The sequence below is a fragment of the Lathyrus oleraceus genome, chromosome 4 (genome assembly GCF_024323335.1).
Source record: "Lathyrus oleraceus cultivar Zhongwan6 chromosome 4, CAAS_Psat_ZW6_1.0, whole genome shotgun sequence".
Taxonomy (NCBI): Eukaryota; Viridiplantae; Streptophyta; class Magnoliopsida; order Fabales; family Fabaceae; genus Lathyrus; species Lathyrus oleraceus.
The window spans coordinates 80,845,368-80,989,546 of NC_066582.1; the positions used below are offsets into that span (position 1 = coordinate 80,845,368).

Here is a 144,179-nt window from a genome sequence, read left to right on the forward strand (position 1 = left end):
TACTTACAGTAGAAGAGTCTGTGCATGTTACCTTTGATGAATCCAATCCGAGAAACGTCGGAAAGGATAGTGTTTTTCATGGTGCAGGTACATCTACCAAAGACATACTCAATGATGGCGAGCCGGGGATTGATCAACCCGACACAATCAAAATTGAGGAGGACAAAGATGTACTCCATGATGAAACAGAAGTAGATCATCCGCCTTCAAACGATGATCTTCCTCAAGCTTGGAAGTCTTCCAAAGACCATCCAATCGACAACATTATCGGAGATATCTCAAAGGGCGTAACAACTCGATCTAAGATAAGTAATTTCTGTTATCACTTCGCTTTCGTTTCGCAGATGGAACCTAAAAACCCTAAAGAAGCCCTACTCGATGAACACTGGTTTTTATCAATGCAGGAGGAACTTAATCAGTTCACCAGAAATGAGGTTTGGGACCTTGTCCCTCCTCCGCGAGATCATCGAGTAATCGGCACCCGATGGGTGTTTAGGAACAAGCTGGACGAAAACGGGGTAATAACCCGTAATAAGGCGCGTTTAGTCGCGCAAGGGTATAACCAAGAGGAAGGCATCGACTATGAGGAAACTTATGCGCCGGTTGCCCGACTCGAGGCTATACGCCTTCTCCTTGCCTTCGCTTGTGCAAAGGATTTTAAGCTATTCCAAATGGATGTTAAGAGCGCTTTCCTTAACGGTCACATTAATGAAGAAGTTTATGTCGCACAACCTCCGGGTTTCGAATCCCATGAGCATCCTGATCATGTTTATAAACTAAAAAGGGCCTTGTATGGTCTCAAACAAGCTCCTAGAGCTTGGTATGAGAGACTAAGCAAGTTCCTACTAGATCAAGGTTACTCAAGAGGAAAGGTTGACACAACCCTCTTCATTAAACGTCAAGGAAAGCACTTGATACTAGTGCAAATTTATGTAGATGATATCATTTTTGGATCTACTAACATGAAGCTTGTGAGAGAGTTTTCTGACCTTATGCAGGGTGAGTTCGAGATGCGTATGATGGGGGAGCTCACATACTTCCTCGGTCTACAAATCAAACAGCTCAAAGAAGGAACGTTCGTGAGCCAGACAAAGTATTGTTTGGACCTTATCAAGAGATTTGACATGGCAAAAGCTAAGGCCATAGACACCCCCATGCCTACGTGTACCAACTTGAACAAAGACGAAGACGGTAAGGAAGTAGATGTAAAACGGTATAGAGGTATGATTGGTTCACTCCTTTATCTTACTGCTTCTCGTCCCGATATTATGTTTAGTGTTTGCATGTGTGCAAGATACCAATCATGTCCCAAGGAATCCCATTTAAAAGCCGTTAAACGGATACTTCGATATTTATCCGGTACTCCGAAGTACGGACTATGGTATTCCAAAGGTAACGATTGTTCTTTGGTAGGTTTTTCCGATTCCGACTTTGCCGGTTGCAAATCGGATAGGAAAAGCACAAGTGGCACTTGTCATCTATTTTCAAACTCTTTGGTTAGTTGGCATAGCAAGAAACAAGTTTCTGTCGCTTTGTCAACCGCCGAAGCTGAATACGTTGCAGCCGGTAGTTGCTGTGCCCAAATCTTATGGATTAAGCAACAACTATTGGATTTTAACCTAAAACTGGAACGTATTCCCATATTTTGTGACAACACGAGTGCTATTAACCTAACCAAAAATCCTGTGCTACATTCTCGCACTAAGCATATCGAAATTCGACACCACTTTCTTCGGGATCATGTAGAGAAAGGTGACATCGTGTTTGAACACGTAAACACTGAAAATCAACTAGCGGACATTTTCACAAAGCCGCTAGCAAATGAACCTTTCTTTCATATTCGCCGAGAACTTGGCATCCTCGATATTTCGGAACGGACAGTCTAAACTGCTGTTTACATTCTCCCATCTTAAGCCTTAATACTGTACTTCTAACAAATTTCTGTTGTTGCAAGCACATGTCTAATGTTCACTGAGTCACTGTGGTATTAAGGTGATATCGTTCCTTTCTCTATATCTCTGCTAAAGCTCATGACTTCAAAATTTCTTCTCAAAATGATGTGGTTTATATATATATATTCCCTTAATATATCCATTTGGTTGTGTATTGATGTATATACTGTTGCTTATGCATCAAACTAGTCATTGCATGTGGTAAACAGTGGAAAATGAAAATTTGTACAGTATGAGTCGACCGCACCAGGGTTATGGTCGACGCATGATAATTAATTTCTGCATATTTTCAAAAATCAAACAGTATGCGTCGACGCATACAGGGGTATGGTCGACGCATCGCTCGAAAATTCCGTTTTTCTGCAGAAAAATTTGAATCATCACTCATGCATTCCATCATTAAATGTGCAATTACATTCCATTACCTTTCAAACTACCCACTACTTTGTAACTTGCATCTACCTAGTGGCTATTGCTCCTTGATCTTCCATCTTCCCAAAACCCTAAACCTTTCCACTATAAATTGGGAAAAACCCCTCTCTTGAAAAATCACTCTCAAAACCCTCATTAAACCTTCTCTATACATCCAAACACTCTGTCTCAAACCCACTCAAATGGCTTCTTCATCACGCAGACCTTCCGGCAAGAGACCACGTGAATCATCCGGTGTATCCCTTCCCATATCTGCCGTATCTCTCGTTCCACCTGCTCGTGTTGAAATCTTCAACAAAGACATAGGTAAACGAGGAGTTGTGCCACAACATGCGTTCTACAAGCTTACCGCTGAACGCATGCAACTCGCTCGAATCGTGGGCCTATTGCAGCATCAAGGCTTCATAAATTTCTTGGAGTGCAACTCTCAATACAGTGAAGACCTTGTCCGAGTCTTCTACTCCGGTCTTCATGAGAATTTTCGCGGACACAAACTCTCCTCCAAAGTTGGCTCTGCTAAGGTATCAGTTAAATCAAACTTTTGGAATAGATATTTTGATTTGTCTGTGGATGATGTTGGAAACCCCCTGCCTGAGGTGACTGATTCTCACCACATTGATGGCTATGAGTTTAAGAGTGCATTAAATGACATGTTGGAAGAGCCATATCCTGATGAGTTTGTGCAGAGTGACTTGTTCCCACGAACCGTCACTGCAGGCAAACTGGGCGCCGGGGAAAGGATTCTCCACTGGATTGTCTCACGCATCCTGCGGCCCAAGAAGGGCGGTCTCTCTAGAGTCGAACAGCCCGAAGTTCATTTGCTTTACATTCTGAAAAATAAGATAAAAATTAACTGGCCATACTACATTGCCAGTAGAATGTATGGCCTTCGGGATTCCGGACGAGGAACCGCTCTTACCTACGGATCCTTCATCCAAGAAGTCCTCACATCTGCCAATGTTAGTCATCCATCCTTCCCGCTCAAATCAATCTCACCTGACAAAGAGTTTAGCACAAAAACCATGTCTATGATGGGCTATGTATGGTGCAAGGAGCAGAAGAAATACAAGTTTGTTAGAAGAGGATATGTTTCTCCAAGGGTTGATAGTGATGAAAGTGAAGAACAAGATGATGAAGTGGAAAGAGAACAAGAAGACGAAGAAGAAGAAGAAGAAATAAGGCACAATGATGCTTACATTGGTGGAGACGCAAGTCCTTCACCAGTTGGCATGCATGATCACTCTGGCTCTGCTTGGGTACAGCAGCCGGATACATATGAAGAAGATGCTCCAAAATGGGGTGGCTGGGGTGAATGGCAACATTCAGGTTGGACAACACAACGTGAATTTTACCAGCCATATCACCAGGTTGAGGAAGAACTTCCTCCATCCCCTCCACATCAAGCTGATTCTTCAGAGCTGTTGGAGATGATGCAAAGCATGCAACTTGCCCAACAAACATTCATGCAATCCCAAGATGACCGACTTGCTCAAATCAACAGTCAACTTCAAACCCAAAATGAGCGGCTCGAAAATCTCTCCACAAGCCTAAATGAACGGTATGCAGATTTGGATCGGCAAGTCACCGGGAGTCTTAGGCATCTGGAAGGTGTCACCGATTACCTAGAAACTCTGGCTGACCCCAGCAGAAATCCAGGCGTATGCTACCATCCTGGACACCGTCACTTAAGACAATAGCCATTCATATGCACTTTACATCTTGCTTGTTGTTTTTGCATGTATTTTGTTGTTGTTTTGCCTGTCTATGCACCACAACTTCATTATGTATTTTCTCATTCTTAATTAATGACTACTGCTAAGAAATGATATTTGTGTGATATTATTTCGTTGGTATCTACTACTGCCTGTGAATTTATCGTTGCAACCTTGAATAATTACTCTGTCTCTCTTTTTAATGTTGTCAAAGGGGGAGAAAAATGCTGACATTGCTGACAAACTAACAGTCTGACAAACTGCAAATGGCCTTAGATTACAAAAGAAAGGGGGAGTGTGCAAAATGTGTTAATACTGCATGATGTTCGTCACGCTGAGTTATACGGGTTGTCATCATCAAAAAGGGGGAGTATGTAAAGACAAAGTCTCATACAACATACAATGTCAAGTTTCGATGATGACAAAAGACCACCATGCAAGTCTACGAACAAATGCATCACGTTACCTACCATATCCTTTTTCACGTTATCCTAAAGCTACTATAATCATTAAAGACATATAAACAAAGCGTGATCATGACCAAATATGTGAAAATCACTAACCACAACTTTTTTGCAGATTTAAAGGCTTTGAGTCGACCATAGGGGTCAGCTCAAAGCTCACGGGTCGGCGCAAAGGCTCTGGCCAAACTGGAGGGAGTCAGCGCAAGAACCCTTTGCGTCGACGCATAGGGTCGACGCTTAACTCACGGGTCGGCGCAAAAATCCCTTGCGTCGACGCATGCAGTCAGCGCGTGCCCCACGGGTCAGCGTGCGCTGACCCTATGGTCGACCGTTCGCGCGCAAACTCAGTTTTCTGAGTTATTTCAAAGTTTAAATTTCTGTTCTGTCTGTTTGGTTTTGTCTGTTACTATAAATAGAAGTAAAAACACTTCTATTAACTAACATTTGAATTTTTGAGTACAAGTGTTCAAGGAAACAAGAAAGAGTGAAATAGTTGTCAAAGATTCATCATCTTCATCTTCAACAGTCCAAAATTCATCAACTGCACACAATAACTTTTGATGCGATTTGTGATAGTTTGAAGGTGATAAGGTTCGAGGTAGCGATTGAAGAATCGAGTTCGAGTTGAAGTCTTGGCAGGTTCTTTCTTGAATAAAACCATTAGGGTTTTATCCTCCAATACCGGTTTGCGTTTGGGGGTTTTTGGACGGGTTGCTTCATTATCATTCAGCTGAGCGAAGGTAACTGATAAGAGAAAGTCTTCATCAGTTTAGTAGCGGAGTCGGTGATTGAGCAGTGAAGAATCCGGGTTTGATTCGTTCGTGTTCGTGATCAGCCGGGCCAAGGGGTTGAAGAACGGAAGGTTCATCAACGAGCGGCAGGAAACGGAGGTCAAACATCAACAATCAAAGGTCTTGATTCATCTTGAATCAAGGGGCAAGGAGAAGAAGTATCATTCAACATATTGCGAAATTCTGTTGTTTACATACTCTGCACTCCTTGTAAAAACGATTAAACATCATAGGTTATATCTATTGATCATCTCAATTCTATTTTTAGAATTGAGGGCAGACGTACCCCGAAGCGAGGACGGCGGGGGAACTGCCTCATCAAATCTCTGTCTTCTTTAATTTTCTGCACAAGTTAATTTTCAGCTTAAAATTTAAGTGATTTTAGTTTAAGCAATTTTCTGACAAACATTGATTTAAGTTGAGAAAGTGTTGCAAACTGTTGTTGGAATATTAAGTACAATAACATATTGTACTAGGATAAATCGAAACACTTACTCAACTCAAAAATCACTTGGAGTGTTTGTGCACACCAAGTGTTTGTAAAATTGCCTAAGCTAAAATTGCCTTAAGTTTGCATTGAGTTTCAAGTTGGTATTTTGATTCATTGGAACTAGGCTTGCAAATAAGTGAACTATATAATTGATTGTGCTTTGTGTGTAGTGAATTGTATCTCTTTTAATCAAATATCCATTAGCTTAACGCATATCCGGTTTTCCAATAACGATTCGCTTTTAGACTAATTTTCCTCGGCCGCTTCCGCACCTAAAAACATTTTTAAAACCAATTTTTCTTTTAAATTGGTAGCGCCGACTAAAGTTTTTAATTGGGATCTATTCAACCCCCCCTTCTAGATCCGTGCCATAGTCTAACACTTGCGTGACCTTAAATTCAGGAGAATACAAGTGCAAAGGCCCAAGTACTGCAATATAAAAGGAAGTCGTGCCTTCATTCAGAACTGGGGATTTTGAGGCGTGAAGATTTAGTGTGTCCATCATACTTCACTGCTGTATTTTTGTGAGTCTTGTATTAGACATATCTTGTAAGCCAAGCCATTATCACGTAGATGATTGCTTTGGCATAGGGTGTTCATTGAGTTGTAAGTGTTGTGTCGCTCAAAGCTTTTAAGCGTGAGTGTTGTGTATCTTGATTAAAGCTGTTAAGCACAATCAAGAGTTGTTTGAAGTGTGACTTCAAAATTGTCTTTAATATTGATTAAAGGTAGTAATCACTGAGGTGATTGAGGGGGAGTGAGTAGGAACTCTGATCTTAGAGTACGATTGAAATTGCATTGGGTAGGGATTAAGTGAAGAGTTGTAAACGGGTGAGTTTAGCTTTGAATTAATACTACTGATAGTGGATTTCCTCCCTGGCTTGGTAGCCCCCAGATGTAGGTCATGTTGGACTGAACTGGGTAAACAATTACTTATGTTATTTACTGCACTTACTTTTAAGTTCTGCATAATTCTTGTCTGTGCAGAATTGGATGTCATAACAACCCATGTGACATCTAAAGTCTGATTACTAGAATTTCACTAAGGCTGAGTCTTCTCAGATACAGGCTGGACGAGTGGGCCCAACCGATTCACACCGGAAGCAGTTGGCTGAGCAGGGTCAGTTCTGGGCACCTCATAACACTCGACGTCGACCAGTACGGTCAGTAGAGCAGCCTAGAGATGAGGTGGTGCCATATGCTGTTGTTGCTGATGGAGTGGTTGAGGAGGTTGCAGATTCGGTTGTTATTGTTGTGTAGGTTGTTGAGGAGTCTGGTTTGGAAGAGGTTGCTCGGGTGGTCCATCCAAATGTTGATGTTGTTGATTCGGTCCCATCTGTTACTGCTGACACAAAGGTTACAACTCATTCGAACGAGCCCTCTGTGCACATTGATGGAGGATTCTCTAGATGACCCATTGATCGGTCAATGCTTACCGAGTATGCTAATCATGTGGCATTACGACTATGGCAGTAAGAGGTATATGTCTTTTATGTTTAATTCTAATGTGTTTATTATTGTGTCAAGAAAGCTAAATGCTAATTTGTTTATATTTGTTTGTCACAAATGTGTCCCACATTGAAGGTGACATTGCACAGGTTGAAGATGAAGGACTTCCCAAAGATTCTGATTCTTGAGCAGGTCAGTCGAATTATACAGGACTTCCAGCTCGAAGAGATGGAAGGCCAGACAGACATATCCCGATGGTATTACTAAGTACATAAGGAGGCTCAATGCGTTGACTGTAGACGATATCATCTGAACACCATACACTGGTCATAGAGTCCCCCGTGAGTTCGAGGAGACGTCATTATATTCAGGTTATATGAGGTGGAAGACCATGGTTGCTAGACACTTTCCTAAGAGGTGTCTGCGACAATATGGTTATGTTCAGAGTATCCCACGACCAGTTCCAGATATACCATATGCAAACATTGATTGGTGGTTTAAGAGTTACTTCATCAGTTTCTTTCGTGTCATTAGAGATCACGAAGTTAGGGTTCAACATCCATCGCAGTGTGAGGATGATTACTTAGAGTGGTGGCTCACTGTATGACACTCTCACATCATCCCACCTACTATTGATGCATAGCCTTTTGGTGTTGGGCTACCTCTTGATGACGTGCCGCCACCGCCTCCTGCAGCTGATACTGATGCCCAACAGCGTCTTCAGACGATTGCAGTTATTATGGATAACCTCATGGGTTTGGTAAACCCATATGGCGAGGTTTATACTAGATTGTCTCGGGCTGCAGGCATAGTCTGTGAGGGACCTATTTAGACATCTTTTGTATATCATGGATTTCGTATATTATGTATTATTTATATTATTTGTATACTATTCAGACTTTTTCATCATAACTTTTTATTGCATAATATTTTTGATGACATAACTTAAAGATCAACATTAACTGAATTACAGATGCAACATCAACAATAGCTTAAACATAACTTAAGAAAACAATAATAAATAAGAAAACCATAAACACTGCCAGATGATTCTGGATGTTTCAACATCTCCATTATGTCGTCAACATATCTTGAAAGCCTAGCATCTAACTCGATCAACCCTTTTTTTATCCTACGGTGAAATGATCTCCATATTTTCTTCACATCTTCGTCGGTCTTCAACTCAATAAGGTTGTATTTCACCCTCCCGTCAGTATCAATCCAAACTTCACGAAACTCGATCTTTTTCACCTTCCTAGTTTCAGTATCGGACAATAATTCATTCAACTTAGACATCAAGCTAGCGAGAAATGTGGTGCAATCCTAAAGTCGGAACTCTACGGAAGGTGAAGCTCTGTTAAAGTATACTTCTGCATTAATCAAAAATTAAGGAAGAGACATTTTTTGAGATGTTTTTATCAAATATATGACCCCCTATTTATACAACTTGGCATTTACTCTAGACCACACAAAATTATCGGTGCAATCACATCCATCAAAAACTGTCGTCAAAATCCTGAACGTCGAAAAAATTTAAAAAATAACCCAACCGAAAATTTCATTTAGGTTGAAATTTTGAACAGTCATATGTAAATTTCAAAATTTTGGAAATTAATGAAACAAACCGAAAATTTTGAAATATCCTGTATACCGAAAATTTAAAATATACTATCAAAAATTTTGAACTGTACCAAAAATTTCGTTTGACATTTTCATTCAATTTTTAATCAGGGAAAGTTTGGACAATATAAAAGTATGGAGGGGTGTCAGATATAATTTGGGAGGTGGCAGGAAAAATTCACTATAAATAATCAATAGAAATGATTTGAATAATCTAACAAGAAAAAAAAAAAAGGAACGTGTAACTATATCTTATTTCGATGTTGCCCACTTCTGCAACTGCTAACACTTAGTATTAAATAACATATGATCAATTTCATGCATATGCTATACAGTTTCTATAGAAGCCAATAACATATTACAAAAGTGTGATTGAATGGAAAAGGTTGTGGCATGGGGATGAGAGATTAAATTAAAATCACCTTCAGAGATTTCACTTGTGGTGGCAGAGGCTGCAAGAAAGTTATACTATATATAGTAATTTGAATTTGAATATTTGATTTAATTATAACTATAAGCTTTGAATGTTGGTCAGTCAAAATAATGTTAATTAATAAAGTTATTTACCTGCTAAACGATGAATTGTGTATGCACAACAACTAGCTAGTTGCGAAACTTTATTTAATATCAAACACGATTTCCATGACAGTAAACATAATATGTTTTTATCTCTTTGGATTGAAAGGCTTATAAGAATTCAAATAATGATGTTGGATACATGGCAGTAAACACAACATGTTTTTAAGGCTGCTAGTTACTCTTTATATTGCTTTGTACAAGCTAAGCTTAGAAATAAATGGAATGCTCGATTACTTCAGCTCTAAAAAACCAACATCAGATTGTACACTAGCTTACACCACCAAACACATCTTTCCCCACAAACCTTGAACCAATCTCTCTCCCTTTTACCATAACCAAGAGTCTTTGCTAAGTGGTGTATTACTACTACTGAACTGGAACACAACTGTCATTGTTTTTGAACATGTAAATTATCTATTTTTAGAGACCATATTCCATGTATTAAAACCCTATGTTTGCATTATTCAAACAACTGTGTGACATTGTGTGAAAGCATTACTCATTGCACAAACCATGAAGGAAGCAATAAAAAAGTATGGTGGTAGTTCTTTAAAGACAATGGTAAAATATTTGCTTCTATGTTTTTGTCCTACATCGATTGTTTTATTAATAATGCAAATGTTTATATAGCTCATATACATACAACATGTTGTTAATTGGTGTTTGATTGATACTCAAAATAAATCGGCTTAGGCCTAACTTTTTAATATTTTATAATTAATTAATTAAAAAAGCTTAATTAAAATTAGTAAATATTAATTTAGTTAAAACCATTATTAAATATTAAATTAATTAAAAATATATTAATTAATAATATATCTTAGCCATCCTTGCCAATTAATTAAAAATAATTTTTTATCTTAATTATCAATGTCATATATACAAAAGTGGAGGAAAATCACAAAAATTCAAAGGTCATCAAAATTAAGGAATTAGAATAATTAATTTTGTAATAGGGGATCAATTGTTTAAAGCGCTCAAATTTGAGAAATCAAAAGTGAATTTAAGTCAAACCTTTACCAAAATTTGTTTTATTAAAATTTGTGTGAGTTAACGCAATTATATTTTTAAATTTTCTTATTCATATTCAAGTATCTTTGTAGGACTATGCAAATAATGATGTTCTAATCTTGATTTATGAGATAATTTATAATATATTCTTCTTGAATATTGAATGAACTATGTAACTGGAGAGAATGAATATTACAAAATCTTCCTGTGTTTGTTAGTATTTATTCATTACTTTACAATGAATGTTGAGGAACTAATTATACATATCATAGAGTTAGTTACACATTAACTAACTTGTTTAACAAGCCTAACAAATTATGACTAATTCTACCAAAATAAATACACTATCTTGGTTACTCTAACTCTCCTCCCATAAACTCATTATTGTGTGGGAAAAACAACTTTGAGTATGGTTCTTAATTCTTGAAAAAAAATCGTTGGTAAAAGTTTTATGAGAGCATATGTAATTTGAGTTCAACTAGGAACATGTGGGATGTTGTGTTTCCTTACAACCACTCTTTCACGTATAAAGTGAATGTCAAGTCAAGTCCAATGTGTTTCGTTCTAGCATGGAGTATAGGATTATGTGATAGCATGACTACACTTAGATTATTACATAATAGAGTTGGAGATATATATCTTATGTATAGTTCATATTATATTGACTCAAGTCATAGCAGTTAAAAACTAGTATGTGTTAGAGCCTGATATTCGGCCTTAGTGCTTGATTTAGTGACAAGTGGTTACTTATTTAAGCTCTAAGAAACTATATTCAGAATAAAGTAAATAGATGAACTCGATGTTGATCTTCAATCATATGAATCACTTGGCCTTTATGAATAAATATAAGCTTTTAGAGAGAATTTCTGAAGTGGATTTGCAAGAGAAATCATTATGCCATGTGTTATAGGGTCATTTAAGTATATTAGAATCCTTTTGACTACACTCCAATGAGTTTTAAATGCATTGACCATAAAATGACAGACCTTATTAACATAATATGCAATACCAAGTCATGTCAGTGTGACATATTTCCAAGTTCTAATTGTTGACCTGTACAATGAAAGATCTAACATTGTGTTAGTTTCATGTTTGCTTAATTTACAATGACTGAATATAAGAGTGTTGACACCATTGGCATCAACCATGTTTACTTTGGATAGTAGATCTTGGATATACTTTGTTTGTGTCAGAAGCATAAAGCCACTTAGTTGCTAGTACACCTCAATACCAACAAATTACTTAGGTGTTCCCAACTTTTTCAATGCAAACTTATTAGGGAGTTTGATGATCAAGTCATGAATAAGTTTGGAAGATATATCATTTAGTGGGATATCATCAACATAAACAAGAGCATATAGTGTGATATATTGATGCCTGTAGACAAAAAGTGAATTACCACACTTGCATGATTAAAAGCCAAACTGAAGTAGAGCTTGATGTAGTTTCTCATAGCATGCCATTGGGGCTTACTTTATGCCATAGATTGCCTTCATTTACTTGAAGACAAGAAATGAGTTAGAATTGACAAAATCAGGTGGTTGTTGTATATAGAATTCTTCTTGAAATTCACCATTAAGGAAAGAATTATTGATATCTTTCTGTCGAAGTTCTCACTTATATGTGAGTACTAGAGACAAGATGAATCTTATAGTGGTAGGTTTCATAACAGGTTAGAAGGTTTCACAAAAATCAAAACCTTTTTTTTTGGATAAAACTCTTAGCCACAAGCCTTGCCTTATACTTGTTTATGTTCCCATTTGGATTTTCTTTTATCCTAAAAACTAAATTGCATCCAAGAGACATTATGTGACAAAGTAGGTTTGTAAGAGTCCAAGTATCATTTTATATAAGTGAATTATATTATATATCATTTCTTGAAACCATTTAGGTTGGGATAAAACATGTTTTGTGGTGCTAGGATCTGAGCGAACAAGGAAGGCCTTGAGTTTAGATTTACTAGTCTTGGCTCTTATAAGCATAAGATGGTCATTAACTAGTAGAGATGTGTTAGGGGATTGACTTTGAAAGGAGGGAGATATAGACTATGTAGACTTGTGTGTGTGCGTCTCTCTCTCTCTCTCTCTTTATATATATATATATATATATATATATATATATATATATATATATATATATATATATATATATATATATATATATATATATATATATATATATATAGAGAGAGAGAGAGAGAGAGAGAGAGAGAGAGAGAGAGAATGTTCTATCAACAGTTTGAGATGACTTGGGAGCCAAACAACAAGTGGACAAGAGTATATTATGAGTGTTAGGATATGTACTCGTGGTAGGTTGAGGCTCATTGGGAGTATTTGACGGTTCAAATATTTGTTCAGAGGGTAAAGCTCGATATTGTGCGATTGGTTCAATTTGTGTGATTGACCTTTGTGGATCAGTGCTAGTATTTGAGCTAATAGAAGGGCTAAATTGAGCCCGGTATTGTGGTTCAACTGGTTCAAGTTAGCGGGCAGCGAGTTTGACCGCCTATTTTTATTCTTTTTTAATAGATTAATAGGTTTATTTTAACATTTTAATTTGATTTTTCACTTATTTTTAGAAAAAAAATTTAAAGCATCCTTTTAACAAATTTTACTTAAAAAATATTTCATATACTCACAAATAAATGTATAAAATAGAACCAACAAGTATTCCAAAACTATAGTTCAAGTATTAACCTTTAACCAACCAAAATAAATATTTTGAGTGCTTGATAACTAGGTTATCGGGTTGCCAGACCAACCTGCCCCCTTTTATGGAGGGCTTAAAGCGGGGCGGGCACAAAATCCCAACCCAACCCACCATTTTATGGCGGGTGCGCGGGCCGGCCTGGCGGGCCACAACCCGTTCTGCCACCCCTAATCATGGTGACGCTCCTAGTTCAATGAGGAAGGAAATGAATCAGGGTTAAAATGTGTGAGTGACCTAGTTAACGAAACAAGAGATGTCGATGTTAAGCAAAAAAAAACAACCAAAATATATAACTCCAATATAGTTCAAAAAGATATGCATGAGGTATATTTAGTGTTACAATAAGTAGTAGTGCCCGCAAAACAGGCAAAACTACAACCTAACTGGGAAGGACTGTATTTTATATATATATATATATATATATATATATATATATATATATATATATATATATATATATATATATATATATATATATATATATATATATATATATATATATATATATATATATATATATATATATATATATATATATATATATATATATATATCAGAAGTTGCATAATTAAGCCTACAAGCTCGAATAATTGGATGGATGAATCATTCCTAGAACATAAAACTTAGTCAATTTGAGATATTACTATAGTTTATTGGTATGAGGGTGAGTCACCTATTTATAAAAACACTTATAAAATATTATGATATTTGAAACAAATTATTACAGTTTGATTGTCAAAAATTACATTGTTGGACTTCCATAGGACGATCCTTGTCTCCCTACAGGGTAATTAAATTACTGGACTTCCACAAGAAGATCCTTTCTATCCTATGAGTTAATTACATTACTAGACTTCTACATGAAGATCTTTGTCGTCCTATAGGATAATTACATTGTTGGACTTCCACATGATGATCCTTGTCGCCCTATGGGGGTAATTATATTGTTAGACTTCTACAGGAATATCATTGCCTTCCTACGGGGGTAATCATATTATTGGACTTTCACAGAAAGATCCTTGTCACCCTATGGATTAATTAAACTATTGGATTCCACAGAAAAATCCTAGCCATCTACGAGCAATTGAGTTATAAGAATCTTTCTGAACTTCAAAGAAGGATCTATTAAGTCTTCTTAGAAAGAGTTAACTAAATCTCCCCTAAGGGAATCAATTAAGTCACGTCAAGAATAGTCAACTGAGTCTTTCCTGAGGGATTCAACTAAGTCTCTTCATAAAGATTCAATTAAGTCTCCTCAAGAAGACTCAACTAAGTCTTTTGTGAGAGATTCAACTAACCTTCATCCAAAAGGATCATCTAAAACTTTGAGAACTAAAGGTAGGAATAAAACTTCGACTAGGCTCCTGAGGAAGGTATAAAGATGAGTTGGGGGTTAAAACACTTCGGCCTCTACGAGTCCTCGTGCTTGAGGGAATATGTAATGGTATAATTCAAAGAGACCTTATGGGCGAGGCGAAGGCATACACTTAACCCACCATCATTCCCAAGTCGCCTTTTTATTGGTTCAAGCGTCCATTTTTTGGATAGGGATCTCCTTCTCCATATACGTCGTCAAAGACTTTGGTGTCTCTGTCCATAACGCGCAATCATGCGTAAAACATGTATTGGGTTAACGAACGAGATTCAACTATGCTCCTTGGATTTTAGGGAATCAACTATCAATTTCTAGGATGGTTGCGGTATCCTAGGAAAAATAGGATTCAGGGCCATGAGATTGTATATACCTCAATATCATGATAAGCTAACCTAACTACGACATAGAAAATACACGCATACAATAGTTTCTCACCTTATGTGAGCTAACTCTCAATAGCACAACAATCTTAAACCCTCTGATAACCCTTAATCATTATGGTTTGATGCAGATTTGTACTATTAGCGAGTACGAAGTGCTTTAATAATGAAACATTTATCTTTACTTAAAATAAACTTATTAATATTTTTAAATTCGCAAATCTCAACTAACAAAAAGTTGTCATTTTTAAATTATACGTTAATATTAAGGTTTGAATTAGGATTCTCACGGTTGTGTGTGTCAATATATTGTAGTTATTACAAATTCTTCTACAAATAATGAATCTTTTACTATCTTGCCACTCTTTTGCATTTAAAGTACTAAGTACCACCTTTTTCACTATATATACCATATTACCATTATTTCAAACAATTTTTTTTTTGGTATAAAGCAACTGACCATTCCTTTGGAGGATGCTTTGAAAAATCAGAGGAGTTGCCCAATGATTTGATGTCAGTGTAATAATGTTTAGAGGAGTTAGTGTTGAAACATATTTTATTTATTTATTTTAATTATAATTAAATTAATATTAATTATTTTAATTAATTATAATTGATTATATTTATTTGTTTTGATAACAAAATATAAAATATTTTCTATAATTAAATAGTTAAAGCTATATTTAACTAATAAATAAAATAATACTATATAAAAAAATATTTATTAAAACAATATTTATTTATTTAATAAAAATAAAATGACACTAAAAAATATTTAATCTTGATTTTGATCCGTGTTGACCTTCTAAGATGTACTTGGTTCTCATCAACATTTGATGTCAGACTAGAAGTTCCCACGAAATTTCTATGACCCATGAAATCAATGACCATGTCATTAGTTAACTCCACCGTCACACTGCCATAATTTATTTGGATTCCCTTGTAATACCAGTTTGATTGGGTAATAGTTGGCATTGAGTTAAGGATGAAGGGAATGTAGTCTTGTTGGTCGTGGGATGAATATGAGGTGAATGTTAGTGATTGGAAAAAAGTGATTTGTGATCTTTCACTCGCACCCACATACGTTGGGTATCATTGTTGTCTCTCGTAATAAAATATTTATATAATAAATTACAATAAATAAATTTAAATAAATAAATTTAAATTTATTATTATCATATTATAATTTTTAAAAATAACTATATTTCAATTATATTACCTATTTATTATAATATATTGATTATCAATATTAAAATAAAATAGGAGTGTCGCCCGATAAAAGTGATAGTTTAGTATAATACTCCTTCCGTTTTATATTATAAGAAAATTTTACATTTTTAAATTTATTAAATAATTAATATATTTAATCTATATAAGTTAGATATATCAATTATTTAATAAATTTAAAAAGATAAAATTTATTTATAATATAAGACAGATAAATTATATAATTGGAAAAAATGATATTTTAAATATTAAAGTGTAAAAAGTGGTATATTGGTAAAAATTCACAAATAATAATAAAATAAAAATTAATGATTTTCAACTACTTTTAGTTTGCTCGTGTGCAACTTCCCTGCAATCAATAGTCATGATTATATAGGCCCGGAGAGAGTAGATGTGGAACACGACTGCGCGTGAAGCATGAGAAAAGAAGGAAGAAGATAGAACTGTGTCGCTAAAAAGGTTAGCATTGAAACCGACAGCTTATCTCAATTCCCAACATCTTGTCTCATTCCCGCAAGGCTCCCCATTCACTCTATATATCTACAATATCCCGTTTTTCTTTCTTCTCTCATCTTCCACATACACACCCTTCAATTAATAGTAAATCACTATGGAGCTTCATTTGAGTCTCGCTCTCTTCACTTCTCGTGCCTACGATGATTCTACCAAGTCTCATTTCCCTAATAAGAAACGTAGTTTTTCCGAACATGCAGAAGAAACGTCTACTAACACCAACGGATCAGATGTTATGTTTCCTACTCTTTCTCTCCTACCGTTAACTCCTGGCCACTCAGATCATCAACACTCCAGTCACAGTTCCACTTCCACCATCACCAAGTAATATTACTAATTCATTATTAGCATTCTTCAATATATATTTCAACGTTAGCGCACACTCATTGGTTAATTAACAATATGATATATGATTGATTTATAGGACTAGTAACGGTGAGGATGATGAAGAAGCTCTCGTGGGTTGGCCTCCGGTTTATTATAGAAGGAAGAAACATCGTTATAATGAGGATCATGTGATGTCAAGGAACTACGTGAAGGTGAAGATGGAGGGTGAAGGAATAGCTCGAAAAGTTAATCTTAGCTCGCACCATTCATTTCACACTCTCAACCAAACTTTGATGAACATGTTTGGAAAATGTACGTATATATCTATCTATCTATATTATTGTTCATTGGTTGAGATACGTATGGAATTTATTCATGTAGTTGGAAATTATTAACAGGTGATGATGATCAAGAGTATGAACTGGTTTATCAAGACAATGAAGGTGACTGGCTTCTTGCTCAAGATGTTTCATGGAGGTAATTGTTAATCACTCGGTACAACTTTACAAATTGCTCAAGATGTTTTTAACTATATAGTAACTTGTGTGTTTGGTTGCAGAAGTTTCATTGAGTGTGCCCAACGCCTCAAATTGCTCAAGAGCAGAGGATAACTCAACCCAAACCTTCTGTCTTGTTTCTAACTATATATTAATTAATGGCCACTTTTTGTGTTAACAGTATGTATCTAAAGGAGTAGTTGGATATTTATATCCCAACTTCTGAGTTGTTATGTAAATATATAGTACTAATAGTATAGTTGGATCATTATTTTTTGTTTGTCGATCCTCGAAATCAAGAATTCAATTCATGATTAGTGATGTACGGAGAATTGGCATTTTTAGTGGTGAGAACTTAGAGCATCTTTAGTCGTGGGAACTTAGAACATTTTTAGTGGAAGATTTTTTTTTTTTTGCCACATTGCATTTAAAGAGTCTCTAAAAAATTTCAATTACTTTTGCTCTAATAATAAATAAACAACATATATTTGATTCCATTAATTTTTATTTTAAAATTTTTGGGTCACAAATATAATATTATATGTGTTAATATAATTATTTAATTAACCAAAATTTCAGTAATTTAATTAATATTAAGTATGTGATTAAATACATAAATGTCATGAAACATAAGATTATTACGTAGATACCGTGAGTTATTATCAAATTTGATGAAGAGATAAATTAGAATATTGAAAACTACAAAATAATCTTAGGGTTATTTATCGGGGTTATGGTCCCCATTTGTATATAATGTGATAAATGTTCATCGGAAAAATTATTTTTTTCATCCCTATCAAAGGAGATTCAAGAAGTCATAAGAAAATTTTACAAATTGAAAAATCGGATATTTGTAAATCTTTAGTGATTCACAATGGCAAACTCAGATACGCTTCCACTTTTATTCTCTGGTTGAATTCTAATATGACTCATAGGAATTATTTTAGAGTTTTGTTTTTGATTTCTATATCAATAGAAATAATAAAGTTATGAAAGATCTAACAATATTATTTTATTTGTATTACATTTCAATAACCACTTTTTATTTGAATTTATTGTGCGGGTAATGTTTATTCTAAGTGTGACTTGTTCGATAAAAGGGTTATTTGGGTGCATCTTATTCGGGCTTGTGAGCGCCTTCAAGTGTTGTTTGGTGTGTTTTTGGTAATTTTAACAATATGCTTAGATCTCAGGAGAAGTGAAAGAAAATATTTTTTGAGAGAAAGTGAGAAAGATAAATTTTAAAGAAATATGAAAACTTTGGAAACTTGCGTGATTTGAAGTGAGGGCTTACCTCATTTATATAAGAATTGGAAAACCTTAAAATGAAACTAATTCATTGGCCGAAATAATTATATAATCAATTATCATAACATTCTAATAGATTAGAAAACATATTTTTAACTGATTAGCATATTGGAAAAGGAAATATTGGATATATAGTCGTTGTAGGTCATTAAGGTGTTGTCTCAATCGCTTGGTTAATCGATTAACCATTTTATAATTGATTATAATAACATTCTAATCCATTATATAATAGAAAAAGTTTTTTCAATCGATTGGCTTAAGTACCAATCGATTGGTTAGTTCAAAAAGGCTTTGGAAACAGATTGGTCAGCTTCTTAATCACTTGGCTTAGCCTAAAAAATAATTTGCATGATAAAAAATTTTGAAAAATATTTTTAAGGTGCGTATGTGTGTATGAATTGCTTTAGTATTTTAAAAGTTATTCCTTATTTTTACAAAACTCTGGTCACTTAGACAGATAGACAAATAAACACGACCTACTGAACTTTCACACTTTATATGTATCTTTAACATTTTCTTTGCTAGATTGCTCCTTATCATATAAGCACTTTAATCTTGAGTCTCTTTTAGACATGAGACGTTTTTATGGTTAGGTCACCATCATCAAGGTTGCAAGTTATTGTCGCCGATTTTAATCATCGTTGTCATCATCAAAACATCAAAGAGAAACTTTTGTAGGATTGTCACGTTTATACCTGCAAGCACATAGATCCACAAACTTAACCGAATGGGATTTTTTTTTTCTCTAGTGAAATTATTCCGTCAAATCACGGAAAAAAATTTAAAGATAAGTATTTTTCTCTCAGATCTGAATGACGTGGACTTTTAGTTTCAACTTGGTATTTGGGGGGAAAGTATCTAGAATGATTAAGCTATGTATGTAGTTTGTGATCAGAATGTATTTTTTTAGGTGTTTTGTTCTACTTTTCAAGGGGAGATTACAAACCTAAAAAGGAAAATTGTTCAATAAATGTGTTTATAATCATCAAAAAGAGGTAGACTGTCGAACCAAAAATGGTTTAAAGAACAACTACCTTTATTCGAAGGATTTTGATAATAACAATATAATTAATAATAATTAAAACTCTAATACGTTTTGTTTTTCTATGTATAATATTTGAAATCATCTATAATAAATAAATACATGATTGTCTGCAAAAGAAATGATCATCTACACCTAGAAGAAAATATGTTATCATCTATATTCAAACAAAGAATGACCTTCTTCTCCCTAAAATAAAGGAATGATCATCTATACCCGAAGGCATGAAATGATCAACAACACCAGAGTCAATAAGATTGACTAAAATGATCATTTATATAAGTTAGAAGAACTAGTCATTTGCCACCAAGGGAATAATAATTTGTACTCAAGTCAACAAGGTTGACCATGTATTCCAAGCTAATGTGGTCATTTATACCTCAAGGCAAGAATAATCATTTGTACTCATATATATCAAATATGAGAAATGTTTTATGCCTTAATGAATAATTAATCACTTACACTTTATTCACAAAGATCTAATGTGATATGTTATCCTCAGAGAATGTTCACACAATCAGATCATGGTAACTATGTTAGTATTAGGAAAAAAGGATAAAGATCACTAATACATGGATAAAAATTTAGTACATACAGTAAAAATTTAAAGACTCATTTTTCAACTTCCAAATGATTAGCAAGGATGAAACACACAACAATATAGAATATTCATTTTATATTAAGGACAACCACAAATATAGAAATACACATAAAATATACCTACTACTAAATTGTGCTATTGTTGTGTCACTCTAAATTCGCAAGCTTTCCAAAACATTGTCATATTAGCAAATATTCAATACTTAGACACAAGTTCTCTTGAATCATTTTCCGTTCTTAGGAAAGTTAGTCACTTGTTAGCGATTTGTATTTCGATTACCACTATGTGAGAGTTATTGTAAACAAAACACTTTATAATTTTTTCAAATTCATATAGTATGAGGTAAACGATTCCTTAAATATTTACGAAAAGAAAGTTCTTACAAGAGATAAGGCAAGAAAGTCCTCTCGTGTGAGGCAAGAAAACCTAAGACTAAGTTGTATGTAATCAAATGTGATTATAAAAGAAATCTCTCAATTATGAGGAGACTTGATTAACCTTTTGTTAACAAGCTGAACTGGTATAAATTTTATGTGTGTGATCAGCTATCCATATTCTATTTATTATTTCGTTGCAACACTTTTTGGGCTTGAGAATATATAAAAAAATTAAATTCAACACACTTCAACCCCTCCCATTTTCTTGTGTGTTTCTTACCTTCAGTAAGGAGATCAAATTCCATATTTTTTGACATATCCTCCACAAATCAATCAGAATTATCATCTAACACATAACCCAATTGTGAGATCCCTCTCCATTAGAGGAAATTGATCTCAAAAAAGACAACCTACAATCACTGAGGGACAAAACCTCCTTAAAACCATATTTGGCAACAAGGTTCTCACGTCACAAACTAGGAGAATCATAAACACAACCTATAAGACTATTTCTCAAATATGGCCAAAATAACAAGTCTAATATTTCAAACACCAAACACACTCTTCCGCTTCTATAAACTACTACGAATTTTTCTTCACTTCATTATAAACTACAATATATAAAGTTTAAAAATATAATGTATTTATTCAAACAAAAATAATATGTCTAAAGTTTATTGATGATTTCAAACACATATTTTATTATTTATAATAATATTTAAAAAGAAGGGAATAAGATCCCAATAAATTTGTCAAAATGAGAAATTTTAAAATTGCTTTTGTGTTTTGATTTTTTTTCATTATATTATTGAAGGTGTGAAAAACATAAGAAATGGGGGGTTTGAATTGGGTTTTACAAGAAAAAACTTTTTTCAAAACAAAAACACCACTAACAAGTTAAATAACAAGGAGATAAAAATACAATAATTTTTATCCTGGATCGCTTGAAACTCAAAGTTAATCCAGTCCACCTATCAAGGTGATTTGCCTTATACACAAGGACTTAATCCACTATAATCAACAACTTACAATTAACACAAAGAATACCCTTCTTTGTCTTCTCAAGGATCCAACAAAATCTTAGTCTCCTCAAGGACTCACAAAAAACAACTTTCTTTGTCTTCTCAAGGATAACCTCCTTAAGGAATCAAATAAATAGTTTGAATAAAAGTTTGTATTACAAGATGCTTCTTCGAAAGTAGATTTACACAAATGGATAATAACTACTTAAAGAATATTGTATACAAAAGATGATATTTTTCACAAAGAAAAATAGCTTGTCAAAATACTTGTGTAGATCAACAATTTCTTCAAGTCTCCAATGTATGCTTATATAGTGTAAGCATGTGACCGTTGAAAGGAAAAATGGGGAAAGCTCCTTGAGCGGATGTCCACTGTTGGATGAGAAAGGAATTATACCACGTACTGTCCTTTCACCCACATATTCAGTGACAGGTATGATGAATAGTACAATCCTTACCCACGAAATCAGGTAGTGGAAAGGTTGTTCGATTTGTACTATGTACTATTTGATCACGTTCCCATTTAATCTTATCTTCAAATTCATTGGATTCTGATAAAAGATGATTGAAGCATGAAGTGAAGAAGTAAAGAGATGGATTCAGAAACTTCAGAACCTTGGGTCAGAACCTTGACAACGTCAGTAGTCTGGCTTGAGTTCTTCAGTGTCTTCAGAATCTTCATTCAAAACCTTGATAACTTCAATCGTCTGTCTTGAGATCTTCATAATCTTCAGCTACTTAACACAACTTCATAAGCTTGCCATTCTTCAGAAGCTTGTTGGTCATAATTACGTCCAGAAGCAGAAACTGAAAGAACATTGCAACAACAATATAGAGTATCCTCATAAGCTTCTGATGGATGAGATAACACATAAGCAGAAATAACATTACAACAACAATATTGACGTCTTTCAGAACTTCTAATTGCAACGCAGAAGCGAATTTGGAACGCAAAGTTCAGAAACTGATGATGTTGCACATCATTTGATCAGAATCAGAACTGTTTGTTAAAGTTACACAATAACAATCCATTAGGGTACATAAATTGTTCTCACACAAATACAATATTGTTATCATTAAAACTCAAGGTATAAATGCATAACCAAATCTTGTTCTAATAATATCCCCCTTTTTGATGATGACAAATTATGTATTTTGATGAATAGTTTTGTACATGGTAATCACAGAAGAATATATCTTACATAAGCACAAGGCTCCCTCTGAGATGTATAGTCCTATAAAGATAAATTCAGAATGAAAGAACACTTTCCTGATTTACCTTTTAAAGTACCAGAATGAATAATGAATCAGAAGTTGGTTTAACATCAGAAGTTGATTGATGTTGTCCAGAACACTGGTAGATAACATCATTTTGATAGACCTTTCAAAAACTTCTTTGAGGACCTTTATTCAGAAACTTCTTTGAGAAAGAGGCTTAACAAACCATTCTGAATCTTGAGAGTATTTTTTGAGGACCTGCAAAAACACTTAACAAACTTTTCTCTAAGTATTTTTAACGAAAACATTTAAACAATGTTTGGGTGTTTACTTAGGAATTTAGATATCAAAATAAACTCTTAATTCTTTCCCTTTAGAAACTTATGTTTTCTCCCCCTTTGTCATCAATCAAAAAGAAAAAAGACAAAGTAAATAATGAGAAACAAAAAAACTTCATTGATTGAAAACATGCCAAAAAGGCAGTGCAGAGTACAATTTATAAATAAAAGAAAAGAAATGCGAAAAAGGTAAGGTAAAAAAACATCAAATCTTGGTTATCCAGATGCTCATTGACCTTTGCATTATCAGCCTTAATCTGCTCAATGGTTCTCATAAGAGAAATTGGAATTAGCTAAGATGAAGAAGCTTCTGATGCGACTATCTGATTTGGAGCCTTTTCCATAGCAGAGTCTTCAGGTTCAAGAATAGAAGGTTTTGGAGCAGCAGATTCGATGTTCTGAGTAGGTTTTGTTATTGGAGATTCTTCTTCTTCTTCTTCCATGGGTTCTGGAGAGGCCTCTTTGACTTCTAGTGCAGAAATACATAGTTGAGAATTCCTTAACTTCCACAATTCCATTAAGAGCACGAACCCACAATGAAATTTGCTTTCTGCTAAGGTATACCCAAGATCCTTCATCTTAGAGACTTGAAAATTCACCCAACTTCTATATGCTTCCCATGTTGAATCACTAGCAACATAGTTTGCAGAAGAATGAGTAACATTCATTTGTGTCTCCAAACGCTTCTTAGATTCTGAATCAAACTCCATTAGAATCTTACCAAGGTCAGGAGATGATGGTGTTTGGACTTTGGGATATTTAATGGTGAGATTGATCCTGGACTCGTCAAAGGCAGGACCAAAGACAGAGGGATGTGAGGATGGAATGATGGGGGATGATTCTGGTGAGATGATTTCTGGCTCAAATTCGAACATTCCTTCTGGAGTTCCTTCGGAAACATGTCCGTCAGAGACACTCCTATAAGGAGATGTTCTAGGTGGTGTTACATTTGGATTAGTTGTTTGGGGAGAAGAAACATTTGATGGTGGTGAAATGGGTGTATCAATGGTTGTTCTAAAACGGGAATAGAAACTATAGGAGTTCTGTGACAGATGTTTCTACAGTTTGAGTGGATTGTGGTGGTGGTATTTTGATAACAGGTGTTGAAATATGTGGAGTTATTGCTGGTGTGGGTAAAGGAAGTGGTTCAAAAACATTAGATTGATATGGTGGTGTAGGTGGCAAGATTCTAGATGAAATAGAAACAGAATCAGAAGTGTCAGCAGAAAACTTACTGGAAGCTCTTAAGGGTTGAATAACCTCAGACGTATCCTTCAGAATCATAGCCTTATGGCGCTCACTTAGAGGCACCTCATCTTCATCTTGAAAGATAGTTACCTCTTTTTTCTTCTAACCTCTAGATGATCTTTCACCTCTGAATTCCTTCTTCCTTTTACCATGCACATCTGGGTAGGTTTTTGGGAGATTAAAGGGATCCACCAATGGGTCGATGTCATCCTTGAGACATCTTTCCAGATAAGTCATCAGAACTTGTGGAGGATCCACTTTGGTGAAGATGGGATAATCATCTATTGGATTTCTTGTACCACAAATATCATCCTTGGTCAGAATGATTTTTGGTCATCGAATTTTTGAGATGAGACCCATACTTTTTAGATTCTTACCTCATAACACTTTCCCATCATCTTTTACCAGCTCTTCTATTAGCCCACTGACCAGAAGATAATTTACCACTCCACTTTCCACCATAATGTCTGAGATTAACCTACCATTTGGTATGAACTTGCTTCTGGCTTTCTTGGAGGATCCACCAGTTATGGATTCTCTGATAGAATCCTTGATGAATTTGAACATAAGTGATGGCAATCCCAACTTAACTCCCTTCTCCAGAAGGAGCAATATAATCTTTTGAAAAGTGTTGATATAGTCAGAACTGTTGGTACTTGGCCTGTGATTGATACACCCCAAAATAATCTTGAATCATACCCTTAAATTGTTGGTTAAATCCTTGGCACTAGGACCCTTTTCATCAACAAATTTGGTACCTTCTTTGAAGATGACTAAAGAGATATCAATATACCTCTTAGCTGTGATGGTAGCACTGTAAACTCTTTTACCTTTGCCATCATGACCAATAAGGTCCATAATGGACTTCTCAGTGATGACAATGTTCCTGTTCATGACATATGAGGTAATTGTTTCCTTGTCCACAGTGGCATGAACCTAGAATTGTTTAACTAATACAGGATAAACTGGACACGTGGTCTTTCGAAAAATGTGTTCCATCCTTGAACATTCAGAGTTTTTGTGAAATCAAAACCATTCTCCTTTATGTTTTTAAAATCCATGATTGTTTCATAGAGCATCTTAAGTTCATTTATTGGAGTATGGAGAGTAAGTTTAGGAATCCTTTCCAGTACATTGCTCTCAGTATGTTGTTCAACGGTCTTTTAAGATTGTTGAGCCATGGAAGATTGTTGTTCAACCATTTGAGTGAGAGAGGATGAAGATGAAGAATAGTTGAGAGAGAGATAGAGATAGTTTGAGGTTTGAAATACTTGAAAGTGTAGGATAAATGTGTGTGTAGTGTGAAAGTGTGAGTGATGTGAGTTTAAATAGACAATTTTAGCAATGATGACAAAAGGTGTGTGCAGTCATGGAGGGAAGTGTAAATATTTAGACCTAATTCCAAGAATTGTTAAACCCAATGTGTCATACTTTAATCATGCATGCTCTGAAAGTGGGACAACTGTCTCCACTAAGAACCACACGAAATCAAACGACAAGACAACCATTAAATGCAACAACTGTTCAGAATCAGGAAGACAAATTGATAAGATTGCTTTTGATCAGAACCTTTCTGAATCATGAAAACTTCCTTACTTCATAAAGCTTCAAATTTCAGAGTCAGAAAGCAAAACAATCTCAGAATCTTACCTAGAGTTCTAGAGACTTTACATTTTGAATAACATCTTTTCATTCTGGACATGGTTTCATAAATAGATTTTCCAGAATGGTTGTGAATTTATCTTCAACCAGGGGTTTAATCAAGATATCAGCCCATTGATGGTCGGTATCAACAAATTTAAGGTGAAAAATTCCCTTCTGAACATAGTCACGTAAAAAGTGATGTTTTATTTTAATATGCTTAGCCCTAGAATGCAAGATAGGATTCTTAGATAAACAAATATCAGAACTATTATCATAGAGAATAGGAATGTTACTCTCAGATATTTGATAATTTTCCAACTGACTCTTCATCTAGAGTATCTGAGTGATGCATCCAGAAGATGCGATATATTCGGCTTCAGCTGTTGATAGTGCAAATGTTGACTGTCTCTTGCTGGAACATGAGATTAAGTTGTCTCTCAGAAATTGGCAACTTCCAGAAGTACTTTTTCTTTCAATTCTATCTCCAACATAGTCAGCGTCATAATAGCCTACTAATTTATAGTCACTTGATTTTCTATAAAAATAAACCAAGATTAGTAGTACCTTTCAGATACCTAAAGATTCTTGAAATTCTGGTATAGTCAGAGTTCAGATGTTCTACACGAAGTCATGACATCTGATCCAACATTGTTACTAATTCAGCAAGACAGTTATAAAAATTAAAACCCAGTACTCATATGCACACAACCACAGATGTCATGACATCTGCTACTATACCACCATGGACAGAAGAACATCCAGTTTTGTCCATCTAGTACAAAGACACAGTAGAGATCAAACATAACACTTATGTTTATTGATCCTGCCCAGTTATCAGCATGATGTCTCAATATAGATTTGAACATCACCTGTTCTAACATTACAGATGGTTGAACTGTAACAGACCAACCAGTCTATACATCAGTATTAGTAGTCAATGATGAATGTCATAACATTCTGTTTTGCATTCAGACTGCAGGCTATGTGCCAGGTCTGTTATTCCCTTCATAAACAGACTAAAACCAGACTGAGTTATAACAGACAGAATATAGTGTGCAGAAGGTAAAAACACCAGTAATTATTAACCCAGTTCGGTACAACATTACCTACTCTGGGGGCATACCAAGCCAGGAAGAAGATCCACTATTAGCAGTATTAATTCAGAGTTAAACTCCCCCGTTTACAACTCTTCACTTAATCCCTACCCAATGCAATATATACCTAGGAACTCCTAGATAGAAACCTCCAGTTTCCATTCCTATCACTACAATTACAATGTAATGTTTAAACAACTTGAACATGCTTCACAACTTCGTTCAAGAACATAACAACTCTTGCCTACAGGCTTTGAGTTACAAATAATCTCATGCTTTCAAGCACTGAGAAACACCAGGTAACCTTCCCACAGGTTGGGAGGTTTACCTCACACACACCCCTAATTTTTACATTGCTTAAGGCTTCCAAAACCTAGGTTACAATCTACTATTTACAACCTAACCACCCAACTGGATTTGGGCCTTCAAAAATCGCAGCAAGCTTTTCCTTTGCTATCACAGAGCTGGCAGAATTCTTCTGCTACAATCAAGGTCTTCAATCTTTTATTTCCTAAAAGATCTCCATATTTGGAAACTGTATATTCACCAAATATATTCACCAAATCTTCTGATTGAATCTTCAAGATCTCCACATAGGAGTTAGGATATTCACCAGATATCCTAATTAATCATTTAACACAAACCAGAATTAACTGATTCAGTTTTATACACATGTGAGATGTCACAGTCCCGATGTCGTGATATCTTACATGACATGTTGGTCCAGATGTTGAACTTCTTCAACCCAACATATTAAAACAACAGAGGTGATTACATTATTTGTTTTACAAAATTAATGCCAATCTTAAGGTACTAACAATCTCCCCCTTTGGCAAAGCTAAAACAAATAACCCAATATGGGTCTGCACTTCCTCTTTGTCATTGACAACCCCATTGCCACCACCACTGTTGGTGTACATGAGGAAGAAGATGTACAAGGCTCAGCTCCATCACAACCCTTTCCCTCAACAGTAGGGCTTCCTGAAGAATAAGTAATGCTTAGTACATAGAAAATGTAACTCAGATCACAAGACACAACTGTCTTCTTAACTCAGATCACAAGACACAACTGATATACCCAGTTAGTGACTTTTGTGTTTGAACCCATCTTCTCCTTGCCACCAGATATTGCTTGCTTCTGGTGCATCCTCAGGACAAAGTTTCTCTCCCCCTTTTTAGCTAAACATTTATAAGTGACACCTTCACAAAACCAGATCCAGGAGCAGTATGCCCAGAACTTAACAAACCCCATGGTTTAGAGAGAATGAAATGTCGCTCTTGTGAGAAGAGGAGTGCTGATACATCCTTTAAATAGGCCAGACCATGCTTAGGAATTAACGGTAGAAGTAAATACATGGTCAAGATCCATAAATATGTGCTTTAGGAATTAACGGTAGGAGTAAATACTTGGTCAAGATCCATAAATATTTGCTGAGAATCAGTCAGAGAATCACCACCAATATCCCAGACTATCTTTGAATACCTTTTACAGCTCTTGACTGTTTCCAGAAACAACAGTTCCAAGACTATTCCATAAATGCTGTCAGACACGTTGCAAGCTATGTCTTAACGTTTGACACTGCTTTTGTCTCCATTCTTCATGTATTCTCCCTATCACCATTTCCTAAAACCACTTTCTCACCTCCAATGGTAGCTTGACACCTAGTGTCGCATCCGCGAAAAACAACCGGCGAGCTGAAATAAAAAACAACACAGAGCCGCCACTGCGCGTTATTTATCCCAAGATAGGGAAAGGAAACGCTCAGAGAAACCTGGAAAGGAAATGGTCTCGCGACCAAAGAGAAAGGGTAAGGGAGTCGGTTACGCAAGGGGAAGGTATTAGCACCCCTCACGTCCGTCTTACTCGACGGGATCCACGCTCTAAGAAAAGAAAAGGTTGCTAAAACACCACACACACACGCACCGAAGACAACACAGGTGGGGTTAAAGGGGAGAGAGCTCGATAGGACGTCGCATCCTATGCCTACGTATCTCGTCTGGAACGAGAATCAGAGCTGCCGTAGTTCGGCTCACGCACGCCAAACAAGCAAACAAACACACCGGCAAACATGGAGCCTGAATGCCAATCACTGGACTTACATCAGCATCCGAACCAAAACGCACAAAACGGCAAACGTGGAGCCCAACCGCCAATCACTGGACTTACGTCGGCATCCGAACCAAAACGCACGATCAGATAACAAGTAAACACACACAAAAAGAAAAAAAAGTGCCCGGAGAGACCTCGCACGGGCTCCTGCCTACATACCTCGTCTGGAACGAGGATCAGGGCGATGTAGTTCCCCCGAAAGGGAAAGAAAATCTAGCCAGAAACCGAGGGAAGACACACTACCAGGGAGCTGGACTCGAGCCTAGTGTTGTCATGCATCATTACCCTATGTTCAAGTTTCTACCTACTTGCACAACTGCAAGCTAATCCTATCCAGAAAGAAAGCAAGCATACAAGCATACAGGCATCAATCAAAATAAAACAAGCATTTCAAACAAATATTCACATAGCACACACTATAACCAATCAAGTGAGGCTCAAACAATGGGTTTGACTGCCGAAGCAAGTCATCTGTACATGGGTAGTATTCGCTCTTAACCTTGCCATTGCGAGGCTAAGGTGAAGCAGATGAAAGGTGAGTGAAGATTAGACTTCACAGCTCTTATCCCTAACCAGGGAGAGCTTCAGACAAAGGAGCGTGGGTCCAGAATGGAGGGACCCTTCTACGCTCAAAGACTCTGACTCGATTGTGCAACAGCACAGGATCTTGGGTTTGTGTCCCAATGCATCAACACACAGCCGTGCGAGCAGAGGGACGACTCACAGAATAGTGGGGGATAGATTGCATATCCCTTTGATCCACCAATTGCCTCATAGAGGTCTTTACCTGCTTGGCACAAATGTAAACAACCACAAATATCGCCTCTTAAGGAGGACTTCAGACAGTTGCCTGGCCAAGTAACAGGCCAGGTCTTCCAGACTACATGAAGAATAGAAGTCCTACCTCAAGTGGTTTAAAAACCAAGCAGCAGCAAGCAAGTTCTTAAAGAACTGTAAGCGACTAAATGTACCTGAAATCAATCAAGTATCATCAGTACTCAGACAGACAAACAGTAAACAGCAAATTGTTAATCAGTTAATCTGTACAATGCAACACAAGTTAATGCACATAAGTGCAAGCTATAAGCCCAAGCTCAAGCTTCACAACCTACAAAACAAAGTCATGTTAGTTCACAACACCAAACAATCTCAATTTAATTGACTTGAAGCATTCTCCTTGAGCATTATGCATTTCATCCTGAAAAGTCAAACCAAACGTGAGAAACTAGACCCCTAGGCCAAGCCTAGGGTCCACAAAGGAGAAAAAATCCTAAACAGCAAGCAATTCTCAACCAAAACCAAATTAACACAAATAGAAAGCAAATGCAATTGATCCCATACTCATATCATTCACCATATTCATTTCATGACCAAAACAAGTCAAACTAGGTCAAATGCAACATCCAATGTCCAAACAGAATGAATTCCATCAAAAGCATACCAAAATAATTCCAAAAATCCTCAAATAATTCACACCTAAACAGGACATATTCAAGGTATAGCATGTCAATTTTCAGCTCAATTGGACAAAAGGAACTAGGTCAATGAAAATCAAGAAATCCAGACACAATTATTCAAGCCAATTCAAGGTATCAACACATGCATTCACTTCAAAAATTCATAACAGAGTGAGAACAATTAAGAAATGAATGGGACCAAAACAGTGATGTCCTACAATGTGTCTATAATCAACATACCAAATTTCACATTCATCCAAAACCATATGAGAATTTCACACAAGATATACAAACATGTGTCACATAAGGTTGCACAATGAGCATACAGTGAAGAAAAATATCAATCAAATTGAAAATGCCATAGAAAAATCCAGAAAAATTCACAAGACATCTCAACATATCAATGATCATTCATACAAAATTTCAATCCAATCCAACAATCATAGGTCATGCAAACAAATTTATGAAGTTGACCTAGCTAGGTGTGACACCAATTGTCACACCTAGATTCAAAAAATCATATCTCAATCATCAGGTATCCAAAAATCACAAACTTTACATGGAAATCACCATCAACATGTCCAGAATGAGCACAAAAAATTTCAATCATTTCTTTAAATGTATGAGCATTTCATGATGAAAATGGCAACATGTACAAAAATATGACACAAGTCAAAGATCAATAGGCCAGGTCAACATTTCCCCAAGTACAACTTATGAAACCATGCCTATAAAATTCTAGGGAAAAATTGGGATCCATCAAAAAAATCCTCACTATTTTTGGATTAGTAAATATTTTTTTATGAATTTTTAAAGTTTAAATGAATTGTGGAATAATTATTTAGAATGTTTTAATTAATTAAATGAATTTTTGAAGCTTCAATGGCAATCTCGTAAATATCTTAGGCCGGTCCAAGTGACACTGTGGCATTTTAATGCGTTGGCAACGCGCTACTGGTCGTTCTGGGAGGGAAACAACAATTCGAATTGCCAGGCAAAAATTCAAGATCAAACAGTATATTTTCCAGAACTTCATCATCTTCTTCGCACGGCATGTGTTCTTCAACGGCAGCATCGGCCTCGAGCAATTCTTCACCAAATCAAGCAAATGATACATGGTTGGAAAGGTCTAAGCATGCAGATTAAGGATATGCTAACGCTTTTCCCTAAATCCTACCATACATCACGAATCGAGCATGAAAAGGAATGAACATCAAACTTTGAATCGAGATTTCTCTCACCTCACTCAATCATTTTGCAAACCACAAGCATCACATTCATCTACATTAAACACACTACAAAACGCATATCTCAATTAAAGAAATGATGAGATTCGAATTCGCACCTTAGTTTGATGACAGTGTGGATTCCTTGAGCTTTTGCGCGCGATTCCTCCAAACAGATGAAGAATGATGCTAGGGAAGTTGATTAGCACGCTTAGGTTAGCTCAAACACGCTCCAATTGTGAGAATTTGTGAAATGCCATTGTTGAGCTCCTTTGCAACAGTGGAGATTCGTGAGGATTTTGATGATGCTTTTCCCAAAACAGTTGAAGAAGGAGATGATTGGATATGGCAGCAAAAAGAATCACACGAATTGATGAAGAATTGAAGGAGTTTTGCTCAATTTTGTTCTTGAATGTTCTTGAGCTTTTGGAGAATTTGGAGGGAAAAGTTTGTTGAATTTCTTGTGAAATGTGATTCTGATCAAGAGTTAGTTATGATTAAGTATTTATACTTCCATTTAATCACATCCTTAATCATGAATTAGCAAAATGCAATGTGATTAGCAAAATGTGACTTTACTAAGCAAGGGCAAATATGTCTTTTCACCCTGGGGCCCATGACAGCTGTATGACAGCTCACACACTCTCCAAATTCCATTTGTGATGTGTTGCAACTTGTCTCATGGCAATTGGACTTGTAATTCTCATTTTCACCATGCCATGCTAAATTGTATAATTTTCAAGTGCAATTCATAAGTGACTTGGTCAAATAACGAACCTTGACATGTTATGACAATTCAAACCATTTCCAATTTGCATTTGTGAGGTGTTACAAAAATCTCCATGCCAAAATTCCAATTATTTCTCAACTTGGACCATTTTGCCCTTGGATTTTTAACTGTACACTTGAAAATTGACTTTTTGCATTGACCATTTTTGATGAATTCCAATTATGCACCATGAAAGTACATGTCAAATGGAGTTTGCACATAAAAAGATCACTCAATTTGGACACTCCATGTGGAAGTTATGCCCCTCTGATTATGGGTCATTTTTGAAATTGAATGGACCATAACTTGTCAACCATACATGAGATTTTCAAGTTCTTGGACTTTTTGGAAAGGTAAGACCAAGATCTACAACTTTCATGTTGAACAAATTTTCATTTGAAGCTTCCTTGGACATGTAATTTTGAGGTCAAAAACTTTCCATTTTTGGAAACTTCCATTACAAGTCACTTTCTATTTTTGGCAATTTTTGTTCTGACTTTATTTTCTTCATTCTTGAGCTTTGACATGTCAAATGACACTTGTTTCAACATGAATGAAGTGTATCCAACTCTCTCCCACCTCCAAATCCATAAAATCAAGCACAGTTGATCACATTTGACTTTTTTAACTGATAGATGAATTTGGCAATGCACTGATCAATCTGAGCCCCAATCTTCTGATGAAATGGCTCAATGATGAAACCCTAGCCTCAATAATCTCAATAAAACCACATGATGATCCCCATATCCATCATAGACCCCATCTCCTAGCCATGCCCTGATTGGCCCAATGCACCTGATTAGGGTTGACCAGTGGTAAAAACCCTAATCTCAAGGAACATGCTTCAACACTTGATGATAACAAGACCATGATGATGATGATGTATCACTCCAACCAAGATGAAGACCAATCTCCTTTGAGGACCATAAAACCCTAATTTGAACCTCCACATCCTCAGATGATTAATGACCAGTCCAATGAAACACTAGCATGCACATGACCTCTTCATCTTCTGATCAAGACTTGGGAAGATGACTTGCACAATGTAACCACATGATATGCAACATGCAACGCTTAATGACCTAAAATGATATGCAAATATGTTAAGCTAATCCCAAGAGAGGAGGGCAAATTTTGAGGTGTTACAGCTGCCCCTATTCAATCCACTATGAACCTGTCGATATGAATAGCCTCGGCTTTCAGATGATCAGGATGAAGAGTGATTGAATACCAAGAACAGACGAACAATTTGTACTCTGATGGGAAATAATTAACAACGCCTGTCAGAATCGGCGAAGAAACAATCTCTGAAACAAAAATCCGTCTGGTACGGAGAAAGTCGGCTTGAACCCCAAAACAGCAACATCAACCTGGATACCAAAATAAATGGTAACACAGGGATAACCATGGCCTGAACACCACTCATCCGCTCGGGATTATTATTCTTTTTCTTTTTATGCTTTTCTTGAACCCCGAAGTTTTCTCTATTTTTTCCATTTTCTTAAACCCCGAAATTTTCTTTCGCGCAAATGATCCCTGATCACTGCATTTGAACCCCGTTCTCCTATTTGCCAAATAATGAACCCCATTCTCCAGTTTGAACCCCATTCGCCTGACGATAACTTGCGATCGCTATTGTGAACCCCGTTCTCCAGAAAATGCCTCAACATTTCCCTTTCTCCATTTGAACCCCATCTCCAGAAAATGCCTCAACATTTCCTTTTCTCCATTTGAACCCCGTCTCCAGAAAATGCCTCAACATCTCCTTTTCTCCGTGATAATTTCGCTGGCAACGCCGGAAATAACACCAAACCACTCTGAGGGCGACATGTCAGAGGGTATACCTTCACTAAAGAAGGTAACATGTGTATCTCTTCCTCAGAAGACACCTATAACGACCTCCATTGGCCTCAGCCCGAGTCTAAGGTGACACATGAACAGAAGATAATCCTGAGGACCTCATCCTGGATACAATCTTCAACTCCAATCTCCACTTGAACCCCAGAAAATGCCTCAGCATATACTCTTCTCTGATTGAACCCCGATCTCCAGAAAATGTCGCAACATCTCCTTTTCTCCATTTGAACCCCGTCTCCAGAAAATGCCTCAACATCTCCTTTTCTCCATTTGAACCCCGGAAAATGCCTCAGCATATACTCTTCTCTGATTGAACCCCGATCTCCAGAAAATGTCGCAACACTTCCCTTTCTTCATTTGAACCCCATCTCCAGAAAATGCCTCAACATCTCCTTTTCTCCATTTGAACCCCGGAATCGCGCTGATCGCGTAACGTCTTCTGATATTATTTCCATCTCTGTCCGACGGAAACATTTCCTCCAATATCGCACTACTGGGGAACATTGCTGATCTGACGTCGTGATGCTGAACTCCTCGGAGTACCATCTTCACCATCTGATGAAACCAAACCTTCAAGCGGTAACCACGGCTTGAATCGCGCTGATCGCGTAACCTTTCCATCTCTGCCTGACGGAAAAACTCCTCCAGTATCGCACTACTGGGGAAATACCTTTGACCAAATCATGAGGCCAAACTCCTCGGAGTAACACCTCTACTTCTGGTAAAACCACCTCTCAAACGGTAACCACGGCTTGAGACTAGCTTGTGCTTGCAATATGATGCATGATTGATTTTTTCTGCGTAATGCTCCATAATTATGGAAATGCTACGCGCTTTATTATTTTTCTATGCAACATGCTATGCTTACTCTACATGATGAATGCATAAAAAAGCATCCCCCTCAAGGGACTCTTCTGAGGAGCACGAGACACTCTGCTGAGGAACTCGTCAATACTCCGATTCCCACCCTGCTGGGGGAATAATACTGCTGCTGGGAAAAGGCAACCCTTGCTGGGGAAAACCTCCTTTGCACCCAATCTACCCGGGGAATGCTGGGGATAGGAACCACCAATGCACTCTGTGGGGATACCATAATCTCTGACTTGCTGGAGATATCAATCCCGACTCTGCTTTGGGAACACCTCACAGATACCTGCGACTTCACTGAGGAAATGCTCACAGATACTCTGCTGGGGAAACAGCCACCTTCAGGCCTGGCGACTAGGGAAACATCGATCTGACACCTGCTGTGGATAACCATCCTGACCCTGCTAGGGAAGCGAATGCCACTCCGCTGGGGATTACCCATGCAATCCATAGGTAGAATCACTCAGCTGGGGATACAGATATCCGTCTGCTACGGAAACTCGTCCAATCCACTGGTAGGATGAACATTGCTGGAGATATATTTCATTGAAACCCGCTCCACTCGGGGATAGCAACCTTCGGGCCTGGCTGCTGAGGAAATACCGTTTTACACCTGCCGGGGATAACCATCTTGACTCGGCTGGGGGATCCACAAACTTTGGATCTGCTGGGAGTTAGCCCTCACAACTCTGCTTGGGGACCCCGCTGGGAAAATGAGAAAAGTTGGTACAGAACACCCGTCGACTCATCGAACCATGGTATCCACCTCCCAATCTCGTATCAGCTTTCCACTTTTGAGAATTCCCAGACTCGTCTGGACCTTTTCTGCTCCATCATCTTGTATTCCCAATCGCTCCACGCTCGACGAGACGTACTCCTGGGAATTATATAGAAATTTCAATTTTCCGACTTTGAAGAGTCTTCTTGATTAATTTCAAGGGTCGTCGGACGTCTCGTCGTCTTCTCGTCATCCCTTCTCTACCCATTCATTCGTTTCTGGTCAAACTCTACGGGGAATCTCTACAGACTTTCCAATCTTCCGATTTTGAAGAGTCTTCTTGATCAAGGATCGTCGTACGTCTCGACGTCTTCTTGTCGTTCTTTCACATTCATTCGTCCCCGTCCGGACTCCATGGGGATTTGTTTTTGTCGACAAGCTTCCACATCACAACCTGCAAGTGAGTGAAAATAACTAACAGCACCTGCAAAACAGATCGTTAGAATAAAACCGTGCCCCAGGCGTGTCAAGATTTCAACACTTGGGTCACTCAACCTTCCGAATAAGATTTCAAGTTTTCAATCTTATAAACATGCATTGGAAGGACCCTGTATGTCTTAAAATGCAAGATTCTTTATCAAAATAATCGGATGTTTTTGCAATCAAAGCGGTAATGAAAACAAACAACAAAATTATTTGACTGAATATGCATTTTATTGATTGGAAAAGTGTGGCTCAAATTGAGCAATACAAAGGAAGCAATTCCTGAAAAGAGGTAATTGCGCAAAAGGAAAAATCTATCCTAATGGCAATGTGAAACCCGTGATCTCATCGAGTTCCAACTCGGTTACACCCCATATGTCCTCAGACTCTCCATGCTTTCTGCCTTCTGAACAAGACGATTCTGATTGATCCCTACCGGGTATTATCCATGATGCTTTAACCAAAGCGCAAACGATCATGCGGGACGCAGTTGTTCGTTTCAATCCCTCTTTTGCCTGGACCGCCCTTTCAGGTTTTCAGTCCACCGGGATACCCCTTTTTGCCCAAGTTGCCTTTTCAGGTTTTCGACTTGCCGGGTGTACAATTTTTCCTTTCTATCCCTAATTTTTGCCCGAACCTTTCTTGCTGTTTTTGGTTCGCCGGGATGCCCATTTTTGCCTGGACTATTTTGTTCTTTTCGTCCAGCGGGTCAATTATACGAAGTATTTTTTAACTGCGTCCGCATTCACAGGGGATGGAAAATCCTCGCCATCCATGGTCGTTAACAACAAGGCTCCGCCAGAGAAAACCTTCTTGACCACGAATGGACCTTCATAATTCGGTGTCCGTTTGCCCCTTCGATCGTTTTGAGGAGGAAGGATCCTTTTCAGCACCATATCACCTACGTGATACACCCGAGGTCGCACCTTCTGTCAAAAGCACGCTTCATCCTTTGCTGGTATAACTGCCCAAGACAGATGGCTGCTAGCCTCTTCTCTTCAATTAGGCTCAACTCTTCGTACCGGGTCCTTACCCATTCAGCCTCTTGCAACTTCACGTCCATCAGGACTCTCAAAGAGGGAATCTGAACTTCAACCGGTAATACAGCCTCCATTCCATATACCAATAAGAAAGGAGTTGCCCCAGTAGATGTGCGCACCGACGTTCGATACCCATGCAATACAAACGGCAGCATCTCATGCTAGTCTTTGTAGGTTACGACCATCTTCCGCACAATCTTCTTTATATTCTTATTGGCTGCCTCAACCGCCCCATTCATCTTTGGACGATAGGGAGAAGAATTGTGATGCTCAATCTTGAATTCCCGACACAGTTCTGCCATCATCTTATTGTTCAAATTAGAACCATTATCAGTAATGATTCTCTCGGGAACCCCATATCTGCAAATGATGTCTCTCTTGAGAAACCTGGCAACGACCTGCTTCGTCACGTTCGTATAAGAGGCTGCTTCTACCCACTTGGTGAAGTAATCAATAGCCACTAATATGAACCTGTGCCCATTCGAAGCCGTAGGCTCAATCTTTCCGATCATATCAATACCCCACATAGCAAACGGCCATGGAGACGACATTAAGCTCAACGGATTTGGAGGCACGTGCACCTTGTCAGCATAAATCTGGCATTTATGACACTTCCGCACGAAATTAAAACATTGGGCCTCCATTGTCATCCAATAATAACCCGCTCTCAGCAACTTCTTTACCATTGCATTCCCACTGGCATGGGTACCGAACGATCCCTCATGAACCTCTTTCATCAATTGGCTTGCTTCTGTATCATCAACACATCTGAGCAAGACCCAATCAAAATTCCGCTTGTACAAAACCCCATCCTTATTCAGGTAAAACACCATGGCTAACCTCCGCAGAGTTTTCCGATCCTTTTTCGATGCTCCCTCAGGATACTCTTGCGTCTCAAGATAGCGCTTGATATCGTAATACCACGGCTTCTCATCATCAGACGCTGTATCAACAGCAAACACATAAGCCGGCCTATCCAGACGACCTACTTCCACACTGGGGAACTGATTCCACCACTGCACCTTAATCAAGGCGGCCAGAGTAGCCAAAGCATCTGCCAAAGGATTCTCCTCTCTGGGCACATGATGCAACTTCACCTTGGTGAAAAACGTCAACAACCTCCTCGTATAATCTCGATACGGCACTAAATGAGACTGATGCGTATACCATTTCCCGTTAACCTGATTTATCACCAGAGCTGAATCTCCATAAATGACAAGGTTCTTGATCCTCAAATCAATCGCCTCTTCAATCCCCAATATGCAAGCTTCATATTCAGCCACGTTGTTGGTGCACTCAAATGTTAGCCGGGCAGCAAAAGGAATATGGGATCCTTTCGGCGTAACCAAAACAGCACCAACACCGCTTCCATTCACGTTAACGGCCCCATCAAACATCAAAATCCATTCGGATTCAGGGTCAGGCCCCTCCTCCGGGATTGGTTCCTCACAATCTTTCGATTTGAGAAACATGATGTCCTCATCAGGGAATTCAAACTTCATCGGTTGATAATCATCAATAGGTTGCTGAGCGAGGTAATCAGACAATACACTCCCCTTAATCGCCTTCTGAGAGGTATACTGAATATCATATTCCGTCAAAATCATTTGCCACCTCGCAACCCGTCCGGTCAACGTTGGCTTCTCGAAAATGTACTTGATTGGATCCATCTTGGAAATCAATAAAGTGGTATGAACCAGCATATACTGCCTTATTCGGCGAGCAGCCCAGACCAAAGCACAACAAGTTTTCTCGAGCAGTGAATATCTTGTTTCACAGTCGGTAAACTTTTTGCTAAGGTAGTATATGGCATGCTCTTTTCGACCAGACTCGTCATGCTGCCCCAATACACACCCCATAGACCCCTCGAGGACCGTCAAGTACAGAATTAACGGTCTTCCCTCCACAGGAGGCATCAGAATCGGAGGCTCCTGCAAATACTCTTTTATTTTTTCAAATGCCGCTTGGCAATCCTCATTCCACCTGACCGTTTGATCTTTTTTCAACAATTTGAATATCGGTTCGCATGTGGCTGTTAGATGAGATATGAACCGTGAAATGTAGTTCAATCTACCTAAGAAACCACGAACCTCCTTCTCCGTTCTCGGTTCAGGCATCTCTTTTATTGCTTTTACTTTTGCAGGATCAACCTCGATTCCTTTCTCACTCACAATAAACCCCAGCAATTTACCGGACCGCACTCCGAACGTGCACTCGTTCGGATTCAACCTCAGTCTGAACTGTCTCAACCGGTCAAACAACTTGGCCAGATCTACCAAATGCCCCTCTTCTGTTTGGGACTTTGCTATCATGTCATCAACATAGCATTCAATTTCATGATGAACCATATCATGAAACAAAGTCACCATGGCCCTCTGATAAGTAGCACCGGTGTTCTTGAGACCAAATGGCATCACCTTATAACAAAAAGTGCCCCACGGTGTAATGAACGTTGTTTTCTCCATATCATTTGGCGACATTTTAATTTGATTATAGCCAGAAAAGCCATCCATGAAGGAAAACACCGAGAATTGAGCTGTATTATCGACTAACACGTCAATGTGAGGTAGTGGAAAATCATCTTTCGGACTAGCTCTATTCAGGTCTCGGTAGTCCACACACATTCTCACCTTACCATCTTTCTTCGGGACCGACACAATGTTCGCAACCCATGGCGGATAATTAGTGACAGCAAGGAAACCAGCATCCCACTGCTTCTGCACTTCCTCTTTAATTTTCATCGCCATGTCAGGTCGAGTTCTGCGCAACTTCTGCTTCACTGGAGGACAATCTATTCTCAACGGTAGCTTGTGCACAACAATATCGGTATCCAACCATGGCATATCTTGATAAGACCAGGCAAAGATGTCGACATACTCTTTCAACAACACTACCAACCTGCTCTTGACACTTTCCTCCAAAGCAGCCCCGATTTTCACCTCTTTCTTAACCTCATCGGTACCCAAGTTCACAACCTCAATCGGCTCTTCGTGCGGCTGAATCACCTTCTCCTCTTGTTCCAACAACCTGGCTAATTCCCCTGGCAGTTCACAATCTTCTTCGTCTTCTTCTTCAGCAAGATAGATCGGATTGTCGAAGTCATATGAGGGCGTAACAGGATTGTTATCAATGAGATCCGGAGAGGAATCGCATCTGCATGAATGTTGATTCATGCATTGCTTTAGAACCGGTGTGACAAATAAAAAGAAAAATGCAAACATTGCCATTTTTATTTGTTTTTATTTTTAAACTGCAAAAATAAATGAACAACAGGGAACACCGCTTTTAATTGAAAAACATCCTTTTATTTATGATGCGAATTTGCAAATTTAAACATGAGGTGACCCTTACAATGAACCATTACGTGTCGGGCAACACATATGGCTTTCATGCATATAAAATCAAAACAGGAAAAATATTACTCTTCCAGCAGAGTGACCCGGATGATCTTTTCAGCCTTCCAGTTCTGGATTCCCATCCCTGGTGTGCACGGCTTTATCCACCGGTCCATGTCACAGTCGCTATCAGCATCTTCACCCATCATGCAGATGTGATCCGGATCCAGCATTCCGGCACTCGTGAAGGTTACCGACGTACGACGTCCTCTGCCTTGCCCAGACGAGCCTCTACCAGGCTGATACCCCACTCAAAATCGATCTTTCTTTGCAGGGACCTCCATCATTTTGCCCCAACCAGGAGCCTCTCCACTCTTCACCACCTCGGCAGCCTGCTTGTACGAAGCAATGGACGGTTTCTCCTCTTCTTTGGAAAACAGAGCATTCTCCACCTTAATGGTTTCGAAAGCCTGACTGGGTGTCTCCCAAATCTCACCATCCATCTCCACATATTTGAACGATGACAGATGGCTGACAAATATGTCCTCTTCCCCACAAACAGTGACAACTTGACCCTCCCAGATATATTTCAGCTTCTGGTGCAAAGTCGATGTTACTGCCCCAGCAGCATGAATCCATGGTCTACCCAACAAGCAACTGTATGCCGGCTGAATATCCATAACGTAGAAAGTCGACTTGAACACCTCTGGGCCTATCTTCACAGGAAGCTCAACTTCTCCAAACACGGCCTGCTTTGACCCGTCAAAAGCCCGCACTATTAAATCAGTTGGAGTCAAAATCAGCCCGTCGCAATTTAGCTTCGCCAGAGCCTTCTTTGGCAACACATTCAATGAGGAGCCGGTATCAACCAGCACATGCGAAAGCACGGCTCCTTTACATTCCATAGCAATGTGTAGTGCCCTGTTGTGATTCCTCCCATCCACCGTCAGATCCATATCAGTGAAACCCAGCCCATGGCTGGCATGCACGTTAGACACCACTGTCTCCAACTGATTGATTGTGATCTCCTGAGGAACATAGGCTTTCTTTAAAATTTTCAGTAAAGCCTCCCTATGCCCTTCAGAGCTCAACAGCAATGACAAAATCGATATCTTGGAAGGAGTCTGCTGCAGATGGTCAACCAGCTTGTACTCGGACTTCTTGATGATTCTCAAAAATTCCTCAGCATCATCATCAAGTTTTTCTTCCGACCCAACCGGCGCCGGTGTCATCACAGGAGTACCATCACTAACCACTGCCTTTCCTTTCGCCCTGGCTAAAGCCTCGGCCTTTTCTTTTTTCTCTTTTTCTCCCTCTCCTCCCCTCAGCGCATCAGGAGCAAATAATCTGCCACTGCGAGTGAAACCACTAGTACCGGCATTATCCACCTTTGAAACGATGGTTTCACTAGCAGCCTGATCTTCCAACTTTTCCCCATTGCAGTAGACCTCTCCACCATAATGCCACGGCACGGCATCATCTTTGTCATATGGAATCAGTCCAGGTACCGTGATGGTAACTGGAGCCGCTTCAGCAAGATTAGACAAATCCACCGGATCAAAGTAGATTGTTATGGTGGAGACTTCCACCTTCCCCTTATCAGCCTTATTTTCAATCACAATACTCCCCTCGTCCATCAGACCCTGGACAGTCTTCCTCAGAAGTTCGCACCCATTAGCAGAACCAGTGCACTAAGCACAATCATCTTCACAGCCCGGATGCACCCCATTCCTCAATAACAGCCCCTTGACCTCAGCCAACGGAGTCTTCAACTGGTCAACAGACAACACCCCAACTCGGTTCTCCTCAGAGATAGCATTCACCCCCCTTTGACCATGTGCGGGCATGGGATTTGCATTGACATTGGGAGATGGTGCGAAGTTGATCGCCTTCGAATCCACCAGGTCTTGAACTGTGTGCTTAAAAGCTTTACAGTTCTCAATGTTATGTCCAGGAGCACCCGAATGGAATTCACATTTGGCATTTTCATCATAATTGGCTGGCCTTTGATCAGGTCTCAAAGGTGCCAGAGTCCTTGTCTGTACCAGCCCCAAGTCCATCAGCTTTTTAAACAGAAAAGCGTAGGTTACTGGAGGTCTGTCAAATTGTCTGTCCATAGCTCTTCCCTTCATCTGATACCCGGCCCTCTGAGGCCTCTGCTGAAAGGGTTGCCTCTGCTGCTGAGGTTCTTGCTGTTGTGGTTGTTGCTCAGCGGGAATATTTACCGCAGCAGTGTGCTGGAAGTAACGATCCCTACTGGGTCCTCGTTGAACGTAGACAGCACTAGTATCCCCTTCCTTTTTTCTCTGACCATTATTACCAAACGGCTTCTTCGACCCAGACGACGAAGAAGAAGCAGCACCCTGAATTTTACCAAGCTTCAACCAGCTCTCTATTCTCTCCCCTGCCACGACAATATCAGAAAAGTTGGTCACCGGACAACCAACCATTCTTTAAGCAAACGCCCCCTGCAGGGTCCCCATGAACAAATCAGACATTTCCCTGTCAACAAGAGGAGGTTGCACCCTGGCCGCCAACTCTCTCCACCGTTGGGCATATTCCTTAAATCCTTCATTGTTCTTTTGAGACATACCCTGCAGCTGGGTGCGACTCGGAGCCATGTCAGCGTTGAACTGATACTGCTTGAAGAACGCGCCCCCAAGATCCTGCCAATTTTTAATATCTGAGGACTTTAGCTTGGTGTACCATTCCAAGGAACCTCCGGACAAGCTGTCCTGGAAGAAGTACATCCACAGTTTCTGATCCATGGTATAAGCAGAAATCTTGCGGACGAAAGCCTGCAAGTGAGTCTCGGGGCAAGAACTTCCATTGTAACGGTCAAACGTGGGCGCCTTAAACTTCTGCGGGATCACAATCCCCTCAACAAGCCCCATATTCGACATGTTGACCACCCCAGGAGTGGCATAACTTTCCAGCACCTTAATCTTCTCAGCCAACAGCTGAATCTCCTTGTTTTGAGGCTGGACCCCGTATTGACCCAAGGGCTCATTATGCATTGAAAACTGGTCGGCTTCCCTGTCTTCCTCTCTGTCCTCATCAAACCCGTAGAATGGAGGCAACAGACCGTCCTTCATATTCTGCCCCAGACTGGGCCCAGGTTGACCACCAACACCGAAACCCGCAGCATTGTTCACAATACCCACAGTTGTCCTCTTTCCACCATCACGAGACCCCAGCCCCTGGTTGGAGACACCATCCAGGTTCACACCGCTGTTTGCTGCAGAAGCCCGCTCGAGCTTCTCGACCTTATCAGCCAGAGCTTTCTGACCAACTGCAAAACCCTGCATGATGTTGATCAACTCAGTCATCTTGTCCTTCAGCTCAAGGATATCAGTGTTGGGAAGATCCATGAGTCTAGGAGTATTGCGCCTTGTGAAGTATCTGTGAGGACGAGTTGAGTGCAAAGGTACCGTTCTGCGAGCGCGAGCAATGATTCCTGAAACAATCAAGCACATTAGCAACAGATACCTGCAAAACAAAACACAAGTTATTATGATCAATGCATGAATACAGTGTTTATTCATATGAAGGACACTTTGTCTCTCGATCCTGGCATCATTGAGACAAATAATAATCCGGCATTAATATTTTGATAATCAGCATTTGATTCCATCGTGCAGATCGGAGATATGTGATTGAGCATGATACCCCCAACCATATGTGTGCTTGTGTGAGTGCATACGGTAAAGCAGATAAAGCTTGAAGATCAATCACTGAATGAAAAATACCATCACATAGCCAAAAGTGCACAAATAGTGCCATAGTCATACATCAAATCAGATACAAATCTCCAGAATCGGTAAGAAATACAAGCAAATGAATTCCGTCAACAAGCCTGACGGTAATCCAACACAAATGAAAGATCTAGCCTGATGAGGGTCCCACAGATGGCCCTATCTCAGCTTCCATCCTCGCGAACTCTGCGGCGAACCTGAGCTCGGTGTTCTCCTGCTGCAATCTCCCCACTTCTTTCTGATGAATCTTCATCTGCCTGAAGTAGTGATCTCTCTCTGCCATATAATGATCCCTCTCAACTATACAGTGATCTCTCTCGGCGACAATCTTCGCTTTCTCCGCTTCCTTAACCTTCAGCTTGGCTTCCCACTCAGCAATGAGAACTCTGACTCTATCGTCTCTCTGATCCTTCACGAGAATCTGCCTCCTCTTCTGATCCTCAATAACCTTTGCAGCTCTGGCTAGCTTCTCCTTAGTGATGTCGTGCTCTCTAATAGATGACGCTAAGGCTTGGTTAATTTTCCCATAGTAGGTTGTATCCATCTCGAAGCGCTTTGCTTCCAGGGCATGCCGCTTGTCTTGATCTTCCATCTTCACTTTGATCTCTTGGTTGGCTATCTGAACCCGAGCAACAGTCATCTCCAACTCCGCTTTCTCTGCCAGCAACTGATCTCTGGCCCTCTTCATCTCGAGGAATTCTTCCATACTGACAGAAGAACTTGGACCCTCAATCATAGGACACCAAGGATCACCTCCTGGAAATGGTAGATGTGTAATCTCAATCCTCTTCCGCAGCCAATCCTCAAATAATGGAAAATACCAACAGTTGACCTTCCCATAAGGAACCCTGCCTTTCCTCTGAATATCACGCCACTCATCCAATACTTGCCTCAGCTTGGCCTGATTGCCATCAATCGGGAAGTAAAAAGACTCCTGAATCTCTCGACTAAGAGGAGGACCCTCTACAGCAAACCCCATCTGTCTCCTGAGAAGCACCGGGTTGTAATTGATGCAACCCTGAACTCCCACAAGAGGCACATTAGGTAAACTCCCACAACTGTATATAAAATCCCGTCCTGCCAAACCATTATGAGTCCAAGCAATATCATCAGCCCGCAAACCCATCAACCTGAAGGACCACTTGACAGAAGGATCAAGATGAGCAAAAGCACCTCGGGAAGGCAAATACCCCATAAACCACCTGAAGAGTAACTGAGCACAGCACCTGATCAAACCCCCACGCCGCTTCTCGTTTCTGTTATGAACCGAGTAATAGACATCTCCGATCAGAGTAGGAATAGGGTTCCTCTATATGAACAATCTGATAGCATTATGGTCCACAAAGTTCTTCTGATTAGGAAACAGAACTATCCCATAAATGCTCACAGCAATCAGAGCGCAAACCGTCTTCCAATTACCCATAGCAGCATGCTCCTTGGCATTAGCCTCCAAGAAACTCAAATGAAATCCAGGTAACTTCCCCTTTTCCTTCAAACCCTCCTTGATCATTTCTGGACTCAAATAAAGAGCACGAGAAATCCCAAGGACGTCAGGCTCCACCCTAGTAACATGGAAAGGAATCTGATCACGGATCTGCATACCCAGAATGCTAGCATAGTCCTCCATCAGAGGCCCCAACAAATAGTCTGGAAATACGAAGCATCTCAGCCCCGGGTCATAGAACTGGAGAAAAGTATGAATGGCGCTCCTGTCACTGTCAGTGAGTCTGAAAACCATCTTCAGGATACTACCGTATGACTCTCTGAACATCCCCACATGGTCGGGGGTAATCAATGCTATCATCTCCTTCAGCACACCAATCTCAGGATCGAAGAAACTATAGGCCACATCATGCTTCAAACCGGTCCTCATCTCTGAGCAGAAATCTCTCAACCAGGATCTCGATCCAAAATGTCCCTGCATATGGGTAAACATGTGTTAGATGCAGGTAAATGCAAAATGTAATGATGTTGATGAATGAATGCAATGCATTGCCATCCTCCAAGTCATCTGATCGACTGTTGCTCTGACCCACGGCCCGGATCTTTGAACTGATCACAACCATCTGAGGGAATATGTAACCACCAATCCAACTCAAGGGTTCCGAAATAAACGGAAGACAGATACATCATCATCCTCATCAAACCATCTCTGAACAGATACCAATAACCATCTGAATCGGCCCGGGGAATCCTGAAATAAACGGATCCCCACTGATAAGTAACTCGGCCCGGGGAATCCTGAAATAAACGGATCCCCACTGATAAATACCACAGACAGCACTCCGGCGTCACGACAATAAATGGCCATAAATCCGACTTATAAATATAACTCTGATCAGCGGAACCATTAGTCACCATCTGAGTCACCATCTGAACATGCATCTGAAAGAATCACCCTCCCCTCACAGGTAAATTCTAAACAGGTCATCCTAAGGCGGATAATAGTCTCGACAATCGGGCCGAGATACTCAATGGGTTTGCCCTTTCGGGTGTGCCATTGTAGCTCCCTTAAGACCGTCTAAACCAAAGATCCGGGAAATGATCAGTCACCAGAGTCAACAGCTCAAATGAAGTAACTAAGCCAAAGTGGAGTACCCCACAGAGGAAAGCACTATCAAATGAACCTCGTCCGGCTTGTGGTACATCATGCTGCCAGGCACATATTGACCTAACATGAAGGAGGCAACATGAGACCACACTAGTCCTAGGTGTATACTCGGGCCTGGGTTTTAGCCCCACTCAGAACACCCACCCCCAAACAGAGGAACCACCTGCACAGAGGACGGCAACATGATAGTATGATGCATGCAGACATTTATGCAAATATATACACTGTTAGAATAATAAATGCAATGAATAGAGCAACACAAGCAACCTAAACTATCCTAGAACGCTAGGAAAGACTCGCTTAGGGACGATGGACCAGCACAGGTCAACACCTTCTCCCCAGCAGAGTCGCCAACTGTCGCATCCGCGAAAAACAACCGGCGAGCTGAAATAAAAAAACAACACAGAGCCGCCACTGCGCGTTATTTATCCCAAGATAGGGAAAGGAAACGCTCAGAGAAACCTGGAAAGGAAATGGTCTCGCGACCAAAGAGAAAGGGTAAGGGAGTCGGTTACGCAAGGGGAAGGTATTAGCACCCCTCACGTCCGTCGTACTCGACGGGATCCACGCTCTAAGAAAAGAAAAGGTTGCTAAAACACCACACACACACGCACCGAAGACAACACAGGTGGGGTTAAAGGGGAGAGAGCTCGATAGGACGTCGCATCCTATGCCTGCGTATCTCGTCTGGAACGAGAATCAGAGCTGCCGTAGTTCGGCTCACGCACGCCAAACAAGCAAACAAACACACCGGCAAACATGGAGCCTGAATGCCAATCACTGGACTTACATCAGCATCCGAACCAAAACGCACAAAACGGCAAACGTGGAGCCCGACCGCCAATCACTGGACTTACGTCGGCATCCGAACCAAAACGCACGATCAGATAACAAGTAAACACACACAAAAAGAAAAAAAAGTGCCCGGAGAGACCTCGCACGGTCTCCTGCCTACATACCTCGTCTGGAACGAGGATCAGGGCGATGTAGTTCCCCCGAAAGGGAAAGAAAATCTAGACAGAAACCGAGGGAAGACACACTACCAGGGAGCTGGACTCGAGCCTAGTGTTGTCATGCATCATTACCCTATGTTCAAGTTTCTACCTACTTACACAACTGCAAGCTAATCCTATCCAGAAAGAAAGCAAGCATACAAGCATACAGGCATCAATCAAAATAAAACAAGCATTTCAAACAAATATTCACATAGCACACATTATAACCAATCAAGTGAGGCTCAAACAATGGGTTTGACTGCCGAAGCAAGTCATCTGTACATGGGTAGTATTCGCTCTTAACCTTGCCATTGCGAGGCTAAGGTGAAGCAGATGAAAGGTGAGTGAAGATTAGACTTCACAACTCTTATCCCTAACCAGGGAGAGCTTCAGACAAAGGAGCGTGGGTCCAGAATGGAGGGACCCTTCTACGCTCAAAGACTCTGACTCGATTGTGCAACAGCACAGGATCTTGGGTTTGTGTCCCAATGCATCAACACACAGCCGTGCGAGCAGAGGGACGACTCACAGAATAGTGGGGGATAGATTGCATATCCCTTTGATCCACCAATTGCCTCATAGAGGTCTTTACCTGCTTGGCACAAATGTAAACAACCACAAACATCGCCTCTTAAGGAGGACTTCAGACAGTTGCCTGGCCAAGTAACAGGCCAGGTCTTCCAGACTACATGAAGAATAGAAGTCCTACCTCAAGTGGTTTAAAAACCAAGCAGTAGCAAGCAAGTTCTTAAAGAACTGTAAGCGACTAAATGTACCTGAAATCAATCAAGTATCATCAGTACTCAGACAGACAAACAGTAAACAGCAAATTGTTAATCAGTTAATCTGTACAATGCAACACAAGTTAATGCACATAAGTGCAAGCTATAAGCCCAAGCTCAAGCTTCACAACCTACAAAACAAAGTCATGTTAGTTCACAACACCAAACAATCTCAATTTAATTGACTTGAAGCATTCTCCTTGAGCATTATGCATTTCATCCTGAAAAGTCAAACCAAACGTGAGAAACTAGACCCCTAGGCCAAGCCTAGGGTCCACAAAGGAGAAAAAATCCTAAACAGCAAGCAATTATCAACCAAAACCAAATTAACACAAATAGAAAGCAAATGCAATTGATCCCATACTCATATCATTCACCATATTCATTTCATGACCAAAACAAGTCAAACTAGGTCAAATGCAACATCCAATGTCCAAACAGAATGAATTCCATCAAAAGCATACCAAAATAATTCCAAATATCCTCAAATAATTCACACCTAAACAGGACATATTCAAGGTATAGCATGTCAAATTTCAGCTCAATTGGACAAAAGGAACTAGGTCAATGAAAATCAAGAAATCCAGACACAATTATTCAAGCCAATTCAAGGTATCAACACATGCATTCACTTCAAAAATTCATAACAGAGTGAGAACAATTAAGAAATGAATGGGACCAAAACAGTGATGTCCTACAATGTGTCTATAATCAACATACCAAATTTCACATTCATCCAAAACCATATGAGAATTTCACACAAGATATACAAACATGTGTCACATAAGGTTGCACAATGAGCATACAGTGAAGAAAAATATCAATCAAATTGAAAATGCCATAGAAAAATCCAGAAAAATTCACAAGACATCTCAACATATCAATGATCATTCATACAAAATTTCAATCCAATCCAACAATCATAGGTCATGCAAACAAATTTATGAAGTTGACCTAGCTAGGTGTGACACCAATTGTCACACCTAGATTCAAAAAATCATATCTCAATCATCAGGTATCCAAAAATCACAAACTTTACATGGAAATCACCATCAACATGTCCAGAATGAGCACAAAAAATTTCAATCATTTCTTTAAATGTATGAGCATTTCATGATGAAAATGGCAACATGTACAAAAATATGACACAAGTCAAAGATCAATAGGCCAGGTCAACATTTCCCCAAGTACAACTTATGAAACCATGCCTATAAAATTCTAGGGGAAAATTGGGATCCATCAAAAAAATCCTCACTATTTTTGGATTAGTAAATATTTTTTTATGAATTTTTAAAGTTTAAATGAATTGTGGAATAATTATTTAGAATGTTTTAATTAATTAAATGAATTTTTGAAGCTTCAATGGCAATCTCGTAAATATCTTAGGCCGGTCCAAGTGACACTGTGGCATTTTAATGCGTTGGCAACGCGCTACTGGTCGTTCTGGGAGGGAAACAACAATTCGAATTGCCAGGCAAAAATTCAAGATCAAACAGTATATTTTCCAGAACTTCATCATCTTCTTCGCACGGCATGTGTTCTTCAACGGCAGCATCGGCCTCGAGCAATTCTTCACCAAATCAAGCAAATGATACATGGTTGGAAAGGTCTAAGCATGCAGATTAAGGATATGCTAACGCTTTTCCCTAAATCCTACCATACATCACGAATCGAGCATGAAAAGGAATGAACATCAAACTTTGAATCGAGATTTCTCTCACCTCACTCAATCATTTTGCAAACCACAAGCATCACATTCATCTACATTAAACACACTACAAAACGCATATCTCAATTAAAGAAATGATGAGATTCGAATTCGCACCTTAGTTTGATGACAGTGTGGATTCCTTGAGCTTTTGCGCGCGATTCCTCCAAACAGATGAAGAATGATGCTAGGGAAGTTGATTAGCACGCTTAGGTTAGCTCAAACACGCTCCAATTGTGAGAATTTGTGAAATGCCATTGTTGAGCTCCTTTGCAACAGTGGAGATTCGTGAGGATTTTGATGATGCTTTTCCCAAAACAGTTGAAGAAGGAGATGATTGGATATGGCAGCAAAAAGAATCACACGAATTGATGAAGAATTGAAGGAGTTTTGCTCAATTTTGTTCTTGAATGTTCTTGAGCTTTTGGAGAATTTGGAGGGAAAAGTTTGTTGAATTTCTTGTGAAATGTGATTCTGATCAAGAGTTAGTTATGATTAAGTATTTATACTTCCATTTAATCACATCCTTAATCATGAATTAGCAAAATGCAATGTGATTAGCAAAATGTGACTTTACTAAGCAAGGGCAAATATGTCTTTTCACCCTGGGGCCCATGACAGCTGTATGACAGCTCACACACTCTCCAAATTCCATTTGTGATGTGTTGCAACTTGTCTCATGGCAATTGGACTTGTAATTCTCATTTTCACCATGCCATGCTAAATTGTATAATTTTCAAGTGCAATTCATAAGTGACTTGGTCAAATAACGAACCTTGACATGTTATGACAATTCAAACCATTTCCAATTTGCATTTGTGAGGTGTTACAAAAATCCCCATGCCAAAATTCCAATTATTTCTCAACTTGGACCATTTTGCCCTTGGATTTTTAACTGTACACTTGAAAATTGACTTTTTGCATTGACCATTTTTGATGAATTCCAATTATGCACCATGAAAGTACATGTCAAATGGAGTTTTCACATAAAAAGATCACTCAATTTGGACACTCCATGTGGAAGTTATGCCCCTCTGATTATGGGTCATTTTTGAAATTGAATGGACCATAACTTGTCAACCATACATGAGATTTTCAAGTTCTTGGACTTTTTGGAAAGGTAAGACCAAGATCTACAACTTTCATGTTGAACAAATTTTCATTTGAAGCTTCCTTGGACATGTAATTTTGAGGTCAAAAACTTTCCATTTTTGGAAACTTCCATTACAAGTCACTTTCTATTTTTGGCAATTTTTGTTCTGACTTTATTTTCTTCATTCTTGAGCTTTGACATGTCAAATGACACTTGTTTCAACATGAATGAAGTGTATCCAACTCTCTCCCACCTCCAAATCCATAAAATCAAGCACAGTTGACCACAGTTGACTTTTTTAACTGATAGATGAATTTGGCAATGCACTGATCAATCTGAGCCCCAATCTTCTGATGAAATGGCTCAATGATGAAACCCTAGCCTCAATAATCTCAATAAAACCACATGATGATCCCCATATCCATCATAGACCCCATCTCCTAGCCATGCCCTGATTGGCCCAATGCACCTGATTAGGGTTGACCAGTGGTCAAAACCCTAATCTCAAGGAACATGCTTCAACACTTGATGATAACAAGACCATGATGATGATGATGTATCACTCCAACCAAGATGAAGACCAATCTCCTTTGAGAACCATAAAACCCTAATTTGGACCTCCACATCCTCAGATGATTAATGACCAGTCCAATGAAACACTAGCATGCACATGACCTCTTCATCTTCTGATCAAGACTTGGGAAGATGACTTGCACAATGTAACCACATGATATGCAACATGCAACGCTTAATGACCTAAAATGATATGCAAATATGTTAAGCTAGTCCCAAGAGAGGAGGGCAAATTTTGAGGTGTTACACCTAGCACCACACATCCACATATCCTTATACAACTTCCAGCAGGTACATATGATATCTTATGTTAAGACATCTCATATGACATCTTGTGAACACTCTGTCCTTTTTGTTCACAAGGACAACTACCAGCAGTTAAACAACTTGTCAGAGGTTTAAACAGCAGTGAAACAGAACAATTACTAGCTATGGCTATTAGTAATACACACATGCACAATGGTACTTCTTCCCCCCTAAGTCTATGCAACAACAACAGAATTACTAGTTATGGATGTAACTAGTAAGACACACAAATTTTCCAAGGTAATGTCATGACATCCGGTCAGACATTCTTCTGCTCACTCAGCCTTGACACACACCCCATCATCCCACTAACTAACAAGGTGCCATACCTTGTTATCTGAGAACCCATAGACCACAAGCTTGATGATTTCTTGCAGCGCAGAGACAGAACTCCCCCTGTCATGAACAACCAACTCTCCTCTTGAAACTTGGAGATCACACATGAACATATCCAACACCCCAAAGTTGGGCCTTCACATACTTCCTGATTCAAAGAGAACCCAGACAACTTGATGAATGGAAAACATAAGACGCATCTTCATGTCTTCAAGAGCACACTCCCTGTTCAACCCTCTTGGCTGAACACATCCACACCCTGTGACTATCTCTCTTCTAACCAGAACAGAAAACCACTTCACAACATAACACCATCTGATATTCTTCAGATATCACTGAATCACAAGCTTGATCCAGACAAAAATTGGGACATATGCATTCTCATCCCATTACAAGAGATAATCTTCCATAGATAGCTCAGAACTCCTTCCACAAGCTTCAAGAGATGAATAGAAAACACCTCATTTTGTCTTCAACTTACTCCTTTTCTACTCAAGGTAATTTGTCTCAGACCTTCCTCAAGAATAATCAACTGCCATAAGTTGATTGTCTTGATTCTTCGAACTCACTTCTGAGATAGACCAAATGCCACTGGTTGATTACCTCCTTCATGAATCCTCATATGAAAAAGTCAAATGCCATTCTTTGACCTCTCCACGTTTATCAGACTTCTCCCAAAGATATTCTGACCTTCCAAGTGAGACTTGAACTTCAAGCTACATGTTGAACAAAACTTAGATTTTCCAAGACATGAACATGTAACATCCTTTCCATCCAGCAACTCCAAAGAACTGCAACGAGAACGATCTTTTTGAAGTATCCAATCTACAACCCTGTAGACCCTTCTATCTCAAGTTGATGTGCCACTTCACCAACTAAGATTCTGATGTTGAACCAAATGTCACAACATTGTGTTTTAACATCTAGCTGTTGAATTCAGCTCCTTCTTCTTCCACTTGAAAGAACTTCCTCCCTTCACAGAACAAGAGTTCAATGTTATCATAGACTTGATTGTGGAACCAAGTTTGAGTAAACATACTCCATCCTGCAAGTTTGCAGTTAAGTCATCCAAGCTCACACCTTGATGAATCCCTGTTTCTTTTCCAAAGATATCAGACACTCTGATGCATGAGTCTTCAGAAGGACTAGTTAGAAACTATCCCTTCAGCTATACCAAGGATTCCACTTCCTAAAGCAAGGCTGTTTCCATGATGTCAAGACTGCTGCCACTTGTTCTTGACTCCACAGTGTGCATTAGCTAATGCACTTCCTTACCTAGATCAGAAGTAAACTGATCCAAGTAACCACCATCGGGACTATGATGTTTTCTTCTTCTTGTACACACCAAGGCTCAACATGTTTCTTGCCAGGAAACCTTTTCAGAGATCATATGCTTTTGCTGCCACCAAAGTGATAGATCATACCCCAAGGTACTATCCTTCCTGTGATTCTTCATAGGGTCTTGAAGACGAGATGTTCCAACATCTTTAAAAACATCAGTTATCTTGAGCTCCAAGGATAATCAATTAACTACTTGTACTTGGCACAAGTAGACAAAGATCTTAAATCCTTTCCCAATTTTCCTTTCAGATACTTCCACCATAAGAATATTTTGAAAATACTCTTCTTGTGTCCACATCTTCTACTTGCAAGCACCTCAACAGTTTTGAGAATCTTTCCAGATTAGATTCACACTTAGGAATGAGAGAGATGAATCCTTTCTTGCAAATGTGTCACACATCAACCAGAACCCATGTGACACAGGTCAACAGTCAACCAGACCCTAGGCTGACCGAACGTGAGGAGATTAACCAAAACTCCCCCTCAAATTAACATATCATGGAAACTCCACACCAATATCCATGCATTGTACACAAATGTCTCAACATGACATACACCATCCCTACTAGTGGCAACTAACTTTATGAGTTAAACCTATACATACTCCAATCACACCAATCAGACTCCAGCTGACCATAAGTACTAGTGAAAGAAAACCACATCAGTCAATAGTAGGTATGCATTGCCAGAGCATACTTCATCAACCACCCTCTGAATCTTCATATTTTCACTCCTTGAAAGAACTGCCACTTCTGAGCGTGGTGTTTGAATAACAAGATTCATGGTCCTAATCCTCTTAAATGATATAGCAATCAAGTTACCCCATTATTGACTTCTAACATCCAGGGGACTTGTCTTCCAACACAACATAGTACTTCAAGGAGCAACTATCCAATCCTGATCAATATATGGGAATAAGACAGACAGCATGAGGTTGCACAATGTCACATCTCAACCAGCTCCACTTCTAGAGATCAGACTTCTCAAAGTGACCTTCTTGAGCATACACACAATTGACCCTACCCTTGTCAACTTAGCACACACAGATGTCTCCTCTTCCAGGTCAGGAGTAGGTTCCAAACAAAAGTATCCCTTTGTTTGACACCTAAAAACATCTGCTCTTCAACCCGTAGCTGCATACTTGTTGAACAACATGTTCTAACATCACATAGAACATTAGTTCCACCTCCTTGGAACAGATCCTCCTTGAAAGTCTTCAAGGTCTTCATATACACTACCCAAGAGAGTAAAGGAATCAGTGATCAGGTGATCCTTACCATCCTGAAGTGAAAACGTCATGATGAGTGGACTTGAGGAGACTCAAGTATCTTTGACATCTTCAGTAGATTATGATGAAATCTTGAATACAGCAGTCTTTCAGCCACATGAGGGGAAACTACATCAGAGTTTGAGTTTTGCCAGGTATTATGCAGCGGAAATCATAATACAACTCAACCTATGACCACACACTTCACCAGATCAGCCTCCAAGAACATACCAAGTTTGAATATGTTTCAATACTGGCACAATTGTCCCACACAAAGGCCAATTGCCAACCTCTAGAGGCAGGTACACACAGATCCTGTCATGAATAGTCCATCCATCTACTTCAAGGGACCATTCAGGGGAATCACAGAACCTTCCACAGGTTCCAACAACAGTACTGACATAACTCCTTACAAGATACCAGAAAGTATCACCCCTGGATCTCATCCAGAAACAGAACATGATGCCTACTCTGATACCAACTGAAATTCTGGTATAGTCAGAGTTCAGATGTTCTACACGAAGTCATGACATCTGATCCAACATTGTTACTAACTCAGCAAGACAATTATAAAAATTAAAACCCAGTACTCATATGCACACAATCACAGATGTCATGACATCTGCTACTATACCACCATGGACAGAAGAACATCCAGTTTTGTCCATCTAGTACAAAGACACAATAGAGATCAAACATAACACTTATGTTTATTGATCATGCACAGTTATCAGCATGATGTCTCAACATTGATTTGAACATCACCTGTTCCAACATTACAGATGGTTGAACTGTAACAGATCAACCAGTCTATACATCAGTATTAGCAGTCAATGATGAATGTCATAACATTCTGTTTTGCATTCAGACTGCAGGCTATGTGTCAGGTCTGTTATTCCCTTCATAAACAGACTAAAACCAGATTGAGTTATAACAGACAGAATATAGTGTGCAGAAGGTAAAAACACCAGTAATTGTTAACCCAGTTCGGTACAACATTACCTACTCTGGGGGCATACCAAGCCAGGAAGAAGATCCACGATTAGCAGTATTAATTCAGAGTTAAACTCCCCCGTTTACAACTCTTCACTTAATCCCTACCCAATACAATCTATACCTAGGAACTCCTAGATATAAACCTCCAGTTTCCATTCCTATCACTACAATTATAATGTAATGTTTAAACAACTTGAACATGCTTCACAGCTTCGTTCAAGAACATAACAACTCTTGCCTACAGGCTTTGAGTTACAAATAATCTCATGCTTTCAAGCACTGAGAAACACCTGGTAACCTTCCCACAGGTTGGGAGGTTTACCTCACACACACCCCTAATTTTTACATTGTTTGAGGCTTCCAAAACCTAGGTTACAATCTTCTATTTATAACCTAACCACCCAACTGGATTTGGGCCTTCAAAAATCGCAGCAAGCTTTTCCTTTGCTGTCACGGAGCTGGCAGAATTCTTCTGCTACAATCAAGGTCTTCAATCTTTTATTTCCTAAAATATCTCCATATTTGGAAACTGTATATTCACCAAATATATTCACCAAATCTTCTGATTGAATCTTCAAGATCTCCACATAGGAGTTAGGATATTCACCAGATATCCTAATTAATCATTTAACACAAACCAGAATTAACTGATTCAGTTTTATACACATGTGAGATGTCACAGTCCCGATGTCGTGACATCTTACATGACATGTTGGTCCAGATGTTGAACTTCTTCAACCCAACATATTAAAATAATATAGGTGATTACATTATTTGTTTTACAAAATTAATGCCAATCTTAAGGTACTAACAATTCTCTTAACAACACTTAAGTGGGTTTCCCTAGGATATGATTGAAAGTGAGCACATAAGCATACACTAAATAATATATTAGGTCTAGAAGCTGTTAGGTACCAAAGAGAACCTATCATACCTCTGAAAAGCTTCTGATTTACCTTACTGCTTACCTCTTATTTCTCCAAAATGCATGTAGGATGCATTGGAGTTTTTGCTAGCTTACATTCTAATAAGTTGAATTTCTTCAGAAGTTCCTTTGTATATTTGCTTTGATGAATATACGTGCCTTCTGGTCTTTGATCAATTTGAATTCCCATAAAGAACTTCAATTCTCCTATCAGGCTCATTTCAAATTTTGCCTGCATAGACTTAGCAAAATCCTTGCACAACAACGCATTGGCATAACCAAAAATAATATCATCAACATATATTTGCACAACCAGAATGTCATTCTTGAAGGATTTGCAAAAGAGAGTTGTGTCCACTTTTTCTCTGGTAAAATTATTTTCCAACAAAAAGTTGCTTAAGCTATCGGACCATGCTCTTGGAGCTTGCTTTAGACTATACAAAGACTTTTACAATTTAAAAACAAAGTCAGGATTTTGAGAACTTTCAAAACCAGGAGGTTGATGCACATAAATTTCTTCAGAAATATAACCATTCAGGAATGCACTCTTAATATCCATCTGATAGAGTATGATGTTATGGTTGACTGCAAAAGAAATTAAAAGAAGAATAGACTCTAATATGGAAATTGGAGCAAAAGTGTATGTATAATCTATACCTTCTTGCTGACTATAACATGTGCTACCAGCCAAACTTTGTTTCTGACTACTTCGCCTTTCTCATTCAACCTATTTTTGAAAACCCATCTGATTCCAATGACATGGAAGCCTTTTGGTTTCTGAACAAGATCCCAAACGTAGTTTCTGGTGAATTGATTCAATTCATCTTGCATGGGCATAATCCATTCATTATCTAGAAGAGCTTCATCAATGGAGGTGGGTTCTATCAGAGACACCAAACCTAGAAGAGTTTCTTCAGAGGTTCTGAATGAAGATCTAGTTTCTGAACAAGATCCCAAACGTCGCCACCATGATCACTTCTGACTTTGACTATTTTGCAATTCATTTTTGCTTGCACTAGTGAGCAGAAGGTTGAGAACACAAAGTGAGGCGCATCCTTGTGCTTCAAGAACTTTACCCATGTCTAGCGACTATAGTCATCAACAATGACTAACCCATACTTCTTTCTGTTGATAGAAGAATTTTTCACTGGTCCAAGCAAATCAATATGCAAAATTTCTAATGATCTAGAGGTAGAAACAACAGTTTTAGATTGAAAGAAGTTTTAGAAAACTTGCCTTTATGACATGTTTCACAAAGAGCATCTGAAGCGAACTTCAGTTTGGGTATACCTCTGACTAATTCAAACGTCTATGCCAGACCCATTGCTATTCATTAACATACAATAGACATTTTACATTTTGATCTTCAATATCAAAAAGTCTAATTTTATAAATGTTATTTTTTCTTTTTCCATTAAAAAGGATTGTGCCATCTTTCTGACTAACAGCCTTACAAGACTTTTGATTAAAGATGATATCATAACCATTGTCACTAAGTTGGCTAATGGACAATAGATTATGAATTAAACTATCAACTAAAAGAACATTAATAATAGAAGGAAGTTTACCGTTACCAATGGTTCTAGAGCCAGTGATCTTTCCTTTTTGGTTTCCTCCGAAACCAACAAAGCCTTCAGGCTTAAGTTCCAGATCTTGGAACATAGACCTTCTTCCTGTCATGTTTCGCGAGCATCCACTGTCCAAGTACCATGATTGGTGTCTCAGCTGATCTGTTAAGGATGTATGTAACATAAATCATTTTATCCTTAGGTACCCACTTTCTGGGTCCTCTTCTGTTAGTTTTCCCATAGTTTCTCACAACTTTGGGTATTTTAGCAGAAGGATAATCATGAGAGATTTGTGCATGATACTTAGGTTTTAGAACTGAGTTTCTATCCTTAGTATGCTTCTGTGTATGTGCAAAAATATCAGACTCAGTGCCAGCAGGCACGAAATGCATATAGAGAGGTTTTAGTTTGACCTTCCGACTTTCGTCAGGTTTTGTAGTTTCTGTATAACCCAAACCTTTCCTACCATTTATGTTAACTCCATAGATCAAGGAAGCCATTTTGCTTCTATCTATGCTTTTAGCCAGAAAGTATTGGAATGCTCTGTCATATCTGATGACAGCAATCAGTTCCAGAACTTCTGAAGTTTTTTCCTCCTCTAGTTTTGAAATTTTGCTTTTAAAAGCAGAGTTATTACTTTCTAAAGAACTTACTTTTTCGTTTAGAGAGGAAATATCTTTCTCAAGTTCTCTCAGAGTCTCAGAATCAATTACTTGGACTTGTTTAAGGTCCTTGTATTTGCTTTGAAGACTCTGGTACTTTTCCAGCATTTCAGAAAGACAAATTTCAATATCAGAACGAGATAGATTAGAGAATACCTCTTCAGAATCAGAGTCGGATTCTGATTATGACAAAACTTTATCTTCTGGTTCCTCAGAGCTTGTGGGATCCTCAGTAGTTTCCATTAGTGCAACATTAGCTTTTTCTTCGTTAGAATCTTCTTCTTCAAATTCCGATTCACCCCAGGTAGCCATCAAACCCTTCTTGACTTTGGAGAGATTCTTCTTAGGACTTTTGTCCTTCTTCAGTTTCAGATAATCATTCTTGTAATGGCTTGGCTCCTTGCACTCAAAACAGATAACTTCTTTTTTAAAAGTTTGCTTCTTTTGACCAGATGAGGATTCAAAGTGACCAACAGCCCTTTTGACTCCTTTGAATTTCCCTTAACCACTTTGCCTGTGTTTTCAGAGTCTGTTGACTCTTCTTGATATTAGAGACAACTCATCATTAACTTCTGAGTCTTCGTTAGATCCTTCTGATTCTTCCTCATCTTGATATGCTTTAGTCTTCTCCGACTTGGATTTTAGAGCTACAAATTTACCTCTTTTCTGAGGTTCATCTTCTTATAGCTCAATCTCATGACTTTTTAAAGAACTTACAAGTTCTTCAAGACTGATGTTGTTGAGATCCTTAGTCAGCTTTAATGTAGTTACCACACGTCTCCATTTTTTGGGAAGACTTATGATAATTTTCTTGACATGATCAGCTGTAGAATACCCTTTGTCCAGAACCTTTAGTCCTACAACAAGCATATGAAACCTTGAGAACATGGTTTCAATATTTTCATCATCTTCCATTTTGAAAGCCTCATATTTCTAGATTAAAGTCAAAGCCTTTGTTTCCTTTACTTGAGCGTTTCTCTCACGAGTCATTCCTAGAGAGTCAAAAAAAGATTTGGCAGAATCTTTGTTTGTTATCTTCTCATACTCCGTATAAGAGATAACATTGAGCAAAATGGTTCTGGCCTTATGATGATTTTTGAAGTCTTTCTTTTGTTGACCAGACATAACACTTCTTGCTAAAATATTTCCTCCAGCATTTATTGGGTGAACATAGTCAACAACTACGAGATCCTAGAGATCAACATCATAACCAAGAAAGAAACTTTCTATTCTGTCTTTCCAATAGTCAAAATTTTCACCATAAAGAATAAGTGGTTTATCACTGTAATGATCTCTATCATTATTGTTAACAATGTTAGCAGCAGTCATTGTTTCTCACACAACTGGATCGGTACTGAATAATGTGAGGTGTTGATAAATTTTTTTATCACAATCAGAACCGGAGCTCTGATGTCAAATGAGGGTGTGAAAAACACAAGAAGGGGGGGGGGTTGAATTTGGTTTTACAACCAAAAGTTTTTTCCAAAACAAAGACACCACTAACAAGTTAAATAATGAGGAGATAAAAACACAATGATTTTTATCCTGGTTCGCTTGAAACTCAAAGCTAATCGAGTCCACCCGCCAAAGTGATTTGCCTTATACACAAGGACTTAATCCACTATAATCAACAAATTATAATAAACACAAAGAATACCCTTCTTTGTCTTCTAAAGGATCCAACTAAATCTTAGTCTCCTCAAGGACTCACAAAGAACAAATTTCTTTGTCTTCTCAAGGATAACCTCCTTAAGGAATCAAACAAATAGTTTGAATAAAAGTTTATGTGTTACAAGATGCTTCTTCGAAAGCAGATTTACGCAAATGAATAATAACTACTTAAAGAATCTTGTATACAAAAGATGATAGCTTTTCACAAAGAAAACTAGATTGTCAAAATACTTGTGTAGATCAGCAATTTCTTCAAGTCTCCAATTCATGCTTATATAGTGTAAGCATGTGACCGTTGGAGGGCAAAATGGGGATAACTCATAAAGCGGCTATTCACTGTTGGATGAGAAAGGAATGATACCATGTATTGTCCTTTCGCCCACATATTCAGTGACAGGTGTGATGAATAGTACAGTCCTTGTGCACGAAATCAGGTAGTGAGAAGGTTGTTCGATTTGTATTATGTACTATTTGATCACGTTCCCATTTGATCTTATCTTCAAATTCATTGGCTTCTGATAAAAGGTGATTGAAGCATGAAGTGAAGAAGTAGAAAGTTGGATTCAAAAACTTCAGAATCTTGGGTCAGAACCTTGACAGCGTCAATAGTCTGGCTTGAGTTCTTCAGTGTCTTTAGAATCTTCAGAGTCTTCAGAATCTTCAGTCAGAACCTTTTTGAGTCCTTAAAAACGTAGTCCTTCATGCTCTTGCTAAAAAGACAACAAATATTGTGTCCAGGGTTTGGCTAGACGAGGGCCATTAGAAATTTTGGCCCAAATTCATATCGAAAAAATTCAACCCAATATTCATGATATTAAACTGAGACCCAAACTCAATAACTAATTATAGTGTGTTTTGATTTAGAAAAAAAAAAAGAAACAAATAAAAAAAAAGTAAAGAATGTCTAAATAAAAGAGTAAAGCAATTTTGTAGATAAAAAATATTTCTTATGCTTATGAATCACATGTTGGTAATAATTATTAGTGTTGGAAAAGTTATTCAAATTCTTCAAACGAATCCAACAAATAATTCCATATACATCTAAGTCTAAGACAAACTAGAGACGGTTTTACGATGCTAACCATTTCATTAAAATAACAAAAATATCAAATGAGTTCTAAAAATCATTGTATATTGTTATATTTTTTACCAACTAACTTATATAAATATTTACCAATAAAAATTATTTTTTTACCTTAACTTATTAGTACTAATCTCTCACTCCCACTCGTGCAATAAGATCATTGATTATGTGAAGAGAGGTGTTAAATCAATCCATATCTATCTAATCTCATTTACCACAAATTAACCAGACATGCAATCTTACAAACCGATGTTCATTTCACTCCTCATCCTATATCCTGCAATGCTTAACTCAGAAGATAACGATGTTTTTTGTCCAAAGATCTATGTCACTTTCGCACGTGTATGTGTACAGGGAACAACAACTTAACTATACTCCAGAATTGATTGTGACAAACTAACTACTCATTCAAGTGAATATTGTTAGATGATTAATAATTGAATGAAAATGTAGCTATTAAAGATATAAGTATATTAGTCCTCAACCAAAGGGAGGTTTCTATTTTGTTTCGCAGTTTGAGACTCATTCATGAAATACTTATTCAACTAGCTAATTGCATTATTGCTCACTACTCTAGGAAGTGTTTAAGAGATTTAATTCAAATAAAGTACTAATCATCATGACTCTTATTTTAAAAGTAAAGGCCAACCTATTGAAAGAAAAAAGAAAGGAGACTATATCAAAATTCACTAAGAAAATAAATCTTAAAAAAAGCATTTCAAAGTCTATTTTTACAATATCTTTTTTTTTAACAAATTGGAAATCTAGTATTGAAAAATAAAAATGATACATATAATTCTATACTTGACTCGAGGAAAGGAAAAGAAAAACGAAACAAACTTAAAATAAATCAAACACAAGATCTAGAAAACATATATTATTCGTCTGGCGACCCACCTGCACATCCTCCAAGCCGCTATTTATCCAAATGTTTGTCCATATGAATATGGACAATTCTCTTATGCCAAAGCCATGCATCATTACTGCTTACCACAAGACATTTTATTTTTAAAGATAAATCATCTAAAGAAATCATAAAAAACTTATGAATTCTTTTACCTACAAGTTTTGTCTCATGAGTGGATTCATCTTCAATTATGTATTAATGTTTGGTGAAATTGGTTTTGTGTCCTTTGCCACAAAGTTTGCTTATGCTTAGAAAGTTATGCTTTGATCATTCTACATAGAGCACATCATGAGTTATTGTGAAAGGTGGTTATCTAACTTTGCTTATGTCAAGAATCTTTCCTTTGTTGTTGTCACTATATTTGGCATATGCCTTGGCCTTTATACTAGAGATTAAAATCTATTCTTGTCTTTGGTCATGTGCTTTGAACAATCACTAACAAGATACCACAAATTTGTATTAGTCTTCAAGCAAACCTACAAAACAAATTATGATTTGTTAGGTATCCAACATGCTTTGGGTCTTTGATAACTAGTTCATTTCTTAAACCACAAATAATGGTCATTAGGACTACTGAAATTCCTTACATAGCATGCATTATGTGTGTGACCTTTTGAACCATAATAAAAACATGTAGGAACAAAGTTGCTTATATATCTAGGAGCATACAAATTATTTCCAAACGATCTTTTTCTTATGATGATGATGAACAATTTTCACTTTATTAACTTTCTCTTTATTGGATTGATAATTTTCCTTAACAAAGATAGTTTTACTGGTACTTGACTTGTTAATGTTTGAATAATCAAGTCCACTTTTATTATTGGAATATCTTTGTCTACTAAAAAAACCTTCGAACATAATTTGTCCCTTTTCATATATTTCAATAACTCTTTCTGATTTGACAATTTAAAAGGACTGAGAATTCCAATTATTGCATGTAGAATTATGGTTTTCTTTGTCAAAATATTTTTGCATGGTGTCAATTTTATCTTCAAGAGATGAAATTTGTTTCTTTTATGTTGACACCATTTTGTACAGAATTTTATATTATTTGAATAATTTATTTATTACTTCTTATGCATCATTGTCATAAGAAAGTATTTCTTTACTAAGCTCATATTCTTCATCATCTGAATGATGTGATGTCATTAATACAAGATTTGCGCATACTTCACTTTCTGAATCAGAAGATGAACTTACTTCATTATCATCTCATGCTATATAGGCCTTTTTGAATTTTTATTCTTTTATCCCTTTATAACCACTTTTCTTAACAAGTTTTAGACAATTTGTCTTCATGTGTCCTTGATTTCCATATTCAAAGTAAGTGAAATTTTAGATTGATGTAAAAGCTTCCTTCTTCTTGAAAAATTTCTTCCTTTTTTGCAAAGTTTGAAGATTTATCATTATTGAAAAACTTGCCTAACATTTTTACAAGAAGAATGAAGTTCTCATCTTCATCCGATAAGTTTTCTTCCAATTCTTCTCTTGAATCAACTTTTAGAGAAATAATTTTATATTTCTTTTCTTGATTCCCATGTTTCTCTAGTCTTCCAAGTTTAATCTCATACCCTTGAAGTTTTCCAAAAAATGTTACGGAAGTCATTTTTTAGAGGCTCTTCTTCTACGATATCTATGTCACTTTTAATTGCCATGTCCTGGTTAAAGATCTAAGAATTTTAATATTAAAAATTCTTACCAAGTTCTGCCAAGTGATTTGTTAAGTGTGAGAATCTTTTCTGCAAGTCAAGAATTGATTCTTCAGGCTGCATCCTGAACAATTCACACTCTTGAGATAATGTGTTCAATTTTCATCATTTCACTTTCGTGGTTCCTTCATGAGTGAACTTTAACATTTCCCATATTTCTTTCATTGTTGTGCATTGAGAAACACGAAAGAACTCATCCATTCCAAGTGCCAATTGAAGCATGTGCTTAGCTTTCTTGTCAAATAGGACTTTCTTTTTGTCATTTTCATCCCAAGAACTTTTGATCTTAGGTGTACCGACGGCATTAACAACACTTATGGAAACGAATATACCATTTTCTGCAACATCTCAAATATCAACTCCTTGTTCCTTGAGAAATGCTTTCATTCAAATTTTCCAAAAATTATAGTATTCTCCAACAAAGCAAGGAGGCTTGTTGTTACTATCACTGTCTCTAAAAACCGAATTTGCGAAAGCCATTCTCTCAATCTTAGGAACAACTTATCTATAACCTGCTCTAATGCCAAATGTAAATATATAGTGCACCTAATAGGGGATGAATTAGGTGTTAAATTTTTTTAGAGAAAGGTAACAAACATTTTTCCTTGAAATTTACTAATTTACTTTAACTGGTTTTATGAGAAATAAAGTGATGACTTATTTTTCTGGTTTAAGCGATTGAAGTGATATACAGGAAAAATAAATGCAGTAAAGTAAATTTCACAAGGATATATCTTGGTTCCTCTTTTCAAACAAGAGCACTTCAGTCCCTTCACACCATGTGAGAGATTTCACTATGTCAGAAGTCTTATTACAGTCAACACTAGACTCTCTTACAAAATTCTAACAAATGTAAGAAAGAACTTCACTTTATATACTTTTACAATCTAATAGAAACAATTTCACCTCATCTTTTACACACTTGTTATCACAACCTGAAAAAAAAATTATAACAGATAGATAGAGATGAAATAATTTGTGTACATATGTGTTTGACACTATTCAAACACTTATAAGAAGTTATTCCCTTTCCAGAACAATATGATAAATTGAATAGTTAAGTTCTCAAAGAAAGAATGAAACTTTTTATCTGATATGAAAGTTATGCAGTAGAAAAAAATTCTCTGCAAGTTTTGAACACAATAAGAAATAAGTCAGGGAATTGGTGATTTTAGATTTTGAAATTTCAACTATTTATAATGATCATGAACCTCTTAATTTTGATAAACAATTGTTATAGAAAATCTTATGAATAATTTTCATGGTTAAGAAAAGGTTTGGAGATGAAAAAAGTGACATTAAAATGCATTGATATAGTATTTTTCAAAAAGAAATAGAGGTCAATCAATTTCGATTAAGAGGTTAATCATTTACCCTTAGTTCAATGTTCAATTTTTTTTGAAGAAATTGGAATGGATAATCGATTATCTAGGTATGCTCACCAAGGGATTAATCGATTATCATTATGTGGAAAAAAAATTCAATCAGAAGAATGGATAATCAATTAGCCAATGTTTCCCTTGTCATGGTTAATAGATTACCATCTTGTGGATTTAGAGAATTTCAAAGTTTAACAATGCCACATTTTTCCATTTTGACAATCATGCATATAATGAGTTTGAATATTTTTCTTTGAGCATATAAGGTTTATATCATCAAAACACATTATACCTTAACTTATCTTGATTAATTTCAAAAATCCATAGCTTGATCAAATTAATTCTGTTAATCCACATCTTTGAATCATTCTTACTAAGATACTTGAAACTTGTGTTGAAACTCTTATTCTATTATTGAATCTTTTCCTTCTTATATATATTTGTCTTCATCAAAACATATTCATAAAAGGCTTGTCTTCACAAGACTCTTCATTCTCATCATAGTCTACACAAATGCACCTAATCTCACCATTCATTGTATCTTTTGCCTTATATTTCCAAGCCTCATATCCATCAAAGATCACATCTCTGTTAATGTGAACCTTTTTATCAACAATATTATATATTTCTTAAGCATGTGTTAGATGATATCCAATGAATATCATATTTTCACTTTTTTCTTGCAATTTGGTCCTCCTTTGATGAGGTAAATGCTTGTAGCATACTGACCCAAAAACCTTCAGATGCTTCATAAATGGATTTCTTACACCAACATTTTTATCCTACTTTCATTTAAAGCTTCTTAGTTGGATATCTATTTAAAATGTAAGTAGTAATATCAACTGCCGCACCCCAAAACTAATGTGTTAAGTTCTTGTGTTCTAGCATGCTCCTAGCCATACCAAGAACGTTCCTATTTTTTATTTCTGCAAGTCCATTGTATTATGGTGTATAGGGTGAGATTACTTCATGATTTATGCATTCATTGTTATAGTATGTTTCAAACTCATTTGATGTATATTCTCAACCTCTATTTGTCCTTAATGTCTTAATTGCTTTGCCACTTTCTTTCTCAATTAAGATTTTGAACTTCTTGAAGACTTCAAAAGCTTCACTTTTTGGAGTGGTGGTACAAAACCACGAAATCCTTGTGTGTTCACCAATAAATATGATAAAATATCTACTAGCTCCCAAGGATGGTGCCTCAAAAGGACCATATGTATCATAGTGCACCACTTCAAGGGCATCTCTTGATCTCTTGATCTCTTGATCTCTTAGGCCCTTATGAAGCAAAAGATGGTCTACTTTGCTTTCTTCTCAGGCAAATTTTATAGGCCATACTCTTTGTGCTTAGTCTATGAAACACATGTACTAGGTTCTTAGAGCATAACTCACTTAAACTTCTAAAGTTCAGATGTCCATACCTTGTATTCCATAACCATTATGTCTCACCACTACTTGATATACATACTTACTTTCCAGGTTGAATAATGCACTTGAAAGTTCTATTTTTGGGCAATTGAGACTTCAAGATCAACCTCTTCTTTTTATAAAACAGTTGGAGTGTATCACCCGTCATAGTGACTTAGAAGCCTCTCTCCACCAATTGTCATATACTTAATATGTTACACTTCATTCCTGGTACAAAGAGTATATTTTTAATAAAGGCATTCCTTTCATCTATCCTTTTGATCCCTATGTCACCAATAGCTTCTTCTATAAGGTAAGTGTTGTTAGCAAGCTTGACACTAGTCTTCTTGCTTGCATCCAAGTTGATCAGCCATTCTTTATGTCATGTCATATGATTTGAGCATCCTGAATCAAGATACCATTATTCACATAATGTATTTCTTTCATAGGTTGTGGCCATGAGTAGCATTGCATCTGATTCACCATCATCAATGTGCTATGTTTGCCTCTTTATCATCTTTATGAATTTTATTTCCTTCTTCTTTCTTGTACCAACATTCATTTATAAAGTGGTCATGCTTCTCAAAGTTATATCATTATATGTTGCTTTTGTCAAAATCCTTCTTCTTAAACTGATTCTTGTCATGATCTCTTCCTTTTTTAGAAGATTCGGCATTTTCTTCACTTCTTTCTTTGCAGTATTGTACCAGTATGGATTTTTAGGACCTCATTTTACTTTCTTCTTGAAATTCCTTTCAACTACATCCTTTTCCATTACTTGAGTTGCAATACTTGTTGAGTTTTTCTTTCAGTTCCTCTATCAATTGCCATTAGCTCATGTGCTTCTAATGAGCTTTGTAGATCCTCAATCTTCATACTCTTGAGATATTTATATTCTTGTATTACAACAACTAAGTCAAATCTAGATGTTAAAGATCTCATTACCTTCTGAACCACTTACTGACTAATGGTTCCTTCACCACAAGTCTTCATTTGATTGACGAAAGCAATGAACTTTGAGAATTCACCACTGATAGTATGATTTTCCTCCATTTGCATCAGTTCATACCTTCTCCTTAGTGACTGCAAATTCATCTGCTTCACTTTCTCTCTACCATCATGATACTTCTCTAACACGTCTCATAATTCCTTTGACTTTTTGGCCTTTGAGAATTTCTAAAATTGCTAAGAAACTATATTTTGTTGAATGTCGAACAAAGCTTTGTAGTTCTTCTTTCTTGATTCTTTGAAGGTGGTTCTTTAAGCACCAATTGGATATGCACCTAGTTTTTAATACCCTTCTTGCACAATTTCAAGCATATCTTTTGCTCTAAACAATGATTTCATTATGACATTCAATTTTTCCCAATTTCTTCCATGAAGTGTCAAGATATTGGTTAAGAAACCACCATTTTCATTCATCTTTCTTAAGCTTCAAGAAACCTCTACAACTTTTCTTCATTCTTTATCTCCCACTGTTTTCCTCACACTTCGTACGTGTTTCCCTTATGGATCAACACCAACCTACTTTGATGTTGGAACCAGACTCTAAATGTCAATTAATGGCACAACAAAACTGTTACTTGTAAAGCAAGTAACACATGAATAGGAATGAGAAAATCCGAAGGAGAGAGAGAGGTTTGCTAAATTATTTCTCTCAAACTTATGAGAATGCATTACATGAAAGACATAGGGATGGTTGGTTTTATAGTTGCTTCTAATTCAAGTCACTTACTTGAGTCACAAGCTAACCAACTTAACTAATTGCTTAACAAACTCCTAATTAATTATAACTCTCCTTTAGAATTATTACATCAAATAATAGAAATAGAGGTTTTTATTTTTGATGGAAAAAGAAATGAGAGAAAATAAATAAAGAGAGATAGAGAGAAAATTTGAGAACAATAGAGTGTCAAGTTGTGAAGCACGGGTACTCCATTTTAGATAAAATATCAGTACCGGGTACCGTACTCGTACGGTACGCACTGAAGCCGTACCAATTTTTTTTGTTTTTTTTTAAGTTTGTACACCAATCGGTACACATTTGGTACCATGTACCCAATCTTTTTTAATTTTTTTCAGATGGTATAATTTGGACTTTTTTTACTAAATAAAAATTAGGTTAATTATTCTATTTATAAATAAAAAAAGTTCTTTTACAACCAAGTTTTTCATCTTTTGTGGAGAGAAATTGAAGCACAATTGGATTTATTCACTTATTGAAAAGGAACATACTCAATCCAAAGAGGATTGAGGATTTAGTTTTTGTTCATACAAATCTCTCTCGTCTCATATTAAGATTTATAATGAAGGAGCAACAAAAATGTGAGATATTGGTGGAGATGAATGAAATCTATTTGATGTAGTTAGTATTTTTGAAGTTGTTAGTATTTCACTCGATGAACCTGAACTAGAAACCGCTCTTTTTAATGATATTGGAGAGAAAAATATTGATTCATGGATACTTTTTAAATGTGATTTATTTATGTTATTGCCTAGATATTAACTTTTTTAAAACAAATTATTTTGTAATTTTAATATTTTATTGTTATTTAAATAATATAACTTCTTTGTTATTGTTATAATTATATTTTAAAAAATTACATTAACGTACCCATACCTTAGTTTTTTTTAAAATGCCGTACTCCATACCAGTATCTGTATCGGATACTGTGTATGTACCCGTACCTATGCAACGCAGGTGTCAAGGAATAAAGATTCTCTAAATTTAAGGAAAGAAAGTTAGAGTAATTTTAGGTAAAATTTAGTTGAAATAAAAGAAATTATAGTTTTTATTTGGAGAAAACAAGAAGTGAACAAAAGCAAATTAAAAAAGAGATAAAGGAAAAATTAGAAAGAAAAAAAAAAAGGAAAATAAATATTAGAAGACAAGATTCTCTAATTTTAACTGGGAAAAGTCATGACTAAATTTTTTAAAATAATTGCAATTTATTGCAAAAATTTTAAGGAATAAATAAAAACAAAATTTAGAATACTTATAAAAAAATTATATTTAATCTTTCATTGTAATATAATTTAATTAGAATTAATACCCCTACTCTCTACGTTGTCTTGTTTTTAAAATTAATTTGGTGATGTAGTAATTTGACGTATGGATAACTTGTGTCTGCAGGCTTTGTTCACTAACCAACCACACTGAAATAGCAGGCGCCACAGCCATGAATGCATGTCGAACATCTTCATCCATCATCGATTCATTGAGACAAACAAATCCAAAGGCTATATGTGTTTGTCTACCTAACGTCACAAATCAAATTAATCAATAGAGAGAGAAATGAGACAGACTTTGAATTTGTGCCCACTCCTCCTTACCCTAGGGTGACCACAACCTATCTAGCTATATATTGTAGCCCATGCAATTTTGTCAATGTGATTGAATCTTCAACTTCTATTTTGGACCACCGAGGTCGCCGGTTCAACAAGACAAACCAGCATATCCATACATTATTACTACTAGGATAGCAAGAATATTGTTTGTTGCATGGATTCTTGTGATCGTTTGAAGTCGTTTAGTTGACGTTTTGAATGAGAAGAGGTTCAAGTGGTCCTTTTTTTTGTTCAAGTGTTTGTGATTTGGACCATTTTAACACATTGGATTTTGACTATTACAACTTCTTATCATTTGGTTAATTAATTTGTGACAGAAAATAGGTTTACAAATTGTACTCCCTCTTCCGATTTAAGAGATTCTTTTTAAATATTATTATTTTTGAATAGTAAAGTAGGAACCATGTGTATCTATAAAAGATAGATAAAAATTACAAAAGGAATCAAGAACACCAATAATTCGCAAAAAGCATCACATACATCAAACATTCAGATAGAGTGCGTTTGAGGGAGGTACACGGGCACCTGTACAAAATAAAAGGAGACAGTTGATCATTCTACACACCCCTAAAGTGTAGTCACTCAAGCGGGGTCTCGCTCTCAGTCTAATCGAGAAACGATAAAATGTGGAGTATGTGCATGTACCAATTCAACATCAAGCTAATAATTGTAGACATCTAGTAATTAACTGTCAAGTTTTTCCAATAAAATATTGTAAACTTTAATATACACACAAAGTACCCGCATACAAGATAGAAATAAGTTTTTTCTAAAGAAATATTTTTGCCTACCATTTTTACATTTATGCAAATAAATTCCTTTTTTATTTAAATATGTTCTTTACTTATTTTCTTTACACTCTAAAAGGTTAGATTCGACTTTGTCGAAATCAGTTAGTCTATTTACTTTCAAAACGTCATTATTTTTACTAAGACATCTAACATTCATTGAAAAAAATCCGACAACATTAAATGCATACTCTTTTTTCTTAGAAAATTAGCACAAACTTGTTGTAGGATTTATTAGTTTGATCCTTTAAGCAATAACCTAAAAGTAAGTGATTGTTTACATAAAACATCGGTGAACAAACTGGCACGCCCAGTGGGACATGTGTGTGCAAGTTGTTTTAGTTTATTCTTTTAAAAGAAGTGTTTGCATTTTTATTTGTTTAGTTGTGATTTCTCTTGCATTAAAATAATATTGTCAACGTCTGGATTTATATGCGTTTGAGGGGTGGTTAAACTTTAGTCAAAATGGTTCGTCCTAAGAATATGTCACTTCCCCAAAATAATGCTTCATATAATGAACAACCTGGCTCATCGACAATTGAAACGACAGAAAATACGAATCCAATAGGGACTAGTGAACTTATCCTTAACCTAGTAGCGAGTGCAACATCGATGCCATGGGTGGTAGTTTCTTTGCCCGCCGCAAGAAGTGTTCCGACCATTCCCAGACCGACACACACTCCTTTGGTGGACCCTAGGCCTTCTTATATGCCAAGTTTCACAATGCCATTGGTGTCGAGAGATTTCCTATATGGTATGTCAACTACAATGATGGCAGGATTACAGGGTAACACTTCATCATATTCAGATAATAATGCAGTGATAACGTCCCCTTTCAATTTATATGTGGCGCCACGGTCTGCCATTAGCCACCCTAGTCGAGCAACACAACATAGAGGGATTGCATTTGCTCCCTCAAACACGTATGCTCTTATGACAAACTCCATGTTGTCTATAAGATAGTAAATGGATGAAAGCAGCCACAAGATGGTTAATATATTTACCCAACAAATTGGTACGGTGTTCAAACCCCTAATTCATAACACCAACCAGAGTTACCAATTATTATCCAATCAGATCGGTCGAATAACTAATTTTTTTGGCGCCCCTCGGGCCCATGCACAACCAATCCCTCATATTGTGCCAGTAAGGCTGATTGAGATGCCTGGCAATTTAGGTGTTTCTTTTAATCAGGGGCAACGACAACAAGAGGTACCCCGACCTATCGGACCCCTTGTAATTATGGGAGGAGAATAATGAATAGGTCAGGCTAACCCATGGATAATTATGGTGGATAGGAACCAAGATGTTGAATAAGTGGTCAGGAATGTTCGACAACACAACCTAGGGGGGAAGAATAATCTAGCCCACATAGTCGAAAACATCCTTGCTCTGAATGGCCTTAACATATGGTTATATAGGTCAAATTGCATGTCTCCTTTAAGTGAATATGTCCTGCAAATAGAAGTTCCCAGGGGATGGAAAGTCCCTAAATCACCAAGTTTGCAGGCGACATAAGTGAGTCGACTATCAAATATATTTCTCGATACCAAACTGAAGCGGGCAATATAGCAAATACTGAGAATTTGAAAATGAGATTTTTTCCAAATTCTCTAACAAAAAAAGCTTGTACATGGTTCACGACACTCTCTCCACATTCCATACATAATTGGAATCAATTGGAGAGAGTATTTCGTGAATAATTCTATATGGGACAATCGAAAATTAGCCTCAAAGAACTAGGTAGCGTAAGGCGCATGACGCGTGAGTCAATTGATGATTACCTAAGTAGCTTTAGGTTGTTGAAGGCAACGTGCTTTACCCAAGTACTTGAGGATGAACTGGTCGAAAAGGCCGCTAGGGGTATGGATTATTCTCTTAGAAAGAAACTAGATACCCAATATCTGAGAGATATGGCTCAGTTGGTTGAAAGATTTCGATAGATCGAACGCCTGAAGGCTAAGAAAGCCAGAATAAGCAAATTTCATTAAAAAAAAAGAGAAGGTTGCACATAAAGGTATATTAGAGGGCCTAGGATTATGATATAGGATATGATGGGGGCGGAGAGAATGATATAAATGTGGAGGAACTTAAGTCGGGACATTTCTACGTCTGTAAACTATTGAATCGCATGAAAGAAAGAATCATGTTGAGACAAAAAACGATAAGTTTGTCGCCAAAACGTACACCTTCGACGTAACTAAGTGCGATGAGATTTCTGACCTCTTATTTGCTAATGAACAAATCATAGTCCATAAGGGACCAAAAAATGCCACCTTTTGAGCAACGTAAGAAAAGAGGGTTTTGTAAGTTTCATAATGTTTTGGGTCATAAGACTTCTAATTATTTCCTTTTGAGGGATTTGGTACAAGGAGCACCGAATGAGGGAAGGATAAACTTTGTTGACAAGGCCATAGCCCCAATGCAGGTGGATCCTGATCCTTGGTAAACCAAGAAAGGCAATTATGTTGATCCACTCGAGTGTTTAATAGTCGAGGCTATTGAGATCCTCGGCATAGAGATGGAGGTCTCATGTTCAAAATATACTGAGAAGGTCAAGGAAGTCTACCCTACTACTGAGGAGGAGCTTATCGACTTTCTCAACCGGTGCAAACTGAAAAACTCAGAAGTGATGTTATGCCATAGGTGTAGCATTATGTTTGACAAAAAGTCTATTGAGAGCCTTGAAAAAATTAAGCCCCAACTTTCTAGAGGGGGAAACCGCCTCATTGGAGGCTACACTATGCTTTTAACAAATTGGGTGTCCCCTACAAGACACAAAATATGGACACAGGCTGCAATTGAGGTTGACCTAAGACCTTTACGCCCTAGTCGAAGGCACCTGTAGGGAAGTGGATGCTACCCCACAACAAAGCAGGCACCAACCAAAATAATAGGGAGGTTCTAACCCTGAACACAACTGGGAAATGCCAGGACAATCCTCAGGCCATATGGAACCATTCCTACAATTCTAGTTACAAGGGAAAAATCCAATGAATCGAACATAGTGGCGCATATATCAGTGCCAAAATAAAGTGTTCAGGGAGATGCGGGATTCTGGTGATAACCAGAACCCAGATTCTAGCAACAAAGTGGCCAAAAGGCCAATCAAATAAAGAACGTTTCTCCCGCCTTCACTTGTCAAGTCTAAGGTCGAAGTAGAGAGAAGGCCACCAAAGGAGAAGCTGAACCCATATTCTTTTATCGAACCCAAGGTTAAACTGGCCAGTAGACCAAGAAAAGAGTGAAAAGATCCACTTCTGCCTACTGATAAGGAAAAGGATAAGGAAGAGGACTGATCGACGATAGCAGACAATTTCTCAGAATTAGAGGGCGACTTTGACATCCTTTGCAACATAGTGTCGATGTTATTGATCGAATATGATGTGGTGATGGAAGTGACAGATGTAGAAGAGACATTTTATGCAGAAGAAATGGATTATCACAAGCCATTATGTTATTACGTGATGAACAACGAATGTGTCGAAGAGCAGAATTCCATTTTTGAAAAACCAGATCAATGTATGAAAAGCCATTTAAAACCACTTTTCATTAAAGCGAAAGTTAACAATTATGGTGTCAACAAAGTCTTGGTCGATAGTGGCACAACAGTCAATTTGATGCCACATTCCCTATTGAGAAAGATAGGGAAATTCTACATAGACCTCAGGCCTCATAATATGGTACTCTCCAATTATGAAGGAAAGACTGGCCACTCCTTGGGGGAAATCCAAATGCACTTGGCTGTCAGGACTACGGTTCAACCAACTCTGTTTAAGGTCGTCCCATTCAAAGCTAATTACAATCTTATATTATTAAGGGAATGGATACATGGTATTGGTGTTGTCCCATCATATCTCCATCAAAGGATATCTATATGGAAGGAAGATGACATAGTGGAGAATGTAGAGGCATACCATAACTACTACATGGCAGAAATAAACCATGTGAGTAGGAGAACTTTCGACAAGAACCTTGCAAATATAGCGCCATTCCCACCAAAACACCAAGGGTTTGGGTCTTAAGAGAATGTGGTCCACTTAGTAAGACTCCACCAAACTCATGGTTTCATGTGGGAGCGAGAACTATGGGGGCGACCAACCATCATAAGATGATGATATAGCTCTGACTGGGTGGGTCGAAGATATGCATGGCAACATAACCCCTACCCGCGGGTACCCACCCGAACCCGCCCCGAAGTTGACAGGGAAAACCCGCTTTGATTGGGTTTGGGTTTAGGTTTGAGTTTTCCCCGATTATAAAATATAGGGACGGGTCGGGTAATGGGGATACTAGTACTCACCCCGAACACGCCCCGTTTACTTTATCATGTACATTATTATTTATTTTTGATAATTTAGAATATTAAATAAGTGACCAATATTTTGATATTTTGATTTGTATTAATTATTTTAAATATTCGAAATGTATGTATGTAATTTTTTTAGATTATTTTATTTTATTATTTGTAATATAATTTGATTTTTTAAAAAATAAATATTTCTATTTAAAAAATTGATTTTATTAAATGGATGGCGGCGGGGCTGGGGTACCCGAACCCAACCCGAACCCGTTTGGGACGGGTTTGGGTTTTAATTCTCCATCCCCGTTTGGGTTTGGGGTGGGGAACGGGGATTGTTTGGGAATTCGGGTTTGGGTTTGGGGGAGGTAAAAACCGTCCCCGACCCGCCCCATTGCCATGCCTAGTCGAAGACGATGCTTACTATGTCTAAGTCGATTACTTGGACTAGGATTATGTCCTATGTGGCTGAAAACCAGATGAAAATGGCCGAAGAGGCTAGAATACAATATGAAATGGCCAAAAGGACCAAAGATGTAACTGATTTGGACGCATGGACTTGAATCACGATCTACCTGACCGAAAACCAAGAAAAGATGGCTAAGAGGCTAAGTTACACCATGAATTGGCTATTAAGGCCAACTTGGTGAGAGTTGTAGATCACACGCTCGATCAGAGGCCCGACTGCACCTATGATTATGAGTCTTTGGGCTTTGAAAAAGACCCAATGGTTTTGATTGAAAAAATCCAAACGCATGATTATTTGAAAGAAATCAACCAAGAGGCCTACATATATCAGCGTCAAGATAGATCCATATTTAAAGAACCAGGTGATCAACTTTTGAAAAATTACAAAGATTACTTTGCATGGGACTACGATGAAATTCCAAGCCTTAGTCGTGAACTGGTGGAGTTGAAGTTTCCTATTCAGTCAGGGAAGTAACCGGTGAAGTAGTCGCCAATGAGGTTCGCTCCAGTGGTCATGTCGAAGATAAAAGAAAAGATTGAAGACTGATGCGAAGAAAATTCATCAGAACAATCAGGTATGTCGAATGGCTTGCTAATATAGTTCCAGTAATTAAAAATAACGAGGCTTTAAGGGTATCCATAGATTTCCAATATTTGAACAAAGCTACCCCTAAAGATGAATATCTCATGTCTGTCGAAGAAATGCTTGTCAACTCGGCAACAAGCCACAAATATCTGGGTTTGTTAGATGGCTACTCTAAGTATAATCAGATCTTCATCGCTGAAAATGATGTGCCTAAGATAGAATTTAGGTGCCCAGGCGCCTTGGGAGCCTACAAGTGGGTCGTAATGACCTTTGGATTGAAAAATGATGGCACAACATACCAAAGGGAAATGAACCTTATTTTCCATGACTTTATAGAAACCTTCATACAGATCTACATAGATGACATTGTCATCAAATCCTCATCCAAAGATGGTCACATTGACCACCTTCGACAATCCTTTGAAAGGATGAGGAAACATGGTCTAAAGATGAACCCTCTGGAAAAAAAATTGTTAGCGCATGGGATTTTCTTGGATTTGTAGTCCATAAGAAAGGGATAGAAATAAATCAAAACAAGACTAAGACAATCTTGGAGATGGTTACTCTCTCGACCAAAAAGCACCTGCATTCTTTATTGGGAAAGATTAATTTCCTAAGAAGGTTTATTTCCAACCTAAGTGGCAAAACTCAAGCATTTTCTCCACTACTTCGACTAAAAGGCGAAAAAACATTCATATGAGAATTGGAGCTCCAAAAGACATTCGACAAGATAAAAGTCTACCTGAAAAAGCCTCCAATCTTGATGCCTCCTATAAATGATGCAGCAACTAGATATAGTGAAATGGAAAAATTATGTATGTGCTTATATTTTTCTTGTACCAAATTGAAATATTATATAAAGCCATTTGATGTTTATATTTACTCGCATTTTGACATTATTAAACACATGCTTTCTAAGCATATTTTGTATAGTAGAATTGGGAAGTGGGCTTTAGCCCTAACCAAATATTCCTTAATATATGTGCCTCTGAAGGCCATTAATGGGTAAATTATGGTTGAATTTATAGTCAATAACGCAGTTGTCAAAATGATGCAGAATTATGTAGGTTTGAAACCTTAGGACTTGTACTTCGATGGTTCATGTCATAGAGAAGGAACTGGGATTTGAGTCTTAGTAGTCTCACCCAAAGGAATTCCAACCAAGTTCAAGTTTAGAATCAAGGATCGTTGTTCTAATAATGAGGCTGAATATGAAGCATTGATAGTTGGCCTTGAGATTCTACTTTACTTGGGGGAAAAGAGAGTTATAATCAGAGGTGACTCAGAATTGGTGTTGAAACATTGACCAAAGAGTACAAAGGTACCAAAGAAAACTTTGTATCATATTTCACTATAGCATAATCTTTATTATAGAAGTTCGACTCTGTCAAAGTCAGATACGTGTCCAAGTTAAAGAATCAAGAGGAAAATGATTTGGCTCAAATTGCTTTAGGGTACAAGGTTTCTGAGCAGAAATTGGAAGAACTGATAGAAATTTTATGTCTTCTTTTGTGAATGGTGTGCGGTTGCTAAATACCTATGATTTGAATGAAATGTAAATTAGGATAACATAACAATACAAAACTAAACATTCAGTCTCAACAACAATGACAGCAACAACATTAAATTAGTAGCTAACAATAACAACATTAACTTTTCTTATAATAACAACAACAACAACATTAAACATTTATTCATTCACACTTAGAGTTTCAGTTTGAACCTTCTTAAATCTCTCCTAGTAGTATAGCACATTCTTCTCATCTTTTCTGCCATGTACGTCTCACCTTTTCTACTCTAATACATCCTCTCTTATGTTTTTTCTTTTTCATCTTTTCATTTTTATGCAACTGCTTTCTCTTCCAATTACATTTTTATCGCACCTTACTTCTATAATTTCACATCTCTTATGTTCTTGTTTTCATCTTCTCTAATCTCTCTTATCATCTGTTTTTTATATTTTCTTATAATGTCTTTAATATTATTTTATGCTATTATTTGTTGGTGCAAAAGGTAATAAAGATGAACAATGAACAAGAGAGAGAAGAGAGAATAATAAAAAACTTCCATTACTCAAAACAGTTATGCAGAAAATGCACACACACACACACACACACACTCACACACACACACACACACACTGCAAAAGAAATAAAGGTACAGTTTGTTCACACCACTCACTTGCTTAAATACAAATGGGACTTTGGGAGAAATACTAAAATACCCTATAACAAATTTTGTCTACAAGTTTTTGAAAATATGAATTAATTCTAACATCATCCCTTAATTCATATTCAGCTTAACCTAAACTAACAACGCCAATTCCATCCATCAAGCAGAGAAATTGATCAGTCTTGATCGCCTTTGTCAGAAAATCTTCCAGCTGCTTCTGGGTGCTACAATGCACAACTTCTAGAACTCCATTCTGAACCTGATTTCTCATAAAGTGATACTTATTCTTAATATGCTTTCTTCTGCCAAGCAGCACTGGGTTCTTGGCAAGATTGATTGCAGACTTATCATCGATCATCAACTTCAGAGGCTTGATTACCTTGATCTTCAGATCCTGCCGTAAATTCAGAAGTCACATAACTTGACATGCAGTCATATCACCTGTAATATATTATGCTTCACAGGTTGACAAAGCAACAAATGGTTGCTTCTTGGAACACCAAGGAATAGGGTTTCCCATAAACTTAAACAAGTATCCATAAGTACTTCTTCTGTCAACTATGTCTCCATACCAATCAGAATCTGATTAGCTCAGAAGTTGTGAGCTAGTTTCATCACCAGAAGGGAAAAAAACTCCATACTTCAGAGTTTCCTTTATATACCTCAGAATTCTTACAGCAGCTTGGTAATGAGACCACGTTGGTTTACTCATAAACCTACTCATCATTCCGACTGCATAGCAAATAGTAGGACTGGTATTACACAAATACCTCGGAGACCCTACCAACTGCTTGACTGTTGTCGCATCTACATCATCACCATCAGAATTAGAATCCAATTTCTGATTTGTATCAGCAGGTGCGACAACAACTTTACAATTCAGTAGCTCAAACCTCTTCAGAATCTCAAGTTCATATTTCAATTGATGTAAAATTATGCCTTTCTCATAATACATAATCTCCATACCTAGAAAATAAACCATATTTCCTAGATCTGTCATCTCAAACTCATTCATCAGCTCCTTCTTGAACTTAGGTATCTCATGTTTACAACTTCCTGTTAGCAATATGTCATCAACATAGAGACACACCAGAATCATATTGCCTTCATAAGTATGTTAAAAATAGACACCATACTCCACCTCACATTTCTGAAATCCCTGCTTCTTGAAAAATGAATCAATTTTTAGATTCCAAGCTCTAGGGGATTGCTTCAGTCCATACAAAGCTTTGTGTAATATGTACACATCCCTTCCGGATTCTTTTTCTCAAATCCAGGAGGTTGTGACACATAAACCTCTTCTTCTGATGAACCGTTTAGAAATGCAGATTTCACGTCTAAATGCATCAAAGGCCAATTCCTGTTAGCAACTATCGCAATCATTGGCCTAATTGTTTCATGTCTTGCTATAGGCGCAAACACTTAAATGTAATCTAGCCCATGTTTCTACAGAAAACCTCTCACAACTAACCTTTATTTGTGTTTTCCAATTGATTTATCTGACTTTAGCTTCACCTTATAAACCCATCTCATGTTGATGGCTTTCTTGTTCTTTAGAAGTTCTGTCAACTTCCAAGTCTTGTTCTCTCTATGGCATCAAGTTCTTCTTTCATGGCCTTCAGTCAGACTTTTTGCTTGAGATATTCTTTCGTACTCATGGGTTCGGAGTCTACTAACATGGAACATTGAATAACTTTCCTTTCAGAATCTACTTCAGTATTTTGCAACATGTCAAACTCTACAAACCTTCTCAGAATGTTTCTGATTCTTTGTGGCCTCTGAATTTGTTCATAACCTTCTGATTATGGAACAGTATCAGATGCTGAAACTCTAGAAGTACTGACTTCAAAAGCATGAACACCTTCAGCATCTGGAATATTCCCAGAATCTGGACTACCACTAGAATCTGAATCACCATCAAAATCTGGATCACCAGAATCTGAATCACCATCAGAATCTAGATCAGAAACAAATTCTTCCTCATAATCAATCTCGCCTTCTCATTCTGACTCACTATCAAAATCATTTTCAGGCTCCGACTCATCTTCAAAATCAGAATCAATATCTTCAGAAGTTAACTCTGCAACGGAGTTGGATTGAGACTTGCTTCAATCCCATACTTCTGACTCTTTCACAACAACATCTCTGCTAACTTCAATCTTTTTAGTGAATGGACAATAAAGCTTATAACCACCTGTATTGTGATACCTCACTAGTAACATCACTTTGCTTTTATCATCCATCTTCTTTCTAGTAGCATCTGGAACATGTTTATAACAGACATAACAAAATACTCTGAAATGACTCACGCTTTGCTTATCTCCAGTCCACCTCTCAAAAGGAACAATTTCCTTCAGCTTCTTGGTTGGACACCTGTTGAGCATATATGTTGCAGTGGCAACAACTTCCACCCATAAAGTGTTAGGAAACTTCTTCTCCTTCAGCATGCTCCTTGCCATATCACGCAAAGTTTGGTTTCTCCTTTCTCCAAGACCATTATGTTGAGGAGTATATGGAGCAGTCACTTCATGCTCACTTCCATTCTTCTCGCAGAGCTTCTTGAACTCTATAGAGTTATACTCACCTCCACCATCGGTTCTAAGAATCTTCAGAGTCTAACCACTATGTTTCTCAACCTTGATTCTGAATTTCTTAAATTCAGTAAACACCTCGTGTTTGAAATTTATAAGGGATACCCATGTCATCCTTGTGAACTCATCCACAAATGACACAAAATATTTTTTCCCTCCTAGTGAAGGTTATGGAAATGACCCAAACACATCAAAATGTACTACTCCCAAAGCATATTTTTCTCTTGGAGCTAGCTCTGATGCAAACGACAATCTTGGGTGTTTTCCTCTCATGCACACATTGCATGACTTTTCTGGTTTCTTAATTGCATGAATTCCACGTACCGGTTTTTTTGAATTCAGATGTCTAACACCCTAAATTTTCCCTGCGTAAATTTAAAACATTTATCAGAGTAAAACAATTCAAAATGCAATTTAGGATGCTACGCTACAACATACAATCAACATGCTAAATCGAAAAGACATGTAACATTTGACATTTATAAAAATAGAGGTAATAACCACATGTATGAATGTTAACTTTTATTAAATAACAACGGAACAACAATAATAAACAGTTAACTCAATATATCCAACATCGACATAACATGTCATTATAAGAAATGTTAAAACATAACGAAAGACACGGCGTTCCAAATTCTCTGGTGTTAGACATCAGAACAAACGCCGACTCTAAAATAAAACAAAAGACTTCATCTTCCACTCACATATGAGCTCCTACTATGGATTATCGGCACATTACCCACATGGAAAGCATGATATAAAATCAAACCATATTTAAAATGAGAAAATTTTAAAATAGAAAAGTCATCCAAAAAATACGCATTAACTCGATTCTCATTACCTAACTTCAAAAAATTGTCCAAATTGTTTAATTGATATCAAAAAAATTATTAGAAAATATAATTTTAAAATGAAAATGAAATTGTAAAAAGTTCTCAAAATGAAAAGAAATAAAATTATAAAAATTAGTTTAAGACAAAAAAGTAATAAATTTAGATGATTTAAGTATACACTTAGAGTTTAAAATAAATAATTAACGGAAATTTCAGAGCAAATATGAAGTGGGAAGGAAAATTACATTTAGAAGAATGAAATATATATTTATATTTTAAAATAAAAATTAGTTTTTGTACCAAAAAGATAAAAGATAAAGAAATAGTTAATGAACAAAATTTCGAAGTAAGTATGAAGTGAGAAGGAAAACGTGGAATGCTAAGAATGGTGTGGGGCCAGCAATACTCAGCAAGCCTTTGATTTGATTTTAAGTACAAGTTGTTTCAGCAAACTGATCAAAGTTGTACTACATACAGGCTATGCTATCTAGTATCATTATATTCTATGGCCCCACAATCAGAGTTCCTACAATTCACATTTGTTTAACTCCCTTCCGTCTCAGGAGCATGCATGCAACGCTCATCATTTCTTCAATACAATTTTATTTCTTAAAAGTCACCTTTTTCCCTTTTCAATACACCTTTTTATTTGCAAACTTTTTATGTTCTGTACTTTTTTTTAGTATATAATACTTCAGCTATTCTCAAATACAAGAAGTAAAAAAAACTGATTTTTATTTTTGCTGAATGTTGATTTTAGAAAATATTTTTTTAAGTTACTAACTGAATAGGGACGTGCATTTAAATAGTAAAATATCTTTAGAAAATAGAGAGAGAAAAATAAATAAGTGCGTGTCACATGAGTTAATTAGTTAATTTGAACAGTTATGTCTATAAAAAAAGTCTAGCGCTATTTGTTATATAAGGAACTCAAAATGACATTGGAAAACAAACATTTATAGAGAAGGTTTTAGAGTATTAGGATTTATAAGAGTTCTTTTATTTTTATGTACACTTCTATGTTTCAATAACTTGACATATAAGGTTTGTCTATTTGAGTTGTCAATTCAACATTATTATGTACACTTCTATGTTTCAGTAACATGGTATAGAAGGTTTGTTTAGTTTAGTTGTAATATTCAACATCATTCATCTTGTTAGATTGAAGTTGATAACTTTTTGCTCAAGTAGTAGATGACATGCTCTTTTCTACCTGACTCGTTGTGTTTCCCGATTACACAACCCACAGACTCTTCAAGAACTGTCTGATACATAATGAGAGGTCTATCCGGAACTAGAGGCATCAAGATCAGTGGCTCTTGCAGATATTGTTTTATTCTTTCGAAGGTTTTCTGGAAGTTATCATTCCACTTGACATCTTGATCTTTACAAAGTAGCTTGAATATAGATTCACATGTGGTTGTAAGGTGCGATATAAATCTAGCAATGTAGTTCAATCTCCCTAGGAAACTACAAACCTCTTTTATGTTCTTGGTGTTGGCATACTCTGTATGGCTTTAACTTTATCAGGATCAACTTCAATCTCACGTTGGCTTACGATGAAACCCAACAGTTTGTTGGATCTTACCCCGAAGGTACACTTATTGAGATTTAATCTCAGTCTAAATTTCCTCAATCTTTTGCAGATGGACAAGATGTTCTCCTTCAGTCTGGGACTTTGAAATCATATCATCGACATATACTTCGATCTCTTTATGAATCATATCATGGAATAAAGTCACCATTGCTCGTTGATATGTTGCACCAGTGTTTTTTAAACCGAAAGACATGACCTTATAACAGAAAGTTCCCCAAGGGGTAACAAAGGTAGTCTTTTCCATGTCTTTCGGAGCCATCTTGATCGGATTGTAACTGAAGAAGCCATCCATGAATGAAAGCACATAGAAATGAGTCATATTATCCACCAACACGTCAATGTGAGGTAGTAAAAAGTCATCTTTCAGGCTCGCTTTATTCAGATCCCTATAATCAACACACATTTGTACCTTGCCATCTTTCTTTGGTATATGTATAATGTTTGCAACCCATTGAGGATAATTTGATACTGTCAAGAAACCTGCGTTGAGTTGTTTTTGAACCTCCTCTTTGATCTTGATAGCCATATCAGGTTAGGTTCTTCTCAACTTTTGCTTAACCGGTGGACATTCTTCTTTGAGAGGTAATCTGGGCACCACAATATTTGTATCGAGTCCTGGAATATATTGGTATGACCATGAGAATACATCCATATACTCGTGCAGAATCTCAATCAAACCCTTCTTTACATCATCATCTAGGGCGGCGCCTATTTTGATCTCTTTTTTATTGTCCTCTGTCCTGAGATTAATGATCTCCGCTGTAACATTCATGCCAACTCCTCAAAGAGTTCACAATCTTCCTCACAATCCTTGTCGGCATGGTAGATTGGATTATCAAAGTCATAATGGGCCATAACAGTATTGTTATCAATGGAATCCGAGATGGATCTGCATTATTTATGACTAGCGTTCAGACGGGCACTCCCGTGCCCGTCTGCCCGCTTTTTTTAATGCACACAACAGAGAAAAATAAATATTTATTTTTATTTTTATGAGGTTTCTACTGTAGGTCGCATTAAAAATAATATTATTATATTTTGAAAATGGTAAATAAAGATATTCAAAATTATATCGAAGCATGCAAAGTAATATTGATACTGTGTAATCAATGACGTTCTTTAAGAGGAATGCCGAACATGAAATTTTTATTCGAAGTATTTTCTTTTTCCATGCAATTGTTTTCCATAGTAAAGGAAATATGTAAGACTCTTAAATTAGAAATTTTTTATCGAAAAAGATAGTAAAATTAATAGTAAGTAGTGTATCAAGTTTTTGCTTATCTTATAAAGATTCGAATCAATTCTTCGTACATCCCTTTATCAATGCGCTCTTGAGATTTAAAAAACTACAAATACATGATGAAATGTCATATTATAAAAGAAATACATTCAGAACACTTGACTCGTTTGAATATAATATGGTTTATTGTGACACAAATAATACCTGGAGAATGGAGATACTTTGTTTTAATCTAGATTTGGTAGAACAACAATTATGACTTGTTTCTGAATTACCTGGATTTCTGGTAAATAAGGAAAACAATGGACTTAGTAAATATATATGGTTTTATTTACATAAACCATACATAGCAGTTAAATTCATGCATTCAAAAATAATCTAGAGTAAATATATTCTTAAATGAATTAAATAAAAACCTCTCCATCCTTTGAGATATTATTTCTCTTTTCACCATTTTCCAAAGTTGTGTTTTATCTGTTATCACTGTGGAGCTCCAACCGATGGAGTAAATTTTCAAACGTTAGACCTGTTTCAATGAGGATGATAAATTTTTTACTGAAAGAGTGATGAAAGTGCAAGAATTTTTTTTATACGTATTACGGAAAAGATAAATACACCTTATTGTCGAGTTTGCCGATGGATGAAATATTTTGTTCATCCTTCCATGTGTTCCATTTATCTTCAAAGTCTGTTATCTAAAATTTATTGCATAAGAATAGTGAGAATAACTATCACCCAATTTATATCTAACATAAAAGCATAAAATAAATGATTAAGTATAACTTACTTTCATGTCGAAGCAAGTTTCAACATTCTTTCGTCTCAACTCCTTACATAATTGAAAGATTTCACCGTGTTCTAGTTTGGTTGTATATTAAAGCAAAAGAAAATTATATTTAGTTATTATCTATCTATGATATAAATAATACAATATAAGCTTGGTATGTCGTGTAACCAAAATGGGAATCAACGTGTGAACAATTTTTTCAATGTACTTAATAAATACATGCGAGTGCGATAAAAGAATTTGTTTGTAGACTACATTTTTTGTGTAGTCACCATCTTCTCCTTTCAATTTTCCTTCCCTGGTTAAAACTCTTGTTGTAGTCTGTGAAACACCCCTGGATAAAGCCACATATAACTGTCCATGACTAAAAACATGTCGTGGAAGATATATTCCAACATTTTGAATGGTTTGTCCTTGTGATTTATTTATTGTAATTACAAAACTTAGTCGCACAGGAAACTGCTTTCTACTAAGGACAAAAGGCAGTCCATCACTTGCATAATAACCACATCCAACATATTCATAAATAAACCACGACATAATAACCAGGTCCCATTACACAATCCATATCTAGGATCTAGATTTCATAACAACATCAATGGTGCACCCTTTTTTATCTTTAGAATATGTGGTGGCAAACTACCTTGTGCGATTGAGTTTAAGAATTCTTGATGGTATAAATTATGATTATCTCCTTCAACCTCGTCAAACGATAACAAATTATGTTCTTCTCCTGGAAACTGATCGATAATCATATCATTCAATTTCTGGACATCATCATTTGTTGGTGTCAAAATAGCTCTTTGTACCATATATGGGGCATCCCAACCATGCAATTCTAAATTAGGAAAAATATGTTGGATAAGTACTTGTATGGAATGTTCACCTTCCCATGGGATTGCAATATGTAAAGGTAACCTCACCATGTCATCTAGTTTGGTAGGTTCAACACCATCACCAATACGAATAAGAAATTCTGCAAACTCTTGATCATGCAGTGATCGCATATTTTGATGCAAATGTAAAATCTTGGTATGATTCCATAAATGAGACTGAATAATACACGCTGAAATCATTTGTGCCTTAGTACCTTTTCTTACAACAGGAAGAACTTGACGAAAATCCCCCCCCCCTGATCAGAACTTTTCCACCAAATGGAGCATTGTTGCTACAAATGTCTTGTAATGATCGATCTAAGGCTTCCAAATAATTTTTGTCTGTCATTGGTGCTTCATCCCAAATTATTGCGGCAGCAACTCTAATGAGATTTGCAAGATCCTTTTGCTTTTGAATACCACAAATGGAACTCGGTTGAATATCAATAGGTATCTTAAATCGAGAGTGTGCAGTCCTACCACCGGGTAACAATGTTGCAGCTATACCAGATGATGCAGTTGCTAAGACAATTTCTCCTCTACTTCTTAAACTTGCCATTAATGTTCTATAAAGGAATGTTTTACCCGTTCCTCCTGGACCATCAACAAAAAATACCCCACTGTGTTTTTGAACAATTACATTCATAATGGCGTTGAATGCAATCATTTGATCATTATTTAACTTAGCAATAGATTCAATATCTTCATTGGGGATATCGATCGCTAACTCCTCTTATATGATACTTGGAACTGCACCTCTGTCTATTGTATTAGGGGGTAAAGATGGGAGATCATAATCTTCAATCTTTTTATCGTGCAGGTTTAAGAGTTCATTCAAGTCCTTCAACAACATATTAGTTAAGTCTGATTCCACAATATTGTTAGCTGTTTGATAATCCTCTACCATATGTGTAAAAAACTCATTCCAAAGGCCTAAAACATCATTCCAAAGGCTTCATAAAGCATATGGCATTCAAAGACTCTTAGCCTCAACCAAACAATCACGAATACTATGATCAGTCTCTAGAAATCCCCTATCCTCGGCTGATTTTTTGAATATACTGAAAGTCATGCCATTATTTGTAAGAAGATATTCCCCACTGGTTGGACCTGTGACATGAGATAACAACCGTCGCAAGTAAAACTTATCTCCCTCCGAAGGTGATACCGTATAGATTCTCCCGATAACTTTTCTTGTTGATCACCTATGATGCCATTCCATATCCCGCTTGTTCCAACAATAATGCTCTGGAATCTCTCTATACAGATACTTTCTTGCTTGTGGATCTCGTAGATTCAATGCAAAGAATTGTGTGAGCATTGTTTTGGAGTTGCGTTCATTATTTAACACATCTGCAATTTGCTGATGATCATAAAAGTGCACTTGATGGCGGTTCAGCAAGTGGATATGTAATCTTTCAACCGAAGGATATAATCGGTAAAGAGTGAATCGAAATATTTTCCATAATGCCTCGGGAGCACAAATCCATCTTGCATCAACATATTGTTGAACTTCATCCATGTATGATCCTTTATGAACCTCCATAGCCACACGATCAGGGGCCTTGTACACATATTTGTATAGATACTTGATACTTTTAATGCTACTGCAAATCTCTATATTGATGTGATAGTCATACTTTAACAGTAACCAAGGGTTATAAGGAACCACCTATCTATTATCGACAGACCTATCTTTACCTAATGATACAAATTCATCAAACCTTCTCCTATACTCAGGATATGAGTCAGTGCCTTGACGTGTTTCATCCAAGAATTGTTTGGGATACCTTTTTTTACACTGTCTGTCTTTCATACATGGAGACTTTCGGTTGATTATGCCGCAAGGTCCGTGGATCATATGTCTTACAACAGCTTCATGCAACTGTGGTTCACATTCTAATTTAGTTATTTCTGCTCTTACCATACTATCATAATCTTTTGGGTCACGCAACTTATCGTTACTTTCTAAGACCAACAACATATGCACATGCGACAGTCCTCGCTTTTGAAATTCAGTGACATACGTGTAGCTTTTAACTTTACCCAAGACTCCTTTATTAATAACATCATCCTTCAATTTCTCAAATTTCGAACGAAATATTCTTGTTAGCAAATCTGGACGATCTTGTGGTGTTTGAAAAGGCAAAAGTTCTGATGTTATCTCACTCCAAGAAGGATTGTATGTCATTGTTAGAAAAATATTTGGTTTACCGCCATTAAGAACAATAGCCATGCCATCTTCATAACGTTGTGTCATGTCTCGACGACCGCCAATAAAAGATGATGGCAATATTGTTCTTTTTCCAATGTTCTCTACGATGATTCATGAAATGCATTAGTATTATAATATATGAATTATTAGCATTAGAAGTACAACTAATTATTAATCTAAAACTGTATATTTATGCTATATGAATTTGTATCTGCATTAGTTTCACCAACATGCAAAGCATCATGTAAACCTTGGTACAATTCAGAACGTATATCACTTTGGTGCTCTTTAATCCACCTTAATCTCCCTGATTCAATTTTGACATAATTGTCTACAACATATTGTTGCAACAGTCGACCCGCATTTAACAACATTGATTGATCATTTAGGCGAATCTACAGTTGATTGAAAAAAATGTCAGTGTTAAATATAAAGTTTTTTAAACAACACTTAGCTAAGTAGATTATCTACTAAAATTAATCCAAATTTACCTGAAGCATGTAACTGTAATATGCTCGACATGACACTCTTCGTCCATTGCAATTTGTTGTGTTGATGTCCCAACCATGCGTCCCAAATGGAAATAATACAGGGTATTGCAAAGGATCATAATATCCCTTTGTCTCTTGAACTTTCATGAGATTTCCATCACAACGAATGACATTAATATCCCTTCCATAATCCATAGAATCTGCATCATATCCAACAATAATTGTTGCAACTTGTTCAGCAGTTGGAAGATTGTATTTATGGTGATTACTTGGACGCTCCTTAAGTATGAGGCTACATTCACTGATATTTGGAAGTATTGAAAGTTGCTTGAACCTAATTACAAAAGGCTTAAACTGATGGAGCATTTTATGTAATTTGTGAACTACATTTTGGTGCAGCTGTGGATTTTCCTGCATTCTATTATGTAGCTCATTATCGGTGTCGTAGATGTATAGTTGTAAGAAACGCGGCCTGACACCCTCATTTGGATAGAAACCTCCTATGTTATGGTAAAAAGCACCTTGAGCACGAAATGTGTATATACCACAACCAGATGCAAGAATATTCTCATCAACATGAACACCAATTGAAGTGAATGAAAGCACATGGTTATAACTTCGAATATGTTGCCTAAATGTTTTTCTTCAGCTGAACCATCCAAAAATAATTGTTGCAATTCTATAGGAGCATCAACTCGTGAGAATGATATCTTTCCACCATTACAACACGTGTCACGTGATTCATGATGAAACAATCTTGCATTGCAGTGTCTACAGGTAAATGGATGAGGCAACCGGGATTTTGCCATCATCATATTATTTTTGAAATTTCGAGCAATATTGTGCTTTGCTCGAAAAGCATGTCCTGATTCTACAGGCGGGAGTTTGATATTGATTACTAAATATTATATAAAATCTAAAATACAAATAAAAAATATATGCAAGATGCCTCGATTATTATATTTTAATATTGCATGATTTTAAATTTTACGTCATATGAGCAAAGGCTACATTTATTTGAAGCAAAATTTTTACGAACATACCTTGAGGACGACGTGATAATGCACCATTTTCTCTGGCGTCCATGTTAACATATGATATTACTGCATCCTCTAAAGCTTCATCAACATCCATATCATCTGATACAAAAATAATAATTAATATATATACATTTGTAAAAATTAATACTCGCATACTTAGAACTATATCACTTATACCTGTATCGGATTGACTCGTGTTGTTTCGTTGATTAGGTGATGTGCAATTACGATCCGCGGGGTTTAAATACATAAAATAAGATATGACGAAAGCGAATAAAATTATGAAATGTAATATATAATATATATATTGATCATCACCAACCAAGTGCAACATCATTAACATGTGTAATTCTACTTGGGCCGACTTCACTGTCATGAGTTCCTTGAAAGTGTGATCTTGAAAAAGTCATATTTGTAAAATTTTGAAATGAAACTCTCGACTGACTGTTTATAGGGCGAGATGTTTGAGCTTGTTTCTCTTGCTCTTTTCGCCGCCTATAATTTTCACGTCGTCTCGACAAATTATTTTCTCTCTGCTCGTTGCTCATATTTTGTATCATCTTCCTTTCATTTTCGGCCCTTCTTGACCTCTGTTGTTGACTTGATATTTGACGGATATTATTTTCCATTTTATTAATGTAATTGTCAACTGGAAACTATACTGAATCCTCTACAAAAACAATTGATCGAAAACTGATATATCATCAGAAGATGATTTGATATAAATTTTCTTCTTCAATCACTACATATTATAGACTAAATAAAATTAATTATGCATGTTATAAGTTACCTATACCTATATATAGATGGCATAATTTATCTTTAGTTCTTTTTAAATAAATAACACAATATAATTAAAAAAATTGTGTACTTGGTAATTATTTTCATACTATGTACTTGGTAATTATATTCATATTTAGATGCATAAATATTACACAGTATCAAAAATATTTATTTCATCTTCATCTTTACCTTAAAATTAAAATTAAAAAAAATTGTATTCTGTAAGAAAGAACAAAGTCAAAATGCAATGCAAAATAAATATGAAAGAGCATATCACAAAGTTGATTATACAAATATTTTGAAGTTATATTCGTTTATATTTTGTTACTTATCCTTTCTTATTTTTGTTAGTGGTGTGGGGTGTTTCTATATGTATCTTAAATGATCAATGGATGCAACAGATTCTAGTCATATTATATTGTTCATGTGTCTACAAAATATGCACTTATACTTGTAAATGAGTTTAAGTTATTACTTGCATGCCAGCCACGTGTGAAAGAAGCATTTATACCTGTTACTACCTAGGCTCTATTTTTTACTTCATCTCTTCAAAGTTTACACTTTTCTCAAGTTTAGTTTATCAATTCTTCAAAACATCTTTATCCTTTAGAACACAACTACTCACCATGACTTGCTTCAATCCTAATCTCCCACTTCTTGCATCTCTATGTGCTTTCCTTTTCCTTTCTAATCGAGCTCACTGTAGTGATATTTTTCTTCTCTCTAACACTTTCTATTCCCTTACATTTTTAAATTTTTTTCTATCTCTTTTGGTTACTTTTTCAGAGACTTTAAATTATTTCAGTAACTTCAATTGAGTCATGCATCTTTTTCATATTTCTGCATTAAACTTTGAGGGTTTTTATAAGAACACCACACAATTTCAAGTATACTATAAATTTAAATATGCTATTGATTTCCGCAAATAACCTATTTTGTGCTCTTTAGTCATAATATGTTGCATGACGTACATAAATGTTGATAAATTGATGTTAACGTTAACACTACAACAAATGGAGTCATAATATTAGAATTTAATTATTAAAAGTGAAATAATTATAAATAGGTGTAAGTGATATTTTTAGTGAGATTTCATTTCCGTTTTTTTTCACATAATATTAAATCTGCGCATTCAAAATAATTTTAATAATTAAATTATTTCTACTTAATCTAACACAGTTAAAATACATTAAATATATCACTTATGTAATAGTTATATAATATATTATTGTATTACACTTTATTTAAAATACGTTAAAATAAGTGTTGCAGTGAATAGGATGAGTTTATTATTCAAATTATGAAAATATATTAAAATAAGCATTACACTTTGTATGTTACCCAAAATATGTTAATATTGTTTTCTTTTAAGTAATAAAATATTATGTTACCCAAAATTTCCACCAATTTATTTATTATTAATTAATAGTTAAATTTCGTTCAACTAATTATTTTAATAATTAATTAATAATTAAATTATTATAGTATGTTAGTCCATTAAATCAATTTAAGTTGTGAACATCACACCTCCACTAAATCAGTTGTGGATTTTGTCCGTTGCATTTTGTTTAGGCCGTTACCTAAATATATAGGTGGTCTTTTTATTTTATTTTTAAGTTAATTAAATATAATTAATTAAATTAATTAAAGCTGTGGACATGACAATCCACTAAATCAATTAATCCATGACAAACTTTTAGTATTTAGTTGTTTCTTCCTGATGAAAAGGTATATCAATATGATTTTTATAAAGAAATAGTTTTCTTTAATTATATTTATATCTCACAAAATATTTTGTTTCATCATCTTAGTTATCAAAGATTTAAACTTCTATAAAGAAGAACATATCAAACAATATGAAAAATCTATTGAGTTAGAGGTTGCGTATATCATAGAATTTTTTTTTATCTCAATGGATAATATGGGAAAGTATAAGTCAACTTACTTTCATTAGAAGCACAAAAATTCTAAACATTAAATTTACACATTTATTGTATGATAGTCAAAACTTTAAAATTTTCAAACAACAAATTCAAGAACACAAATATAAAGGTAAATACAAATTGATAAGGTGGTTGGATTTACCTTCTATGAATAAGCGTAAGTATTAAAATCCAAGAACACAAATTCACTTGTAATCTAATCTTACTCCTGATGTCTCAAATTCACTTGTAATCTAATCTTACTCCTGATGTCTCTCAACACTTGCAACTTGATAAGGTGTTGGTTGTCTTTAATCATGCGGTATTTCTTGATATAAGATCTCTGAAAATAAATATAAAGGTAAATACAAATTGAAAGTTAGTTATTTTGATATAATCATAAGTTTGAATTAACCATCTATTAACATGAAGAACTGATCTTTCTTTTAACGTAGATGATCACAAATTTCAATTTGCTTTGTTTCATGTAGTTTAATTGACATTATCCGTAAAAAAAACTTTTCATGTAAAATATCATTATTGGATAGTAATTTGTAGTGGATTTACGATATAGTTATTTTTTATGTTTATACTTTTAAAATTATAAAGGCAATTAGACGCTAAATTTATTATAGATTTTACTCAAAAGAAGCACTCAAATTCATTATATGATAGTAGCCATCTTGAATATTAAAATTAAAACTCCACAATATTATCGAAACTGAGTTCTTCAAAAATAATAAAAATATATGTGGTTTTGTGAGATATTTTGAGAATGAAAAGAGATTGAATAAAAAAATTAAACAACACGGAAAAGAGAAAAAATGAGAATAATATGATATTTGATTTGGAATAAAGGAGAAGTGTGTATCCACTCTCTATTTAAGACATTAACGGAATATTACTTAACTATGACAAAGAAGAAAAGAAATGAAGAAAAGATGAATTTGAGAAAATGATTTGGTTATGGAAGAGAGAGATATAGTAAAAGAGGAAGGAGACAAAGGTGAGGCTGATATGGTTATGAATTTTTCTCTTAACTTTCGTGTGGAGAGAGAAAGAAAGAAATGTTTTTATTTTTGAAATATGCAGTTATCATATATAATGGTGTTGGAGGAAGTTATTTAGTATATTTGATGTGTTGGAGGAAGTTATTTGATGTGTTCATAGAGGTTACATATTTAATAAATGAGTTTTTTTTTGTATTTTTTTTTAATTTAATAATTGATAGTAATTATAACAATTGATAAAGGATAAAATTGGAAGAAAAAAAGACCATACCGTTTTCATGTATCCCCTTTATCTATAGGTATAGATTATGCTTTATTTTAGAATGATGACAAAACTAAAAATTGGAAGAAAGACATTGCCATATTTGTAAAATAAAAATGAAAGACATGAAACTCAATTGAATGCAAAATGTTCCTTTTATTTATGATAAACTTTCTTTGAAAATAATGTGGGCCCTATAAGCTTCCACTATGCCTTGAAATAACCATTTTAGCTTCAAACATTCATCATGGTGCCTTGAAATTCAAGAAAACTCAAAATTGCATTTTTAGGGCATGATGGTTGGTCATGTTTTGGCCTATCATTTTGTCCAAATCCCATAAGTTTTTCATATTTCAACCTTTTAATGATCTTCTTTGAGGCAAATGTCCTTATTGAATCCATCTTCAACTTTGTTTCAAGGCTCAAAACCTGATTCATTGAGCAAGGTAATCAAATCGTGGATTGGCCAAGCTGGTCAAGATGCCTAGTCCGGCCTAGAAATATGTCCATGACATCCACTTTACATCAATGCCATTTCAACACCACAACTTCTTTTGACCTTGTTCTTTTCATAACTTGTTAAGGGTATGTCAAAGATTAATTGTCATAAGTTTCATGCAAAATGCACTAGTCAATTTTAATTGACCCAAGTGCAGAGTTGAGGTTTCATCATGGTGCATACACCATACCACACCAGCCAAAAACATGTATGTAGCGGTAAAAATCTTGAGACTAAGCTATTTATTAACTTAACTCATAAAGCAAGAGTCGTCACCGTGCTTTTATTGTTTCCAAAGGAAAAGAGAAAAAGTACGAACAAAACCCGAAGGAGTTTTACAACAAAACTACTAAAAAGAGAACAAGGGCCTGAGGGTTAGTTATGCAAATGGAAGGTGTTAGCACTCTAAACATCCATGGTACTCCATGAGACCTCTTTGAAAATGTGCCTTTTGGTTTGAAAAGGATGTTGTTTGCAAAAGATTGGAGAGATGGGAAAAGAAATGTTTCTTTTTATGATTTTTGTGTTTGCCAAGATCTTTTGAAGTCTCGTGCCTACGTACCAACAAAGTGCAATGGAGGAACAAAATCTCGTAGTTTGTGGTAAAAATATCGAAGATGTTTGTTTTGACTTTTTATTTATGAAAAGACATTTTGTCATTTTAAGGAGAATACTCAACTAGTCACCCACAAGTATGAGAAATTTGCATCATCATGAGAAAAACTCCAACTTGGATATGGATCAACAAGTATGCCACTAGCTCTCTTAGACGAAAAAGAATTATCATCAACATTGTGGAGATAGGAGAATTATATCTCAACTATGAAAAATGACTCATGTCTAAACTTTGAGAAATATTTTAAGAGAAAAAGTGCATAAAGGGCACAAAATGATTTGAGTGAGTTATGCATTTTTTAGTCTTTTGGAATTAGTTTGAATATGCTTAAAATATATTAGCATTTATTAAGAAAAAAGTTTTGAAAACCACTTGACAAAAGTCAAGGTTTATTGAGAAAAATGATTCAAGTTAGAAAACAATAAGGTCTTGAAAAAGAGAGAAGATTTTGAAAATTAAAGAAAGGGAGGAGAAGAAGAGACTATACTAGAGCATAAATTAAAAGCTATGGAGGAAAGATCTGGCCAAAAAATGGCAAGCTTTATGAGATAAGTCAAACAAGAATTCTCTCCTTTGGATTAAGCCTCAAGCAAGCCAAATAAGTATAATAACTCATGCATCAGATGAAACCAAAGTAACTCAACCAAGTCTTCAAAGGCACTCCCAAGTCAAAGGTACCAAATGGATTCCAAGGTCTCAAATCACAAGTCTCAGAGCAAAGGTTAAGATCGTAATTCTAAGTCCGTGACTCCACAACATTGTTAAGGATAGTAACCACAAGCCCATGAATCAGGAGAACCAAGTTACTTTTTAGGTTCTTTTCTTCTTAATGTTTTCTTTACAAGGATATAAAAGAAAAGTCCAAATGGACAAAGAAAAAATTACATAATCACAAATGATATGACATGGAATGCTAAACATAAAGTAAATGACATAAAAATAAAAGAGCATAAAGTAAATGACTTTGAAGTAAAATTTAATACAAGTAAAATGTTAGTAAATGAGGTTAGTAATCATAATGAAAGATGGCTTGGTCATTTTTTGGAGAACACTCAACTATTCACCCACAAGCATGAAAACATGAATTTATACATCATTATGAGAAGGGCTTCAACTTGGATAAAAATCAACAAGTATTCCACTAGCTCTCACAAATAAAAAAAGAGAAACATTTTCACACAATATCATGAGGAGTAGGAGACTTACAATCTCACTTATAAAAATGCATTTGCTTTTGGGACAAATTTAGCGCTATGATAAGCAATCGTAATTGGACTTATGTAGAAGTCACAACTATCTGAGGTCGGTCAATAATAATGTTAGTGTTAATACATGCTAGAGAAATGATATGTAAATCATTCTCTTAAAGTCATACCACACAAAAAGAAAAGAAGGAATGATCAAACACAAAGGCTAGGAGGATGGTCCATTACTTCATGACACCTAGGACAGACTTATGCATCAATCCAAAGCACCTTAAATGATCCATGATCAATTTGGAGGTAGATTTGAAATGGCGAAAGTTCATCAAGTACAATCCACATGTGATCCAAGGCCAACAGAAGTTCACAAAGGTTACACAAATATAAAATGTAATCAAATGCACTAAAAGTATTTTAAAATAAATTTCAAAATAAAAATAAAATGAAAAATCTATAAAGTCCTTCAAAACACCAAATATGAAAATTATGGAAGGTGGGAAATAAAATGAGAAATATGTAATAAATTTTTCAGAATTTTAAAATGCAGAAAAATATTTTTAAACCAATTAAAACCAAGGAGAAAAGAGAAAATTCATGAAAATAGAAAATCAGTGAAATAAAATGTGAAAAAATAAAAATTAGATGAAGAAAAATAAAACAGAATTTTAGAAATTATTTTGGGATTTTTTGGATGAAAAATGGAATTACTACGAATTTTAAAAGAAAAATAAAATAAAAATAATGAAAGAAAAATAATTAAAATCAGAAAAAACACGGAGCGTTGGATCACGCCTCATTAATTGACGTGGCAGATCCAACACTCCTCAGGTTATGATGCACGATGGAACGCGCTACAAGCAGCACACACAATCCAATTCAAATCTGACCAATCAGAATATTTCAAATGTCCAACGTGTTTGGTCAAACTTAGACGACCTGGAACACTCCGTCTTCTCCGGTGAGCTATCATGGGAACTTCATCGTTTGGTAAATTCAGAACACGAGACCACCACCATTGTGATCCTCTTCTCATCCTGAATTCAACCTTATGCTCCAAATTCATTTATCTAAATCGAGCAAAGGGAATTTCAGAGAAGTTTCAGAAATAAGCAAACCACAAAAAGTTAAATTAAATGATGAACATGATCAATCAACATCAGATAAATTAGGGGGAAATATCATAGAGTAAAGGACTATATTATGGTAACTTGTTTGAGTTTAAATGATGCTCAAAACTACCTTGTCCAGATGGTGATCAAAAGTTGACGAAGCTCGATCTGGTTAGAGCACTTCATAAGGTCTTAGATCTTGAGAATTGTTGCAAAAGTTTCAGAGGACGTTGAAGATGCTAATAGAATCAAGAAATTGGATCAAAACAAACTGAAACACAAAACATGATAGTTGAATTTTTCTGGAAAATTTCAAGTTGCAGCTGAGATTTCTTGGTTCTCAAAAGCTTGGAAATGAATCCATTAGCTTCCTCTATTTATAGGGAGTGTGTTTGGATCTAAATACATGTGGAATGATGTTGAATTGGTGCAAAAAGAATTTGATACGAATGTGAGAAAAATGTGACTTCAACTCATCAAAAGTCAGCCAAATGATGCGTTTCAAGGGTCAATTAACTTCTGGAGACTTGTTTGAACATGTTTAGGTCCAAAACACATGCTAATTTGGCTTGGAGTTGAGATTAGTGAAGTTCAAAATTCGGGCAACGGTAATTTCCTCAGTTCCAAGTTACCATGTCCAACCCAATGGGGCATCATGCTCAGGAGGCTTTTTGATCCCATTCTTTTTCCAATATGTTGACATCATGGCAAAGATTACAACGTGCCAAGAAATGTTGCATTTGAATGTTTGAGCACAAAGTTATGGCATGTTGAAGTTGGCATAAAAAAATGGTTATGTAACTTAGAAAAATTTAAGTGTTCAATCGTTGAAAATGACCTATAATGTCTCAATGAATTCTATGGCCTTCCAAGCATATTTTGACCTTGATCCTTGAAGCAAACTTGTAGAGGGAATCAAAAATGAAATTTTGAAAAATTAATTAGCCTTAAGTGTTAAAAATTGAAGAAGTTATGATCTTGGAAAGTTGAGAAAAAGTCACTTGAAAATAGGTCAAATTTCACTAAGCCCACAAATGACCTATAATGTCTCTAAACTTTTGATGATCCTCCAAGAATAATTGGCTCTTTTCATATGAAGATAAGTTGTATAGGATCTTTAAAAGAGTCATATGCAAAAAGAAGCATTCAAAAATGTTGAGAATTGAAGGAGTTGTGATCCTTGGAACTTTGACTTTAAAATGTTAACTTTTTGGTCAAACCACTTGGAACAAGCTTGTGTACTTGGACTTTTCTTGCATTTAAAAGCACATGGGTGATCATATGAACTCAAAACAAGGTATCCTTGATTTCCTCTTAAATAAATTTCTCAAAGCCTGAAGTTGCTTGTTGAAGAAGGCATGAAAATAAACACATGAACCTTTGACTTTCCTTGAGAGGTAAGCAACACAACTTTGAGATGCTCTTGATTGAAAAAAACCTCCCTTGAAAAATAAACTTAAGGAAGATAAAACATATTTTTTTCTATTTTGAGTAGTGGTTAGATAAGCAATTGATCATATAAACATAAAGGTAAAGCACCAACAAAGAGGTGCTTGGTGATCCCTGAAAAAGCAAATCCAAAGATGGACAGGGGATCAAGATATGACCTTGTTTGTATGAAAATGATATGTGAGATCTTAGGGTTAAAAATTAGGGTATGACAATGTCCATTCATTCATTAAGCCTTCAATCCATATTGTTTCAATTCCTTCGGATCCCAAACACATACATAACACTTAAAGACACAAATGCAAGTCAACTTGAGTGAAACCAAGTCACATGAAGACAAACCGAGCCATTGTCAAAATCAAAATTTACCAAATTGGCAAAAAGCAAAAATCACATCAGCACATGTTGGGACCACCTTTGTCTCACCAAAAGCATGCAAGTTGCAAAACCAACTGAGGGGAAGGGTCTGCAGACTAAAGCACAGACCACCCTTGTCCGGCAAGCTTCTCATTTTTTTCATTTTTGGGGCTCCACCCTTTTATGAAGAATCAACCCAATTTCTCCCTCCAAACCACTCCATCACTTTCCTTATAAAAAGAGGATCGTGTTCTATGCATTTCCTAAGCTTTTAAGCCAAATAATCACTGCTGAAAACTCACCTTTCCTTCCTCCAAAATAGAGTATCGGGTTTGAACTTTCAGGCAACCTTAACACCATTTAAACATCCAAACACATTCACCCAACATCCTTAAAGCTACCTGAAACCACCTCACCTGAGCTGCTTGAACTCGTCGGAACATCCATCAGAAACCGATTCCGATAAGGTATTTAGCTTCATCCTTTCCATCCAAACAAGTTACCATTCCACTTTATTTCACTCACTGATTCTAAGCCCCATGGTTTGAGCCTCGATTGTTGAATATCCATCATTTTATTTTATTTTTAGGTTTATAGTTTCGTTTGAGTTCATGTAAAATACTCCATACTCAGCACCAATCAATGGATCATGAGTATGGAAAAGGCAACGAGGACCTTTGTTTGAGGGGAATCCATGGTTGATTCCCCTTAAAAATGAGAGTTGCAGAGATTCAAATTTTGAAGTTCCGAGGTTGAAGAAGATGATGTTCATGTTGCTTCGCGCGTGTTTCCTTTGTTTAAATTCAAAAAATGTTGTTGGCATGTTCTGATTGGTTGAGGGGGGTGAGTTGTCCCCTGATGTTTGAATGTTCCCCTTGGCCAACGCGCATTAGTGCGCCTCTTAATCATGACCACTCTTTTGTTTTACTTTCTTTAAGTGAGTCTGATCTAAGGGCCAACTTTTGTCCATGTATATTTTTCATTTCAGTTTTATTATTTATTTCATGTAGTGCGTCGTCTGTCACTAAAGAGCCATTGGGTCAGTGGAAAGGGGGTTGACCCATGACCCCAAGGTCAGAGGTTCAACCCCCAATGCACCCCATTTGTTTTATTTCCCTTTCATTTCCTTTATTTTTTTATATTTTCACTTATTTTTCTTATTTTTATTTCCATTTTTAATTTCATTTTTTTCACCACTTATTTAGTTTTAATCTCACATTTTGTAAATACTTAGAATATTTTCCATCCACATATTTTATTCACCCATTATTTATTTTATTTTGACCATTTTCATTGGCATTTTTACCTTTGTTGTTGATGATGGTTGATGAAATCTATTGGTCATGGTCTTTGGTTTTTTAGGATTGATAAAATCTTCAATATTTCAAATATATCAATGAATGATCAAGGGATCATTCATGATACTTTGGGGAATTGATAGACATACTCTATTTAACCATGTTTAAATCATTTGATGCATAGATGAAATCTCACTTGTTGATCCTTACTTATTGATCCATTTGATTATGTTGTTTCCATTGACCATTAACCATATATCACTTATGTTTAAATACTTAAGTTGTACATTATTTAACTTGTGAACTTGTAATTTTTTGGGTGATATAATCTTCCATTTGTCAAATCATTGATAGATGGACTTGGAGTTGTATAACTTTCTTTGGTTCAAATCTATTGTTAGATGATCTTGGATCATCTTCAATACTTTGCATCAATGATAAATTATCCCTTGATACACCATATTTTGAGTCCTTTGACTTGTGGATAGATAATTCTTATATCGTTACCTTGTATATTTGATTACTAACCACTAACTATTCATTGCTAACCTTTGATATTGTTGACTTAATGTTCATCTTGTGATTTATTTTCTGTCAACTTATTGCATTTCCATTTACTTTCAAGCACTCATCATCATCATCATCATCATCATCATCATCATCATCATCATAATCATTGTATATATATCCTAATGCATACGTATCATTGTCATTTTACTTATTATCATCATAATAAAAAACAACAAAAACATGATAAAATTAAAAGACCAAAAAGATGCATTCATATGTAATCAACAATTGGAGTTAGAGGATTTCATTTAGGACCCTTGCCTGAGGACCTTTCCCTATCTCTTGACACTTTGCCCTAACATGGATTTTCATTTGTAACTTATAATTTTTTATTATAATAATGACATCATGGCACTACCCTAGGGAGACATGCACCGTAAGCCCACTATCCACTTTTAGCATAGGTTACTTTGCACACACAGGGCTTTACCTTGGGCTACCTTACAATGAGACCCTTTATTTTCTTTCTTCGTTACTTTGTAAATACTCATGTACGTCACCATTTCCAAAACAAAAGCAATAAACCCTTGATCCAACGTCAAGCGGCATTTTCTTAATCAAACTCAAAAAACAATAAAAATATGATTGGTATTGTGCGCAACGAGCCTTAAGTGGTGGGGAATGAGTAGGATGGAGCTCTCCAACCCTTAGTCTGATTATTTTGGACCCAAGACGCTTGGCTTGTTTGTCTGAAATATTCACCTTTGCCCATAGACTTTAGTGCAATCTAATCACAAACAATCTTTTCAAAAACCCTAAAAACAACACCAACTCATCAAACTCCTTTTTGCACCTTAGGGCATCACATCGAAAACCCTTTTCAAGGTAAAATCAAACAACACACTAGTATTTTCTACTCCAAACTACGGATCTTTGATTCTTCATCCCCCGATGAATGATACGTAGGCACAAGGGCCCCAATCCTTGGCAAGCACAATAATAAAAAACCAAAATCTCATTCTTTCCCCCCATTTTTTTAATAATAATAAAGACAAATGTTAAAATATAAATACCCATGCACACAAACAACTTAAATGGTTCCCATGGAGTACCATAGACGTGAGGGGTTCTAATACCTTCCCCGTGCGTAATCGACTTCTGAACCCATATTTGGTTGCGAGACTAATCCTTTTCCATATACAATCTTTGTGTATTCTTTTTTAAGGGTTCTATTGACTATTTCCATTTCCACTTTAGGAATGAATAAAATTCGTGGTAGTGACAGACGTCCACAAAGGTCTAGTTATTGAGTTCTTGGCCCTAAGCTTTCTGGTACACAAGGCATGTTGTATTAATGTTTTCGTCTTTTTCATCCACGATAGAATCTGACCTTTAAAGAGGTGTCCAACACCGATGAAAGTCTTTGAAAGAGATTTCCCCTTGGTTGCTTTTGGGATCCTCTGATGTGCCACTTGAGGTGATTGATACGCCAATCCATATAAATCTTTCTTTACCGGAAGCTCGAGCACTCTACCCTAACCTTCAGGGTGACCAGATTCTACCACTATCTCTGCTTCTTTCTAGGAAGACATAGGAAGTCCAAGCTTATGGGGTTCTTCATTATGGAGAGGAGCTTCTTTCTTGAAAAGGGGTTTTATGAATCTCTCCATCCACTTCAATGTACCTGAATGATAATAATTGGCTGACAATTATATCTTCTTTACCCTCTATGATGATCATTTTGCCATTGACAATGAACTTAAGTTTTTGCAAAGGGTTGAAGTGACTGCTCCAGCTGAATGGATCCAAAATTGCCCAGGAGACAACTATATGTGGGATATATGTCAATGACATAAAATGTGATGAGAAAAGTATGTGGGAAAATTTTGATAGGGGGGTTCACCTCTCAAATTACTAATCTTCTAGAGTCATCGAAGCCTCTCACCACCAGTCGCCGCTATCGGGGGTAACGAGTATCCAGACGGACTTTCGAACTTAAAGTCAGATCAGAAGAGTCACCACCTAATTTTATTTTATGTGCATCCGTCGGAGAGGCGATCGGAAATAATCGATAAAACCCTCAAAAGGATAAGCGCATGGGAAGCGCTATAAAAAGAACAAGGAATCAATCTTGCAATCGAGATTAGGGTTCAAGAGTCAGTTACGCGAGGGGAAGATATTAGCACCCCTCACGTCCATGGTATTCCATGGGAACCATTTGGGTTGTTTTGCATATGTGGGTATATATTTGCCATTGTTTTATTTTTTTCAAAATAATGTGTGAAAGAGGGGGCGTTTTTGTTATTATAGTGCTCGCTAAGGATTGAGTCCATTGTGCCTACGTATCACTCGTTCGGGGATGAGGAATCAGAACTCCATAGTTCGGAGTAGTAAATGTTTGTGTGTTGGTTATTTTTACCTTTGAGAAAAGGGTTTTCGGAGTGTGTGCCCTAAGGCACAAAAATAAGGTTTGATGGGTTGCGTTGATTTTACCTTAAACAAAGGTTTATGGAAAGAGTTTATGATTAGATTGTACTAAAGTCTATGGCGGAGGTGATTATTCTAGATAACAAGCTAAGTGTCTTGCATCCAAAATAATCAGAGTAAGGGTATGAATGCTCCATTCTCACTCATTCTCCACCACGTAAGGCTCGTGGCGCACAATACTAATCATAGTTATTAAGTATTTTGAATTTGATTAAGAAAATGGTCTTTTGACGTTGGATCAAGGTTTTTTTTATTTGATTGATAAATTTGGCTAATGCAACATGAATGCAAAGGTAACCGATAAGGAAATAAAAGAGTCTGATTGTAAGGTAGCCCAAGAGAAAGCCTTATGTGTGCAAAAGGGTGACCTATGCTAAACAAAGGATAATGGTCTTATAAACATGTCCCTCTAAGGTGGTGCCATGATGTCATTCTTACAATCGAAATGTAAGTTACAGATGAAACCCAAGTGTTCACAAAGTATCGCAAAGATAGTAAGAAAGGCCTCCAAGCTAAGGTCCTAAATGGGATCCTCTAAATCCAAGTGATTAAGTGCAATGACTTGTTTTTGGTCTTTTAATTTTATCATGTTTTGGTTGTTTTTGAATGATGACAATAAAGTAAAGATAAATGATAAGGTGTGTATTATGAGTTTGTACAATGATGATAATGAATACTTAAATGTAAATGACATAATAAATAAAGAACAATAATAACAATGATAATAATAATAACAAAAGGTTAGTAATAATCAAAGTTAAAAAAGCCAAAGTTAAGGTTATGGACAACTTTTGAGGATTATTTATCTTTTGGTCAATAGATTCAAAATATGGCGCATCGAAGGATAACTTATCACTGATGCAAAGTAAGGAAGATGATCAATGGATCAACTTACCCTAGATTTGCAACAATGAAAGTTGTTCAACCTTAAGTTCATCTATCAATAGATTAACAAAAAGAAGACTATACAACCCAAAATTGAATGATTGATTTTAGTTATTTTAGCAAGTTATATTGAACTAGATGAAATATTAACAATTTATATGAATAAAGCAAAGTTAACAAGTCAGATAGTAAGTATAAACAAGTCAAAATGATAACAAACAAAGTATAGAAGGGTTAGTGAGTTAGTATAAACCAAATGAAAAGGAAATGTATCAGATGAATCCATGTTAACAAAATTGAACTTCAACCACAAGTCAAATGACCAAGTTGCTTGAAATACGGGCAATTTATCCATACTTCAAAGTACCACGGATGTAATCATGGTCATCTAATGGTAGGTTTGAAGTGTGGAAGGTTTTTATCAACCCTAACCCAAGCATATCATGACTTAAGTGATCTTCATTAGTTCTTCATTTCAAGACTCCAAAAGTCAATCAAAAATGATCCAAATAAAATAAATAAAATCACCATTAAATTCTAGAGGCAAAAACAAGAGGGATTTATGTTCAACATTTTTCCAAAATAATAAAAATAAGAGGGTTAAAAATAAATCAAAAGAGAAAATAAAATAAATAAAATAAATAAAAGTGACAAAGTGGAAAAAGGAAAATGGTCAGGGTGCACTGGCATGGCTCGAACCCCTGACCTTGGGGGTCATGTAGGAGTCCATCCCCTCACCCACTGGGCCAATGGCCCCGTTTTTATAACAAAACAAGCAAAGTCAATAAAAAACAAAAAAGCAAGGTAAATGAGATACGCACGCAAAGAAACCCATCACAGAGTGCCAACACTATTATTCAAATTCAAAAAACACGGGCAACTTCGTCTTCAAGCTTCGACCACTCAGAATCAAAACTTGAAATCATGAATTTTTAACCAGTTTTAAGGATCAAGACATGTTGTATGATCATAAACAAAGTGTTCTCTAAACTCATGAGACATTTATTGGCTCTGAGTGTGGAGTATTTCACCATGAACCAGATGAACAAAGTTAACCTAAATTAAAAATGAAATGCTGGAAAAGGATTAATCGAAGCAAAAATTTTGGGGTTAATGATCAGGGATAAATTTTGAACAAGAGGGTAACTTGTTTGAGTGAAGAAGATGAGTGGAACTACCTGGTCGGGATCAGTTCAAGGAAGGATTCCAACGACTGAGCTTAGCTCAGATGAGGCTTGGGGAGGAGGATTTAGGGATTGGGAAAGCTTAAGTGAAGGTTAGTGAAGGTTTCTGGGTGGTTATTTGGGATTGAAACACTTTGAAATTCAAAAATATGATCTCTGTTATGGAGGCTTTGGTTCAAATGTGAAGCAGAGGTTTGAGGGGGATTTCAAGCGTGGAAATGAATGGGACATCTTCCCCTGTTTATACGGAAGGTGTATGGGTGGTTTGGAGGGAAAGAGATGAATGTTTGCTTTAGATTAGTGAGTGGCTCGAAGCATGCTTTGGATGATCAATGGGGAACAAGGGTGGTTGTTGTATGAGCATGCTTGTACCTCAAACCGATTGGTTTTCCCTCTTAGCATCAATTAGGAACAAAAAAGGGCAAAGAAGTGGCCTGCTATGGAATTTGCTTTTTTCCATTTTAGGAAAAGTCAGACTTTGCACATGGGGTCGAGTTTTACAATGCGAGGAGTTTTTGCTTACAAGTTGACTTCCTACTACACCATACTACAAAATGAAACATGTTTGGGGACCATTGGAATCATATTGAGATGGTTTGGACACTTGGTGCAAGATTTTGCAAATTCTGACTGACTTGTTCTAGTATGCTGATCAGGATGGACACCCATGTTTGAACCAAGGCCAAATGAAATTGGATCATGCATCTAGCTTAAATTTTGGGCAATTTGTTACTTTCCATGGACTTGATTGAATGAAAAAAGGACCAGGTTAAAAGGGCTTATGGTTTAGAAATGGCAACATGTCAAAGTAGTGGTCATATCATGATTTTAGGGCATGGTAGGCATGTTGGACCAGCTTGGCCAATAGCAAAATTGACCCCCTTGCTAAATGAATTAGGTCTTGGACCTTGAAACAAAGTTGGAGAGGAAGTTATTTAGGACATTTGTCTCTAAGTGGAATTTAAAAATATTGAAAAATGAAGTAGTTATGGTCTTTGGAACTTCCCATATGCCATTCTTGACAAAATGTGACAAACCAACATGACCTAGTTTTAGGGGTTTTTGTGATTTCTTGCTTTTCAAGCCAAAATGATGGATGTTTTGACCTAAAATGATCATATCATGATGAGAAATGAAGTTTGGGCCTTTGTGGAATGATTTTAGGTCAAATTGGTAGGTGGATCAAGTCATGGAAAGTTGAAAAATTAAGTATGAACTAACTACTTGCAACATGGATTGAATGAATGTTAAATGGTTGATTTGTATTGTAATGGACATGAAATGATATTGAATAAATGGTATGGTGATTGTATGGCCAAAAAATGATCAAGATCAATGGTCAAGAAGCCCCCAAATTAGGGTTTCTTGAGCCACAAGTTTCATCAAGAACCATGGTTAGATGAATTAGGGTTTGAGTTGTAGGGATACAATTGAGATGTTTAAAGGTCATGGGGCATGAACAAACCTTGGATTTTAGGGGTCCTTAATGGAATGGTAAGGGTCCATGGTTAATCATGACTTGTATAAGCCAAAAGGAGGGTCAAGAGCCAGGGTTTAGTCCTTGGGTGACCAGATGAATCTTGAAGCTTCTTCAAAGGGGACTCACCACCCAAATTGGACTTGGGGAGTGAGTGAGATGTCTTGAGTGATCCTCCCGGATTTGTGGGATGATTTAGGATGAGATTAAGTTTTAAGGTGGCTTGGGCACACGTCAACAATGATTAGAGGATCTTGGAGCTTTGTAGATGAATCACATGCCTTGGATTTGTGGATTATTGTTACCTTAAAGTATAGATGCATATGATATGATGTCTATGGGATGCATGGTTGGGTTTTAAGGCTTAATAAGATGATATGGGGTAGGGAAAAATTTGAGGGTATGACACCAGTGTGCTAGGTTTCATCAACAACCCTTCTATTGTTAACTTGGCCAAGGAACTCTTAGGCAGAACATTCTTAGAAGACATGATATCAACTAGAACCTTGGATAAAATAGTGTCACACATTAGATCGAGATGTGCAACACCTTGTTATGAGCCATACCTTCAGGAGGCAATTCATCATTACAGAAACCCAGACAACTACCTGGTGCCATGTTAGACAAAATCCATTCAAACTAATTCACCGTTATCTCTTACAAAACATGGGCTGCACTTAGAAATTTCATCAAGGCATCCCTATGTGCTTCAGAACACAAAAGTAAAGACATAATGGATATTTTGGATGGCGTCTGATTGAGTTGGACAACCACCTTGTAGTCACTCCTTTTTATGTTTCGAAGTAGTTGATCCATATCTTATGAAGGATATTTACTCTAAGGAGCATTATGCCCCTGGTCAGTACTGTCAGTTTGTTTACCTTTACCCTTAGATGAGGCTTCAATGTTATTCTTCTCTGGAGGTGGTGCAGACGCAAACACTCGACTACTTTTGGTCATTCCTCATGTCCCAACAATATTAACAAATGACTCCTTAATCACATGAGGCTCATCTCCTTGCCTCTGTCCATGAATGTAGACCGTGAAATCGTAATTCTAGGGAATGACCTTCGTACTCTCGAAGGGAAATGGGGATGGTACAATAATTACCAAAGAAGTCACTGGATTAGCTGGTACCGGTGTCTGAAGTGGATAATATGGAATTTCTAAAGTTTCCACGTGCTCATGAGTAAGAACTCGTTCTACCAGAAAAGTCCTTTGATTCATTAGTTGATGAACATCATATTTCAGTTTTTCAAACATCTGAGGATTTGAAAGACACTATTCACAATCAGATTGACAACCGGGGAATACATGATTCATCAACAATTACTTTTTCACCACTGTCAAAGAAGTCTTAATCTCATCCACCCTTGACACCAGACTTCGTCCTTCAAATTCTTCTAGGACGCTCACATAAGGGACAACATGAGGAGACATAGGATTATTATTCACATTGGGGCCGTTAGGTGTGAATGAGATATCTTTGGACTTAATCATGTTTTGCACCTTGTATCTGAAAGCCTTATAGTTGTCAATAGAATCTTCGGGTGCTCCAGAATGAAACTTACATCGGGCGTTTACATCATAGCCTGGAGGAAGAGGTGTTGGATAAGGCATGGCTTCCCTCTTCCAACCAGCAAACCATTAAGAAAATGGTTAAGGAACTTACCACATGGAATAGGAATTGAGTCAAGTTTCCTCTCGGGCCTTCTTTGTCTCTATTGGCCTTACTGATAATTGTTTTGTCATTGTTGAACATAAGGTTACTGATATTATACCAGCGGTTAATACTATACTGGTCGTTGACCGGTAGGAATTGCATACGTTTGTTGCTGGTACGGATTCAAAGCTACCTCTGCCACCTGATAATAAGGTACCTATTAGCCTTAGCATTCCCTTTATTGTCGTGGCAACATTTGCTTTCCCTTCCTTCTTCTTTCTGAAGCTCAATACAACATACTTCAAACTAGGGATGACAATGGGTAGGGTTTGGGCAGTGTACTATAATACTCGTCCCCATACCCGTAGTTTGAAAAAATCCTCGTACCTGAGCCCATACACGCATGGGCACCAACATTTGTACCCGTACCCTATATGTAGCTAAATACCCATACCCATACCCGTTTACCCGCATTTCTAATAAAAAATCATCAATTAAAATGTTAAGTCATTTTAAGTTTTTAACAACATTTATATTAAAATGCATACAAGTTTAATGTTGAGTTAAGAATAAACAAACACTTATATTAAAGTTCGTACAAGTTTAATAGTTATGTATTTAATAAATTGATAAACATACATGTGCATATAATAATAAAAATAAAAATACATAAATATATATACCGTAGGTATGGGGAGGGGTGGGTACTAAGGTACCTTTATCCGCGCTCATACCCACTTATTTTTGTAGGTAATTTCCTATACCCATGCTCATACCTATTTTATGGGGTTTTACCCTATCCGTTGTGGGTAATTTGTACGGATACCCACTGGGAATGAGTCAAATTTCCATCCCTGCTTCAATCTTAGATTCCGATGTACCGGAAAATAACAATGTGATCCTTGTTAGGTCCATTACGGGTCTATCTCAGATGACATCTCTAATGATGTGTCATTGTCACCAGCTAATCCTTATTATTTCATAAACAAGAAAACATTTCAGATACCTGAGGTATTTCCATGAGCATTTACCTAAGGTACTAGCTCTCAATAATAAGTCTACATCCTAGATACATGAGGTATCTCTTGATGAACACATACCTATCATATAAGCTTCCGTTACTACTAATGCTCATCCAATGCTTACTAGAACAAAGACATATCGTTCTAAGCCTTAAGCTTTTCTCATTGTCACTAAGCCTACTTTAGTCGAGGAATCCTTGTCTAGTCATGAATGGTCTAAAGCTATAGAGTCGACTATAATGCCCTTCTAGATAAAAAAAACTTTGTCACACTACAAATGAGTGTTTAAAGTTAAAGAAAATCCTGATGGAAGTGTTAATAAGTATAAAGCTCACTTAGTAGCTAAAGGATTTCATTAGCAACTTGGTTTTGATTACAATGAAACTAACTCTCATGCGGCCAAGCCTACAACTATAATGGTTATTCTTACATTTGCCATCACACATAAATGGGATTTACAATAGGTTGACATCAACAATGCATTTCTCAATGGTGCATTGTAAGAAGAGATTTACATAGTGAAACCTCCTAGTTTCATTAGCTCTAGCAAGTACCTTGTTTGCAAGATACACAAAGTCTTGTATGACCTCAAACAAGCACCCAAGAAGTGGTATGAGAAACTCCACCAAGCCTTGTTTTAGTTTGGGTATGTTTCAAGCAAATGTGATCATTTCTTGTTTGTACATTCTCATAAAGGGATTGTCACATATGACTTGGTCTATGTGGATGTCATTTTGATGATTGGCTCATCCACTACACTTAGACATGATCTCATTACTAAACTCCATCTAAAGTTTGCTTTGAAAAAAGCTTGACAAACCTGAATATTTCCTCGGCATTGAAGTCACTCATCATGCTTAAGGGTCAATTGTGTTGTATCTGTCAAAATACATTAAAGGCCTTCTAACGCATCTACACATACCTAATGCTAATGAAGCTCTCACGCAAATGCTTAGCAGTCTCAAACTCAACAAGTTTGACCCTGATACCTTCCCAAACCCTCATCACTATAGATCCATAGTTATGGCACTATAGTATGTTACTTCGACGCACTTTGATATTTCCTTTAGCGTTAACAAGGTATGTAGTTCATGGCTCCCCCCTTAACTACACATTGGATTATTGTGAAACGGATTATAATGTATCTAAGCGGCACAATCATGTTTTACCTCACTCTACTTCCCTCGAATTTTTTATATAGTTAATAATGATTGTGCGAGTGATGTTGATGATAAGAGGTTTACCACTTACTCTGTCTCTTTTTTGCCCCAATTTAGTCATTTAAAACCTAAGAAACAATCCCTTATGACCAAGTCAATTGCATATGCCACATATGATTTCAGAACTTCTATGACTTGAGTATCAATAAAACCTAATAATAAATAGTAGATTCTATTCATCAAAACTATATAACACTTCTTAACAAAAATGATACTGTAGTATGTACTATTTTACTACTATCAAAGAAGCTACCTAGATTTGTTGTTTGTAGTTAAGAGTCATGATTATAAAGTCACGGAGAGTAGAGGTGGAACACAAATGCGCGTGAAGTTGGAGTAAAGAAGGAATGAGAGGTAACTGTGTCGGTAAAAAGGTTAGCATTGACACGACATCTTAAATCAATTCCCAACATCTTGTCTCATTCCCGCAATCACTCTAGTATATCTATTGTCCATTCTTCTCTCATCTTCCAATTTGCATTGTAATCCAACCTGCTCCATCCCAAGTTCTTATTCTCTCTCACCACTCACTATGGAACTTCATTTGAGTCTCGCTCTCTCCAATTCTCATGCCTACGATGCTTCTACCAAGACTCATTTCCCTAATAACAAACGTAGTTTTTCCCAATTCTTGGAACATGCAGAAGAAACGTCTACTAACACCAACGGATCAGATGTTATATTTCCTACTCTTTCTCTCCTCCCGTTAACTCCTAGCAACTCAGATCATCATGATCATGAACACTCCTGTCACAGTTCCACTTCCACCATCACCAAGTAATATTACTAATTCATTATCAGCACTCTTCAATATATTTTCCATGTTAATGCGTTCATTAGTTAACAATATGATATATGATTGATTTATAGGACTAGTAACGGTGAGGATGATGAAGAACCTCTCGTGGGTTGGCCTCCGGTTTATTATAGGAGGAAGAAACTTCGTTATAATGAGGATCACGTGATGTCAAGGAACTACGTGAAGGTGAAGATGGAGGGTGTAGGAATAGCTCGAAAAGTTAATCTTAGCTCGCACCATTCATTTCACACTCTCAACCAAACTTTGATGAACATGTTTGGAAAATGTACGTATATATCTCTATCTATATTATTGTTCATTGGTTGAGATACGTATGGGATTTATTCATGTAGTTGGAAATTATTAACAGGTGATGATGATCAAGAGTATGAACTGGTTTATCAAGACAATGAAGGTGACTGGCTTCTTGCTCAAGATGTTTCATGGAGGTAATTGTTAATCACTCAGACAACGCCTCAAATTGCTCAAGATGTTTCTAACTATATAGTAACTTGTGTTTGGTTGCAGAAGTTTCATTGAGTGTGCCCAACGCCTCAAATTGTTCAAGAGCAGAGGATAACTCAACCCAAACCTTCTGTCTTGTTTCTAACTATATATTAATTAATGGCCACTTTTTGTGTTAACAGTATGTATCTAAAGGAGTAGTTGGATATTTATATCCCAACTTCTGAGTTGTTATGTAAATATATAGTACTAATAGTATAGTTGGATCATTATTTTTTGTCTGTCGATCCTCGAAATCAAGAATTCAATTCATGATTAGTGATGTACGGAGAATTGGCATTTTTAGTGGTGAAAACTTAGAGCATCTTTAGTGGTGGAAACATAAGAGCATTTTTAATGGAAGAATTTTTTTTCCCGCATTGCATTCAAATGATCTCTAAATAATTTCAATTACTTTTACTCTTATAAAAATTGTAAATAAACAACATATATTTGATCACATCCATTTATATTTGTTAGAATTTTCAGGTCACGAATATAAATATAGAATTGCATGTGTTAGGGTCATTATTTAATTAGTTAAAACTATAGTGATCTAGTTAATATTAAAAATGTGGATAAAAACATAAATTTCATAAAATATGAAATTATTATGTAGATACCGTAAGTCAATCTCTAATTTGATGAGAGACTAAATTAATGTTGGAAATTCCCCAAAATCTATGGAGAATTTCAATTAATCTTGATGAACAAGATTGTTATTACCCACACAATAGCAATGAAAAGAGAAGAACAATGAAGAAAGAAAGAGTGTAAAGAACGATGAAGGAGAATAGTAATAAAATTCTGTAGAGTTTCTCTCTGTCCGCAAACTGTGGAAAACTTTTTATTCACTTTGCAACTGCAAAATACTGTGAATACAAATGTTATGAATATTTTATTCACTTTATTACAAGAATAAGAGTTATTCCCTCTATTTATAGATTTAGGTTAATTTGGACCTCAAGCTAAAACCCAAAACTATTAAAGTCCAAAATAGTTAACACTACTAAAATAGGCATAATTCGAAATCCTGTGTGAAGCAACATGCTTCGACACTTCGACACACTAACACAACTTAACATACTAGGTGGTTCGACACTTCCTTGTTTTGTCGAGCAACCTGCTTCGACACAAGGAATTGCAATTCAACACATCACCTAATTCATTGTGTCTAAGCTATCTACATTCATCATAGCTCTTGGTCTTCTGAACACTTCGACCTGCACTCCTTTCGTCATGATGTCTGCAATTTGATTCTCGATTCTGCAGTGTTCCACATTCACCTTCACATCTGCTACATGCTCTCGAAGATAATGGAACCTCATTTCAATGTGCTTTCTTCGACAATGTGCTATCGGATTCTTCGCCAAATTAATAGCTGACATGTTGTTAATCTTCATGGTAATTGCTCCATGACTCTTCGTTGTTATCTCTTCGACCAGATTCACCATCCACGTTGCTTGACATGCACAAAGAGAAACAACTATGTATTCTGCTTCGCACGACGATAATGTCACTACCGATTCCTTTCTCGAACTTCAAGCAACTGGTGCACCACCTAGCATAAACACATAGTCAGCTGTGGATTTTCGATCCTCAGCATCACTACACCAACTTGAGTCGGTGTATCCCACTAATTTGATTTTTTTTCCTTCATCAGTTGCAGGAAACAAAATGCCATAGTCGAGAGTTCCTTTCAGATATCTTAGTATCCTCTTTGTCGCTGCTAGATATGATACCTTTGGCTTCTGCATGAACCTACTCACCATACCTACATTGTATGCTAAGTCAGACCTTGTGTAACAAAGGTATCAAAGTGACCCAATAAGTCTTCTATATTGGGTTGAGTCGACACCATCTTCATCTGAATCCTTCGACAGTTGTAATCTGGGTTCAGTTGGAGTCGAAGTTGGATTGCAATCTTGCATCTCAAATCTATTGAGTATTTCGCTTGCATACCTACTTTGGTGCATCATCAAACCTCTACCACTCTTGTAGAATTCGATGCCAAGGAAATATGAAATGTCACCCAGGTCTGACATTTAGAATTCCTTGTTGAGATCACCTTTGAAGTCTTCGATCTCCTTCATGCAGCTACCTGTTATTAACATGTCATCTACATAGAGACATAATATAAGCAATTCACTCTTGCTTCTTCTTACATATACTCCATGTTTTGATTTGCACTTTACAAATTCCTTCTTCCTTAGAAAGCCATATATCTTCTTGTTCCAAGCTCTTGGAGCTTGTTTAAGTCCGTACAGGGCTTTATGCAGCCTGTACACCTTTCTTTCTTCGCCATGTTTCACAACCCCAATTGGTTGTACAACATAAACTTCTTCTTCTAAGGGGTCATTCAGGAATGCATATTTCACATCCATCTGACACATCTGTCAGTTGTTCATGTTTGTTAGACCAACAACCAACCTGATTGTTTTGATCCTAGCAACAGGTGCAAAAACTTCATCGAAGTCGATTCCTTCTTTCTAAAGAAATCCTTTCGCCACAAGTCTCGCCTTGTGTCGAGTCACTTCTCCTATGGGATTCAACTTCACCTTGTATACCCATTTCACATCGATTGCCTTCTTGTTTTGGGGAAATTCGACAAGTGACCAAGTGTTGTTGACTTCGATTGACTTCAGTTCTTCGTTCATTACTTTCATCCACTTTGAATCTTTCAATGTCTCAGCTGCATTGATAGCTTCGACATCTGCGTAGAAAGCATAGTGTACCAGCTCACTTTCTTCATCGAACATATCATCTGATGTAATCACACATTCTTGCAACCTTTCAGGCATATGTCTTGTTCTCTGAGGTCTGCTTGGGCCTGTATCACCTCTGACTTCTTCCTGTCGAACTTCTCTTTCGACTTCACTAGCTGGTTCATCATAGAAGATTCTTACTGGATCTTTCTTGGCATTCTCAGTCCAATCCCACTCCTTAAGCTCATCTATGATCACGTCCATGCTGATCACCACTTACTTATTCACTGGGTCGAACAACTTGTATCCTCCAATCGAATGATATCCTATCAGGATCATCTAACTCGACTTGTCATCAAGTTTTCTTCTCAACTGATCTGGCACATGTCTATGTTCTATAGATCCAAACACCCTCAGATGACTCAAGCTAGGCTTGACACCAGACCAACATTCTTCTGGCGTGATTCCTTCTAGCTTCTTCGTCGGACATCTGTTCAGGATATATTTCGCAGTCGACACAGCTTCTCCCCATAATTCTTTGGGCATATGCTTGCCTTTCAACATACTTCTAACCATATTCATAGTGGTTCTATTCTTCCTTTCTACGACTCCATTCTGCTGTGGAGTGTAGGGTGACACCACCTCATGCACAATCCCTTCTTTCACACATAATGCATCGAAGTCTTTCGACAATATTCTCCACCACCATCAGTTCTCAAAATCTTGATCTTTCCACCGCTCTGTTTTTCGACCATAGATTTAAACTTGGCAAATAACTCGATCACTTCACTTTTCTTCTGGATCAGGTAAGACCGCAGTTTTCAACTCTCACCATTCATTTCACACTCTCAACCAAACTTTGATGAACATGTTTGGAAAATGTACGTATATATATCTATCTGTATTATTGTTCATTGGTTGAGATACGTATGGAATTTATTCATGTAGTTGGAAATTATTAACAGGTGATGATGATCAACAGTATGAACTGGTTTATCAAGACAATGAAGGTGACTGGCTTCTTGCTCAAGATGTTTCATGGAGGTAAAAATTTACAGTGATTTAACTGAATTATAATTTATAACACTTATTTGTTGAACTATTCTACCCACCTGATTTAAGATAAATGTTAGTTTGAAAATGTTATTTTTTATTTATTTATATTTTAAACTTAATAGGTATGAAACACAAAAATATGTGACAATAACTATGTAAGAATGGAGTAACACACAAGCACATGTATCTTGTAGTTTTTGTTTGAAAGGACTTGCAGTAATTTCTAACTACAAAAACTTGTTTGTTTAGTTGCAGAAGTTTCATTGATTGTGCCCAACGCCTCAAATTGCTCAAGAGCAGAGAATAACTCAACTCAAACCTTAGTTCATGTTTTAAGTAGTTTGACTTTACCAATAGTTAGTTAGATGGTCCATACGTGATTGACAGAAGGACTATAGTTTGAATTTTTGCAACTGCTATTGGTAGGGGATTGAAATCATTTTATGCTAGAATAAAATTACTTAATGTTAGAATTCATCTGAATTTAATTAATCGATTCAATATATCGGATATTGATGGTGAAAAAAATAATTTGACTTTGAAATATATTTTCAATTTAAAGGTAATATTGTCATTTTAAAATTGAATCAAATTTTTAATTGATGTGATTCAAAAACAATTTTATACTACAAATATTTTTGAATACAAAATATATAAATACATAAACATTAAAAAAAAAAGCAACATATCACTAATTCTAAATAATAATTCTATTATAATTTTCTTTCTTCTTTATGAGTGATGTAAGAATTTTGGGCAATTGAAAGATATGTTTTTCATTAGGACAGAAATACCATTAAAATTATTGTTATAATACCTATTTTATTAAAAAAACATATAAAATTTATATACAATGACAATTTTATAATTAAAATGAAAATTCTAAGTTTAATGTTAATCACTAATACCCCTTTTTTTAAAACATACTGTTTAATATACATTATAAATAAAAAATTTAATGAAAGATATCTACATTTAAGAAAAATAAGTATAAATTAATAAAATAATTATATATATATATATATATATATATATATATATATATATATATATATATATATATATATATATATATATATATATATATATATATAAATTCATACATGCGTTTAGAAATATTAAATGTGATATCAAAATTTAAGTATTTATTTAATTTGATTTGGAAAAATTATATACACAATAAATAAATAATTCAATTTTCCGTTAAAATTTAGAAAAGTTCGTTCGTAAAATATATTAGGATTTCACGACAATTACATATTCTCTCTCAATTCTTCTCTCAATCAATCAAACTTGAAAAATCTATATTTAATAATATCCGACAACTTTGGGCTCAATTCTTTTTGCAAATAGTTGAAGAACAACATCAATTTGAAGAGAAAGAAACGGGAAATTCGATAAAAGATGACGTTTTATAAGAATTAATATTGAATTATTAATTAAAATTGTTTTTTAATATAATTTTGAATTTTGATTTATACTATTTGGTATAATTTGTAAAATTTAAACTAAAATTTGTAAGTTTAATTTGGATCAGTTGAACCAATAATAAAAAAATTACAGGTGTCATATAAGACCTCAACGTGATTTATGATTAAACAATTATGTTATGTATTTTTTCTCATCTATTTTAGAGAATAATATTTGTTAGTGGTTTATTTAAAATTAAATCACACTCGATGTCATTTATAACACTAACTTTAGTAAAAAACATGTGTGATACATGCGCTATACAAACATTATAAGAAAAGTTTATACACCTAATTAAAGAAAAAAAGCAGGTGTGAAAAGTTGGTTTCTTACCAAATAACTCCGTTAAATTTTTAACACCCAATTTTGAAGAAAAATGATATAATATATATGTTCTGCATCTTTTTTATGTAAAAATAGGTGTCATAAGTTGGTTTCTAATCAAACTACTCTCCATTAAACTTTAACATCGGTTTATGAAAAATGTAGGTACGATTTATAAGTATTTACACCTCTTTGAAGGACAAAAAATGTGTCGAATTATAGTTTTAACATCAATATATAACACCATTTTATCATCGATGTTAAATCAATTTATCATACCTTTTTTAAAATCGATGTCAGAATTATACTTATAATACCGGTAGCAACAACACCGAAAAAAAATCAGGTATGAAATCTCTAAAAAATAGATGTTAAATTCCTTATTTACACCAGTGTTTTTTAAATTAGATATTAATATGGTTTCTCTTCCATTTATTCAATGGCAGAGAATGACTATAAAGTTTGGGTGGCCAATAAATTAAACTATAATTTATAAATCAAATATTTATATTAATATATATATATATATATATATATATATATATATATATATATATATATATATATATAATATATTTAAAATGTAATAAACACGAAGTTGAACATGAAATGATTAAAGAGTATTACTTAAAAATACCATAAAATATTGTTATTTGGTCTTTGAGTAGCTTGAAATCATCAATAATAGTCTCACAATCAATGTTTGGAGCAATTTCTTTTTCAATGTTAACCGTCATGCCATCTCTTAGAAAAACAACTTTCATTTTGCCTCTCAATCATGTCTTGATAATTCTCATTGCTAAAATAGAGAGAGAGAGAGAGAGAGAGAGAGTCATGATAAGGCTGAACAATATATCAATCAAATAGTAATTTTTCTTCTTTTCAGTTGCAACCAAAGATGAACATATAATTCTTGAATATTTGATAAATTGTTTAAACTTGATGTTTGACGAGCGTCAATAATAAAATGCCAAAGTTGAAAATGAAAATTAATCCTCTCTTGCTCATTGAAGTTCATAGGATAATATTTTTCAACTAAAGTGCAAATAGTATCAAGGTTAAAAGCCTTGTAATAATCCTTGGGAGCCAAAGCACGACTTAGAGTTAACAAATCAATCGCTTTCTAAAAAGATAACATGGGAAGCAATAAGTAACATCCTATGAAGGTGAGCATTCTAACCATAAAGAAAAAAGACTAAACAAAGTGTGTTGCTGATCGCTCGACTGTGTGAGTCGAGAATGGGATACAAACTGCAAGTGCACAGTTCTATCGCGTAGTTTTAAAAGATATCGATCCCACAGGGACTTATGAATCGATATACCGTTATCTAAGGTTACTTCGTAAAGCTAAGGCAGGTAATACTTTGATTGTTTGGGGGAAAAGCTAAAACTAAAATAAATATCTAATAAGCGGATATCGGTATGTAGTTCGTCAAAACTAGGGAATCAAGTCTTCGTCGGTTTCTTGGTTTTAAAATAAATCGTTTTGGTTAACTTTATTGGTTAAAGGTTTTATCTCAAACTCTCGCTCTGTTGAATAAACCATGATTTTATATTAATGTAGCTGTCACTTATAATTAAGTCAAAAACCATATTTTGAAAGCAATAAAGTTGCAGAAACTCTTTTTAAGAAAACACTGACCGTTTTAAACACCCTTATCTCAAACTCTCGCTCTGTTGACTTAGGTTATATAATTAAATCCAAATGCTTAACTCTCGTCCTCACATTCAATCTTTAAAAATACTTTTTGGAAAAGGTCAGAATTTAATTAACTCTAAAACTTGCTCTCGCCCTGATCTAGAATTAATGCCTAATTTACACTGTCCAGTTAAAACCTCAAACTCTCGCTCTATTGATTTTAACTTCTTTATGTCCTTTACTTTTGTAAAAAATCTTGTTATTAAACCTGTAAGTTGAGACCGTAAAAAGATTGATTTTAATTTTAAGTTTAAATAAACCGACTCAGTCTTGATCCCTTATTCTGCTTACTTTACATACCGATATCTAGGCGAATTAGCCAGACATGCTAAATAAACAAGAATACATATCATGCATAAACAGACTCATTCCAGGCAGATAATATAGATAAATAATAAAACAAAACATTAAATAATGATTAAAGAACCTGAATGCGTAATACAATAGTCTTGAACACTCCACCACAAGCCGGTAGGATTTGTTCTTGGATTCTTCAATTAAACAATAAATTAAACCAAGGAAATAAAACTAGAATCTAACGTAAGGTTAGATCCGATAAAAAGTTGCACAATAGTTTCCGGTGTAGAAACTATTATGCGAAAAAATATCTAAATGCTAAAAAGAGAAAGGCAAATTGCAAGGGAAAAAGAATGTAGAACTTGCAAAAGAAATAAATAAAATAAACGATGTTAAGTTGCTGGAAAAGAAAAGTAAGCGAAAGCGTAAAAAGAAAATTGGAAAAGCTTCGGCAATGTGAGCGTGGAAAAACCGAGGAACCCTCTTAGGTTTTTGAAGTAGCTATTTATAATATTGGTGCTGGTAACTGCTTTTCGTTTCCCCAGGTCTTCAACGTGGCTAAATGCACGGCGTGGATATAGGACACAAACTCCTCAACGTCTCTTCAAGTCTTCTGAGGGCATTACTTGCGCCAAAAAGGTAGTGGACTTGTGTGACGCTCGTCACACCATGTGTGACGTCCGTCACAAGGCTGTTTTTGCGTGACGCTCGTCACGCACACTGTGACGTCCGTCACAGGCACAGCATTGGTGACTTGTGCGCTTTGGGCTGGGCTTTGGCATTTGGTTCCTTTTCTCTCCTTTTTGCACCTCCTTTTCTTCCATTTTCACTTGTTCTTCAAAATAGACTTCCTGCGACAAATAGGAAGAAAATACCACGTAATATCTCATAAAATGCAGTAAACCGAAATAAATAGTCATAAAATTTAATGGAATTAAGTCCTAAAATGTGATATAATTTCGTGTTATCAAACTCCCCCATACTTAGATCTTTGCTTGTCCTCAAGCAAAATTCAGTATAGAAACCGTTTTCAAAAATTTAGCCAGGCGAAGGTTCAAAACACACATCAATTCGTAATAGGTTGCAAGTGGATTTTGTTTAGAAGCAACTTGAGTTTAACCTTGACATCAACAACTACCGTTGCAACTTAGATAACCCTACCTTATGCAAATCAGTTCAAGTAATGCCATTATAGCTATCCTAGTTCTTTTACTCTTATTTCACCCGTTTTCATTCTAGCGAAATCACATTAAGCCCTTTATCTTTTCGCGCACATAGTGGAGTAACCGGTTAGTGATTCTGATCCGCTTTTAGCTAGAAGTTCTGGTACATAAGTCGGATAACTTCGTTATTCAGTCCATTGCAAATTGTGGGGGATCGAACCGTAGTCCGCCCTACCGAGTTCAGTACCAGATACCTACTGAACCAACTCATAATGGATCTTTCATATTGTGTTTTTGCATGATCTGCAACCTTTAGATTAAATGATCTGGTAAGGATCACCTAATTTAATCAGTGCATTTCCTGATATATTCATATATTTTATGTTACTTTGGGGGATCATTCACTTATATTCATCGGCTCTCCACGTAGTTTGCTATTAAGATGGTGCTGACTTCTCGTATAAACTACTCGGGGTTACTATAAAACTAAAAGTTCGAGGAATCGGTATAATAGGTACTTATCTTGATCTAACATGTTGAGGTTCTCATAGCGTTGTTATGGTAATGATTTTTGTCTTGATTTCACTCAAGTTTTATAAAATAAGCGACCTTTATACTTACTGAGTGTGTTGAATTTTTGTTATGGCTCAAGAAAATTGAGGGGAATAGATAATAAGAATTTTTCACACTAGGGACTTGACTTAAAATAAATATATATTATAATATTTTTTTTTTCATAATAAGAAAGGGAAATAACAATGAAAGGGAAAATAACATACTTGAAAAGGGAAGGTTGAAAGAACAAGGTTTTCCCTGGTTCCCCGGCAACGGCGCCAAAAACTTGATCGCTCGACTGTGTGAGTCGAGAATGGGATACAAACTGCAAGTGCACAGTTCTATCGCGTAGTTTTAAAAGATATCGATCCCACAGGGACTTATGAATCGATATACCGTTATCTAAGGTTACTTCGTAAAGCTAAGGCAGGTAATACTTTGATTGTTTGGGGGAAAAGCTAAAACTAAAATAAGATCTAAAATAAATATCTAATAAGCGGATATCGGTATGTAGTTCGTCAAAACTAGGGAATCAAGTCTTCGTCGGTTTCTTGGTTTTAAAATAAATCGTTTCGGTTAACTTTATTGGTTAAAGGTTTTATCTCAAACTCTCGCTCTGTTGAATAAACCATGATTTTATATTAATGTAGTTGTCACTTATAATTAAGTCAAAAACCATATTTTGAAAGCAATAAAGTTGCAGAAACTCTTTTTAAGAAAACACTGACCGTTTTAAACACCCTTATCTCAAACTCTCGCTCTGTTGACTTAGGTTATATAATTAAATCCAAATGCTTAACTCTCGTCCTCACATTCAATCTTTAAAAATACTTTTTGGAAAAGGTCAGAATTTAATTAACTCTAAAACTTGCTCTCGCCCTGATCTAGAATTAATGCCTAATTTACACTGTCCAGTTAAAACCTCAAACTCTCGCTCTATTGATTTTAACTTCTTTATGTCCTTTACTTTTGTAAAAAATCTTGTTATTAAACCTGTAAGTTGAGACCGTAAAAAGATTGATTTTAATTTTAAGTTTAAATAAACCGACTCAGTCTTGATCCCTTATTCTGCTTACTTTACATACCGATATCTAGGCGAATTAGCCAGACATGCTAAATAAACAAGAATACATATCATGCATAAACAGACTCATTCCAGGCAGATAATATAGATAAATAATAAAACAAAACATTAAATAATGATTAAAGAACCTGAATGCGTAATACAATAGTCTTGAACACTCCACCACAAGCCGGTAGGATTTGTTCTTGGATTCTTCAATTAAACAATAAATTAAACCAAGGAAATAAAACTAGAATCTAACGTAAGGTTAGATCCGATAAAAAGTTGCACAATAGTTTCCGGTGTAGAAACTATTATGCGAAAAAATATCTAAATGCTAAAAAGAGAAAGGCAAATTGCAAGGGAAAAAGAATGTAGAACTTGCAAAAGAAATAAATAAAATAAACGATGTTAATGTGCTGGAAAAGAAAAGTAAGCGAAAGCGTAAAAAGAAAATTGGAAAAGTTTCGGCAATGTGAGCGTGGAAAAACCGAGGAACCCTCTTAGGTTTTTGAAGTAGCTATTTATAATATTGGTGCTGGTAACTGCTTTTCGTTTCCCCAGGTCTTCAACGTGGCTAAATGCACGGCGTGGATATAGGACACAAACTCCTCAACGTCTCTTCAAGTCTTCTGAGGGCGTTACTTGCGCCAAAAAGGTAGTGGACTTGTGTGACGCTCGTCACACCATGTGTGACGTCCGTCACAAGGCTGTTTTTGCGTGACGCTCGTCACGCACACTGTGACGTCCGTCACAGGCACAACATTGGTGACTTGTGCGCTTTGGGCTGGGCTTTGGCATTTGGTTCCTTTTCTCTCCTTTTTGCACCTCCTTTTCTTCCATTTTCACTTGTTCTTCAAAATAGACTTCCTGCGACAAATAGGAAGAAAATACCACGTAATATCTCATAAAATGCAGTAAACCGAAATAAATAGTCATAAAATTTAATGGAATTAAGTCCTAAAATGTGATATAATTTCGTGTTATCAAACTCCCCCATACTTAGATCTTTGCTTGTCCTCAAGCAAAATTCAGTATAGAAACCGTTTTCAAAAATTTAGCCAGGCGAAGTTTCAAAACACACATCAATTCGTAATAGGTTGCAAGTGGATTTTGTTTAGAAGCAACTTGAGTTTAACCTTGACATCAACAACTACCGTTGCAACTTAGATAACCCTACCTTATGCAAATCAGTTCAAGTAATGCCATTATAGCTATCCTAGTTCTTTTACTCTTATTTCACCCGTTTTCATTCTAGCGAAATCACATTAAGCCCTTTATCTTTTCGCGCACATAGTGGAGTAACCGGTTAGTGATTCTGATCCGCTTTTAGCTAGAAGTTCTGGTACATAAGTCGGATAACTTCGTTATTCAGTCCATTGCAAATTGTGGGGGATCGAACCGTAGTCCGCCCTACCGAGTTCAGTACCAGATACCTACTGAACCAACTCATAATGGATCTTTCATATTGTGTTTTTGCATGATCTGCAACCTTTAGATTAAATGATCTGGTAAGGATCACCTAATTTAATCAGTGCATTTCCTGATATATTCATATATTTTATGTTACTTTGGGGGATCATTCACTTATATTCATCGGCTCTCCACGTAGTTTGCTATTAAGATGGTGCTGACTTCTCGTATAAACTACTCGGGGTTACTATAAAACTAAAAGTTCGAGGAATCGGTATAATAGGTACTTATCCTGATCTAACATGTTGAGGTTCTCATAGCGTTGTTATGGTAATGATTTTTGTCTTGATTTCACTCAAGTTTTATAAAATAAGCGACATTTATACTTACTGAGTGTGTTGAATTTTTGTTATGGCTCAAGAAAATTGAGGGGAATAGATAATAAGAATTTTTCAAACTAGGGACTTGACTTAAAATAAATATATATTATAATATTTTTTTTTTTCATAATAAGAAAGGGAAATAACAATGAAAGGGAAAATAACATACTTGAAAAGGGAAGGTTGAAAGAACAAGGTTTTCCCTGGTTCCCCGGCAACGGCGCCAAAAACTTGATCGCTCGACTGTGTGAGTCGAGAATGGGATACAAACTGCAAGTGCACAGTTCTATCGCGTAGTTTTAAAAGATATCGATCCCACAGGGACTTATGAATCGATATACCGTTATCTAAGGTTACTTCGTAAAGCTAAGGCAGGTAATACTTTGATTGTTTGGGGGAAAAGCTAAAACTAAAATAAGATCTAAAATAAATATCTAATAAGCGGATATCGGTATGTAGTTCGTCAAAACTAGGGAATCAAGTCTTCGTCGGTTTCTTGGTTTTAAAATAAATCGTTTCGGTTAACTTTATTGGTTAAAGGTTTTATCTCAAACTCTCGCTCTATTGAATAAACCATGATTTTATATTAATGTAGCTGTCACTTATAATTAAGTCAAAAACCATATTTTGAAAGCAATAAAGTTGCAGAAACTCTTTTTAAGAAAACACTGACCGTTTTAAACACCCTTATCTCAAACTCTCGCTCTGTTGACTTAGGTTATATAATTAAATCCAAATGCTTAACTCTCGTCCTCACATTCAATCTTTAAAATACTTTTTGGAAAAGGTCAGAATTTAATTAACTCTAAAACTTGCTCTCGCCCTGATCTAGAATTAATGCCTAATTTACACTGTCCAGTTAAAACCTCAAACTCTCGCTCTATTGATTTTAACTTCTTTATGTCCTTTACTTTTGTAAAAAATCTTGTTATTAAACCTGTAAGTTGAGACCGTAAAAAGATTGATTTTAATTTTAAGTTTAAATAAACCGACTCAGTCTTGATCCCTTATTCTGCTTACTTTACATACCGATATCTAGGCGAATTAGCCAGACATGCTAAATAAACAAGAATACATATCATGCATAAACAGACTCGTTCCAGGCAGATAATATAGATAAATAATAAAACAAAACATTAAATAATGATTAAAGAACCTGAATGCGTAATACAATAGTCTTGAACACTCCACCACAAGCCGGTAGGATTTGTTCTTGGATTCTTCAATTAAACAATAAATTAAACCAAGGAAATAAAACTAGAATCTAACGTAAGGTTAGATCCGATAAAAAGTTGCACAATAGTTTCCGGTGTAGAAACTATTATGCGAAAAAATATCTAAATGCTAAAAAGAGAAAGGCAAATTGCAAGGGAAAAAGAATGTAGAACTTGCAAAAGAAATAAATAAAATAAACGATGTTAAGTTGCTGGAAAAGAAAAGTAAGCGAAAGCGTAAAAAGAAAATTGGAAAAGCTTCGGCAATGTGAGCGTGGAAAAACCGAGGAACCCTCTTAGGTTTTTGAAGTAGCTATTTATAATATTGGTGCTGGTAACTGCTTTTCGTTTCCCCAGGTCTTCAACGTGGCTAAATGCACGGCGTGGATATAGGACACAAACTCCTCAACGTCTCTTCAAGTCTTCTGAGGGCGTTACTTGCGCCAAAAAGGTAGTGGACTTGTGTGACGCTCGTCACACCATGTGTGACGTCCTTCACAAGGCTGTTTTTGCGTGACGCTCGTCACGCACACTGTGACGTCCGTCACAGGCACAACATTGGTGACTTGTGCGCTTTGGGCTGGGCTTTGGCATTTGGTTCCTTTTCTCTCCTTTTTGCACCTCCTTTTCTTCCATTTTCACTTGTTCTTCAAAATAGACTTCCTGCGACAAATAGGAAGAAAATACCACGTAATATCTCATAAAATGCAGTAAACCGAAATAAATAGTCATAAAATTTAATGGAATTAAGTCCTAAAATGTGATATAATTTCGTGTTATCAAACTCCCCCATACTTAGATCTTTCCTTGTCCTCAAGCAAAATTCAGTATAGAAACCGTTTTCAAAAATTTAGCCAGGCGAAGTTTCAAAACACACATCAATTCGTAATAGGTTGCAAGTGGATTTTGTTTAGAAGCAACTTGAGTTTAACCTTGACATCAACAACTACCGTTGCAACTTAGATAACCCTACCTTATGCAAATCAGTTCAAGTAATGCCATTATAGCTATCCTAGTTCTTTTACTCTTATTTCACCTGTTTTCATTCTAGCGAAATCACATTAAGCCCTTTATCTTTTCGCGCACATAGTGGAGTAACCGGTTAGTGATTCTGATCCGCTTTTAGCTAGAAGTTCTGGTACATAAGTCGGATAACTTCGTTATTCAGTCCATTGCAAATTGTGGGGGATCGAACCGTAGTCCGCCCTACCGAGTTCAGTACCAGATACCTACTGAACCAACTCATAATGGATCTTTCATATTGTGTTTTTGCATGATCTGCAACCTTTAGATTAAATGATCTGGTAAGGATCACCTAATTTAATCAGTGCATTTCCTGATATATTCATATATTTTATGTTACTTTGGGGGATCATTCACTTATATTCATCGGCTCTCCACGTAGTTTGCTATTAAGATGGTGCTGACTTCTCGTATAAACTACTCGGGGTTACTATAAAACTAAAAGTTCGAGGAATCGGTATAATAGGTACTTATCCTGATCTAACATGTTGAGGTTCTCATAGCGTTGTTATGGTAATGATTTTTGTCTTGATTTCACTCAAGTTTTATAAAATAAGCGACCTTTATACTTACTGAGTGTGTTGAATTTTTGTTATGGCTCAAGAAAATTGAGGGGAATAGATAATAAGAATTTTTCACACTAGGGACTTGACTTAAAATAAATATATATTATAATATATTTTTTTTTTCATAATAAGAAAGGGAAATAACAATGAAAGGGAAAATAACATACTTGAAAAGGGAAGGTTGAAAGAACAAGGTTTTCCCTGGTTCCCCGGCAACGGCGCCAAAAACTTGATCGCTCGACTGTGTGAGTCGAGAATGGGATACAAACTGCAAGTGCACAGTTCTATCGCGTAGTTTTAAAAGATATCGATCCCACAGGGACTTATGAATCGATATACCGTTATCTAAGGTTACTTCGTAAAGCTAAGGCAGGTAATACTTTGATTGTTTGGGGGAAAAGCTAAAACTAAAATAAGATCTAAAATAAATATCTAATAAGCGGATATCGGTATGTAGTTCGTCAAAACTAGGGAATCAAGTCTTCGTCGGTTTCTTGGTTTTAAAATAAATCGTTTCGGTTAACTTTATTGGTTAAAGGTTTTATCTCAAACTCTCGCTCTGTTGAATAAACCATGATTTTATATTAATGTAGCTGTCACTTATAATTAAGTCAAAAACCATATTTTGAAAGCAATAAAGTTGCAGAAACTCTTTTTAAGAAAACACTGACCGTTTTAAACACCCTTATCTCAAACTCTCGCTCTGTTGACTTAGGTTATATAATTAAATCCAAATGCTTAACTCTCGTCCTCACATTCAATCTTTAAAAATACTTTTTGGAAAAGGTCAGAATTTAATTAACTCTAAAACTTGCTCTCGCCCTGATCTAGAATTAATGCCTAATTTACACTGTCCAGTTAAAACCTCAAACTCTCGCTCTATTGATTTTAACTTCTTTATGTCCTTTACTTTTGTAAAAAATCTTGTTATTAAACCTGTAAGATGAGACCGTAAAAAGATTGATTTTAATTTTAAGTTTAAATAAACCGACTCAGTCTTGATCCCTTATTCTGCTTTCTTTACATACCGATATCTAGGCGAATTAGCCAGACATGCTAAATAAACAAGAATACATATCATGCATAAACAGACTCATTCCAGGCAGATAATATAGATAAATAATAAAACAAAACATTAAATAATGATTAAAGAACCTGAATGTGTAATACAATAGTCTTGAACACTCCACCACAAGCCGGTAGGATTTGTTCTTGGATTCTTCAATTAAACAATAAATTAAACCAAGGAAATAAAACTAGAATCTAACGTAAGGTTAGATCCGATAAAAAGTTGCACAATAGTTTCCGGTGTAGAAACTATTATGCGAAAAAATATCTAAATGCTAAAAGAGAAAGGCAAATTGCAAGGGAAAAAGAATGTAGAACTTGCAAAAGAAATAAATAAAATAAACGATGTTAAGTTGCTGGAAAAGAAAAGTAAGCGAAAGCGTAAAAAGAAAATTGGAAAAGCTTCGGCAATGTGAGCGTGGAAAAACCGAGGAACCCTCTTAGGTTTTTGAAGTAGCTATTTATAATATTGGTGCTGGTAACTGCTTTTCGTTTCCCCAGGTATTCAACGTGGCTAAATGCACGGCGTGGATATAGGACACAAACTCCTCAACGTCTCTTCAAGTCTTCTGAGGGCGTTACTTGCGCCAAAAAGGTAGTGGACTTGTGTGACGCTCGTCACACCATGTGTGACGTCCGTCACAAGGCTGTTTTTGCGTGACGCTCGTCACGCACACTGTGACGTCCGTCACAGGCACAGCATTGGTGACTTGTGCGCTTTGGGCTGGGCTTTGGCATTTGGTTCCTTTTCTCTCCTTTTTGCACCTCCTTTTCTTCCATTTTCACTTGTTCTTCAAAATAGACTTCCTGCGACAAATAGGAAGAAAATACCACGTAATATCTCATAAAATGCAGTAAACCGAAATAAATAGTCATAAAATTTAATGGAATTAAGTCCTAAAATGTGATATAATTTCGTGTTATCAAACTCCCCCATACTTAGATCTTTGCTTGTCCTCAAGCAAAATTCAGTATAGAAACCGTTTTCAAAAATTTAGCCAGGCGAAGTTTCAAAACACACATCAATTCGTAATAGGTTGCAAGTGGATTTTGTTTAGAAGCAACTTGAGTTTAACCTTGACATCAACAACTACCGTTGCAACTTAGATAACCCTACCTTATGCAAATCAGTTCAAGTAATGCCATTATAGCTATCCTAGTTCTTTTACTCTTATTTCACCCGTTTTCATTCTAGCGAAATCACATTAAGCCCTTTATCTTTTCGCGCATATAGTGGAGTAACCGGTTAGTGATTCTGATCCGCTTTTAGCTAGAAGTTCTGGTACATAAGTCGGATAACTTCGTTATTCAGTCCATTGCAAATTGTGGGGGATCGAACCGTAGTCCGCCCTACCGAGTTCAGTACCAGATACCTACTGAACCAACTCATAATGGATCTTTCATATTGTGTTTTTGCATGATCTGCAACCTTTAGATTAAATGATCTGGTAAGGATCACCTAATTTAATCAGTGCATTTCCTGATATATTCATATATTTTATGTTACTTTGGGGGATCATTCACTTATATTCATCGGCTCTCCACGTAGTTTGCTATTAAGATGGTGCTGACTTCTCGTATAAACTACTCGGGGTTACTATAAAACTAAAAGTTCGAGGAATCGGTATAATAGGTACTTATCCTGATCTAACATGTTGAGGTTCTCATAGCGTTGTTATGGTAATGATTTTTGTCTTGATTTCACTCAAGTTTTATAAAATAAGCGACCTTTATACTTACTGAGTGTGTTGAATTTTTGTTATGGCTCAAGAAAATTGAGGGGAATAGATAATAAGAATTTTTCACACTAGGGACTTGACTTAAAATAAATATATATTATAATATTTTTTTTTTTCATAATAAGAAAGGGAAATAACAATGAAAGGGAAAATAACATACTTGAAAAGGGAAGGTTGAAAGAACAAGGTTTCCCCCCCCCCCCCCCCCCCCCCCCCCCACACTTAAATGAAACATTGTCCCCAATGTTTCAAAGAAAACAAAAGAAAATGAATAGAAAAATGAAAGAAAAAGTCAATGCTGCCTTCCGCCTCGTGTTCTGGGACCTGGTGATCGTTGACGTACTCCTAAGTCGTCAAACCTGCTAAGCAACTCAGTGAACCGCTGGTCGGTTATTGCATTCCTTGCTTCCTGTTGTTGTTGCATCTGGCGCATCAGTTGCATCACTTCGACATTATGCGCCTGCATGGTATCAATGGCGTCCATGATATCCTCATTAGTTGCTGGCCTCCTTCTGCGACGACGTCGGGAGGATGGAGGTGGATCAACAGGGTGTTCATCTAAGTCATAAAGTCAGCTATTGTGGTTGTGAACACTCGTTCTCTCATGGTTAGGCAAGGTAAATAGTCGGGCCACTATGGTGTTATTCTCTTCCTTACCAAATAAGGTGTGGGCTAGTATTTTATGAAAATATCGGATAGCAGGGTTATGGATCTTTTGTGAGTGCATCTCATTCGGGTTTGGGTTGGGTTCTCCGGATATGCAACCCCAGAAGTCATCGAGATCAATGTCATCAATAAGGTCCTCCTGGCGGGTATTAAAGACGAAAGGGCCGCTAGGGAATCCTAAGAGGTCAGCAAGGTCTCGACGGGTGTAGGTGAAGTCCATGCTAAATAACCTAAAGGATATTAATCCTTTGTTAAGTCCGTAACCATTTTCAGGGATGTATACAAGGGAAATCAAGAATTCTAAGGTTAGCTCACGGTACGTGACAAACCGTCTCTTAATGGCTGCGTTCTCCTACCCAAGCTGGTTAAACATAAACAAGAATGATATCTCAGATGCCTAATTTATCCATGGTCGGTCCATAATATATGGTCAGTGCCATATCCTTCTGGGCTAGATAATCATACCGCCTTCTCTGAACACTGCCTCTGAAAATGGTATCTGCTGGTTGCATGATGAAAGTCAGTAGCTCGATGAATTCAAGTAGATACTGGCATTAAGTCAGTAATGGTTATTAAAGAAAAATACGGATTGACTTTATGAAAGGGAAGAAGAAAAAAATGGATAGAGAGAAAAATTGACATTAATAGAACTGGAAATATTCGCTATGTTTTACGTCGATAGCGCAGCGACTCAGGAGTGTAAGTACTCATGGTGGTTCTTTCGAGGATGAATCCTCGGTCAAACTTTTAATTATCCTTGATTTCCATGGCCACTTATCAATCCATCTCTCATAACCGTCACTTTTTCTTCTTTTTCTTCTGCGAGGTAGTTTATCCTCCTGAACTTGTGGTGGTGGTTCTGGCTCTATTATGGGAGCTAGCTTTTCAGGTTTAGGTTCAATTTTTGAAAACACCACCTCAAAGTTTGGTTTGCCCCTTTTTATACTAATTAGTTCCCTAATTTCATGGGCTTCAAATTCTCTCTTCTTGTTCAGGGTGGCAAATAAAGGTGCATTGGTGTGGATATTTTCTGATAGCTCCTTATTTCTTTCGGATTTGGGGTCTACCTTAACTTCCACAGACCTTCGCGGGAAAGGAATTGGTGATTTATAGGGAGGAGGGACAACACATAGCTCTTCCTTCTCTACCTTTTTGACAACCTCCCTCTCGGGTGGTGTTTGTGGAACTTTCTCAATCTCTATTTTTTTCTCACCTGAACTCTCCTCATTATCACTATCCTTAGGATTTTCGGTAAATCTTTCAGTGGTGGTTGTTACCATATCCGCATGTTTCTCAGGGAAAGGTCCTAGAGGTGTCTGCGCAAGTAGGGAGATTTGAGTCTCCAATGCCTCGTTGTGAGTGACGAGGGACTCGACCACAATGTTCAGTTCCGTAAGGGTTTCATTGGTATAGAGACTTTGTTTTCTAAATTCTTCATTCTGAAGAGTTTGTGTAGCCACAAAGCGTTTCATCATAGATTCTATCCTTGAGTGAGTTTGCGTCTCAATGAAATCCTCCATTAATATTTCCAGGTTGGATTTATAGGAATCTTGCGATTCCTCAAAATACTGGGAGTGATAATCGTAGAGAAAGTTTGGGTGATACATAGTAATAGAAAAAAAAATTGCCTTAGTCTCTACAACGTAACAGAAGAGTTACGATATCGACTAAATAAAGTCCCCGACAACGGCGCCAAAAACTTGATCGCTCGACTGTGTGAGTCGAGAATGGGATACAAACTGCAAGTGCACAGTTCTATCGCGTAGTTTTAAAAGATATCGATCCCACAGGGACTTATGAATCGATATACCGTTATCTAAGGTTACTTCGTAAAGCTAAGGCAGGTAATACTTTGATTGTTTGGGGGAAAAGCTAAAACTAAAATAAGATCTAAAATAAATATCTAATAAGCGGATATCGGTATGTAGTTCGTCAAAACTAGGGAATCAAGTCTTCGTCGGTTTCTTGGTTTTAAAATAAATCGTTTCGGTTAACTTTATTGGTTAAAGGTTTTATCTCAAACTCTCGCTCTGTTGAATAAACCATGATTTTATATTAATGTAGCTGTCACTTATAATTAAGTCAAAAACCATATTTTGAAAGCAATAAAGTTGCAGAAACTCTTTTTAAGAAAACACTGACCGTTTTAAACACCCTTATCTCAAACTCTCGCTCTGTTGACTTAGGTTATATAATTAAATCCAAATGCTTAACTCTCGTCCTCACATTCAATCTTTAAAAATACTTTTTGGAAAAGGTCAGAATTTAATTAACTCTAAAACTTGCTCTCGCCCTGATTTAGAATTAATGCCTAATTTACACTGTCCAGTTAAAACCTCAAACTCTCGCTCTATTGATTTTAACTTCTTTATGTCCTTTACTTTTGTAAAAAATCTTGTTATTAAACCTGTAAGTTGAGACCGTAAAAAGATTGATTTTAATTTTAAGTTTAAATAAACCGACTCAGTCTTGATCCCTTATTCTGCTTACTTTACATACCGATATCTAGGCGAATTAGCCAGACATGCTAAATAAACAAGAATACATATCATGCATAAACAGACTCATTCCAGGCAGATAATATAGATAAATAATAAAACAAAACATTAAATAATGATTAAAGAACCTGAATGCGTAATACAATAGTCTTGAACACTCCACCACAAGCCGGTAGGATTTGTTCTTGGATTCTTCAATTAAACAATAAATTAAACCAAGGAAATAAAACTAGAATCTAACGTAAGGTTAGATCCGATAAAAAGTTGCACAATAGTTTCCGGTGTAGAAACTATTATGCGAAAAAATATCTAAATGCTAAAAAGAGAAAGGCAAATTGCAAGGGAAAAAGAATGTAGAACTTGCAAAAGAAATAAATAAAATAAACGATGTTAAGTTGCTGGAAAAGAAAAGTAAGCGAAAGCGTAAAAAGAAAATTGGAAAAGCTTCGGCAATGTGAGCGTGGAAAAACCGAGGAACCCTCTTAGGTTTTTGAAGTAGCTATTTATAATATTGGTGCTGGTAACTGCTTTTCGTTTCCCCAGGTCTTCAACGTGGCTAAATGCACGGCGTGGATATAGGACACAAACTCCTCAACGTCTCTTCAAGTCTTCTGAGGGCGTTACTTGCGCCAAAAGGTAGTGGACTTGTGTGACGCTCGTCACACCATGTGTGACGTCCGTCACAAGGCTGTTTTTGCGTGACGCTCGTCACGCACACTGTGACGTCCGTCACAGGCACAGCATTGGTGACTTGTGCGCTTTGGGCTGGGCTTTGGCATTTGGTTCCTTTTCTCTCCTTTTTGCACCTCCTTTTCTTCCATTTTCACTTGTTCTTCAAAATAGACTTCCTGCGACAAATAGGAAGAAAATACCACGTAATATCTCATAAAATGCAGTAAACCGAAATAAATAGTCCTAAAATTTAATGGAATTAAGTCCTAAAATGTGATATAATTTCGTGTTATCAGTTGCAATTGTTTCTGATGGTCTTCTTTACCATACAATTGATATTACTCTAGATGCATTTGATATGCTTAATTTCAAATAAGCTCTGTGTATTTCATACATTTGATTTAATGGATATTCCCATATTGAAGAATGTTTTCCATGATCATGTTTTAAAGAATTTCCAAATTCATCTGGGAAAACTCTATTAACATTTTCTTCAATTCTTGGATTCTCAAGAATTCTTTGAGGTTCAGAGTATGATACCAGAGTGAGTAATAACAGTGAGAAATTTACTTCTTTTTCATCAACTATGTTTTAGAACCTAAGGTGTTAAACTCAGATTCTGATACAAGTAAGAGGATGAATCAGATTAGAGTCTGACTTCATATTTTGTTCGCACAGTGGAATATAAATGCATATGTAAATAAATAGACACACAATATATCATGGTTCCTCTCAAACCGAGAGTAGTCCAGTCCCTTTGCAACACTAGAGCTTTTAACTATATTCAAACTGATTAAAATTTCTTAAGTCAGCAGCTCAAGACTTCATTCTCAATCACACATGATCGAGACTTCTTGCTCTGCCCTCAAGCATGAGACTTCTTGCTCTGCTCTCAAGCATGAGACTTCAATGCCTAAACAACCCGTTCAGGAATTCCTTCTTTGCATGCAAGCATGAGACTTCAATGTTCAATCACCCTGATCGAGACTTCCTTCTCTGCCCGCAAGCATGAGACTTCAATGCTCAATCATCCTGATCGAGACTTCCTGCTTTGCTCACAAGCATGAAACTTCAATTTCTCAAGAACCCAGCAATAGACTTGTTTGCTCAAGCATCCAACAAGAGACTTATTTGCTCAATCCAATCAGAAAGAGACTTACTCTAAGCACAGAGGATAGAGTCTTCGGATTCTATTAACAAAAGAGTCTGGTATTAACCTTGTGTTTATGTGAGTGCTTCTTGGTTAAGCAGATACCCAAAGGTTTACACTCTTGAGCAGAATATAAGTTTTTTGCTCCTGAGTGTGGAAGAATGAAGTGTTCATTCTTCTTCTTTCCTTGCACATATTTTTCTTCTTGTCATTCCTTTCTGTTCTGATGATCTCTTTGATCATTTTCGCTATGCTCTCACACATTTAACCCTTGTGGTTATATTTTCTATTTAGTGTGTATTTCTTATATCTATGTTTTCTAAATAAACATATTCTCTCTCTTTCTCTCTCTCTCTCTCAACCAATATTGTGAACTGGTATCACATATTTGTGAAGACAATCATGTATTCTTCAAATCATATTCATTCTTGGTCAGAACAGACAGTTTGAATGTTTTCAATCTTATTTTTAAATAGATACTGAGAATAGATCTGTTGAAGATTGAAACTACCAAAGCTATAAGTAGTCGTTGAAGGTCTTTTGCTAATGTACAATAGAGTGGGCCAAAACCCTGCTAGCATAAAGATGTTAAGAGAAGTAGAGCAGATGGAGAGATAAGATTATGATAACATAACTTTATGTTGATTAGACATAAAGTAGTGTACCGTTGTCACGTGATCTTCTATGGATAACTTCTGAATGGAGTCTTCTTGTAGATGTTTGTTGAAGCTTGCTCAAAGTCATTGCTATCTTTATACTTTCCTGGATCAAAGTTTTTTTATAGAATTAGTTAAAGCATGATTAGAAGCAAAAGTATGTCTTCAAAATCTGGGTGGAATGAGACTTCAGATTCTAGAGTTCACAGGTTCTGAGCTTGTCTTCATCAGAGTCTCGATCAGAACTAGTCTGGATGTTCTATTTCAGAGTTGATGACTTGATGTAGACAAATTCCTTTGAAGAAGTATCTTCAAAATTACTGACGAAGCTTGTTCAGGAGATGCTGAGTCATTAGTTCGTAGTATAGTACGCTTTCTTCAAACGATTCCAGTCTTCAAAGCTTTACTAATCTTTTTATATCAAGTAAGTTTAGGTTCAACATCTGAAAGACTTTAGTAGACTCATCAGAGTCTGAAAGCTTGGTTTTGATTCTCCAAATACAAAACAACCTTGCTTCCCTTTAATGGTTCTTATGAGTGATTAACTTGATTTATATCAAGGTTAATGTCTTTTGGTCCTGCACACTAGAATAACCATTAGTAAACTATATTGTTCTTTAAATATTTTGTTATCATCAAAACCTTTTATAGGCTTGAACAAATCTTGTTCTAAAAATCTCCCCCTTTTTATGATGACAAATAAATGTATTTTTTAGAATAATGGTTGATGATTTAATTAACACAGTCTAACATCAGAGGCTGGGGTTTGTAAGCTTTCCCTAAGTTAGACAATCCATTAAGGTGAGGTTTGTAAGCTCCCCTAAGTCTGATAGTCCATTAAGACGAGGTTTGTAAGATTTTCTTAACTACTTATCTATGTTAATTTAATCCTATATTTTTAATCAACAAAGTCTAATATCAGGGTCTGAGGTTTGTAAGCTCTCCCTGAGTTTGACAGACCTTAGGCTGAGGTTTGTAAGCTCTTCCTTTAGTCTTGACAATTCATTAAGATAATGTTTGTAAGCTTTCCTTAAGTAGATCTCTTTGTTTAATTAAAATTAGCCATTTAAGCTCAATAAAATAAATTATTCAAAAGTAAATAACATAAAATAAAAAACATAAATGTCACCCTCTGGAAAAAAAAGTCCCTAATTGCCACCTTTTTTGTCCTTTTATGGCATTTTTAAATATTTTTTCAGCACCCTCCATCCTAGATGGTGGACACCGCAGAAGTGCAGTTGAGGTGCGCCATCTGAGATGGAGTCCCTTTTTTTTTTTCGTTTTTTAAACTCTAAATTATTTTTAATTGATTAAAATTATTATTTAATATTAAATAATAATTAAAATATTATATTTTATATAATTTAATTTTAAAAAATTAATAAATTAAATACTTTTCTACATAATATAATATTAATTAAAAGTTAATTTTTAATATAAATTTGAATAATTTTTTTTAATAAATTAAATAAGTTATTAAATAATATTTTTAATAAATATTAAATATTAAATAAAAAAACTAATATTTTATATAATTTTAAAAAATTAATTTAAGAAATTAAATACATTGTCACATACTATTTTTAATAAATATTAAATATTAAATATTAAATAAAAATAATAATATTTCATATAATATTAATTAAAAACAATACTTACAATGTTTATATTCTTAATATTATTAAAGTATAATTGCAAATTACAGGAAATTAAAAAGAAATTAATTTCTATGTTGATTGGGATCTTCATCGACGAAATGACTACCGGTTCCACATCTTACACGAACTCGAACCCGGTGACCACGACCTAATGGTTGTGTTGAGGTAGGTATAAGAGGGGCTGATGTTATGGATGGATAAGTAGTGGTTTCAAAAATGGGTGGTTGTTCACGAAATTTTTTGAATGCTTCAAAATTCTCGAAATCCATATTAGGAAAAAAGTTGTTTAATATTTGTGTAAATGAGGTGGGGTTTGGGTTTGATGGTTATATGGTTGTGATGTAATAGTCGCTCACATCGGCGGTTGTTGATTGTTGATGGGTGTGTAGTTATGTGGGGGACGTAGGTATGGTTGTTGTTGGGTTTGAGAAAGGTAGTTTGTAGGGTTTTGTGGTGTTTGATATGGGTAATTAGTTGGTGTTTGTTGTGTTTGTGTGTGGTAGTTTGCTTGTTGGTATGAGGTGTGTTGTGTTTGAGTTTGGTAGTTTGGTTGATGGTATTGGGTGTATTGTGTTTTTTGTTGGAAGGGTTGTGTATATTGAGTTTGTGGTTCATATTGGGTGGAAGTCAATATTTGGGTATAATGTTGGTTGGGAGGGATTTTTGTTTGGGGATTTGTTAATTATGGTCGTGGTGGAGTCGACATCTGTGATGTGGAACAGTGCTGACGGGGGTCAATAAGTAGTTGTTCTATTGATGCGTATTGTAATGGAAGATTTCAAAGCCAATTAAAATATTCTTCGGTTGACTTCAATTCTCCCTGAAACATTACCCCGATCAAACACAGTTGATGTCTGTTTTCCCAAAGTTGTTGTTCATTTCTATTCAATGTTGTGTAGCTATAATTCCATGACTCTTGCATAGTCATGGTATGTTGTTCTTGAAGGCATTTATGAGGGTTGGGTATGTCTTGATAATACCCAAATTGCAATTTTACTCTATATGATTGATGCATTTCTATGATCCAAAAGCACAAGATAGGTGTCGTTGCACTCCAAATCAAATTGTCATCATTCTCCAATGGGGGGTATCCAAGATATGGCCTCCATATAAACTATTAATGTATAAAAAATATATGTTAGTGTACCATTTATTGTTTAGGTGATTTGAAATAAAAAGTAGAGACATTAATATTACGTTGGTTGACGACATGTGGTCGAACATGACATGGTAATCGTCAAGGTAATGACGAGGAGTTTTAGAGCAATTTTTTTTCTTGTTGGTCGAAACCTATCTAAAAAAATTGAGAATACATTGAAAAATTAACATATTGAAACACGTAAATTAAAAATAATAGACTTACATGAATAAATTTAAACTTACATTGATGCATATGGGTGAGTTGGAATGGCTAAAGTAATTGGTGCTATAAATGGGAATCGTATAAATCCCCATGTTTGTAGTAGAATAACACATCCCCTCATACCAACAACATCAACATTAACTGCTTTACACATTTCCCTATATAGAAATTCTAACACAACTGATCCCAATTATACTCACCACACTACCGCAAATCCTGAACTAATGGTATCCACATACTATGTACATCTTTGGCCGATTTATCAGGGAATAAGGTAAGTGCAATGCACAATATATTATACATTCTTGTATATATAATGAGTTTGTGATGGGAGGAATTTTTAGATATTTCAGTTTCTTCTAATATTTGTTTTAACCAAGAGATACAAACACGTCTACCTTTAATGTGATTTTCTGGTGGTTGACGGCCCCAAAACGTGGTCCAAGCACTTGCACTAATCTCTGATGGTCCTACAACGGCTCTACCATTGACGCGTAGATCCAAAACATACTTACATCTTCTAAAGTTATAATCCACTCACAGATTGGAAAGTGAAAAGTATGTGTTTCGGGTCTCCATCGTTCAAGTTGAGCATATATAAAACTTATATCAATTACGATATCCTTCAGTTTTGCGACGTTTGTAAAACCGAAAGTTTCCAAAAAAAAGACGTATAATATGTGGGGCATCAACTAACTTATGGTTTTGGGTTCTAAACGCTCTTTCGGGTTCCACCTGATACATGCATTGAAAATAATAAACAAATTAATAAATACATAATATATATTTATTTATAAAAATATAACAAAGAATATGTTAAACATGATAAATAAACAAAAACGTAAATAAGTATCACTTACTAATGCTTGAATGTTATCATTAGTTCCCGTATGTTTATCATCCATCCAAAAAAAAAAAGGAATTTGAGATATACTGATAGAAGTTTTAGTTGTGGGGCATCAATTAATTTTTTTAAATTATATTAAATATTAATTTTTTGATTTAATATTTAGTATTTATTAAAAATATTTTGTAACAATTTATTTAATAACAAAATATTCATATTTATATTAAATATTAATTTTTAATTAATATTAAATATTTATTAACTAAAAATGTCTTTTTAATTTCTTCTAGTTTGTAATTATACTTTAATAATATTAAGAATGTAAACATTGTAAGTATTGTTTTTAATTAACATTATATGAAATATTAATTTTTTTATTAAATATTTAATATTTATTAAAAATAGTATGTGACAAAGTATTTGATTTATTAAATTAATTTTTTTTAAATTATATTAAATATTAATTTTAAATTTAATATTAAATATTTATTAAGAATATTATGTAACAATTTATTTAATTTATTAAAAAATTATTCAAATTTATATTAAATATTAATTTTTAATTAATATTAAATATTTATTAAAAATATAATAGAAAAAAGTATTTAATTTATTAAAAAAATAATAAATCATATTAAATATAATATATTAATTATTATTTAATATTAAATAATATTTTTAATCAATTAAAAATAATTCAAAATTAAAAAAATGAAAAAAATGAAGGAAAAAAAAGGGACTCCATCCCAGATGGCGCACCCCAACTGCACTTCTGGGGTGTCCGCCATCTAGGATGGAGGGTGCTTAAAAAATATTAAAAAATGTCACAAAAGGACAAAAAATGTGGCAATTAGGGACTTTTTTTTTCTTCAAATGGTAACATTTTGGGAATATAATTTCATGAAAATGGCAATGAGGTCAAAAACTCTCATAATCAAACTTTTAAAATAAGATCAGAAATCCTTTCTTAGATTAAGTCTTTAAAAATACAAAGGGTAGATTAAGCAAAGAAACTCATTAAAGAGTTACTTTAATAAGGATTTGGATTCCCTCCCGTGGAAAACACACAGGATATAGTCCAGTGTATGCATCCATCGTTCATTTACTTTTTTAATAATATAATTAATATACAGTAAAAAAAGTTAATGGCTAGGATTCCACTGCATGAAAAAATGCACGGGAGAGGATCTCCTCCCCTTTAATAACATCATTTTTTTATCAAAACGTTTGGGCCCACAATACTTGGTTATGAACAAAGAATATGAACAAGGATACAAAAGAATATTTTCCATTTGTTTTGAAATTCTTATGCAGACATGTTATCTAGAATAGTTATCCATCGATGAGATAGATACATAAACTAAAGTAAATAATATCTCTTTCATAAAAGTTGTCTAAATAAAAGAAGAAGTTTAGATATACCTTGGTGTTGCTTCTGAACAACTTTTGGTTCCAATAATGTTCTTACTAATGAGAATTAGTCGTAAACACTCTTGTTGTTGAACCTGGTCCTTGTTCAGAATAGTCTTGGAGTACTATTAGTGACCATAGTACATTTATTATGCATTTCTCCAGACTTTAACTATCCTTCCTCTTTTTAGAGTAAGGATGAGAAAATATAGTTTCCTCTTGTAGTAGGATGTAGTCATATATTATCCAGGCATTAAGACATATGATGTAACTTTTAAGCATATTAGCAAATACAATTTCTGATTTTGGTACTCATAATCTTATGAGTCCTTTTGTGATTGTAAAATGGATTTCGAATGGTAGAGGTGATGGTTAAGGAACCAATGAAGTTTTCAGAGTGGCAGTCACCCACCCTTTGTTTGGTTTGTAATCACACGAATTTAATCTTGATGAGGATTTTTGCTTTTGATCCTCTCTTCTTTTGTTTTGTTTTTTCTTTCCCTTATTTTTTCTTGGACTGATCTTTTGAGTTTGAAATCCACCAGGATGCCCTAACTTTTGCCTAAGTCACTTATTTTCAAGTTTTTGACTTAGCGGACTTTCTTTCTTCTTTTTTTTCGATTTTGGATATTGAACTTCTCTTTACTAGAACAAATCGTGTGACATTTATTCGTTTGATTTGTAGGGGTTGTGACTGCCTCGTTCCTTTTGTTGGTGAAGGATAACCATTATGGATTTGTGATTCTCAACCTCTCGTGAGGGATAAGATGTGGTTGATCCTCGGATGGGACACTCCTCTTTTTGAAATTTGAACGCATGGTTAAACAACTGAAGACTACCTTGCCTCTGGTTAAGATAAAGGGTTTTATGTATATAAAGGAACTCCTACTCCAAGGCCCAAAGGGGTTGACTAGAGATTATCTTCTTTATACCTCTGATGTTTCGGGATTGAAACAATGCCTTACATCGTCAACAAGGTTTTATTCAAAAGCATACAACCAGTAGTCTTGTGTATTTCGATTTCATCATCCTCCTTTTGATTTTGCTTAAAAAAAGTTTGATACCGATGAATAAAATATGAGTAAACACGAATGGATTGATTCAAAACATACATATTCATTCCATTATGATTATTATTTGAAAACAAACGAGTTTTACAAGTGAATAGCTCAATGACAAACAAAATTACAAATGAAAATGATTGAACATTCTAATGATTGTTGGTGTGATCAACCTTATTCCTGCCATCCATAGACTGGAACTATTAGAAGTTGACATGATAGTCCCCATAGAGATCCTTCTTCAGATTCTTCCCATGGATGCGACCTCTTCGAATCTACTTTTGCTTCCACTTGTACTGGTTATGGAATGGCAGGTGCACCCTCATGCGGAAGCATATGACTGCTCAGTATGTCCATACCATTTGGTGTGAACGTGATAGCTTTTGAATCAATCAGGTCCTGCACTTTGTATTTGAAACCCTTACAATCCTCGAGTGCGTTTCTAAGCGTTACGGACACACATCTGGAATTCACATCATAGCCTGGAGGAAAAGGTGTTGGAGGAGGC

General features: G+C 36.1%; 1 protein-coding gene across 7 annotated transcripts; it reads left to right on the forward strand.

Annotated features, from left to right (window-relative positions):
• The first annotated feature begins 16,708 nt into the window (after positions 1–16,708).
• Positions 16,709–118,178, forward strand: LOC127073523 (auxin-responsive protein IAA28). Of its 7 annotated transcripts, none has more exons than XM_051014695.1 (4): positions 16,709–17,028; positions 113,523–113,737; positions 113,822–113,900; positions 113,980–114,335. In XM_051014695.1, the coding sequence occupies exons 1-4, from the start codon at positions 16,802–16,804 to the stop codon at positions 114,029–114,031; spliced, it is 573 nt and encodes a 190-aa protein (XP_050870652.1). In that variant the 5' UTR covers positions 16,709–16,801; the 3' UTR covers positions 114,032–114,335. The 7 variants fall into 7 exon arrangements, with proteins under 7 accessions (XP_050870652.1, XP_050870654.1, XP_050870651.1 ...); XM_051014697.1 differs by lacking the exons at positions 113,523–113,737; positions 113,822–113,900; positions 113,980–114,335 and adding exons at positions 17,129–17,343; positions 17,430–17,508; positions 17,594–17,845 and having other exon boundaries at positions 16,732–17,028; XM_051014694.1 differs by lacking the exons at positions 113,523–113,737; positions 113,822–113,900; positions 113,980–114,335 and adding exons at positions 17,129–17,343; positions 17,430–17,508; positions 17,591–17,845 and having other exon boundaries at positions 16,739–17,028.
• The last annotated feature ends 26,001 nt before the right edge of the window (positions 118,179–144,179 follow it).

What these genes read in the sequence shown, in the direction of transcription:
- LOC127073523 (XM_051014692.1), top strand. Translation starts at nt 113,185, where the DNA reads ATGGAACTTCATTTGAGTCTCGCTCTCTCCAATTCTCATGCCTACGAT. An exon ending in GATGAACATGTTTGGAAAAT is followed by an intron (nt 113,738 to 113,821) that starts GTACGTATATAT and finishes AATTATTAACAG; the next exon opens with GTGATGATGATCAAGAGTAT. An exon ending in GCTCAAGATGTTTCATGGAG is followed by an intron (nt 113,901 to 117,971) that starts GTAATTGTTAAT and finishes GTTTAGTTGCAG; the next exon opens with AAGTTTCATTGATTGTGCCC.